Here is a 126,057-nt window from a genome sequence, read left to right on the forward strand (position 1 = left end):
GCATCCCTCCCCCCTCATCCCCTACTTCCCACCCCAGTTCCCTCTGTTCTCGAAGGGCCAGCACCCTCCTACCCTTACAGGGCCAGTGAGGTCCCAGAGGTGGTGAAGGGGGCTCCCTGCCCTCTCCCCTCCAGAGACAGGGTACTCCCACATCCTGGGCTCTGGGCTGTGGCCTCAGAGGTGGAGGGATGCTAGGCCCTCCCAGGGCAGACGAGGCTGGAGAGGAGTGGGGGGCATCGGAACTTCTCTCCTTAGACCCCGCTCCACCTGAGCACGCGTACATCAGTAACGCCCTCCGCGTGGCGGGGATGGGGTGGGGTGGGTGGGGGGCTCCACAGAGACCTCAGCTTCACCAGCCCCCCTTCACTTTAAACACTGACCCCGTCCCTGTCCAGTGCCTGTCCCCACCCCCACTGGGCCCAGGAGGGGGGTCCCGGGGGCCAGGGCCTGACACAGACTTATTGGATTTCACGGTGTTTTGCTGAGAAAATAATTAAATTATCATATTTATGATGAAGCTGCCATGGCTTCTGCCAACCACTCGGAACAGAAGGGTCAGGACTGGGGAGAGGAGAGGAAGGGACCCAGCCCCTGGCCCTGCAGCCCACCCCTCTCCCAGCCCTGACCTCAGGGGGTTGACCCCAGCCCAGAGGAGGCATCTGCAGACCCCTCCGGACCCCATACAGAGGTGACGGAAGGTGTGGGCTGGAGGCAGAGACTGGAGGGACCAGGAACGGGAACCAGAAGGGCTGCGTCCAGGCAGGTTGTAGGTCAGGACCGCTAAAACCCCCGGTTGTTTCACATGCACACGCGCTCTGACACAGCCTGCAGAGCCTCCAGGGGCTGGGTGGTCACACCTAGCCCAATCCCCAGGCCACCGTCAGCCCAGCTCCTGAGAAAGTGCATCTTCCTAACAGCCCAGCCCTGAAGCTCTGAAATCCTGGGCTCTGTCCCAGACCCTGGTGCTGATAACCAGGCCCCAGCACCCTGCTGCCTGCCACCCTGCCTGCTGCCAGGACCCCCTCCTGCCTCCCACCCATGCCCTGCCCCCCCCCATTCTCTTCGGGTAATTAGATTCCTCTCAATTAGCAGATTACCATCATTACCCGCTCATCTGGCAACTAAGCTCTGCACCCACAGCTGGGGAAAGGGGGCACCGGGAGGGGCACACGGGGGTCGTGGGCAAACACGAGAGGTGGCTGGGTATCTCTGGGGCTTCAGGAATATGAAAGGAAGACTGAGACCCCCCCAAAGAGCAGAGCCAGGGTGGTGGGAGGTGGCCAGGGCCCCTCCCCTCCCAGAATGGAGTAGCTCCCACTGTGCTTCTGGAGAGAAAGGCACCAGCTCAGGCCCACCCTGCCTGCCAGGGACTAGGAGGCAGATACGGGGCCTCGGGCGGGAGAGAAACCCCCGACCCCGCCAAAAGCCAGGCTGGGAGCAGATGGAGCTGGCAGAGCAGAAAGCAGGCCGGGCCGGGGCTCGGCAGCACCCGGGGAGGGCGGCTCCGGGGGATCCAACCTCAGGCCCAGCGCTCCCAGCCCGCACCCCACTGCCCAGGCGAAATCCTCCCCGCTTCCCTTCGGAATCCTTCCACTCTGGAGCCTGAGCGAGGCCCAGCGAAGAGGAACAGGGAGGCGGCGTCGGGGTAGGGGTGAAGGCGGGGGCCAGCCGGCTGGAGCCTTGAGGGCCTTCCTCCAGAGCAGCGCGAGAGGCTGAGGCAGTGGGAGGGGGAGATTTACCAGGGCTCCAGATTCATTATTCATGAGCCCGAAGCAACGACTCCAATTTAAATGCTAATGTTGGGGGGGACTGACTCAGCTGCCCCCCTTCCACTCTCACCCCCCAGCCCAGGCACGAGCGGAGTCCTTACCGGCTCCAAGGTTCACCCGGGTTTATTAGGGAGTGGAGAGGGAGGCCACCAGTCCCCCGGCCACCCACGTTGCTCCCCGCGTGCGCGTGCACAGGAAGAGCCTGGCTGGCTTCCTCCGCTCCCTCCTGGACAGAGGCTGGCCATGCAGGCAGGAGCCTCAAGGGGAGCGGATCAGAGCTGGGGGGAACTTCAGGCAGCCCCCCTCAGAGGATGATCTGGTTGGTGAAGCTGCGGCTCAGCTCCTTGTGTGGCAGAACAATCGAGTTCAGTATGAGCACCTCAGCAGGGATCCGGACGCGGCAGCCTGCAGTGTGGACAAGGGCACCAGGGGGAGGCCGTGGGGAGGGGAGGCGAGGGGCAAAGAGCTGGGGGCCACCGCCATCCGGGAGGGATCCCTCCCTGCCCATCTGTGCCCTGGCCTCATGCCCCCTGTGACTCACACAGGACCTGGCATAGAGCAGACACTGGGTAAATGTTTGCTAAAGGAATAAACACACACACACACACAAATGCTCCCACAGGGCATGGCCATCACCTGTGGAGGTTTCTCACAGCCTAGGGCCCTGGGAAGCATACCTAGGATGGTAATAGCAGGGAGCAGCTTCCCATCCTTGAACAGGCTCTCACTGTCCATGTGGGCTCGGGGGTCGTTGGGATTGGGGTCATTGGGGGTACCCTCCACGCGGGCCCAGCGCCCTATGGTGCTCCCCCAGCCCACGATGCTGTGCAGAACACACGTGTGCTCCTGCCAAACAGGACGATGTGAGGTGAGGAGGTGAGAAGGGGCTCACCCCTCCCCTCAGCCTCTCGGGGTGCCACGGCTGCCGTGTGTGCCTGGGTGCCTACCTGCAGTGTGGCTCCATGGAGGACAATGCTCTCTCGGAGCCGCACACCCTCGCCCATGGTCACCCCCTCCCCGATGGAGACGTTGGGGCCCAGCTGTGGAGAAGAGCACAACCATAGCCTTGGAGGGCCCCCAATCCAATCCCCTCATAAAACAGATAAGGCGTGAGGCCATAGGACAGGCTGTGACAAAGTGGAGAGACTGCTACTCCGAGCACTGCCCCACCCATGCTTCCCCTGGGCTGGGCCATCACTTACCACAGCAGACGGGGCCACCTTAGCTGTTGGGTGGATGTAAACGTTTCCTAGAAGCAGAAGAGAGGATCTGGGGGCAAATACCCCAAACCACATCTGGTTCAGGGAGGGCAGGGACTGAGACTTCACCTCTGGATCTAAGGTCAGGAGTCACAGCTCAGAGGGGAGGGGGGCTGGGCTGGGGGCAAAGGTTAGGAATTGGGGCCGGATGGGTACCTCGAATCCGTGGACCCCCTGGGGTGTGCTTGGCCAGGCGTTCTGGGTGAGTGAGCTGGTACTGGCTCAGATAGAGGCGGGAAGCATAGAGGGCTGAGCTGGGGGCCAGAAAGTGGTGCAGGGGCTCAGGGGCCAGCAGGGCCTGTGCCCACCACCCCAAAGTCTCAACCCCCAGGTGACCCAACCACCCCATCAGAGGCCCCTCCCATACCCTGCAGACTTGATCTGACTCCAGATGCCGTCAGTGAGGTGCACATAGATCTGGCCCTGCCCGGCCAGGGCGGAGAACACATCCTGCTCCAGGCGGATGGTACCTGCCCCAGGCCACAAGCCTGACGAGTCCTCCCTGGCACAGAGGAAGTGATGCTGACGTCAGTTCCCCAGCTGAGCCCAAGCAGGGGCCAGCAGTCTCCTGGGGATAGGAATGAGAGTGAATCCCACCACCTCTCCAGGTCTGCTCAGATCTGTTCCACAAGGATGCTCACATCCCAGGAAGCTCTCCCATCACCCGCATACACATCACCTCCTCTCCTCCCTGAGCTGTCTGTGTCCCCATGCACAGACCTGCTGCTCATCCTGCCCCACATCCACATGGAGTTCGACCAGACCTGGCTTCTCCCCCTTTTCCCATTCTCCCCCACCCCATCCACTCCTCTGAACCCCGCCTCTGGTCACCCTCCCTCTCACTCACTGGATGGAATGAAACACAGACAGACTCACCCCAGAGGAAGGCAGCTGGTGGGGGCAGAGACAGTCACAGAAAGAGAGAGAAGAGAGAGATGGTGGAGATGCCAGCTCAGCAGAAACAGACAGAGAGGCCGGGAGAGAATGGAGAGAGAAGCAGAGAGATGGGTGGGAGTGAGAAGATGGTGATGAATGAATGAGGCTTGAGATGGGGAGACGGGTGGGGGAGGAGGGAGCAAAGGCAGGGATCCACAGAAAGGAACAGGTTGCAGGCCTAGGAGGATGACCCTGGACTTTGGCTTGTGGCCAGCAGGGCTCTGGGGCACTCAGCCTGAGAGGGAGGGAGGGGGAGAGAGAGAGAGAGAGAGAGAGAGAGAGAGAGAGAGAGAGAGAGTGTGTGTGTGTGTGTGTCTGTGTGTGTGTCTCTCACTCAAGCCTGTGTGCACCCAACTGTGTGTGTTGCCGTCTGTTCTAAAAGGCATCTCTGGGACACTCAGGGCTTGAGAGAAATGGACCAGAAGGGGAGTGGGCAGGCGGTGACAGAAGAGGAACTGGGATGGATAAGAAGAGGGACAGAATGAGGTTAGGAAGGGAGGGACTTGGAGGCTCAGCTGGAGAGGACAAATAGAGATGAGAAGGGGAAGGAAGGTGAGCGGGGGTTCAGGAGAAGGAGCCTGCAGAGACTGGGGGGGCGGTCTGCGACCGGGGGCACTTGGGGTCTCAGGGCCACGGGGCCTGCCTCACAGTTGCCCATCCTGCTGATTACGCTGGAAGACATCCCGAAGGGGCTTCAGGGCTTCCGGGGAAAAGAGGTAGATGCCACAGTTGATGATGTCACTGACAAAAGTGCTGGGTTTCTCCACATAGTGCAGGACCTGAGGACACAGTGGGCTGGGATCAGTGGAGGAGAGGCCACTGCCATCACCCCCTAAGACCCTCTGACCTCCAGGTCCTCCCTGCTGCCGAAGTGGTCTTCCTAAAATGCAGACTGCATCGCATCTTGCGGCTGGCCTTCACCTTCAAGATAAATCTGAACTACAGGCCTTTCTCCTCCCCACCTCCCAGAGCTTCCAGAACACGGCTCCATGCTATTGCACGCCTGCGCCGAAAATGTCCCTTCCCATCTCTTCATCTGGAAAACTCGGCTTTCAAAACCCAGCTGGCATTGTCACTTCCTCTATGAGTCCACTCTGCCCCAGAGTTGGGTTCTCAGGTCCGGGCACCCCTGGCCTCTGGCCACACCTCACCGGTAGCACTTGTATCATTTGCGATGGTTGGTTTTTGACTGTCTCTCCCACTAGTCCAAGGGTTCCTGAGAAGCAGGGATTGTCGTTCGGCTGTGTTTCCCTCACACCTAGCTAGTGCCTAGCACAAAACTTAAAAAAAAAAAAATTCGTGTGTGTGTGTGTGTTTATATGTATTTTTAATACTAAAGCTTGAACAAATAAAAGGGGTGCATGAAAGTCAGTCAGACTCAGGGACAGGGAGCTTCACAAACAAGGACAGAGACGCTCTGCCTTGCTGATTATGCGCCTCCCTCCATAATTCTGGGGGCCTGCTGTTTCCTGCCTCCTGGCCTTTGCACATGCTGGTCCCTCTACCTGCAATACCTTCCTGTCTCCGTCATCTAAACAAATCGAAAACTCAGCTCAGACCTTGCCTTCTCTAGGGAGCCCTCCCCTCCCCCACCCAGACAAGGCTGGGTTGGGCCTCCTTTTGTGCTCTCATAGCACCCTGATCATTCATCCACTGTTACCCCTTCACTCTCAACGATCTCTCTAGAAGGGATATAGGATGAACTGAGGGTATGCCCCACCTCCCTGAGAAGACTGGGGCCCATCCCAAAGCATTCCAGCATTCTCCAGAGGCGGAGTGGGAATGATGATACACAGAGCAAGCGCCCAGCCAGCCCCCTCCCTGCTCTCACCTCATGCGTCTGTGGATTCTCTACGATGCAGCCATAGTTGAGGGATTGTGTCCTGTTAGCCTGAAAGACAGACACACCGAGACAGTGACCTGCCAGCTCCATGGCAGCAAGGTCTGTTTTCTCTTTCTTTCTTTCCCTCTCCTATAACACCTGGCACGCATCTCTGCTGCTGTGGACAGGGCTTCAGCAAGGGTGAGAACTGACAGCTGCCGCCACTCCTCGCCCGCTCCCTACTGCTGAGCAGCCAAAGGGCTTGGGGTCTCCGCCACCACCTCCACCGCTGCTGGGGTTTCAGGCACATCTGATGCCTGATCCCACCACCTGGGCTGCCCCTGCCTCCCTGACATCCTGCATCCCAGAAACCTTTCTGGATCACCCCCTCTGCACCCTCCAGCCCCCCTGGCCCCCTCACCGTGGTGCCAAGGAGCAAGAAAGGGTGCGGCTGGTGTCTGTGGACGTCCAACATAGTGCTCAAGGGGAAGTCGGAGCAGACGTCAGCGTTGAGCACGAAGAAGGCTTCGGGGCCTCCAGCCAGAATTTGGTCCCGGAAATGGTAGAGACCACCCCCTGTGCCCAGGGGGGCAAATTCTTGCAGGTACCTGTCCCCAGGGACCCCAGGACCAGCTCAGTGAGGTCAGAGGAGACAGATACCAGGAGCCTGGGCACCTGACGACTCCTGTTCCCAGGGTTATACCTGCCCGAGGCCCACAGAGAAGGCAATATACTCAGGGATTCAAAGATGCCCAAATAGGAACCCTCCTAGCGTGTGAGGGTGAAGTCTGGCGAATGCTGACTCACCCCACTCCCCAGAACCAGAGGCTTAAGGCCCTGACTCCCCAGCCCCATACAGCATGTGTGCACAAACACCTGATCGGAAGATTAAACTCCTGCTGGGCAGCTTCTAGGAACCGGGTAAGGGGCTCATCAGGTTGGTAGAAGCCAATGAGCAGAATCTCCTGCATCCCAGCGACCTGGGGACAAGGGAAGAGGTTGGAAGAAAAAAATATCTGATAGGAGGGAGAAATCCCTGGGACTGGCCCATAAGTCTGGAGAGACCAGTTTCATTCTCAGCTATGGGGCCCCTGGGCACTCACTTTCCCACTCTGGCCCGTTTTCTCCTCTGGACAATGAGGAAGTTGGAGGAAGTCTCAGTCCCTGACCTTTTAACCTTTTATTATTCTATTATCCCCTGCCCCCTCACATCTGAATTGGGGCTCACCCTAGGGAAGATTTTGCCTACCAAGCTGCGTTAAAGAATAACCCATAGGGCTTCCCTGGTGGCGCAGTGGTTGAGAGTCCGCCTGCCGATGCAGGGGACACGGGTTCGTGCCCCGGTCCGGGAAGATCCCACATGCCGTGGAGCGGCTGGGCCCGTGAGCCTATGGCCGCTGAGCCTTTGTGTCCGGAGCCTGTGCTCCACAACGGGAGAGGCCACAACAGTGAGAGGCCTGTGTACCGCAAAAAAAAAAAAAAAAAAAAAAAAAGAATAACCCATAATTTTCCCCCCATATTTATTATGTGTCAATCTGAGCTTGAGATGAGGATATCATTTATCAGGCGCCTACATTGTACAAGGCACTTTACAAACATCATTGCAAGCTTCGCCACCCCGCAAAGCAGGTCTAATCACCTCCATTTTACAAATAAGGAAACTAAGGCTCAGAAAGGATGGGAAATGTGCTCTCAAGTCCTTATAGGAGGCAGAGACTGGATTCAAATAAAACCATGCCTGCCTCAATATCAAAAGCAATAAAGAAATTAGCTCCACAATGAGCAAAGGTATGAGTCCTGTGCTTTGCTATCATTAAGGTTCCCCCTGCTGCAGTGTTAAATTGTCTCTAAGAGTCTTGCCTGATCTCACATTCCATGCTTTAAAAATAAATAGGAGTGCAATCTGAGCAGGAGGCCAGAGGAGACACTAGGTTAGAGGAAGACAGCAGAGCAGTTGTACCGCACAACTCCAGGGGGCGACATTCACATTTTCACTTGTAAATGGTGGTCCCTGTGGGAAGGTCATGGTTGGAAAAGGGGGAAATACAGCAAGAAGGAGATGAGCAGGAAGTGAGGTGGGAGAGGGGAGCCTATGGGGTTACCTGGGCACAAGCCTCAATGTGGTGCTGGATCATAGGGACCCCCGCCACAGGAAAGAGTGGTTTGGGCACCTCAAAGGATAAAGGCCTGAAGCGAGTCCCTGGGAGAGGAGAAAGAAGCACATTTCAGCTTCCTGCCTCCCTCTGTCCCCACCCCACCGACCACTCCAGCCCAACCTCCTCCCTCAATTCCCCTGGCTCCTCACCCTTTTGAGGGCCTCCAATCAGGATCACAGCTTTGAGCATGATGGCGACTGCTACCTAAACCTCAAATCCCAACAGAGAAGTCAGGCTTAGATCTCACACCCCAACCCAGGAACCTGACTCATACCCCAACCAAGCCCCCAAAACCCAAATAGCAACACTTAGTCTCCTCGGAGGATGTAAATCCGAAGTTCAATATAGACCTGCCCCGGGCACAACACCTCACAAATCCCACACAACTCAAATCCTAGCCCAGCCTCCAGGCAGTCTTCAAATCCCACAGGGATTTCACCCAAATTCTGAAATTCACACCCCACAATTTGACCCCTAACAGACCTCCCTCTGGCCACAAATTCAGCAAACTCAGAAACTCAGCAAGAGAAGCCCTTCTCAGACCCCAAACCTCAAAAAACCGAAACCCCAAACCCACCGATTCCCAATTGTTGCATCCTCACTCTAGATGTTAAGCCCTGAACCCCAACAGTGAAGCCTGAATACTGAACCCCAGACCCTGAGTGAGCCCCAAATATTTAACTACAATCCTAAGAATGAATCCCAAGTACTGAACTAATACTGATCCGCATCTGATGCATCCCAAATCCTAGCAAAAAAAAACTACATAGGCTGAACCTGAATCCTAAAACCAATCTCTAGGTGATGGACCCTGACTCAAAAGACAGATTCCTTTAGCATCCCAAACACCGAACCTACCAAGCCCTGAGTACCGATACTGACGACAAGTACTGAATCTCTGGATTCGGAGAACTGATTGCTGACCCTCTGAACCCCACAACTACTACGCCTCACGTAGCCAGGGGTTGTGGAACCAACACAAGAGCGGAAGTGCGGAGAGCCAGCCGAGGCCTCCGAGCCTCTCTCGGTCTACCGTCCGTCCTCTGCCCCCTACCCCTTACACCGCCCCTCCACCTGGTCCCTTTACCACTGGCTCCCTTTACCATTAGTTCCCTTTTGCCAGATCTGTCGCCCACTACTGCTTGCTCCTTCCGCGCACGTGTCTTCGCGCAAGTCGCGAGAACTCCTTCGCGGAGTCTGCCGGGAATTGTAGTTCTTACTATCTCCTTGCTTTCTAACCGAGGGAGGAGGTGGATTTATGGGAAAGTACGGGGGCGTGGCCAAGGAATCTAGGGGCGGCTATAAATAAGAGGGATGGCGCCTGAGAAGCAGAGGTTGGAATTTAAGATTAGGACCTAAATTGTCTAGGAAAGGGCCCAGGGGTACCAGCCAAAGCCTAGAGCCGGGTCACAGGGAAGAGCGAGGCTAGAGTCCTGAGGGGTGTGTGGCCAGCCTTGAAATGGGAGGGCCCAGAGTGCAAACCCCCAGGAGAGGGTGGGGCTTGAAGCATACAAAAGAAGAGAAGGCGGAGTCGTAGACTCCTCTGCCAGTCTGTCTGGGAAGTGAAGGAACTTCTGACCGTGAGGGAAGTTCTATCTCAGATTTACTGTCTGCAGAATGAAGCACTGGACTAGGCACTCCCCAAACATTCTGACCTCAACATTCTGTGACCTCGGGGTGTAGGTCTGGGAATAAAGCGTGGGTGCAAATGCAGGGGAAATGGCGTCTCAAAAGAACCGAATAGACGCGGAGGGTCAGCGAGAGCAGCTTTATTAAGCAAGATGAAGGAGGGTTGTCTGTCCCACCCACCCGGGGCTCCAGCCAGGGTGAAGTGTCTGAGGGTCCCTTTCAGGCCACGTCCACGCGAGCGAAGCTCTGGTCCATGCCCAGGCTGTTCTCCACGTACACCTCGTACTTGCCGCTGTCCTCAGGCGTGGCCCGGCGGATAGTCAGCGTCGTGGTGGTACTGCCGATCTCGAAAAACACTCTAGGTGGGAAGAAGGGGAGGACAGGGCCTGCGGTCAGTTTACGCGCGCCCTGGTCGGGTCGAGCTAACTATCCAGCTCTGTTCTTCGCCTCCCAAATTCCCCGCCCCCATCCCACTCCCTCCAGTTTCTGGACCCTGCCCGCCCAAGCTCCTGCTCCAGGCGCTGTCCTTGCTACAAGCCCCGCCCCCCCCACACCTGTCGTCCTCATCGATGTCTTCCCCGTCCTTGGTCCAGCCCACGTCGGGCGCAGGCTCGCCCATGATCTCGGCAGTCAGCGTTACCGTGGTGCCTTTGCGCGCCTTAGTGTTACTCGGTCCCTTCTGAATCTTCGCCGGTACTAGAGGAAGGGAAAGGGCCACCCAGTGAGGAACCTAGAGGTGAGGCGGGCGGGGGCATCACCTCCCCAGCTAATACCCGGCTCTAAATAGGAGATGGATTTAAGCTCTCTGTGTGACGTTGAGCAAGTCTTTAGCCTCTCTGGGGCATCATCTCGTCAACTGTCAAACGGGACTAACCCTGCCCTTCGCAGAGGTGAAGGGAGGATCAAAAGAGATTCTAGGGGTGAAAGTCCGGGAATGTTCACACATCTCCCGGCGCCTTGGAAATTGCCCTGGGCTGAGAGCCAGAAGACCAGGGCTCTAACCCTGGCTCTGCTTCTGGCTCGCTGTGACCTTGAGGCCCTGGAATCGAGTGACTGAAGCCCATAGCGGACTTCTTAGACTGTATGGGACACAATTCTGGGGTAGGAAAGGACTGCGCGCGGCCGGCGCTGCGCCCTTTCCGTGCCTTAGGCTGTGCCGGGGCTGGGTCACATCCGCATCCGGACTCGGCAAGGCTCAGAGGTAAACGCGGCTGGAGCCGGCTGCGGCCGCCCGCTGTGTGGTGCTGCTCTGCACGGTGGCCCTGCACCCAGGGCGCGCGTACCTTCCACGAGGATGCGTGCGGAGTCCGAGCACTGGCCGAAGGGGTTGGTTACGTTGATGCTGTACTGGCCTAGATCTGCCAGCTCGCCGTCGCGCACCACCAGTGCCACTACGTCAGGGTCCTCGAAGACGTAGCGATACTTGGGCCCGTCGCGCAGCTCCTTGCCGTCCTTGCTCCAGCGGATGAATGGGTCCGGGAAAGCCGAAATGCGGCAAGTCAGCTTAGCCGCGCTGCCCTCAATCAGCACCACATCCTTCAGCGGCTCCAGCACTCGCGGTGGCCCCTTCTCGCGCAGCTCCTTCCGGGACCTACCCGCAGCCCAGGTCAGGGCCCAGAGCTCCCATGACACGGCCCTGGCCGGCCTGCAGCCCTGTCCATCCGTACACCGTCCCCTGCCCACCCCCTCAGCCCACTAGACCCTTAAACATGGGGGTGGGTAGGGAAGGTGATGGCTACTGAATTGTTACCCTAATAAAATTGTCTACTCTGTGTCAGCCACCCTTCCACACCTCAGTAACTGCTCTCCCCTAAGTCCAGTGACCCTAGTGGTCCATGACACTGTGCTCAGCCCCCATCCATCCCCCAAATGCAGTCATGAGCATTCTGCAGCTCCAGCTCCCTTCCTCCAGAGGTTCTCCAGGGCTCCCCCTCACCTGTGGCCCCGGTAAGAGGCCTGGATGCGAATGGCCGCTCTCTGGACCTGGGGGTCCTTGATATCCAGGGTACATCCTGGAGGCGGGGCTGCAGCCACTCGTTTTTTGGCAGGAGCTGCTTTGGACATCTGGAGAACAGAAAACAAAGGGGTCTAGGCTGACAGAGACTCCAAACTTCAGCCCTTTCCCAGCAGATTCAGAACATCTCCTGACGTGGGAGTGTCTAGGGCCGACTTGAGGATCTGAACTCACTGTGAGGGGTTGACTTCGGGACTCGGGTCCACTGGCTGTGTAGCAGGAGGCTCGGAGCCCTTCCAGATGGCACAGCAAGGGCGCGGGCAGGTGCTCAGCCCCAGGCCCAGGTTTTATACATCTCTCCTCTCCTTGCCTTGTTTGGCGTGGTTGCCCCAAGCCCCTGGGGACCCCAGCCCCCGCCCCCTGACCCAGACAGGCTCCTTATTTAGCCTGAGAATGCCTGGGATGCTAACTCAGCCACAGGGGCAGCCCCGGGGGGGGAACCTGAGCGGCTCTGGGGTGCCTCACACGTCAGCGCCCTGACAGCTGGGCAGCTGGATGTGGCCCCATGCCCTCCCAGAGCAGGAGGTAGCCATCCCACTCCCAGGAGGAACAGACAAGGCCTCAGGTCGACAAGAGACTCAGCTCCTTGCTGGGGTAGTTTATACTCAGGTCAGTCCCTGGACAGTGGGACAACGTGTCCTTCCTGGACACAGTCAGTGAAGGGGTGCGAGTGTTTGTGGAGGTGCCCTTGACTGAAGCCAGAATAGCGATGGACTTCACTGTCCATCTAGCCAATTATGAGAGGGTCACGTGGCAGTCAGAACCAATGTGGAAGTGCCTTACTCCCCCCACCCCAGGAGTCTAGGGTTGTCATTTCCACACTGTGCCTCCTGGTGGTAAACTGAGATAAACCTAGAGGGGACCTTAAAGACTTTGGGGAACAGCATCCTCTCCTGCCACCCCATTCCCACTCACTCCCCTCCACGTGACATGGTCGGTCAGGCTGGGCTACACTGTCCCTGGAGATTGGCACTAACACTGACTCTAAAACTCTAGGTCTGCCCAAGCCAAGCTCCCTCTCTGGGCATCAGCTGGTGCATAGGGGCATCAGAGCACCTGGGATGAAGGGGTTAATCCCTCTGAGACTTGCCTGGAGTCCAGTCTGCCCAGACCAGGGCACCAGGTAAGCCTTGCTTCTATTCCTTGTAACTGCCTGCCCAGGTCTGGAGCACTGTCACCTTTTGATCAGAGCAATTTTGACATGGCTCTGCTGACATAAATTACCTTTGCTCCTCCGGGTTTGGAACAAGCAGTTCACATGCCATTTCCAATGGAGATGAGAAGGAAGCTCAAGATCAGACGGGGGAGAAGAATTTTACCATTTATCAAGATATGAGTTCAGGCACCTGATTTTTATATGAAAACATTTGCAGTGTGTAGGGGATTAGAGCTTCTCACAGGCAAACTGCATATCTTCATCGCTAAAATGGCAGGTGGGAAAGGTGTCCCTCTGGCCTCTCCAGCTGGCTTTATGATGGTGGGGCTTGCCTCTTCCCTGGGGTCCTGGGAAGCCAGAGAGACTGGGGTGGGCTGGGCAAAGGGTTGCTTGGGCTACATCCAAGAGGCCCTCAACCTCAATCAGCAACACACCAGCACCAGGTCCCTCTGCTCATGGTGAAAGCCTTTATTCCTTTTACATTGCCAAGAGCAGAGATGCAATGGGAGGAGGGGTGTGGGGAAAAGTCCCTCTGGACACAAGAACTGGCTCCCCCTCCCCCCACCTCAGGGCAGGGCAGCTCAGTTATAGGACCCAGTGACCCTTCCGTGGCACCGCAGGGGGCACTTAGAGTCAAGGCCCCTTAGCCCCCAGCAGAACCCTGGCTTGCCATGGGACTAAGAAGGTCCAGACTGAGTGTCCCTGGGCCCTAGGAAAATGCTCGTCTACAGCCCCATCACAGCAGACACGCCAACCAGAGCGCTCACAGCTGCCCTGTGCTGCTGGTACCCCATGTGTCCAGATCGGTGCTCCAACACTGACAGCGTGGGCACGTGGGCCTGTCCTGGCTTCCTCTAGAGCTCTTTACACATCCTGCTCTGACCAATCATCATGATGAAACCCCCTCTGCCCCAGGGGTCAGGACCAGAGCTGCCCTGTCTCCTGGGCAGAGTGCAGAAGGTTGAGCCTGGATTGGGGTGTGGGCTGGTCTATTCCAGAGCCCAGCGTCCTCCCAGTTGTGATGATGGAACATGTGAGAAGAGGTGGGGGCCGCCAGTCTGGTTAGAGGGCGGTGGTGGGGATTCAGTGGTCCTGCCAGGATTCCAGAAACTTTAGATGGAGATACAGACCTACATCTTTCCTCCCTCTAGGAATAAGGGAGACGTGAGGGGCCAGGAGGGTCAAGGGGTGGGGCAGGAAGGTCCCAAGGTGCTATAGCTAGTATACCTTGGCTCTCACTGGCCCGGAGAAGGCTGGAATGCCCCTGTCCCAGTACCCCCAGCATCGTGCACCCCCCGTACCCCTAGCCATCCCTCCCCATAGACCACACACATAGGTCCTGCTGCTTGCCGTTTTTATTTTCCTTGTGACAGACAGACAGACAGACAGCTGCACAGACAGCTGAATGGCTTCGGGGATGGTCAGGACAACATAGGCGGTAGGGATTGGATGGCAGAGAGACTTCATAAAAGTCAATAAATAAATAAATATTAATGGGCAGAGGGGCGAAGGCCACGGAGAGGTGATGAGAACATCCTCGGGCCAGCACAGTGCCCAGAGCTGCATCCACTGGGACAGGAGGAGAGCGCTGGCTCAAGAGACCACTACTTCCAGCCTCCAGCCCTCCATGCTTCTCCTTCTGGGGGTGCTGGCAGCTGGCCACCCCAGCCCCACCCGAGTCGGCTCTCCTCTCCCTCCCCCACCTCACTGCCCTCTCTCACATACTGGCTCTGGCTTCCTGGCACCGTCTACATGTCCTGTTCCTGCTTCACTGACACTCCCAGCCCATGGCCTGTAGACAGCCTGGTCTCCCCGCTTTTCCTCCTCTTCAGCCACTCCTACCCTCCTGGGTTGGTTCTCCCGCAGATGCACTGTCTCCCTCCCCCAGAACCTTCCGAGAGTCTCCCTTTCCCTATTCCTCATCTTCTTTTCCTCGTCACTTGCCCATTCCCTTCTTGCCCCTCTTCCTGTTCCTGACCCCACCAGGCCTGGACAACGGGTCTCCCACTCTGGCTCTGGCCGGGTGGCATTGGCCAAAGCCCGGGGTCTCTGTCCCCACAGGTCCATGAGGTAATAGCCCGGCCGGATGTTGCTGCTGCTGGTGTCCAAAGCCCCGGGCCCACCCGGCTCAGCGTGGGCCCTGGAATGTCCAGGGGGCGTCAGCAGGAACCCCGAGTCGAAGCCCGAGGCCGGGCTGTGGTCCGAGCCACTAGGGGCTGCCTGGGTAGGAGCGGAGCAGCACCTTGTGACGGGTGGCAGCCTCGGCCCGGCGGCGCAGCTGCTCGCCCAGGAACTCCTTGAGCCGGCTGGTGGTGAAGGTGAGCGTCTGGCGGCGCAGCTTCATCAGGTAGGCGTCCTGCAGCCATGGGTGGGCTAGGCAGTCCTGCAGGGAGGGCCGGCTCCTGCCAGGGGAAGCCAGGGACAGTGAGCCTGCAGGCATGGCTCCCAGAGCAGGGAGGGGGCCCCACCCTCCCAGAGGGCTTTGCCCCTAGTGAGTGAGCTTAGACAACTCTGGGACTCAGTTTCCCAGTCTCTGAAATGGGGACAGTGATTCTGCCTACATCATAGGGCTGTTATGGGTTTTCTGTTTTTTTTTTTTTTTGCGGTACGCGGGCCTCTCACTGTTGTGGCCTCTCCCATTGCGGAGCACAGGCTCTGGACGCGCAGGCTCAGTGGCCATGGCTCACGGGCCCAGCCGCTCCATGGCATATGGGATCTTCCCAGACCGGGGCACGAACCCGTGTCCCCTGCATCGGCAGGCGGACTCTCAACCACTGCACCACCAGGGAAGCCCCGTTATGGGCTTTAAATGGTGGTAGTGCAGCCACTTAGGAGGAGTAGGAGTAGGAAAAGTAGTAGTAGCAGCAGCAGCAGTGTATTACTGGGGCGGGGGAGGAGGTGGGGGCTTAGGCATGGGCGGGGCCAGGGCAGTCTGAGGCCAGAGGCACGTAATGCTGGGAGGTTGGCAGGTGTGGGACCCACTCACCAGGGATGTACTGAGAGGACCTTTCGCAAGAAAAGGGTGGCGCTCTGGGACGTGTTGGGGTACAGCTGGAAGGCATCAAAGCGGCCCCCCACAATGCGAGACTCCGTTTCCTGGGGGTCTGGCTCATAGAACGGGGAGCGTCCACTGAGCCTGTGGAGGAGACAGTTCAGTTGACAGATGCAGACTGAGGGTCAACTCACAGGTCCAGGGGGACGTTAGTGTGGAGGTTCTTAGGGGCACAGCGCTCGGACACAAGGCTACCCGCACCTGGGAACTCGTGTGTGTATGTGCGTGTGTGTGTGTGTGCGTGCACGAGTGTGCACATGCATGTGTGGCTGGGGAGGTGGGGGGGGAGGGTACAGGCAGAGGGTGGGTCCTGGGGGCACTCACATGATGTAAGTGAGCACACCCACTCCCCAGATGTCCGTGGCAGAGCCGATGGGGTCTCCCTTTACCATCTCAGGAGCTGACAGAAGACAAGAGGCCAAGTTGAACGAGCTTCCTGGTGGCAAGGGACCAGGGAGAGGCAGAGGAGGCCCCTGGGGGCTTGAGGAGCAGGACAGTGCCCAGGTCACCAGACCATGGGTACATCAGAGCAGCAGGCCCTGGATTTCAGCGGGCAGAGCGGCCCCCAGGGGAGATGTGGGGCACCTGAGGAATCAGCCCAGGCACTGAATGGTGGGCGGTCCCCAGAACTGCAGAGGAGCTAAGAACCAGGGTCACAAGTTCTCCTGGATCAGCTCCGAAGGTGGGCGCCCATTCACAAAAGGTGTGGCCCACACCGAGATTAAGCACCTTTGAAATCAGCCTGGCTGGCTCTAATCCCAGCCTGCCCCTTCTAGCGACAGGACCCTGGGCAATGTACGAAACCTGTCTGGCTCTCCATCTTCTCATCTGTAAAGTGTGGCTTGCAGAATTACTCGAATGGAGATGACAAACAGAAAGTATCTAGCAGGCAGCTAAATGGTAGCTGGTTTCCCTTTTTTACGTAAATTAATCATTGATTCTCCTGTCTTTCTAGCTTTATCGAGTCCTGGCACTACCATTTATAACTGTCTGATATTGAACAAATACCTCACGGCGCCTCTGTTTCCTCATCTGTAAAATAGGGGTAATATTATGCCAATCGCCAGGGCTGTTATAAAGAGAAACTGAAAAATGTCCATGGAAAGGACTTAATTCATTGTTTGCATACAGTAAGCACTCAATAAATGGCACACAGGTGAGTGAAGTGGGGTGAGCCCTGGCTGCTGCCCCTTTGGCAGTACCCCACCTCCCCCCCGGCTGGCATGGTGCCCTCACCCATGAACTCCAGCGTGCCCGTGCGGTGGCCAAGGGGCCGCAGAGCCTGGGGGTTGTAGGGCTGGGCGCTGCCAAAGTCCACGATCTTAAGGGCGTTGTCAGGGGCCAGGAGCAGGTTGTCTGGTTTGATGTCCAGATGCAGCACGTGGCGGCCATGGAGATAGTCCAGGCCTTGTAGCAGCTGCACCACGTAGGTGGCCACGTCGTCCTCTGAATACCGGAACCTAGAGGGGTGGCGGGGGTGGGTCAGGTGATATCCCAGCTCAGCTCCCCCCATCCTCGATTCCTGCTCCCCCAGAATGCCCAGCTACCTGTCGCTCAGCCCACAGAGGAGTTCCCGGTTGCCACAGCTCTCAGCGATGAGCACGAGGTAACGTGGGGTGATGTAGGCCTCGTGCAGGGACATGAGCCGCTCGTGATGCAGCGTCCGCAGCACTTCGTACTCCTGCAGGACCCGCCGCTTGCCCTCGGCCACATAGGGCACGATCTTGGCCACGAACGTTCGCCCCGTGGCATTCTCCCGGCAGGCGCGCACTACACCAAAGCGGCCCCTGTGTGTTGGGGGGCATATCATAGGCTCAGAGGAGAGAGGGGAACACTTGCATTCTGTGGGCTAAGCAGGGAGTAGCAGCGACTGCTGGGGGCAAGAATGCTGTGGTTCCCAGGGTGGGCTCTGGAGTTCAATCCCAGGAACCTGGGTTTCAGCCCCAGCTCTGCCACTAACTGGCTCAGTACCTCAGGCAAATCCCATAACCTCTCCAACCTCAGTGTTCCCATCTGTGGAATGGAATAATGCAGTGTCTCCCTCTCATTGTCAATATTAAATGAGATCATATGGCCAAAGCGCTTAGCGCGGGGCCTGGCACAGAGAAAATTTGAACTTAATCATGCTAAGGACCCAGATCCCGTCCCATGTCCCGGCTCCCTGCCCCCTCCCCAGGCCCCAGCAGGCTGGTCTCCTCTCCGAATCCCTGTGCTGCCAAAGTTCCACACGCTCCCCGCCTCTGTCCTCCTCCCTTTCCCCAGCCCTGGCCCTGCTTGCCTGGCCTTCTCCTCCAGGAAGGTGTAGGGTTTCTGAGGGGGACCCTTTCGAAGAGTGGTGCTCTCTGGCCTGGGAGCACTGGGGGGACCACCCCCAGGGGAGCTGACCACGTCCTTGGCCAGGCTGAGGCTCTGCCCAGTCACCTTGGTGGGCTCAGGAGGGGGCTCGGGGGCTGGGGGCTCGGGGGCTGGTGGTGCAGACACAAAGGAGGTCACCATATACAGGGGAGTTGAGGAAGATGCTGTTTTCACCCCTTGAGAGGTGGAAGCTGTGGTCGGGGTCCCAGTGTCGGGGACGGAAGACTTGGGCTCACTCGGGGAGACCTGGGCACTGGGTGGGGTAGCTTCTACTTGCTGGGCAGCCTGCAGGCCCCTGTGCTTTCGTGGGGGGGTTTGGGGTGGTGGACCCACAGCCTTGAGTGAGGACAAGGCCTGGCTGGGGGGTGCTGGGGAAGATGAGGGGCTGAGAAGGGCTGACTGGGGGCCTGGGGGGGCAGGAGCTGGGAAGGGGCTCAGTGAAGGGGCCAGTGAGGTAGGAGAGTCAGGAGGCGGGGCCCTGGCTGGCCCTGAGGTAACAGGGGCGTCTCTGTGAGCAGCAGATGGCAGAGCTGAGGCGTCTAAGTGGAGACAGAGAAAATCATCACCATGGTGCCCCAAGGGCAAAACCGGGTGTTCCAAGGAGGGGGTGGACCCTGGACTCAGGGTCCCCTGCCCTCTCTGGACATGCCCCACCCTGTCCCACTGACCTCGCATGCCCCTGACGAGGACCTTGTCAGAAGGGCTGCTGAAAGGCCCTTGCCCAGCGCGGTTGGCACAGGCCACACGGAACCTCACAGTCATGCCAACTGGTAGGTGGGTCACATTGTAGTAACAGTCAGGGATGCCCGAGCTCACGGGATGCCAGGAAGACTCGCCTACAGGCAGCATGGGGGAGGGGCTGAGGCCACAGAAGGGGTGGCCCAAGCTCCCAGTGCCATCTGTGAGGAGCCTGGGGACCTGTGCCCGGGGAAGGCACTCGTCTCCCCAGCTTCTCTGCCTTCCACCCGCCCTCCCTCCCCGCCCCCACCAGCCTGCCGGTCCCTCACCATCTACCCGCTGCTCCAGCGTGTACGTGCAAGGTGCCCTGCTGTCTCCTGGCTTCCAGAGCACCAGCGCCGTGTCCTGGTAGGTCTGGGGCACCTCGGGAGGAGCTAGCTTCCCTGGGATGCCTGGCAAGAGAAAGGGAGCCACAGTGAGCCCCTGTGCCTTAGCTTAGGGCCCATCTCCCATCACAGCCCCCTTGGTCCCTGCCCCGGGCTCACGGGCCACAGCCACGGTGCAGGAGCTGGTGGTGCTGCCCAGGACGTTGGTGGCTGAGCACTCGTAGAGGCCGGCGTGCCGCCTGCCTGCCCGGGGGATGCTCAGCAGCTGCCGGCCGTCTTTGCAGGACACGATGATCACCGAGGGCTCGGACCGCAGGGACTGCTTGTCTGGGGGCAAAGGAGGAGCAGGAAGAGGCTGCTGAGCGAAGCCCCCCTCTGGGCACCCCCAGCTGCCACTTCCCACTGAACATCCCCTGGCCTTGGGGGAGAAGTGATCGTCTCACCTTTCATCCAGGAGATGTGGGGTGCAGGGCAGGCCGCCGGCAGGCAGAGCAGGGTGGCTGCCTCTCCCTCCAGCAGCACCTGGTCCTTGAGTTTGATGTGGAAGACCGGGGGGAAGTCTGGAGGGAGAGCAAAGATAGCCCTGGGTCTGCGGGGCCCCTGGCTCACTCGCTGCTGACTGACGGGAGGATGGATGCATGTGAGAGCTGGCGCTGCCTTCGGGGAGCAGACTGAAAGGCCGTCTCTTCCCAGTCAGAGGGGGAAGTGGAAGGCCTTGCCTTTGAGAATCGCCTTTGGGGCAAGCATCAGTTTGCCAGGCACTCACTGTGTGCAGAATTATCTTCTACTGACTATTGAAGATGCTTGGTAGTTGCTACCTCATATGTTTGTAAGTCACTTTGAGCAGGGCCTGGCACTAAGTAAGTGCTCTGTAAGCACTTATTAGATAAAACAAAACCAAATATTGAAAAACTACAGTGGTTAAGCTCCTGCAATACCTATTACTTCTGGGGCACCGTAGGGCAAGAGACAGGAGCTGGTGACCTGAGCTGAGACTCCCAGGAGTGAACAAATGTTCAGTCAAAACGTGCCATCTCAAAAGACCTGAAGCCAAGGCAAACCCGGGGCAGACCCCGAACGTGTGTCCGTCTCCCCCATCCCTCACGCCCCCTGGGGTCTGGGGAGCCCGTCCCAGACCTTCTATGCACCCCCTCAGGTCAGCTAAGTGGTGAGAGCTTTTGAAGGGGAAAGAGACAATATCTGCATGGCCTTGGACCCTGTCTGTAAATTGAGGAAAATAATAACACCCAGCTCAGAGGGTTGTTATGAGAATTCAAAGAGGCACGTAAAGCGCTTAGCAGATGTCTAACATATAATAAATGCTCGAAGGTGTTAGCTCCTATTGTTGTTGTTGATTATTATCTTGTTACTATGCCCAGTAGAGAAGCCAGGCACAGACCCCCGTGGGAAGAGGCTGTTTCAGCAAAGCTGGCTTCACAGCTGGCTGGTGAATGGGCCCACGGCAGGGCTGCGATGGCCAATGTCTTTGCTGGCCTGTGGCTTCTTAGTGCCATGAGGATTTGCACTCCTGCTCCCTGGGAATGTCTTTTTAGAAAAATCCCATTCTGGTCCAGGGATGGCGGGGTGGGGTGGGGGTGGGGGTGGATTTCTTTCACGTGGGCAGAAAGAGCTGCGGTAGTTACCCCTGGGAGCCCCAGCTGCTGCCTGTCTGCGGAATCAGGAGGGAGTAGGGTACGGCTGAACTGGGCCGAAGAGGATCTGCAGAAGTGGGTGATCAGGACAGCAGCGTGCCCCCTCTCCCACTGTACCCCAGTACTCCCCAAGGAGGGGTCCCACACCGAGGCTCCAATAACATGAAGTGAATACAGTTTCGTCAGTGGGCTGCCTTCAGACCAAGTGAGGGTACTGGGTAGGGGGGAGAGAGAGGAAGCCGAGGAGGAGAGGTGAAAGGTGACCCTGGCCCAGCTCTGCCAGTCCCACCCCCATCTCCCCAGGGGCCAGTCCTAGTTGGTAAAGTGGACATGGGGCCTTCTTCCTGCGGGGAGCAGGGAGAGGATGAAGTAATGGGACACGGCCTCGCCTCGGCAAGAAATCAGCAGCACAAGCAAAACGGAGGTGGGAGGGAGGCCCCAGGTGGGAAGGGATCAGCTGTCCCCAGGCCGCAGTGCTGGTTTCCCTCTCTCTCCCCGCTCCTTCTCCACCACTGCCCCCACCAGCTGGCCTCCCTCCCTCCTGTTCCCTCACTAGAGCCCCACCGTCTACTGCCTCGAGTGAGATGTCCTGGCTCCCCTGACCAAGGCGAGACACGGTTACGTGTCCAGTAGCAAGCCTGGCTGAGGCGCGTCTGGGACAGTTCTGAGGAGTTTTATCGGAAACTGGAGGAGGACAGATGGTGACTGATAAAGGTCCTGCTCGCAGCAGGTTTGGTGGGCCTGCTGCTTTCTGCAGGCTGGTCCGGAAACCCTGGCCTCCTGAACCTTTGCTTGTCGTCCTTGAGTAACACCCCCCTTTCAGGTAGAGGACTGTGGTGACCCAGGTGGAGAATACCTCCCTCCCTGCAGCCCCAGGACAAATGGCAAGAGGAACGGACCAGGGCATATCTCAGGTGTCCCTCCCCCCAGCAAAGAGCCCTGGAGGCTGCTTATCTGTGTAGGGGCAGAGGGGACAGGGAGGGGCGATCGGGTGTTTGGGGCTACAGAGAAATGGAAGCTTGGAGGCACAGTCCAGACTGCGGGCCTCTAGGCTGGGAGAGAAAGGGTGTTTTTGGGAGCGTGTTCACGCATACACACATCTGCAGGGGGGCTGAGAGGCAGGGAGCCCTATCCCAAGCTCTGTCAGTACCACACCCCAGTGACAGAGACCTGTAAGGCTGTAAGCACTTACAGGTGCTTACAGCCTGTAAGGCTGGCCCAAGAAAGGCATTGGTACGATGTCGCGAAGCGACTTGTGGGCTCTGACTGCAGAGGGTCATACAGTCCAGCCCTACCAGCTCTGTGACTTGGACAAGCTACTTAGCATGGCTAAGCCTCTGTTCCCTCACCTGTAAGACAGGGAGATGCCAAGAATAGTTCCTAAGCAATGTGGGAGGGTTGAGTGAGGCAATGCTTCTAACGTGCTTAATAGGACGCTTGGCATTGCTAATTAACAGTAGCTGCTGCTATTACTGTTGTTGTTGTCGTTTCCTGACTCCAGGCTCCCTCCACCGCTGCCAGGGCTCCCCCAACGTGGGCCATCTCCCCACCTTCCGGGCGGCTCAAAGGGGACTACTCACCGAGCAGGCCTCTATTACCTGACTCGCTGCGCACATACTGGTGACCCAAATTCTCCTGGACACTGCCAGAGAGGTTTGGCTGTGACAACCCCTTGTCCCTCCGCAGCCGAGAGAGGCCCCAGCGCAGGCGTCTTCGGCTTTCTGCAGGAGCTGCTAAGAACCAGGCCCATGAGCACCTGCCCAGCCGGTACGAGAGGACAGAGAACTTCTGGCCCCGACCCTAGCCTGTTCCCACACCAGCCTCTGCCCCTCGGCCTTGCGTCAGCCCAGCCCTGCCAGTTCCGTCCTCAGGGCCTCAAGAAACACCTGAGTCTCTTTGCGGTGGGTGTCCCCGGCCCTCTCCTTCTCCCAGAGCGTCCCTCCAGCGCACCTGTCATCCCAGCTCCACACCCGCACTCCAAACACACTCGTTCACACATTCGCCCTCCACTCTCCCGCTGGGCCCCTCCTCACCTGAGGAGCCCGACGTGGCGCTGGCCTCGGAGCCCAGGGACTCCGCAGAAGGCGTGGTGGCGCCGGCCTGGGCGGCCAGCTGGTTGTGCGCGAGGCCCAGGCGACGCAGACTCTCGCCCTCAGACGTGGCCCTGCGCAGCCGGCTGAACAGCGGCGTGCTACGGACCGACGAGCCCCCGGAGTCCTCGCTGCTGCCGCTGCGCTGCAAGCGGCTCGACAGCCGCTCCAGCGTGGAGCTGAGCCTCCTGCGCACCGCCGGTACCGGGGAGCCCCGTGCCGAGCTGCCGCCCTCTGAGCTCTCCCCATCCCCACCGCGGGCCTCCCAGGCCGGGTGGCGCTGCGCGGGTGGGGTCCGCCGCAGGCGCTGGGACAGCGACAGCGAGAGGCGGCGGACGAGGCCCGGCTCCCCGACCGCCCTGAGGTCCTGCACGGAGCGGGAGCGCTCAGGCCGTCGCACCAGCTCCAGCGGCGTTCCCGCTGGGCTGGGCCGGTACATGCCGTCCTCCTCCTCCGCGCCGCGGAAGAGGCCGCGCTCCTCGGAGCGCGAGCGGCTCAGCAGCCGCAGCCCCCGCGACAGGGGCGACTCACGGCTGCGCTTGAACTTGGCTTCGAACACGGCCTCCGACTCCAGGTTCTCGATGCTGCTGCTGAGACTGCTCCCTGGCCTGCGGGGCACCGTAGGGACCCGGGCTTTCTCGGCTGGCCCTGGCGGAGACCCGGCTGAAGGCAGGCGCTTCTCGGAGGCTCCCGGAGGTGGGGAGGCCACCCTGGCGAACACAGCCGGGTGGGGCTTGGGCTGCGACGGCGATGCGACAGGGCCCTGCGGGGGGCCTTGCGCGTGGCCTGACAGCTGGAGCGACTGCATGATCTGGGCATAGGGTGTGAGGGGGGGCGCTAGGGTTTGCGGAGCTAGGGGGTGCTGTGTAGGCTTGGGGGCTGGTTCTGGCGTGGACTCTGGGGCCTTCTCTCGGGCAGGCTGGGGTGCCGAGGGCTGTGCAGCATCACTGGGTGTGGCGACAGGAGGTTCTGAAGCCTTAGGGGCACTGGGCCGCACCGGGCTAGGTAGCTGGGCCTCGCTGAGGGCGGACAAGGAGGGAGACTCCTGCAGCCTGCGGGCCCCCAGCCGGGCCACGGGGATCTCGAGGGGCGCCCCAGCTCGGCGGTGCCGGCCCCCGGGCTCCGCCTCAGCCTGCGAGAAGCTGCTGCTCTTCTGCAGGCCCCGGGTCTCGGGCGGGTGCTGGTGGTGGGGTGCTGCCTCGCTGGAGGCCGCCCGAGCCAGCCGGGGGTCCCGGGCACGGCCCCCCAGGCTCTCCAGCAGGGGGCCCCTTAGGCCGCTGACCTTGCCATCCTCAGGGCCGCCCCGCAGCAGCCGCTGGCGCAGGGCCTGCAGCCTCTGGGCATACTCGCCCTCGCCCAGGCCTCCTCGGGTCAGGCGGGTGGCCCCCGGGCTGGGGCTTCGGCGCTGCGGCAGCTCTACAGACGCTGCCTTGTGCAGGCCCCGGCCCGGCTCCCTCGGCCCGGCCCGGGGTAGGGCGCTCTCAGCCGAGCTGCCCCTCCGGAGCTCTCCCCGCCGGGGGCTGGGCTCCTGGCCTGGGGAGGGGAGGACCTGAGGGCTGGGGGCCTCCTGGTCCTGAGAAGGGGCCTTTCCTTGCTCCTGCCAGTCCATGGGGGTGGCGGCCCCAGCCTCTGGGGCGCCCAGGGCCTCATCCTCAGTGGGAATGTCAGTGAGGGACACCCGGGAGCCCGAGAACTCAGGCTGCAGTGGCCGGGGCACTGAGGGCAGCTCCTCCAGCTCTTCCTCTTCAGAATCGGAGGAGGACGACAGCCCTCCACTAGGGGGTGGTCTTCTGGGTACGGCCACCCACACCCGCTCCGGGGGTGCCCGCAGCAGCTCAGGGATGGGGCGCAGCACCAGGTGGCACTTGTAGCTGATCTGGGAGCGCTGGAGACAGGGTACTAGAGTCAGACCTGAGGGACCCATGGGGCCAAACTGACCCACTCAGGCCCACCTCATCCCCGGGGGAGAAGGCCTACGGCAGGCAGAAGTGGGAGCTGAGAGAATTAAAAGGTGGATGAAGACAGATGAGCAGAAGTGAGGGCACCTGATAGAAAAAGCAGGGTTAGAGAGAGGAGGCTGTAGAGTGAGAAGATGAAGCCACAGAGCAGGGCCCAGGCAAACTCACCTGCCATCTCCGCCGGGAGAGGAATAGCTTTAAGTGATCCGTGCTCACCTCTGCGCCCCTTGCGTGTGCCTGTAAACCAAGAAAGGGCCTGAGGGAAAGTCCTCTGTCAACCCTAAGCTTCCAGGTTTGGCAATGGAGAGACAACGTCCACAGGAGGGGACAGCAGACAGAGCAGCGTCGAGTCTGGGCCCCTGGGGCTCCCGGGGCTCCCTTTCCCAGGGGATCTGTCACAATAACTCCCACACTCAAGGTTCCCACGTGTGGACGAATTGCCTGAACCTAAGCGGTGAGGCAGGAAATCGGTGGCTCCCAGGCTTCAGAGCTTACGCCAGGGCTCAAGGCCCTGTCCTGGTACACTGGCTGCCCTGGGAGGCCCGTGCTCAGGCCCCCAGCTTGAACCCTGCTCCCCAGCTCACCATCTGTCTCCATGTAGAGACAGTGCCCCAGACATCTATCTGGAGCCTTGCGGGGCCAGACCTCAGATGCTTCCCTCAGCCACCTTTTCAGAGCTCATTTCTGATCTGAGAGACCAGGCTTGTACTCCAAGTACAGATACCAGAATGACCTCAGCCTTCTGTTGACCCAGCACAATGCTCCCTGGACGGTTTGCTCAGTCGTTCTTTCTGGGTCATTTGCTGAACCCCTCCCTCTGCCTGGCGCTGTGCCCTGCAGTGCTGGAATTTGAAGATGAGTGAGAACTCTGCCATAGGGAGTTCAAAACCAAGAGGACGGGCTTCCCTGGTGGCGCAGTGGTTGAGAGTCCGCCTGCCGATGCGGGGGACACGGCTTCGTGCCCCGGTCTGGGAAGATCCCACATGCCGCGGAGCGGCTGGGCCCGTGAGCCATGGCCGCTGAGCCTGCGCGTCCGGAGCCTGTGCTCCGCAACGGGAGAGGCCACAACAGTGAGAGGCCTGAGTACCACAAAAAAAAAAAAAAAAAAGCCAAGAGGACAAGACAGCCAGGCCACCCACGAAGCACAGTGTGTGGGACCAGGGCAGGATGGAGGCGAGCCACAGGAGTGAGGAGGACTGGGGCTGCTCTCGAGAGCCAGGGAGAACACTGATGTGCATCCTAGGATGAGGGGTGGGGGTCCAGACCTGTGCCTTGGAGTCCATGATACCCCAAGCTGAGCCTCAGTTTCCTTATCAGCAAAAGGGGAGTGATAATACCTTCCTTTGTACAGCTATTGTCAGGCTAACAGATCATATGTAAATAAAATGTATATCATGGTTACTGTACACACTAGGGACTCAATAAAATGGAGCTGTTAATAATGTTCTCACTCCTTCCACCTCTTCTATCACCATTTTGCAAGACAAGACTCACTTTAAACCAAGGATGTTCTAGGGTCTCCTCTGCGGTAGGCCTCCTGCAAAGGAAAGAGAATTAAGAAGGGATTTATCATTCATTCATTCATTCATTCAATAAATGTTTGGGAAAGCGGGGCCCCTAAGGAGTTGGGGGATTGACTGTCTATGGGCGGAGGCTTGGGCAGGAGTAGGGGCGGCGTGAGGGGACTCTGCATGGGGGAGGCTCCCCGGGCCTCGTACTCACAGCCGGTCCTGCACCAGCACTTTGATGAGGAAGCCCCGGGCCTCCCTGCTCAGGCTCAGGAACGTGGTCTCCTCGAAGGCCACGTTGTAGTTTCGGATGTTCATCAATGTTGTCCGATCGTTCTCTCCGACAAACGGAGAGATTCCCGTCAGGCTGCAGGGGTGGAGATGGCTGGAGTGAGAGGTGGGCCCCGGGGCTGAGATGAGACAAAGTGGGGTGCCAGTGGGAGCACAGGGCCGGGGACAGGCGGAGGCTGGGTGAATCTGGGCAGAATCTTGCAGAGTTTGGCCTGTCCTGCCCCTACTCGATCCCCTGAATGGGCAAGGAGGCAGTACTGCCTTGAGACCTGGGCCACCAGGTCCTTATCCCAGGCCCGTGCTCTAGAGGACCTGTTCCAGCCCTCCTCCAGCCACGGCCTGTCCCTGAGGTGAGGAGCCTGTGCCAAGGGGATATGCCCCCGGAGCCTGGGCCTTCCCTTCGTAGCCCATGTTCTGGACTAGTTCCCTGCCTAAATAGCACTGAGCCGGCACTGGCCTCCCAAGCACGCCACGTGTGCCCACCCCTTATGGAGGGGTGTGGTGGCGGACAGAGCTTGGACACTCAGTCTGGGTATCCACATTCACGCATGTGAGGCCCCTCCCAGTGCAGGAAGGAACCAGGGTGCGGAAGAGAAGAGGCAGGCTGCAGGCCCCCAACTTCTCTCTTGCCCCAGGCTCTGCAAACGTTAGGGGTGGGCCTGCTACGAGACTGTTAGGAGACGGGGTCCTGAGTGCAGAGGGGTCCTTACCAGAGGAAGGCGATGACACCCACGGGCCTGAGGGGAAAGGAGAGTGGATGGGTAAGAGGACAGCCCAGCTCCCACCGGAAGTGAGCAGTCCTCTTGCTACCACTGATCTACTGAGGAAAGGTCCTCCCTGTGAACACTACCGTGGACAAATGGGCACAGGGCTGCCTCCTTGGGGGAGGACCCTGAACCCAGAGATCCCGACATGCCTGGAGGACTTAAGGGTCATGGCAGGGCCGGCCTAGGAAGCCCAGAGACCGTGCCTGCCTCACTGGGGGAGACAAGGTGGCTGTAGGTGTGGAGGCCCAGCACCGAGGACTGTGAGGGCTGAGGCCCTGAGTGACTGGGTCAGCCCTGATGGATGAGGGGGAGGTAGTGACGTGGGCAGGAGACCCCCATGAGCAATGCCACCAGCCAACTGTCACAGTAGGCATCCGGGCTTAGTAAAGCTCCTCTGTGCCACTGAGCGAGCCCTCAGCATGGCACTGAGGGAAGCTGCCCTGGCCCGTCCCAGCAGCCCAGTATGCCAACGTTACCAGATGTCAGTGACCCCAGAGACAGGGGTCTGGTTGACAACCTCGGGTGCCACGAACTCGGGTGTACCATACTGGCAGTACTGGGGCTCTCCCGGAGTCAGCTTCTGAGCGTTCCCAAAGTCACAGATCCTCACCTGCTCTTCACCCTCCACACCATCCCATACCAGCAGGTTCTCAGGCTGCAGGACACAAGGCAAGACATGGGAGCTGAGTGCAGCGGGGAGGACACCCCAGTGCCTGGCTCCCACAGGTGCTGCCTGCTCCCCACCCCACACCTGCATCTCACCTTGACATCCAGGTGCAGCACATGGTTCTTGTGCAAGTAGCATATTCCCTCTAGCACCTGCCGCATGTAGGCCCGGATCTGTGGAAACAGGAGGCCCAGAGTCCGAGGGGGGGTGTATTATGTTTGATCACCACCAGGCTTGTAGCAAGAAGCCAGGCCATGCTTGGGAAGTGGCCTTCAGGTGGCTGGTGGAGGGGGCTGAAACATAGGTTGGGGGTTACTGAGATTCAGGGCTTCCATATACAGCTGCAGAAGTTGGGCACAGCACCATTATAGGAGGGCGCCATTTGCATGATAATAAAAAGAATTGTGCAGTGCACAACTTGTACTGCCCTACATGGCAGGACAGCATTGAGACTGAACAGAGTCTACATGGGGCTCCTTCTGGGGTAAGGCTTGAGGAGCCTTTATGTGAGGAATACTGGGAAACAACAGAGTTGGGGGCCAGGGTGGGTGCCGAAGTTTTCAGAAGACAATTTAAGTCCCAGCGTGGGGGTCTGCTCTGATGGGGGAAGGGGGCTTTGCTGCCTACCTAACAGTGCTCTCCACACCACCCCTGTCCTATTCGTGGGCACAGATGGCATGCCCAGGACGCACCCCTCGGGTCTCAGAGCTCAGGTGGGTGAACACTGGTGCCCAACCTGGCCCCTACCACCCACTGCCCTCACCTCAGACTCACACACGGTGGGTTTCCGGGCCATTCGCTCCAGCAGCTCCTCTGTGCAGCTATGTCCTGGATCAAGGAGAACAGTGACCAGTGCCAACTGCTGGGCCTGCCTTAGGCAGTGCCCTCCACCCCCAGAGCTCAAGTTGGGTCCCAGCTCAGCACAGGGTCCTCCTTCCCCGAAAAGCACATCTGCTACCAGTGAGCAACCGTACCTTCCCTCTTCCCCCTGTCATCTGGGTGCTTAGATGGGACAACCCTGCTTGAACTCTCACTTGCTGTGGGATCTCAGGCAAGTCACGTAACCTTTCTGAGCCTAGGTTCCCTCCGGTGTCCAACAGGGATAAGACTCCTCTCACCCACCTTGTGAAGTATCTATAAGGATCAAGTTAGAGCAGCATTTTGTTGACTGTGGATGGAACTCCTTGACTCTATTTGAGATTGACCCAGAAGGCCCACGACACATAATAATTTGTCATTTTACTGAGGTTTGGGTTCGAACAGTACAGACTGGGAGGCCAGCATGTAGGACACGGTCACCCTGCAGGTGGCAGTGACAAGCCAACCATCCAGCATCCTTACCTCAGTGTGACTTTGTTTAACCATAGCTCTTATGAAAGGATAAAATCCATTCTTTATGAGAAGAGCCTCTCAAATAAAGCCAAGTATTAATGGGGTCACTGCAAATGTTCAGATATACTGTACTGCATTTCATGATAAAAATCACTCGCCTTTTGCCACCTGTGTGACCTCGGGTGAGTTACTTAACTTCTCTATACCTTAGTTTCATCATCTATAAAATCAGGATAATAAAATTCCAAGAGATAAGCATACGCGATGATTAAATAGATTAATATCTGTAAAACTCCTAGAACACTGCCAGGCACACATCAAGCGCTATGTAAATTTAAGCTAAAAAACGTTGTTTTTCACACAAGTCTCCAGATTCCACTCTGTGAAGTATTTATAAGATGTCTTCAGAACTCCCAGCTGTCAATGGGACCATTTTGTAAAGTGTGAAACGTGTTGCTAATTGGCTGTTACAAGGACCAGTCATTCAGGCCATGTTTCCCCCACCCACCCAGCCTGTCCCAGGATACAGCTCGGTGACAATGACCAGTCCCCGGCGCCTCTCGAAGGCCTCATGGAAGTAGAGGATGCAGTCATGCTGGAGCCGGGCCAGCAGCCGGGCCTCTCGCCACGCTGATGCCTTTGGCTTGGCCTGACTGGGGATGAACTTGGCTGCAAACTCCAGGCCGGAGCTTCGCTCCACTACACGCCGCAGGTAGGAGAAGGCACCCCTGGGTGAGGACATGGGGAGAGGACAGGGCTCAGGCAGTTGCTGAGCCTCAGGCCCAGCCTCCCTTGGGCCCCGGACACCACACCCCCTCCTAGCCCCACACCTGCCGATCTCCTGGTGGATGTCATAGAAGTCGCTGAGTCTCCTTCCTCGCCGCTCCTCGTCTTCCCTGACCCCCTCCACCTCCATAGCTGTCTGAGCTGAGGAGAGATGCCTGGTGTTAGGTGGAGAGGGCAAGAAGGAACGAGGGCAGAGACTGGGACAGGGAGGGCAGGTGGAAGACACGGAAGAGAAGCGAGAATGCTGGCGCCCGAGGCAGCGCTGCTGGGGCTGGAGCAGGTGGTGGTCTGGTGTGAAGGGCCGGGTGAGTGATTCCTGGTGGGAGGGCGCTCACATGGGATTCCTGGGTGAGCCCTTGGCCTTACTCCTCTTGAACTCCAGCCCACCTGAGTGCACAGCCAACTCTGCTTTGCAGGAGACTTCGCCAGCCAGGTTGCGGGCCGTGCAGGTGTAGACGCCTCCGTCCTGGGACCCCGCGCTGAGCACCACCAGGGAGCACTCATTCTCCTCGTACACGAAGCTCACGTGGTTGCTCTCGGTCAGCAGCGCCTCGTCCTGCAGAGGTGGCCGTCACCTCCAGTCCAGGCCTGGCTTCCCCTCCACCTGGGACCCGGCTTTACCTCCACGCCAGAGACCCAGTCTCATCCCTACCTTAGGGCCCACCATTATCTCCGCCCTAGGGGCCTTGCTCAGACCCAGGATCAGCTCCACCCTTATTTCCCAGCTTCACCAGCACCTCTGGGTCCCACTTCCTCCTCCTTATCACACCTCTGGCAACTGCTCTGTTCTCTGTCCAGGCTCCCCTGACCCCTCCCACGCCCCCAGGAAATCACTCCTCCCTTCCCCCTAGGCTCCTGGCCAGCCCCAGCTCGGACTCCATGGACGCCTTCGTCAGCCTCTGACCTTGTACCACATGATGTCCGGCAGTGGTTTCCCCTCAACCACCACGGCGAAGCGAGCGGTTTCTCCAGCTCCCACTTCAACGTCCTCCATGATGGACTCAAACCGAGGGGCCTCTGAAACACACAGGGGTGAGGGTGGGGGAGGGAGGGGAGAGAATATGGGGGTCACGGGGCCTGCCTCTCTAAGCCCTCCCTCAGAAACTGGCTCAGGCGAAACACCAGACCCCCCCTGCCCCCCCCCAGAGCCCCAGCAGCCCACCCTGGGGCTCTCAAACTCCACCCCCAGCAACATGAGTTCCTGGCCTGGACCAAACGCTGTCCCTGCAAATCCAAACGTGATGTTCTCCAGATCCCAGAAAACCCAAGCCGGGGGCGCAGGCTTGCTTTGTTTGGCTCTCAGTATTCATTTGCCAGCTTTGAAATTAGGAGATTTTCACACACAAAAGAAATCTGGACTTCCTGCCTCTCTTGGAAAATCAGGACTGGCTGTCCTGAGCTGCTTCCCTCACTGCATTAATGGGCTGGCAAGGAGTGGCCGACACTGCCCCCTGTGGGTCGTGGCCCTTCAGCACAGTCCTACCATGGGCTTCTCGAACTCTAACCGTCCTGGGCCCTGCAGGCGGCTGTCTATGACCCTGAATCAAGTTCATGGAGGGCATTGCCTCTATCTTGAAGTTTTCTCTCTGAATCTTATTTAAATATTTAAGGGGCCTTCAACCATCTGGGAGATGGCAAGATGAATCCACGGGTACCGATTCTCAGTTTAGTTCTCCCACATGTGACTGACTTTATTCTCTGCACATAACATGCGGTTGTGTTATTTCCTGGTAAAGCAGCTTCTAATTCTCACGATGGAATTAAATACATATTCCAATGTGCTTGTGCTTTTCGAAGAAGCCTATGACTTCCTGGTGCCCTCCCCCTCCTCTGAGAACGTTTGAGGATCTGGGCTTTAAAGGGAGTGGGAGAGAGAGGCCCTGAGGGAAAAGCAGGGGTGCTGGGCAAGGAGCACTACCCGGCCACAGGCACACAGCTCAGCCTTTATACAGATAAAGGGGGAAGTCATCCTGGGGAAGATGCATCAGTGGAGCAGGTGTCGGGGGAAAGAGGCCATTCCACCCACCTGGGGGGTAGGGGGTGGGGCACAGCAGGAGGGGGTGTGGTTCCAAGCCCCAGGCCTGCTCTAGCCCTGGCCAGCTGGGACTCGGTCTCCCTCAGTCACTGTCCCAGCCAGGCTGGCTGCAGGGCTCTCAGTGTCCAGAGCCTCCCCAAACCCCAAGGCTCCTCCTATATCTGGGAAGAAAGATGAGTCCTGCAGATGGTACTGTCAAGGAGCAAAGCAGTTGGGAATTCCCTCGTGGTCCAGTGGTTAGCCCCGGGCTTCCACTGCATGGCGGGGCGGGGCGGGGCGCCCAGGTTCAATCCCTGGTTGGGGAACTAAGATCCCTCAAGCCACGTAGTGCGGCCGACGAAACCACACACACACACACAACCAAGGAGCAAAGTGGCGGTTGAGTAGGAAGTGCCGGGATGAGGTGGGGGGAAGCTGGGCAAAGGGGGAAGACACATAAAAGGGAAACCAGTACCCCATCTACCGCGGGGCCAGTAGCATCCCCGTATCTCCTCCTCACACACCCTACTGCCACCTCTCTCCTACTTTAAGGCTGCCTGCTCTGCCCTCTAGGAATCTGGTCCCTGGTCTGCTGGGAGTGGGGATGGGGGCAGTGACAGAGGTCAGTCTATGAAGGTCAAAGGATCAGAAGGCTTCAAGTGAACTTCAACAATTTTTTTTAAAGCACTAGGATGTGTACATTTACCCCATGATAAGATGGCCTGTGCTAACTAAAATGTCACTTTCTCTGCAGTTGCTTGGAATCTTATCTACTCAGCAGGTAACACTGTTTAGCTCACGCTGATCTGACGTTCGGAGTGGCAGTTACATATGCCTAGAGTTAATTAACAAACCGGAAAACAAGACAATTACTACTTCATGCATGTTACAGTCTGAGAGACTACATCTCGAAAGGAGAAATTATAAAAAGGGTCCTCACTGCAAAGGTTGGAAGGCCTTGTCAAACAGGCTTGTGTGAAAGGGCAGCAGCCAGGATCCCCAGAGCTGGGAGTCTGGGGATAAGATGCCTCACTTGGGCCTTTCTCTTTTTTAAATTGACTTGGTCCCCCACCTCCTCCCAGTTTGTTTCATTTGAAGTACTATTTCCTGTTGTGTTTAACACAGGATCGAAGAACACTGTCTGGCTTTGGAGTAGGGCATCCAGGCTTGAATCCCAGCTCCTGACTTATTAGGTTGTGTGACCTTGGGCCTCTTAGCACACTCTCTGGGCCTCAGTTTCCCCATCTGTAAAATGGCGATAATAACTGACTCCATCTCACAGGGTTGATGTAAATATTAAATGAGGTGATACACGTAAGGTACTTAGCACTGAGCCTGGCACATACGAGGTGCTCAATGAGTATCTTATTAGTACTGCTGTTGTTACTAGTACTGCTATTATCATGGCCATTAGCTGGACAGGCCTGAGAGGGGAGACCTAGGATTGGCAGGTAGGTGTGTTCACCTGGGGGTGTGAGGAGAGGGCTGTGGGCCTCAGAGGAAGGGGAGGGAAGGAGGCGGCTGTCACCTACCTGCCAGCTCCAGTGTGACCGAGCAGGCCTGTGTGCCATGGCGGTTGTGAGCAGTGCAAGTGAGGGCCCCCACGTCCCGGCGGCCCACCCGGCAGATCCGAAGACAGTACTGGTCATCGTCTGGCTGGGTCAGCTCATACACACCCGCCCGGGCCTCTAGGAGGGCCCCTCGGCAGCTAAGGGACACAGCACAGGGAGGTCACCCAAGATCCAGCCCCAGGGAGGTCGGCCTGGCCGGCTGGAGCGGGACTGCCTCACGTGAGGAGTAGGGCATGCCAGGTGGGCCCCACCTCCTCCAGACGACCTGGGCCTCCACGTGGTTCAAGGTGACGGTGACACTGGCAGGCTGTCCCTCCACCACGCACACGATGTCTGGCTTGTCCAGCACGGCAGGCGCCTCCTCCAGGGGCGGGCCTGGGAGCAGAAGGGCTGGCTCTATGCTGGGCTCGACACCAGATTCTCAGCACCCACTGCTCCTTGAACCCTCCCAATTGCCACGCGAGCTCCATTTTTACAGACGAGGAAGCCGAGGTCCAGAGAGGTTTAGCGACTTGTCTAGGGAGCTCAGCCAGAGGCAAGCGGCAGCGCTGGGACTGGACACAGAGCCTCAGCCTTGCCCACTGCGTGCGCTCCTTTTAGGAGTAAGAAGGAAGTGCTCTGACAGGTAGGGGTCGCGCCCAGCCACGCCAGTCCCGCCCTAGTTATCACGTCCACACCGGCCCTGGAGCCTCCTCCACGGACGCCCAGTTCCCTGGCCCAGCAGCTCTTGCCCCCGCTCCACAGAACCCCAGGCTCACCGCGGTCCAGCAGCTGCACGGGCTCAGAGGGGGGCGAGGGCTTGCTGCTGCTCTTGATGGTGGTGCTGAGGACCCGGAAGACGTGCTGGACCCCCTTACGCAGCCCGGTGGCCGCCCACCCAGGCTGCCGCAGGCCCGTGACCAGCGCCGTCCAGTGGTCTGAGCCCAGCACCTGGTGCTGCACAGTGTAGGTCAGGGCGTCCGGGTCTGGTGGGGAGGCAGCTGCTAGAGGCAGGCCTTGCTGGGGTGCCCCCCGCCCCCGTTCAGCTGGCTCGGGACTCAGGGATTCATCATCAGTCTGCTCTGAGGACCTGCCTCAGTTTCTCCTGTCGCTTCTGCCCGTCCCCTATCTGCTCCTGCCCAGCCACAGGCCTGTCCAGGCTCAGAGCCCACGAGGTGTCGGCCATGGGATCCAGTTACAGGCATGGAGGGACCTTGACTTAGTCCCGATTCCTTGCTACTTCCTGAGGTAGGGAGACTGAGGCACAGAGCAGCAGGAGATCGTGCACAGGGAAGGAGAGGCGTTCCCCAGGACCACGACCCAAGCACCCAGTCCCTCTGAGAAGAGAAGGGCACGTGGCAGCCCCCCTTTCTCTCCTCTCCTGACCCAGAGCCAGGGCTCTGTCCACCGTGGGGAAGAGGCCCGCACCTGTAGGCCCCCCTGGGCCTTGCCCTCCTCTCCTGGTGCCCTCAGTGGCCCCGCCCCCACCCATAGCCCTGTGTGGCTGGGACCCACCGATGGCCATGTCGAGACTCCTGGGGGCGTTCCATGCGAGTGTGATCATCTTTCCGGTCACAGCCACTACCTGTGGGGCGCCATCTGGGGGGCCTGGAACCACATCTGAAAGCCACAGGTCCGCCGTCCGCTGGGTCCTTTTGGGCTCAATGGCCCCGCAGGATCACCAGGCCTCCAGGCAGTGGGCTGGGGGCCGGGGGCACAGCCACGGGGGGCAGAGGCAAGGCCAGCCGGCTTCCCCGGGGGACCGAGGGGGAGGGAGCTGGTGTGGAGGCCCTGCCCTCACCCAGGCCCCTGGGTGGGCCAGAGGCTAGGCTGTGCACACAGCTGACCGGGAGGGTACCTGCCTCACCTGTGACGTAGAGGTGGGCATAGCAGGCCGCTTTGCCCAGTTTGTTGGCAATGACGCTCTTGTAGACGCCAGCATGCTGAGGTCCCACAGTGGGGAACACCAAGCGATGGACATCCCGGTCTGTGGGCGGGGTGGGACAGTGATACCGCGTCTGAGCTAGGAGGATACTTTGGAGGGTGGGCCCATGCCCCCCAGGCCAGGCCAGGCCCTTCACTCCCACCCGCTACAGGTGGAAGGGAAGGGTGGGGCAGACACAAGAAGGGTGTCCATCATGCAGCACACTCTAGGCCCAGGCTACCAAGTGCACACCTGCAGCCCCGCACCTCTTGCCTGTCCCTCCAGCACTACAGGCCCAGCCACTTCTCATCCTCCTCCCACGCCAGTTCACTCTCTGCGGGTTCCTGCCCTGGAGAGCCCCCTCTTCTCCATCCTCACAGCCACTGCCGGTCCCATCTCCAGCTCAGAGCCCATGAAAGCCTCCCCGCGTGCGGTCCACACCCCAGCAGCAGCATCGCACGTGATCTCTCGATCTGGGGACCTTAATGGCATCTACTGCTAACCAGGTGGTCTCCAAAGCCCTCTGCCTAAACTCCCATCCGGCCTCCTCCTGCTGTTCCTACACGTCCTGACCCTGACCCACCATCAGGTCCCTGAACAGCCACATGAGTTCTTTCTCCAGGCCTTTGCTCACAAAATTCCTCCCTTCTGGACAGCTCTCCTCTTACCTAAGTCCTCTTTCTCCTTCAAGATGCAGTTCAAGTGAGTGTCAGCCCTGGGAACTCCTCCCCACACCCCTGGTCCCCTCTGCACCTCCATCTCTGACTCCCTCCCCGGGACCTCCAGCGCCCAGCCCACGGTGCTTTGGGTGGTCCTTCCTCTTTTCTTGCACACATCACGCCTCCTGTAAGCTCCTTAATGACAGAGCTTGTATGTCCTGCCAGGCCCAGAACTGGATGTGTTGCATGCAGTAAGTGCAAATATATTAGATTATAAATTACGGTAAGAGTTGTTTGCATTGTACCCAGCCCACGCCAGATACTTGACATCCATTTTTTCTCCATAATCCTTTCAGCAACCCTGCAAGAGTATCCTCGTTTTACCAGTGAGGTCAGAGACATTAACGAACTTGTCCCAAGGTCACACGGCTAATAAATGATGAAGCCATGGCTTGAACCTGGTTCCCTCTGATTCCAAAGCCCTCTCCCTACACCGTGCTTCCTGAATGATGGTCAGGAGGCCATCCTTGGCGGGAGGTGAAGGGGAAGAGATCTGCACTGTCCTCTTTCCTTGACGTCAGGGCCATCCCCAAACACCCCCTCCCTTCTCTTAGCGGTTATCTCTGCATGGAACACCCACCCATTCATTCATCTCTGCTGACACTATTTATAAAGGAAGAGAAGCCCAGGGCTGCCACTGACCCCAGATACAGACAGAAGCAGAGGCGCCGGCTCAGATCCTGAGAAAGACACCCACCAGGGGCCTCAGAGCAGATTGAGAGATAGGAAGCCTGTGGGCTGAGCAAAGACAGTGGCAGAGGGGGTCAAGGGGAGGGGCAGAGCCGCAGTGGTGACACTGGAGATGGGAGGGGAGAGTGGGGCACGGGTGACAGGGGACATCCTGGTTAGGAAGTCAGACAGTATTCGTCTGCCTTTGGGTAAACCCCTGTCCCTCTGTAAGCCTCACTTTCCCCATCTGTAAACAGGGGTCATAGTACCTGCCTTACAGGCCCGTGGTGAGGAAGGTGAGATCATCACGTCAGGCCTTTAGAGCTCAGGGCCTGGCACTCAGGAAGCGCTTAAGAGAGGGGAGTTTTGTCACGTGGCAGCCGTAAGAGGAGCCCACCACGGGTCATGGGGTGGCACTGTCTGATGAGGCACAGGTAGACTTTCTCACACGAGACTCAGACTCCTTCAAGGATGGAACTGCGATACACCGTGAGAAAGTATTTTTCCCTGCTCTGTCTTCCTTATTTACTACTGAACAACCCTGGACCAAGCATCCTTTTGATGCCAGACACGACCCACATCAGGCTTTTCACTGGAATTTCTCAAGGGGCATCACTTTATCAACACGGATCACGACGGTAGCAGCAGTAACAGCAGTAACACTAAGATTTAACACTCACTGGCCCCGCGCTATTTGCCAGGCCCTGCTCTAAGCGCTTCTGTGTATTAACTGCTTCAGTTCTCCCCACAAGCCTACCACAGATGAGGAAACCGAGGCCTGAAGGGGTTCTGTAACTTGCCCACGGTCAGCAGCAGGCTGGACTGCCAGTCCAGTAAGTGCTAACAGAACACCGAGGCCCAGAGTGGTGACCCAGCAGATGGGCGCCTTGTGGGCTCAAGGAAGGAGGCAGTGACCCCATAGCCTCTCTGGGCTCCCCTCTCCCAGACGCCCCATCCCTGACCAGGTGAGGAAAGGAAGGCCCGAGGGTGGGGAGAGGGGGCGGGCACTGCAAGCAAAGACGGTGCTGGAGGGGACACCCGCAGGGTCCCTTCCCGGACACCTACACTGTGTCATGCGCCGGTCATCGCTGCTCTGGATGCGGTGGCCATTGTGGAACCAGCTGATGGTGGGGTAGGGCAGGCCGGTCACCTGGCACTCCAGCATGGCTTCCTTGGCCAGTCCCACGTCCAGGTCCTGCAGCGGCCGCAGAAAGTCGGGCATGGACAGCCGCTCCAGCTCGCCCTGCTCCGGCTCCTCAGGGATGGACGGCATCTTCTCCAGCTTCGAGCTGTAAGAACCACACAACTGCCCAGAGGCCCGGAGCTGCACCTCCCACCACAGGGCCAGGGCCCCACAGAGGCAGCCCTGGCAGCACCGGGGGCCCCGGGCGGTACCTAGGGCCAGTGGCAGCCGTCCGAGGCTCCTCCACGTAGAGCTGGGCTGAGCAGTGGGCCTGGCCGTGGGCGTTGGTGGCACTGACCTCGTAGAGCCCCTCGTCCTCACTGCCTACGTGGGCGATGTGCAGCGAGTGCAGACCTCCTTCCTGCCGAAGTCGCAAGTTCTCGCTTTCCTCCACGGGGCGGCCTGGGAGGGAGGGGCGGGCATGAGAGCAGCCTCAGCCAGGGGCCCTCCCCTCTGGCCCTGGGGGTCCCCCAATATCGCAGGGCAGAGGGCCATACCAAACTGAGTCCAGGTAACAGAGGGGGGCGGGCTGCCGCTGATCTTGCAGTCGAAGCGGGCTGCGCGTCCCTCCAGCACCTCTATGTCCTCCAGCAGCCACGTGAACAGGGGCGCCAGCGAGGGCCGCACTGTCAGCCGGGCGCTGCAGGTCAGCTCATCTGGTGAGGAGGGGTCAGCACTGGGGCAGGGAAGCCCACAGAGCCCCAGGCACCCCGACCCGTGGGTCCTGACCTCGTGCTGGGCAGGAAAAAGGAGCCGGGCCAGAACCTGGAGCCTGGGAAGAGCCCAGCGAGGTCCCAGGGCACCCGAGTGAGGCGATGGTTAAGATCTAAAGAGCGGACCATCTCAGGAGGCTGGCAGTCAGCAAGGGTGGGCGGCAGGCTGCCACGGTGGCTGGGGATACGGCAGGAGTCCAGGGCCTGGCCTGGCTCTTCCCCCCTCACCTCATCCTGCCCACCCAGGACGAATCTCAGCACAGCTCTAGGAGAAGGGTCTAGAAGCCGAGCCCACTCCCTCCCCCACACCCCCCTCCCCTACCCTTGGAACTCTCCTCTGTCCATGGGTCATGCCCACACACTCCCTCACCCGCACCCCAGACCCAGAGCAAATGCCCCTGTGCCCCACTCGACCACCCCACACAGAATCTTCTGGGGGAAATAAGAGCCCCTTACGCTGACCTGATCCTTTCCTGCTTACAAAGCCCCTCTAGTGTCACCTTAGGTGCTCAACACCACAACCAGATGAGGCGTTATCTCAGCTCTTCAAATGAGAACGAGGACCAGGTCAGAGATGTCGTTAATAATGATAATGGCTGACATTTATTAGGTCCACACCTTGTCAGGTGCCGTGCTTTGTCCTTTACATACGTTATCTCATTAGTCCTATCGATCCCCCTATGAGATAGGTATTATGATCCCTTTTTACAGATGAACAGTCTAAAGCTCAGAGAGATGAAGTGACTTGTCCGAAGTCACGTGGCTGGTACGTGGCAGGGCAAGAACTGGAAGCCAAGCGCAGGTGTGGTCACCACACTTCAGCAGCTGGCTCCCTAACAGGAACCACAGCGAACGCGGACACAACGTGCTGTGTGCCCGGTGCGACAACAAGTGCTGATTTATGGAGGCAGGTGTACAGCACCATCTCCCACCCCACTGCTCTCCTCCCAGGAGATGGAGCTCCCTTTTCTGGGCGTCTTATTCTGCGCCGGTCCTTCACCTCCACTCCCCTCCCTCCAGCTCTCGGGTGCCGGCGGCAGCCCTCTGGCCCAAGCGGGCAGTTACCTTTGGCCGTGCTGAGCTTGCAGGTGTAGACGCCACTGTCGTCCTCGTGCACAGAGGTGAGCAGCAGCTTGCATTTCCGGCCATCGAAATGCATCTTGCATTTGAGCAGTGCGGGCTGCAGCAGGCGGCCTCGGCACAGCCAGTCTACCTCCACGTCGGCAGGACCTGCCACCAGGCACTCAAACAGCGCCATCTCCCCGGCCCCCACGTCCACGTCCTGCAGGGGGGCCAGCACGGCCAGGGACCGGCTTTCAGGGTGTGCTGGGGGAAGCAGCCACAAGGGGCACACGTGGAGCAGAGAGACACGGGGCAAGGGAGACACACACGCACACACAGAGAGACAGACAGACACAGAGAGAGAGATGCATTTTGTTCCTTTGGAGACAGGGCAAGCCCACCCACCCAGCAGGCCAAGACAGCAAGGAGCTCCCAGGCCTGGCTTCAGGATGGCGATCCCACGTGGGACAGAGGGTGAACTCAGGGGAAGTGGGAGGGAATCAAAGGCATGAAAACTGAGAGGGCCACATAGGGGCAGAGACGGCGGCGGAAAAAGAAAACACAGCACACCAGCTGGGTACAAACTGGACTTTATTTGAGCTAAGAAACAGGTACTTCTGAACACGCCCACACCCACTACAGCAGGCCCCTACTCCTGCGCCGAGCCTGGCTAACTCCCTCACTCCTAGACAGAGCAGCCCTGGCCCTCGCCGTGAACAAGGGAGCCCCAAATGGGCCCTAAGCCCGCCCCGGGGCAGAACTCAGCCAGGCCTCTTCATCAGCACAAGGCCCAGGGGCCTCTGGCTTTTGGTCTCTTGTGAAATAAAAAGTATTGTGCCATCTGAAACCCATTTCGGGAATGGTCAGTGCCCATGTCCCCCTCTTCGGGAATGGTCAGTGCCCCCTGATCCACCTGTCCACAGCCCCCTGCCCCTCTGGCCCCCTCCATCCTATGGATGCCATGCCCTGTCCTCTCCCCCTCTGCCTCACCCCACACCAGCTCGGAGGCATCCTTCCCTGACTGTCACAGACACACAGACAGACAAACGGAAAGACAGACAGGGCCTGTAGCAGCGGCAGCACATGCACTCGTTGGGTGCTCCCCTTCGGGGACAGACTGGGGGGTGGTCTTGATACCCCTCAGGGCCGCCCCCTCCTGGCACTCAGTCCGTGGGGGGGCTCCCAGCCTGCCCAGCCATATGTCCACGGGGGAGGAAGGGTCCACAGGGGCTCATGGGCTATCCCAGAATGCTGCGTGGGTGGGGAGGGGAGGGGAGGCTGGGACAGGGTCCGGGCCGGCAGGGTCTGTGGGCAGGAGGCAGTGAAACACAGCGAGGTCCGAGAGGTGCCTGAGACAGGGGCGCGGCTCGGAGGGTAGCGGGGGGAGCGCAGGCGGCCCCTGAGCTCACTCGCCTGTGTACAGACAAAAACCTCAGTCAGCAAGCGGCAGGTTAGTGCAGCACACGCACACCCACGCAGCACAGGCACGCACGCGCACGCAGACCTGGCTAGGGCCCCCCTAAAACGGCCAGGGCGGCACTGCCACTTTCAGCTCCCCCAAGGTCAGCCCTGGGGTGAGGGCTGGCAGTCAGCCAGGTCTCCGGGGTTCCTGGGCAGGCAGAAGCCCTGGGCAACCAAGGGAGAGGCATTCCTAGGCGTCAGGGGCACCCCAAAGCCTGGGGGATAGTGGGAAGAATTCCAAAGAGAGAGAAGCACCGAGATGTGGGTTAACACAGAGAAGCAAGGCAGAGCCAGACCCTGGAGGGGAAGGAGCAGGTCAGAGAGTGGGGCTGGGTTCGGGGGGCTGAGAGCTGAAGAGTTCAGAGACAGAGGAGGTGGCAACCACAGGAGCCGGAGGCACAGGGCAGGGGAACTGAGGCTGGGGGGCCCAGGGAGCTGAACATGACTCTCAGCGTCCAGGCTCCAACAGGGGGCTGGGGGTCTTCTCAGAGCTGGCCTCTGCCAGGAAGAGAGCGGTGGTGGCTGAGCGTGGAGCTACCGAGGAGTTCCTGGCCCTGAACTGCCCACAGGTAAGGGTGAGTAGAATGTGAGGCAGACGGCCTGCCCTCACGAGGAAAACCATTACCCCCGAGGGCAGCCTGGCCAGGGCCTGCCGTCCCTGACGCCCAGAAGGCCGCCCGCCTTTATGCCCCGAGACCGGGGGCCCAGTCCTCTCCACAGTTCCCAGCTCTGTTCACCCTGACACCCCTCGGGGCCCTGCGATGCTCCATGCCCAAGTCACTCCAAGGGCCCCTCCGGACGGGTCCAACTATCAGACACTCCCCACTGCCACCCCCAACCACAGTATCTTCTGCAGAGCCGTGGGATGGACAGAGGAGGCGAGAGATGAGTGGGGAGTGGGTATGAGGAAGGGGCCTGGCAAGGGCAAGGTGACAAAGGCTTGGAAGAGTGTGGGAGGAGGACGGCCGGCAGCAGGAAGCAGGGTCTCTCTGGCTGGCACCAGGGCAGGCGTGATTGAGTGTAGGGAAGGCAGTACTGTGTAGGAAGCTGAGCACTGAACAATTTGCTGTGTGGCCTTGGGCAAATCACCTACCCTCTCTGGGCCTCAGTTTACTCAAGTACAGCATAAGCAGCTGAACTTCCGGACCTCGAAGGCCCTCTCAGTTGTGGCATGCTATAACTAAGCTAGTGTCAAAGTTGACAACTGGGCAGGGACGAGGCGGGGTCCAGGGCAGGGGGTTCGTAGAGAGCGTGAGGTACTCACCTCTGACCTCCAGGCGTGCCTCGCATTGCCGAGCGCCATATTCGTTAACCGCCTTGCAGGTGTAGAAGCCGGCGTCGCCCCGCTCAGCGGCCAGGATCCGAAGCTGGCAAAGCCCACCCTCTGCCTCCTCGGCGAAGCGCCGCTGGTCTGGGCGCACGGGCTGACGGTTTCTCAGCCTGTCAGAGGGGCTAGAACTCAGTCCCTGGGCCCAAGGTCCTGACCTGCAGGCGTGAGGGAGTGGGGCTGCAGCCCTCCCCTCCCTCCACATCATCTGTCCACTCCTCAGACCTATCCCGCTGACTGTGGGCACCCCTCACCCCTGGGTTATGGGGCTAGCTTTTCACCCTGACTCTGCCATCCCACCCCTTCCAGGAACTTCCAGCCCCTCTGCCCACCTGGGTCTCTCCCCTCTTGGAACCTAACTGCACTCAGAGCAGCACCAAAGCTATTCAGATCTTAACAACTCTTCGATTTCATGTTTTGTTTTTATTTATTTTAATGGACAGATAGCTTTCCCACTTCCCAAAAGGACTATGAATGTTAAAAGATCACACTGGGGACTAGATAATCAATTAAAAATGAAAAAACAGAACCCAAACCAACAGAAAGCTAAGTGAACTGAGTAATCAAATGGCACCTGGGATGAAGCGCTGCAGCTGAGGCCCGAGTTTAACTCTGGACTCTGGCAGCTCAGACACAAATTGTCGTGTGTGGGCCTAGCACAGGGCTGGGCGCAGAACAGGCCTCAAAAATCACCCTATTGTCAAAGGATGGGTGTTGAGGTGGGAATGGCAGGGGACAGGCTTCTTCAGGAGTGAGATGACTCCTGGCTAGTCATGCCAAGCAGACAGACAGGAGACCACGTGTTACCCAAACCCCTCCCCAGAGGGGAAGCCCTGAATGAGCATGAACGCCAGGCAAGGGGCGGCAGCAGCATGTTGCGGGCAGCGGCACCACTGCACCTGGGATGAGGCCCCCTAGGGCAGATCACTGGGAAGTCCACAAAGGGTCCACTGCCCTCCACCCAAAGCCAGGCTTCACAGGGCCCAGCCTGGAGCGGGGGAAGCTGGCAGTGACTGCTACTCACCAGGAAACCACGGGCTTGGGCTCGCCCTGCACACAGATGCTCATGGTGACGTCTTGGCCTTCTCTCACTGACTGGTCCATAAGTGAGACCTGAAGGGGAACCCCAAAGCGTCAGGTGAGACAAGGCCCAGCTTTGGCTCCTAGGGGCAGGGGGATCTGGGACAGAGGCCTCTTCCACACCAGTCTAAGGCTGGCTCTGGATAAGAAGGGCTAACGGGACCAGGCTCCAGGCCTTGCTGGAGCCTGGCGTGGCCCCAAGACCAGGGGGCCACACAAAGGAATAGGGGCACCCAGGGATCTGGGGGCTGGCCTCAGGGATCTGACCTTGAAGGTGGGGGGCGCCTTGGAGCCAGTGTCGGAGGAACGGCGGTTCTGGCCAGGACTAAGCTTCATGGTGGGGGCTCGGGGCCAGGTCTCTCCAGGCTCTGGGAACTCCTCTGGGGGGCTCAGGTACTCCTCGTCAGAGGTGATAGGGCTGCTGAAAGGGGACGTGGACCCGCCTGGAGGAGAGACACAGGAGAGGTAGTGGCGTAGAGATGCCAGGGGAGAAAGGGGGGCAGGGAGACAGAGAGAACTGGATGGGACAGCCTGGGGTCAAGGTCCTGATAAGGTCTGCAGTATCCCAGAACCCAGGAGCTCAGGCAGCTCCCACAGGCCAGCCCTGCCCTGACTTCACTTCCCCGGGGTTCCTACTCACTCGCTGAGTAACCTTGCCCAGGAGTTTCCTGTCCCTGAGTCCCTGACTCGTGCTCTACCACAGACTCTCCGAACCCTGACCCTGATCCTCCTGAGTGATGGAACCATAGGGAACAGCCTGGGGCAAAGGATTCAGGCACCAGAGGGGCCGTGGGAGACTTGGAATTCCACTGGAGCAGGGAACCCACATGCCCTGCACAGAACTGCAGGCTCCCAATGCAAGCAGTTCATGTCTCTGGACCCCAGAGTGGCACAACCAGGACACCTGTTTCTCGGGTGAGCCGGGCCTGGTGCAGAGGAACACACACCTCAGACAAGCCCTATCCTGACCTCAGTGCCAGGGCCAATGAGGCGGCACTGCCCAGCCAGCCCTTCCCCCGCTCCCTTCTCAGCTTCCTGCCCCAGATACCCCAGGGACACCTGTTGGCCCCATCCCTACAGCAGAGCCCCCAGAACTCTCAGGCGCTGGGAAAGCAGAGTTTGACTCATCCACAGAGAAGGGCGGCTCAGCCTGGGGAACAGGAGGGGGCACCAGCGTTGCTTTGGGGGAGGGGTGTCCCCAGAGCCCTGATGCCTTCCCCTGCAACTGGCCAGGGGCCCAGCCTCACTGAGCTGGCTCCTATCCGACTGCCAAATACAGACATGAATCTGCCGCAGCCCCCGGCCCTCCTCCTGACCCCCCACCTCAAGCCCCTCTGGCTATGCCAGGGGCAGGGCTGCACCCCAACTCACCCCGAGACTCTGCACGCGGACCCCAGCCTGCGCTTGCCCCGAAGGCTCTGTCCTGGCACCAGGCCCTCCGGCTGCCTGCCCACTGCCCACCCCCCCGCCGGCCGCTCCCCAGGGAGCAGAAGCCCAGCCCGCCTGGCCCCACTCACTCTGCTGAGGCTCTGCACGAGGTCCTGGGGGAGGGGAAGGAGCCTGAGGAGGGGAAGGAGGAGGTGAGGGCTGGCCAGGCCGGGACAGGCTGGGCGGCAGGCAGGCAGCTGGCTGGGGAGGTGGTGCCTGCGAGGCCACAGGCAGCCTGGGCCCCGGAGTGGAGGGGGGGGGAGGGGAGGGGAGGGGCAGCCAGCTGTATTTAGCCACCCTGCTCACTCCCAGGCAGCGGGATCTGCCTTTTCTCTCCTTACAGCTCCTGGACCCTGACAAACAAAGCCCCCTCAGTGGCACCTCCACTCAAAGGACGGGGGCCTCAGTCCCCGGGGAAGATGGCGGTGGTACTTCACTGCAGCGGCCAACGTGCTCGCACTGACCCATTTGTTTTGATGTGTCCACCAGAGGAGGTACTGACGACAAATGGCCCCTGTGGTGCCCCTTTCCCTGACCAAACTGCCAAGATCCCTGATGCTGCAATCCACACCAACAAGCCTCAAATACTCTGGCGCCGGGCCATACCCGGTCTACTCTGGTGCTAAGAATCAGAGAGCTGTTCAGCCTCCTTCCCAGAGATGCTGGCCCCTCAACTTGAGGGGCCCGGAATCCCACCTCTGCCTCCCCGTTCCTGCCATGGCAGCTTTGGCCCATCAACCCTCCCCCCGCCCCTCCCCCCCGTTCCTGGGTCTGCACCCAACCCCCCTCCTACAGGCTCTACCAGGGACCTGTTGGCAACGCTCCCCCACCCCGTCAGCCCCACCAGAGCCAACAGTCAGGAGGATGAGGGCTGCTCCCCTCAGTGACCCCTCACAACTACCACCCATCTGGACTTGGTGGCGATGGGGCTTGGAGAAGAGCAGCAGAGCAGGGGAGCCGCTGAGGAGAGGTCACATGGCCTTCTCCCGCCTCCTATCACCCATGCCCCAGGGCCACATTCCCAAGCTGTGACCCGTGTTTCCCAACACTCCCAGTGAAGAAGGGCGGGGGCGGGGGCACCATTCAGGTCGTCTGTCCTGACATAGGGGTGGAAAGGGAAGTCAGGATGGCGCTTGATGGGCCTCTGCTCCGGGCTGGGCCACTAGCTGATGCTGAGATCACCGGCACGGTCCCTGGAGGAAGACACTCCCTCCCCCTCTGGGGTCACTTCCAGGTTGCGCGGCACTGAAGCAGCTCAAGGGCCCAGGGAGGGACTGCGCAGATTAGAGCTGGATGGGCAGGGTTTGCAGGCAGCCAGAGACCCCTGGTGGTGTCTGGGGGAATAGCACCCCTAGGGGCATCAGGGGACCAAGTGATTCAAGAATTCTCAAGCCCCTTAGAGAGGGGAACTGTCAGAGCAGCCCAGGCAGGACGCTCAGGCTCCACAGGAGTCATAACTAGGCCTCTTCAAAACAAGGCAGTGGCCCCTCACCCCTCTGTACCCCCAGAACTGCAAGAACAAGGAGGCTGATCAAGGATTTGTCTCCAGCTCGCAGAGCCTCTGGGGCTCCAAACCAGGCCTTGGCGCCACCCGACTTTTCACTGGCCCCACTGCCAAAACCATCTCTGTCCCTATATCCCAGCCCCGCTCCACCCACAAGCCTGGCTCTCACTGTGGGAAACACAGTTACACCAGCCAAGGAGACGGCAGCAGGTGCCCCCCAAATCTAAGATGCACATATGCCCGCCATGTGCTGCCCCTACACACTCTGTGCCCTTGTCTCGCCTTTCAACGCTGCTTCCAGGTCAGATTCATTTAATGAAAATAATGGCATTGGGGAGCCCACAAGTTGGGAAGCCCTTCATCTCCAGACCAGTGCATCTCAACATCCCCTAAGGTGTCCCCAGGATGGATATAGTCACAGCCACCTACATGAAAGGCGTCACACAGGGCCCTCTACATCAGGGTTTCTCAGAGTCGTCCCTGAACCACCCACATCAGGACTACCTGGGAGCCTGTTTAAACTATACATTTCTGGGCCTTACTCTGACCTGAAGAAACATGGGAAATTTGTTAAAAGGCACCCCCCAGGGTGATTCTTATGCACACAAAAGTTTAGGGACCCTCATGGGAGGAGGACAACCCAAAAAGGTAGTATCACTAAGTCTCACCTCACTCGGCTAACAAACTTCAAGGCCAGGCTCCGAACCTTGGAGGCCTGGCTCCACAGCCCACATGCTTCGCACTGACCACCTGGCCTCCCACCTGGCGTAAGGTCCCTGCCTCACGGCAGTGCTGCACAAAGTTCACCTGGCACCAGAATCGCGTGGAGTGCTCCTTAAATCACAGCTCGCTGGGCCCCAGCCCCAGAGTTTCTGATCCAGTAGGTCCGGCTGGGGCTGATATCACGTATCTCTAACGCATTCCCAAGGTGCTGACGACGCTCCTGGTCTGGGGACCACACTTCGAGGACCACTACTCTGTGGTCTCCTCTGCCATCCCAACCTCCACTCTCAGGCAGATCCTCGTTACCCTTTGCAGATGCAAGTCCCGCCCAGCCTCTGCATGGGACCCAGGTTTTTCCAGGGCCTTGTGAAAGTCTCTACCCCCATTGCCACCTCACACACAGTCCCTGTGGTCCACTCAGCCCCTGACTGTCCAGGAGGGCCTCAGGTATGGCTGGAAGGGCTGCAGGGGTGAAGACACAGTGATGTCCTCAGGAACCCTCTGGCTGGTTGGGATGACAAACCAGATACACACACGACTATAACAGCAAGCACGAATAAGCTGGCAAGAGAGGGGCAGATAAAGGCCAGACAAGTACAGAGAGCAGGACATTGCTTTTGGCTCAGGGAAGAAGGGAAAACTGATGGAAGGGTGGTATTAGAATTAAGAGTTTGGTTTAAGCAGGAAAAAGCAGGTTTCCTAGCAGAGGAAACCATTTGAGCAAATGCTCAAAGGCAGAAAGTGTGTGCAGAGAACTGTAGCTCAACCTTCTGGCTCAGAACCGGGTAAACAAGAAAGAAGTGGACATGGAGTGTTGGAGCAGGTGCCTCCAGCCACCCTTGGGTCATCCTCAGGTCCAGGTGGTCAAGGCCAGGAGTGTGGCCTTCACTCTGAAGGCGAAGGGGAGCTCCGTGAGGTTTCTGAGGAAGGAGTAACGTGCTGGAGGTTCACAGCACGTACATAAATGGTCTGGCGGCTCACAGCCGGCTCTCCACACGCACCGTCTCAGGATTTCTATATATGTCTGCTGTGCAATCCCACCACGGAAGTGAGGGAAAAGAATGCACAGGGCTGGCCTGCAGCTGGGAATTTCCGCAGGTGCTGCCGTGAGTATCTCCCCTTGGAAAAGGAGAAGGGCTGTGCTGAGAATGCTTCCGTTTCGGCTTAAAATGGACAACGAAGCGGAGAGCATTTCACCTGGGCAGCCTGACCCAGCCATGGAAGTGGTTAACTCCCTACGTGTGTTACTTGGGGTTGCTGCACGTTTAGATAAATTGGCACCCATGCTAGATTAGGTCCCCATTCTTCTTTTTCTTCTTTTTTTTTGGGCTTACCACACAGCTTGCAGGATCTTAGTTCTCCGACCAGGGTGGAACCCAGGCCCTCGGCAGTGAAAGCGCTGAGTTCTAACCACTGGACTGCCAGGGAATTCCCCACCCTCATTCTTCTGACAGCTGTGCGTGAGGACCCCCATTCTGAGGTAACAGCCTTGGGGAAGGGCACCGATTGGGGCCGACCTGCTTCTGGTAGACAGGAGTGGGGAGGGAGTGCTGAGTCGGGTCAAGGGACCACACTGGTTTCTTAGATGCTGTCCAAACCCCCATCAAGGATGGACAAAAGGGCCGTGTGGCATTTCAAGATCCTCTCCATGGGCAGCCACTGCCTTCCCAAGGGAAAACCTGTAATTCTGCAGCAGCCGGCCAAGACCAGGGCCAGGAAAAGAGGGGGGCAGATGTTGGTGCCGTGATTTCTTCTTCCTTTCCTTTTATACTCATGACCTCCAATAAACCACCTCTTTTCTGTTATGGTGGTGGTGGTCCTATAGGTGGGACCAGAATGAGCTTTGTTAAGCCTCATCCTCTGGCCAAAATGTCCTTAGTAAATCATTAGCCCCACAGAGCCTCACAAGGAAGTAGCCCAGGAGTTACAATGACCCTTGCTTTGTAGATGAGGCCAACTGAGGGGAAGTATAGAAGCCAAGGTCTCAGCTGGAAAATTCTAGAACCTTGGGCTCAAATATATGAGACCTGTGCCTGAGGGGAGGACTGAAGGCAGCAGGATGGAGGCCCGGGTGCACGAATCCTCTATATTCCCCCTACTCCTGACCAGAGCCTGCGGTGGGGGTGAGCCGAGGATGGGCACACCAGGCACTCAGGGAAACAAAGCAGGACCAGAGCCACGGGGAAGGTGGGGACTCAGAGAGGAAGGAGAGGAACCCTCCCCTCAGGCTGACCCACCCACAGAGGGCATCGATAGTCTCCGCCTCTCCACCCCCTGCCCCAGGAGCTCAGGCTCACAATTCTACCTTAACCCTGAACCCTTTCAGAGTAGTGGGAAAAGGGATGATACAGCACAGTAGTTAGGAGTACAGGTTTGGGAGACCCAGGGACAGGGCTTCATTTCACGACCTGGCCTCCCAGTGGCCTTCGCTCCTAGAGCTGAGCACACCAACAGGGTAGCCACTAGCTTCCTTAGACTATTTCAGTGCACTTTAACTAAAGTAAAACGGAAAAGTCAGCTCTTCAGTCACACTAGCCGCACTTCATGTACTCAACGGCCGGCCGCATGTAGCCAGTGGCTACCCTTTTAGTGCACGTAAGAACATTCCTATCATCGGTTCTATGATTAGTGATGCTCTGGAGTAACTTGCTAAAGCTTTCCAAGTCTCAGCTTCCTCATCTGTAACATGGGCGTGATAATAGAGGCTACCTCCCAGTGGGGGATTAAACGTGATAACCCAGCCAACACCGGGCCTGATATGCACGAAGCATGCAGTAAACGCTAAGGAGTCGTGTCATCTTCTTCTGCCATCCATACTAAGTTTATCTGCTTCCATCACCCTAAATCACCTGGTGCTTCTAACATTCTTAGGCAGATCATAGATGCTCAGTAAAGGCTGCTGGCCTTGTGCTAACTCTGTCACTTTATGCTTTCATCTTCCCATCTGTAAAATGGTAATATTACTACCTGAGATGTCCCTCTTCAAGGGGTATACATGGTGCGGTGCAGCTCAAGTAAGGGAAGAAATGTGAAAGGGTTTGGAAAAAAGTATCTGGCACTCTCCAAACACAAGAAACTACTTAGAGAGATGTAGCACTCAGCACCCGACTGGTGCTCACTAAAAGCCTGTGTGATGGGTGCGGGCAGCATTGAGAATGCTTAGCTTTGGTTAAGCACACCTCCCACACTCCCCAAGCCCCCGCCCCAATCCACACACCCGCTTTGGGAGCATGACCATGGTCTCCGCAGTTTACCAGCGGGGTAGAGCAGGCTGGGAGGGAGCCAGGGCTGGGGTGGGGCGGTCAGAGGCAGTGAAGACAGGCTCTGCCCCCCAGATCGCAGCACCCAGGGAACTACCTCTTCAGTTCTCCCTGTTCCCGAAGTTCCCAACCAGGAACTGAGATCTGTGGGATCTCAAAAGCTGGTCCTGTTGAGGGGGGAACCCCAAGAGGTCACTGGGAAGCCAGCCCTGGTTAGCAGGGGGGGCTGTGAGGAGCAAGAAAGGGAGGTGGTTCCGTGAGGCCTCTTCCCACAAGACGCTATACACTCCCTCCCCCAACCCGCTCCACTCCCAGCCACGGCGCGCACACCCTTCCCTTGCTCCGCCCCCTCACTCCCTGACAGACAGACTCCAGGCGTGGGACCCCCTCCCTTGCCTAATGTCTGTGCCACCCACCGGTTCCGCCCATTTCTGCTGCTCTCTGGGTCCACTGGCCCCCGTCCAGCTGCTTTGGACCAAACAGTGCCTTGTAGGGTAAGAAAATCTGCTTTTTCCACGACAGCCAAATCTAGACTCACATGCCTGCCCCTCAAGCCCTGGGGCCCTCCAGCCAGCCTGACTTACAGCTGTTCCCTGGCTGCGATGCCTGGTACAGCTGACTCCCGTGATGAAGCTTTCTGGCTCCCCGGGGTGGAGGAGGCACAGAGATGCTGTGATGGGCTGAAGACCCAGGGACTGGGAAATATGGAGGGACTGCAGGCCTGGCAAGGGCAGGGGAGGAGTCCCCAAGGCACAGACAGTCTGAAGAAAGGGCAGAAGAGGAAGAAGCAGTTTCCCAGCAGCCTCGTGGAAACCCATGCTCCTGTGCACACCACCCCTTAATGACGCTAACAACTAACACTTATCTACAGTTTCACAGTTCATAAAGCTCGTTCACACATTTGCTTTCATTCGTAAGGACGGTATAATTATCTCTGGTTTACAAATGAGGACACTGAAGTGCAGGGAGCTTCTGCGTGGCGAACTCAGAACTCCCAGTCAAGTGCTGACAGCTGCCTTGCCCAAGCCTCCTTCCCAACCTTAAAAGGCTCCCAAATGGCCCCAAGCCAGTATTGGGGCAACCCGCTCACAACCCCGTGCCAAATCTCAGCCCAAGCCAGGTATTGACCGGAGTCCTGGAGCCAGGTCCGAGCCACCTAAGGGGAGCTGGGAGCTGAGTCAGAAGGCAGATCCCAGAGGTGATGGAAGGACGGAAGCATGCAGTGGAGGGATGGGTATGATTCAGCGTGGCGGGAGGGGTGAGGAGAAGGAGAAAGCCTAACACACGGGCTCCTGGGAGGTGTACCTAAGCTAAGGAAGAGGGAGACCTGCAGTCCTGCAGAGCCAGACATGTGCGGCCCAAAGGATCTAATGCAGGACTGGAACTCAGGTCAGATGCCACCGAGAACTCCCCAATCGTGAAGGTGCTGAGGCCCCAGGACCACAGCAGATCGGGCTCTGTAATCTTGCCTCCTGCAGCACTGAGTGAAAGCGGACAGAACAGTACGTGCTGTTCCCTCTCCAGGCATGCCCGGCCCCACCCGCTGCCCATCTAATTCCCAGGCCCCTTCAGGGCTCTGATGTCTCTCAGTCCAGCATCCCACAACACTGACCAACCACTTGGCTGTCCTAGGCACTGAGTTCATCTGCCCTGCACTGTCCGCCAACCCAGGTCCTCTGATCTAAGTTCACTACCCAGTGATAATATACTTAAGGGTTGAGTCTGCGACTTTTCCTCCTGGAACACCCCCCACCCAGCCTCACCTATCCGCCCTCCCCACTCCCCGCCCACGGCTAGCACCTTGTCAGGCCCAGCAACCTGAATGACTTGAACTGGCCATGCACACTGACACCACTCCTCAACCTGAAATAAAGTGGGCTTAAATCCAAAGGAAGTAGTCTGACACCCAGAAAGGACTTTCATAAAAATAGAAAACGAGGTAGCCTCAGCCACTGCCACCTCCCGAAAGGCGCTCTCAGCTGCACCTTCTTTAGGGCTCTGGGTTCCACAGAAGGGGCAAGGGAGTGGGGGAGGGCTGTGGCACTTAAAAGCATCTCTTTTTACTGCGGGGGTGGGGGTGGGGAGGGTGACCGTTGTAGACGGGAAATGGCCTCAGAAGACTCCTGATGGCTTTTAAGCCTTTTGAGCTGGGAGACTCTTTTTCTCTGAGATTCAAGAATAATTTGCCTTCTCCACAGGACCCTGATCAGGAAAATGCCATGGGAGGATGGCATTTAGATGACGCTAAAGACAAATTTCAATGACTTCGTGAGTTGGCCCATCTGGTGTGTGCCCGGGAATTTGGCCCCTGCCCTGAGGCCAGGGCCATTTAAAATGCTTCCACCAGAGCAGCCAACACGCGAGAAGAGACTGCACACTGGTTGAGAGCCCAAGCTCCAGGCTAGGAATGGGAAGGGTCACTGCTCGCCCCACCCGGCCCCAGGGCCCGCAGGCTCCCTACCAGGTCTCACGGCCAACACAGCAGCACAGCTGGCCTGGCCCAGCTCGTTGGTGGCAGTAGCTGTATAGCTCCCTGAGTCGGCTGCCCGGGCCTCGCGCAGCAGCAGGGTGTGCCGCTCGCCTTCGGCCCGAATGAGAAGGCGGCCATCACTGCGCAGCGAGGACCCATCCTTCTGCCAGGACACTGTGTGGAAGCAGCGGGATAACTAGGTTGCCGTTGCCCAAAGGGGCCCACTAGGGCTCGCCCCACCCCACACAGAGCCCACGGCACTCCTCTCCCACCCTAGGGAAACCCGAGGAATGCCCCTCAGTCACAGAAGCCCAGGCCTGCCCTCCCCTCTCTCAAGGGATTCTGGAGAAGCTCCCCTAACACACACACAGAGGAGTCCAGGCAGCCCCATGGAGCAGATGATCTCCCCTCTTCACCCACCCTACCCCGCCCTCTGAGGACTGGGGTGGGGGGTAGGGAGGGGGGATCTCCCCTCCCTCTCTCAATCTTAGCCTGGCCCCAGGCCTAGAGCTCACCTTGGGGTGGGGGGTTGGCGGTGACAATACATTTGAGCAGCACATCCGCCCCCGGGGCCACCACCGCGTTCTGCAGGGGGATCTCAAAGGCTGGAGCCTCCAGGGGCTCCTCTCCAGCAGACACATAGGAGTCATCCGAAGACTCTGCCGGAGACATGGGTGACAGGGTAAGGGGACACGGTCCCTGTGGGGATGACTCAGGGGGAGAGAGGGCAAACCCAGAGAGAGGGGCTTCTAGAAGGCAAGGGTTAGGGAGCAAAGGGTCTCTCTCCTGAATGTCCTGAGACAGGAAAGAAAGGAAGACAGAAGGGAGTTCTTAAACGGGACAGGGCGGCCTGTACTCTACAGTGGTTTGGCTGCTCAATTTCAGCCACAGTTAGAGTGCTGGTTTCTGGAGGAAGACAGGGACTGTGCTGTGTACGTCTTTACACAAATCAGTCATCAGGGATGGCAGATCAGGCCCTGTGTAAGGTGCTCTCAGGGGCACAAGACTTCACGAGCTTCCAAACAGACAGAAGACAAACCAACAGCAAACCAAGACTTGAGCAATGATAGTGTCACAGGGCAACACGTGATGAACTATCAAACTAGTGATGCCACTGGATTCAAAAGAGGGAGTGGCAGGTCCTTCCGGTAGCCATCTGAGAGGACTCACGAAGATCAGCTTAGACTGTGTTCATTCATCAAACAGTAACGCTGCACTTACTGCTTACTCTGTACAGGTACCAGGGACACAACAGGAAATAAGACACAGTCCCTGCTTATAGGAAGCTTGTACACACAAAGAGATCATAAAACTCCACTGTTGTGGATTTCTTTGGGTATTTTCTAATTCTGACATTCTATAAGCTAGATTAAAGCACAGCGTATGTAGCCAAAAGAACAGAGAGGATCCCAATTACGCTGTTTTCTGGCTACATAACCTTGGGCAAATTAGATAAGCTCTGTGCCTCAGTTCTATCTATAAGACAGAACTGATAAATAACGCCCAACATCTTGCAGAGCTAACATACAGATTAAAATAAAGTAACACCCCTAAGTGCCCAGTTAACACAATGCCTGGGACATGGCTGTGGATATGCAACAATGTGGCTAGCAGGACCATGAACAGATTCCTAATCATCTCTAAAGATTTTGAGACAGTAATACTAAAATGAAAAATAACGTGATTAAAAAAAAAACCAACCAGGGGTGGTATAGGCACTGAAAGAGACACTGACAGGGCGTCCTAGGAGCAGGGGGTGGAGGTATCTGGCCTGAGAAAGCAGCTGAGGTGGGAGCGAGCGAAGGACGGCTTCCTCTATCTCGCTCCAGGAATGGCCCCAAGTTGATGTTCAGTTAGGCAGAGTTAGGGGCAGCAGGGGCATTCTGGCTATTGGCCACCACCCACGGGAAGACTGAGAGACAACACACAGTCAGCTCAGCCATGCAGGGACTCAAAGATGGGAGAGAGGAGGCGGCTAGAAGGCAGGCTGGGTCAGATCTCAACAGCTATGATGGGTCAGGAGATGGTGCCGGGATGGGAAGGTAAATATTGAGAACTGATTGGCCCAAAGCTCACCTGTAATAGGGACATGACCAATTATTTATTGAGACGGGCTTCTGTCTCTTCCCCCACAGAGGGGTGGGGGGGTGGAGGGGCTCCTTAGGTTCCCACAGTACCTCCCCCCACCATTAGGTCCACCGTTAGGGCCAGCAGGCCACTGGACTCAGGGGGCCTATAGCAATCACTGGGCACCAGGTCTCTACTCACACCTCGGCTCCGCCCAGCCTCCAACAAAACACTCTCACACTGCGTCACCAGCGGGCAGGTTAGACACAAGGGGCCTTCACAATCCCTCATTCAAACTCGAACCTGGGTCCATGCCTACCCTGGGACACCGCACCCTTGCAGCTGCCCAGCAGCCTCGCTCTTCCCAGACACGCTTCCACCCAGGTCTCAGCACCTCTTCTACCCTCCCCGAGGCCTTACCGAGCTCAGGCGAGGTGGGCCGGGCCCGGCGACCTCTGCCCTGGCTGCGGGCCCCTCGGCGGTCCCAGGCCCCCCAAGGGCCGTCCTCCTCCGGCCCTCTGCGCAGCCTCTTCTCGGCCTCAGGCCCCGCCCTGTTCTTCTCCAAGGTCTGGGGCACAGCAGCGCCCTCCTGGCCCGGCGTGGCCCAGGGCAGGAAGCGCACGGCCTGTGGCGGGGGCTCCCGCTTCCGACCCGGGGGCGCTTTCGTCCTGGTCTCGGGGAGATCGGCGGCCGGGGACGGCACGGGGCTCCGGCACTCCTGGATGGCTCTGCCCCGGGTCAGCGGGAACTGGTCCCGGCGCCTAACCTCCTGCTGCGGGCCTTCCCCCGGCTCCGTCCTGCCCGCTGGCCCGCGGCTCCGGGGCCTCCCTGGCTCATCCCCGGGCTTCCCCGCGACACTGGGAGGGGGCGGCTGGGCGGCGTCGGGGCTCAAGGCCCGCGGGGTCTTGGGGATGGAGGGCTGGGAGAAGAGTGGCGGCTCGCCGGGCTCTCGAGGGGACGGAGCGCGCTGCAACGTGGCGCGCAGGGACTTGTGCGAGCGCACCAGCTCCTCCCGCGACGCGGAGCGGCGGATGCGGCCCAGCTCCTGGGCGAGGCGCAGCTCGACGTCAGAGGCCTGGCTGCGCTGCCGCGTGCGCTCGTCCAGGGAGGCTGCCTTCTGCCGGAACAGGCGTCGCTGCTCGGCCACGCTGCCCGCCGGCGCTCGCAGCTCCTCCTGCGAGGCCCCGGGCGTGCCCCACGGCCCGCCGCCCTCGGACTTGGGCTGCTCTAGCGAGCGGGCCTTGCGCAGGGGCACCCAGGGCCGCAGGGGCGCCGGCGGTGAGTCGCTGCGCTCCAGGCTGCGCCGGCGCTCCTCGAAGAACTGCAGCTTGTCCAGGATGCGGGAGCCGGCGCGCACCAGCCTCGGCGAGCGGCCCAGCGCCGACTGGCGGCCTGAGGCCTCGCTCAGGGGCGTCTGGGGCCGGGACTCCGCTGTGCCCGCTAGCGAGGGCCCCGAAGACTTGGACTTTTTCCCTCGCTTCTCTTCGGCGGTGGCGTCCTCGGGCGGCACCGGCTCCCGGCTGCGCCGGTGGGGTGGTTGCGGGGGGCCTGGGGGCTGGGCTCCGGGTCCCGGTGGGGGCCGCTTACCCACCCGAGGGGACGGTGGGCGCAGCAGCGCGGATTTGGAGGGAGGCGGGAGGGCCGGGCGACTGAGGGCTTCGCTGGCCGGCTGAGGCTGAAGGTCAGGCTCCTCCCTGTGCAATCCGCTCTGAGGGAGACTGCTGCAGGACCAAGACGAAGAAGGGCAGAAGATTCAGGGGCCTCCCCTCCTAGACCTTCAGGTCGTGACAGGAATCGGGTGGTGGGCATGCTGGGAAGGCTTGGGGGTGACATGGGCCAGCCCCTCCTCCCCCCCCCCCCAAGAGGAAGGCACAGCCAGAGCAGGTGCTGGGGAGAGGCTGGCAGCTCTGGCACCGGAAGATTGGGCTGGTGGCTGGGTCCAGGTACAGACTCAGTCCCAGGGGCTCTGGCCAGCCCCCTCCCACCAGCCCCAGAAGCTGGGAGACAGCAGAAACAGAACTGAGTGGTGGGAGAGAAAAGAATGAGGCTTAGGACCCGAAGGATGAAGTGGGTGAGGGAAGGCAGGAGGGCTGAATGGGGAGGGGCCCCCTCAGGAATGCAGCCTCCCACTCATTCCTGCCCCCAGCTGGCCCCCACAGCCCTGCCCATCCTCAGCAGGACATACCCCCTTCACCGAGCCCCTGGAAGAACAGGCATAAGCTTTCCAGGAGCAATGCCCTTATCCCTGAGATTGCCTAGCACCTCCTCAGACCTGAGCCCCTCAGCAGTGCTAACAGCAGGTGGCAGGCAGTTGGGGTCCCTGGAGTGGGAAACCCAGGTTCCTGTTCCCTTTGATAAATCTGCCCCCAGTACAGGGCTTTGACTCTGTCCTGTCCCTGGGAAAGTTACCTTGAGCCCTTGGAAACCCCCCTAAGAAACACAGAAAGTCGCCGGAGGGGTATGCTCCGGAATAACTCAGCTCCCGAATAACTATTGCATGGCCCTGAACAGTGGGTGTGGGAGAAGAGGAGGAGGGAAGGAGCTGGTCAGCCCAGAGTGCCCCTCTCACCTGCAGAGCTTTGATGCCCAAGAGCTGGGCTTCAGTTTCCCCCATCTGGACTCTTAGGGGCACATCAAGCATAGAAATTAGCAAGAAAAGGAATCTGAGATATTAGCGTCATACCTAACACATAAGAGACAGCTTAAGGAAAACTTATGGGGACTTCCCTGGTGGCGCAGTGGTTAAGAATCCACCTGCCAATGCAGGGGGCACGGGTTCAAGCCCTGGTCCAGGAAGATCCCACATGCCGCAGAGCAACTAAGCCTGTGCGCCACAACTACTGAGCCTGTGCTGTAGAGCCTGCGAGTCACAACTACTGAAGCCCGCGCACCTAGAGCCCGTGCTCCGCAACAAGAGAAGCCACCACAGTGAGAAGCCCGCGCACCGCAAGGAAGACTAGCCCCCACTCGCCGCCAACTAGAGAAAGCCCATGTGCAGCAACGAAGACCCAACGCAGCCAAAAATAAATAAATAAATTTACAAAACAAACAAACAAAAAAACTTATGAAGTGGCTCCCTGAGTACTTGTCATGTGTCAGGCATGTACTGAATGCTTAAAATGCACTGAGTCATTTAATCCTCACAACAGTCCTTTGCGACAGGACTGTTATTATCTCCATTTACAGATGAAGAAACAGGCTTAAAGAGGTGAGGTGCCTTACTTAGGTGACACAGCTAGTAAATGATTGGTGCTAGGTTGAAACCCAGGTAGTCTGGCTTCTGAGCCCTTGTTCCCTGCAAAATGGGATTTTGGCAGCACAGAAGGGAGGAGAAATAGTACGGTACTGGCCAAGAGCAGAAGTTCTAGGGATGGCCGAGTGTTTTAAACTACCCGGGTCAGCCACCTACACTGCAGACCTCACCTCTGATGGGGGGCGGGGATGCAATCCAGAGTGCCCTAGGGAGCAGAACCTCAGCCAGCCACCTACAGGGAGGCAGAGTCTACTCTGGGGGAGGGACAACAAAGTCCCTGAGGAATGGCCTCTGGGAACTGGGTGAGGCATGGAGAGAAATTGGGGACAGCAGAGGAGGCCTGTTGCCGGCAGTTTCGAGCTCTAGGCCAGCCTCTGTACCACAGATATCACTAAGGAAATGGGTTCCTCCGAAGTTGCCATAGCAACTCCAGGCTCAGGCTGGGGCCTGGCAAAGAAAGGCAGGGAAGAAAAAGGCAAGTCCAGGGCACGGGAGTGCCTGGCTAACGCCAACCAGATAAAGCAAGGGCTCCTCCCCTGCGCCTGCCCGAGACCTCTCCCCTGCCTACCACTAGCAAGCTCAGCCACTCTCACAGACGCCTCCCCCCACCAGGCCCCTTCTTTCTCCTCCGTGATGGTACCTCCCCCCCACACCCATACCCATCACGAATCAGGCCCCCCATCGGCTCCCCAAATGCCCCCTAATACCTCTCTCATCAGCCACTCCCCTCTTCTACCATAGCACTCCCTCCTGTATCTGCCGGCCTCAAATCTCCAAAAATGGCTGCAATGCCTTCAACACCTCTGCTCCTCACCGCCCGCCTACCAGGACAACCTTCACCCCACCCTTGGGCGTCTCCCGCAAGATCCTCACATGCCGCCACCTCCATCACTCCAGCCCTCTGCCTCCACCCTAGGCCCCCGCCATCGCCGCCATTCCTCCCTGCCCCAGCCCCCTGCCTTCCACGCACCTCACATCCCCCTGCTTTCCCAGGCCCCTGGCCCCAACTACCCCCTGACCGCCTCGCTCGCTTCTGTCTCCTGGTTGTGTTCTTTTGCTCCCTCCTGCTCTCCCGGGAGCTGCCGTGCGGAAAGGTTCAGTTCCTCCCAGAAAAAGGCCCACATGGGAACAGGAATGTGCAGAGAGATGAAAAGGCAGCAGCTGCTGAGACAGCAGGCACGGAGGGGGCCCCTGGTGGGGGGGGATCCTGGGGACAACTGGAGCCTGAATGGGCGAGGCAGGAGAGGGCCCCCGGGAGAGTGGAGATTTTGGAGGAGACGAGGAAGGCAGAGAGGGGTCCACGAGACCATGGAGATGGCACAGTGAGCCAGGACAGGTGGCAGCAGGAGGGTGTGGGTGGTGACGGCACAGGAGGAGGATGGAGCCGTGTGGGAAGACAAGAGTGGGTGGCTGGGGCCAGGAGTGGAAGCAGTTGGGGTGGGGGGGGGTGGAGAAGTGCACAGAGGGATGGATGGTGCAGGGGATGGGGGGGTGGAGGCTGACGAGCAGTGAGGGGCAGTGCAGGATGGCATGGTAAGGTGGGACAGTGCGGGCCCAGGTGAGGCCATTACTTACACGTGGATCGAGAGCGCCCGTCCTCTGTACAGGCTGAATGCGCTGCCGTACAGGTCACTGGCCACCGAAAGGCTATCCTCTGACCCCCAGCTTGCGCCCACCAGATTAGCTCGAGACGCCCGTACCAGCGGCTCCACCCCCAGGTGCCGTGGCCCGGCCCCGGTTGCCTGTGCTTGCCTTGGGCTGCCCAGGTGGCGGCGGGTGCCACCCCTGCTGCCCGCTTCCTGTTCCAGGACCGTCTGCCCGCTGCCCCACCAGCTCACTTGCTCCTCTGAGGTGCCTGTCACGGAGGTCGGGGGTGTGTCCAGGGAGGTGCCCACCAGGGTGTCGGAGCCGCCTAGAGAAAGGAGCACAGTGAAGCGAGGCACCTCTTGTGGGAAGGCCGCCTGCCGGCTCTGTGAGCGCCCCAGAGAGCTCACCCGTTGGGGTGCTGAAGGCCCCGTCATCCCGAAGCTCCAGGCGCTGGGTCCCCTGCACGTCGCTGATGTCATCCTCGCCCGTCTCCGAGTCTGGAGCAGAAGGGGTCTGTGTGGGCAGGGCTCCCTCCCTCCGACTCCAACTCTTCCCTCTGTCACCTCCTGCCTCCCCCACAGGAGGCTCCGTATCGCCACCAGCAGGGCTTCCAGCATCTATCTCCTCCCCCCCTTTTCTCCCCACATCCCGCTGCCCATCCTGAGAGGCGCAGGGTGACCCCTCCCATGCCAGTCCCCTGGCTCCATCTCTGGGGCCCTGGCTCCTCACCCTTGCCTCCCTGGTGGTGCCCTCAAAGCTACCTACAGTCCCCCCTCCCGGCCACTTAGGGGACTGCGGGCTGCAGCCCCTCTCCCTCCTCCCCTGCCAGTGATAACTTAAGTTCCTGTGCAGCCCCCCAAATAATAAGGTCCTAGGTTCCAAGGCTCTAAATTCTGGGTCCTGGCACCCCAGGAACAAAGGGGAGTCACCTCAGAGTCGTACTGTCAGGGCACTCGACCAACCGCAGGGCGAGCCTGTCCTCCACCCCAAACCAGCCGGAACACATCAGGGTGCAGCTGAGGTAGGGTGAGGAGAGGCCGGGGTCGCGCAGGGAAGTGGGGAAGTGGAGGGCTAGGGCAGGAGCCAGTTTCCTACCGTAACTTTGCTTTCTGCAGGAGCGGAAAACTTCGCTTCCATAGGAGCAGCAGGAGAGAGACATGGACAGACTGTTATCAGAGGGTTTGTGGGGCAGGGCACGGTGGGCAGGCAGGACAGAGGGGCCATGAGGCTACCCAGTGCCCAGAGCTGCCCTGTTGGGATGGAAGTGGGGGGAGGGAGACACCTGGGATGGGCAAAGCATCTCTCATCCACTGACTGCCTGCAGGCTCCACGGGGCCCCGCACTGGGGAGCCCATGTGCTACGGCGGATTCTTCGACTAACTACCCAAGCGACCTGGCATCCTTGGCACTTTCACTGGTGCTCCCACTGGCCACACACACACACATGGACACACATACACACACCTACTTGTGCTCGGCCCAGCCACAGACCCAGGCCCCCCATTAAGGGTCAGGCCCACCCTCTATTACAATATCTGCATTGTGCATCTGCATGTGACCTCTCCTTTCAAACCAACCTCCCCATCTGTTCTGCATCATGATGTGACAGACACCCTCTTCCCGATCTCTCTCTTCTACTGCTGAATGGTCCTCAGAAATGTAGTCAGGCTAGGAGCAAAGTTTCCTGGGCACATTTTTTAACTTCCCCAAATTCTATCAGGTTCTGTGCCTCAGTTTCTCCCCGGGTGCCACGACAAGCAGGAGCCGTGTACTGGTTATAGGAGCATGGCACTGAACTCATCCCCACAGGGCCCACAGATGGAGAACAGTAAGCCCAGGCCCATGATGGGGTGTGCCAGCTAACCCCTCACCCCCATTGCTAGGCCCTCTCTCAGCTGCAAGGGGCCTTCTTGGGTGAGTGGGTGAGTGTGGGCATGTGGGGGGTCCTGCATCTCATGGGCCATCTTCAAGGCCTGGGTGCCTCATGAAGGGACATGAACCGAGAGGAGGAGTGCTCATGGGTTACAGCAGGCAGCTCATGGTCCACGCACCATGGGTGAGTCGGCCAAAGGCCCGGCGGGAGTGGCCGGTTTTCTGAAAGAGAAAAGCCAGAATGAGTTGTTGAGGGGAAGGCTTGCTCCTGACCTCCCTATACGTCTTGTCCAAACCTCTATATCAAACAGAAAGTCATTCCAGGGGCCAATGTGGGTGGGGGAAGTGGAAGAGACCCCGGGCAGCTAGCTTCCCCCGTATGGAATGTCTCCACTCTTCCTTGCCTGTCAGCCCTCCCGGCTGGAGCTCCAGCATGCCTCTGGGGAGGAGCGGGGAGGAAGGAGAGAGGACTAAGGGCCAAAGGCTGGACAGAGGACTGGGGACCTGAGCGACACCCCCCAGAGACAGAGGTTGACTGATGTGAAGGAAGAGACTGAGGTGGGTGGGGGGAACATGCTTGGATGACTGAGAGATGGAGGGACCAGGACACAGATTCCTGCTGGGGCAAGGACAGATATCTGGGATAGGTGTCAAGAGGGCAAGGGAGGGTGATGAAGGGGCAGAGGGCAAGATCTCCCAAAGGGCCGGAGCCTCACGAAAGCAGAAAGGAGGCCCGGGTCCGCGGAGGACGGGGCAGGGTTTGGGGAATGCATTGAGCTCAGCGCAGATCCCTGCGCGGTGCTTTCAGGAGCACCGGAAGATGGAAGGCTCCGGAGTTGGGGGCTGGGGAGAGCCAGGCGGGGGCCAGGGGTTGGACAGAGACGAGAGGCGGCACAGAAGCCCGTGGGCGCTCCACGCCGAGGGCTGCTGCGGGGGCCTCCCCGGTGGTCGCGGGGGTCGCGGGCGCTGAAGGGGTCTGCGCTTGGGCGATGGGAGGGGCCTGACGCAGGCTGGGGAGCCCCCCGGAGCGCGCCCGGCCCGCGGCCCTGGGGACCGGGGTTGGGCAGGCGCGGCTCCGGCGCCCCCTCCCCGGGCCCAGCCGCGGCGACCCGCCCTCCCTCCGGGGCGCCCAGCCCTTCCTGCCCCCTCCCTGCGCCGCCCGCCCCCAGAGCCCTCACCTGGAAACGCTTCTTCACCCACAGCTTCTTCATGGCGGGGGAGGGGGCCGGGCCGGCGGCCGGGCGAGGAGGGGACGGGCGGGGGCGGGGCGGAGTCGGAGGCGGGGCCGGGGGCGAGGCGGGGAGCAGGCAGGGAGCGGGCGGGGGCCGGCGCCGGTGGCGGAAGGAGCCTCGGGGCCGCGGGAGCCCAGACGGGGGGAAGGCGGCAGCGGCGGCGGCGGCGGCGGCGGCCGGAGCCGGCCCTTCCCCCGCCAGCCCGCACCCCCCCCACCGGACGCCCCTTCCCTCGCCTGCTCCCCTGCGTCCCCTGGGGCGACGATCACCTGACTCGCGGCCCCCCCGCCCCGCATCGGCACTTGGGGAAACTGAGGCACAGAAAGGGGTGCAGTGGCCCCTAGGAGAGTTCGGGCCACTCTCTCATTGGCCGTCCAACGCGGCGTCCACACCACCCCCACCCGCCTCCTGCGGGGCTGCTCCGGAAGGTCAGCCGCATCTCCACTGGCTCACTCCACAAACATGCGCACGCGTCCGCCTTTCTAGGCAGTACCCAACACGCCGCAGGGCAGTGGCGCCGGGCGGGGGCGCTCAGATCATACACAGGGCAAGGATCCTCGTAGTGACATGTACCCAGAATGCGAACCCCCCCAGGCTGCTTAGGAAAGCCAGAGAGGGCCCTCGAGTTCCGTGATGATAGGTACTTTGTGCATCTTGGCGCGCGCAAGCGCGCGCGCACACACACACACACACACACACACACACACACGAGCTAAGGTGCCCAGAGATGCTCCTATTATTCACACATATAACCCACCTTCTCATTCACAGGTGAGCACACTCACCAAATTTTCTTTGTCCTCCTCTTATTTGGTACCATGCATATGTTGCCTACACAAAACTACCCGCCCCAACAATCATTATAACTAAGTTTCTTAAGCATTTATTAAATGCCAGGCACTTTATAAACGTTACCTTATTGACAACAAGATGGTGAGCTTGAAACTCTTATGAACATGTAACTGACTCCATTTAACTGGTAAGTGACTAAGGCTCAGAGAAGTCCTATCACTTAGCCAAAGCCACACAGGTTCTGTGCCTCCATGGGTCCCCAGATCCAAATTCCCACCCCAGCCTGCACAAGTAATGCCAATCTGGTTTCTGAGATGTGACTACTAAGTCATCATCATTAATGCTGACAGCATGCTTAGTATGTACTGAGCAATGTCCTAGGCACTTGATATAAATAAACTCATTTAATCTGTGCACGGAGGCACAGAGAAGTTACTTGCCCAAGGTCACAGAGCCGGTAACTGGGAGACCAGGATTCTAACCCAGGCACTGTGACTGAGTTACTGACCACTGTCCCATAAAGCCTCATGTGCTGATTGGTCAGTGGGACGCCTAACTTTTTTTCTTTAAAGCATGGGTCCAAAATAAATACAGAGCCAACTGATGAGTTTTGTTCAGCCTGCCCAATATTTTGCACGGCAAACACGCTCAAATTCAGCTGCTGATAACTGCAGCTCGCTCCTTTTCAGTTTCTACTTGGCTCCTGAAGTTATTTGAGTTTGTGGCCCTTTAAAGTTTTAGGTCATGTCTTGTACAATCTCAGTGCCTACAGGTGGTTCTGTTTCCCAGACCCCCAGAAGCAGAGGTTGCGCCTACAGACACACACACAGGACGTGCAATGAGAGGGTACATGTGCATGTCCACATCAGTTGCAACCAGAGGACCCTGGACTCACACAGGCGCTTTCCCTGCCCACCCCCAAACACACCCACTCACAGATGGGAGAGCTGAGTGAGGAGAGGGAGTAACTTGAGCCCCTGTTGCCCAGGAGAATCCGAGGGGCTGGCACATTCCATAGCAAAAATAACCAATGGGCAGCAGGCGTGAGTGACGGGACAGCTGGGCCGAGGAGAGGCCCATGAGATTCTGGGTTCTTGCTCTGGGCCTGCACTGCTCACCGACATAGGCCAGCCTGGGGCGTGCTCTCGGGGCCCCAGCTGGCCCCAGAATGTCCCATTTCCCTCCAAGGCTGGGCAGCTGGGCTCCCCCGCCATTTCCCCAAACCAGACTTCCAACTTCTGCCCCGCCAGCATTTCTCCTTAACCAGAGAAAACCCGTCGTCATGCCGTGCCTCATCTCTCACACAGACCCTCCTCTGAGCCAGACCCCCACTCCCCTCTCTCTCCTGCCTTGCTTCGGTCTTCTCCCTTCCTTCCTCCTGCTTACCCAGCTCTGTATTTCTGACATACTATATCATTTTCACATATTTATTGTTTATTGCATATAAGCTGTGTCCCCTCCCTAGAATGTCATCTCTAGGAGGACAAGAATTTTGGTCTTCCCCCTCCCGCCCCCCCACTTATAAATCTCAAGCACCTAGCACAGTGACTGGCACACGGTGGGCACTCAATACACATGGGAAGGGACGACAGAGCTGCCGGTGGACAGGATGGGGATGGGGGGATGGGGACTGTAAATCTTCCCGGAGCAGCTCATTCTCCAGCCTTCCTCCTCTGTTCTGACGCAGACCCTTTTCCAGAAACTGGAGAAGTGACGATCTTGCTTTCCACTCGGCATCTTCCTGGGAGGGCCTGCCTTAGCTTCAGGAAAGTTCTCCTGCACGGGCTTTGGCTAACTTCATGCGCTCTCTGTTCTTCCCTTTCTTCCCTCCCAGGACTCCTCACGGCTCTCTGTCTGGCCCCTCCTCTCTCCCTAATTAGGGCTTGGCATGAATGAAGGGGGCCACTGTAAATACCCGTTCCCAACTCCATACTAGTTTCCTCCTGGCTTTTCATCCGGACATTCCACACTGTAGGTGAAAAAGATGACACTGCACAATCTACCCGCACGCAGTTCCTGGTGTATTCACCACCTTTCCTTTGCTAATTGGCCTTCTCTCCTTCTCTCTAATCTCTCCTCTCCATGCCTTCAAGTCCCCTGCGTGGTTCACTACCATCTGTTGACCTCTGGCCCTTCTGATTGGCACCAGGGTCTCCCAGGCCCTGGCTATGAGACTTCCAACTGCCAAACACGGTGAGCATCGTCAGCTTGGGCCCTCCCTTGGCTGTGCTCTCTCCTCCTCACCCCCCATCCTTCAGTGCAGGCCTCCTGCTCCGGTCACACATGCCCCAAGCTTTAATGGCGGCTCTTGCTCTGGTTACTTGATTGGCACATGGCTCCTTAGCTCATGCAAGTGGGAGCCTGATGTTTTGAGAGAGAAGCATGCCTGCCTATCTTGGAGACTGAGGCAGAAGATGGCTTTGGGGATATTGACAGAAGGATGGTCAGGATGACAGATCCCTGCCTCAGTCTTCCCACACTTCTCTTTCTGAGGACAGGCACTGTGGACCTAGACCCAGAGACCCAGCTTTCAGATCTGGTCCTGCCAGCTCACTAGCCATGTGACCTGGGGTAAATTCCCTCTTTGAACCCCAGTTTTCTTCTACATATAATGGTCATAACAGTAACCTGAAGCTTAGAAGTTTAAATACCAAAATGAGATAGGGTGCTTTACACATGTGACATATTCTGCAAGTATCCTGCATCTCTGCCGTCTTCACTATTTCTGGTCTTTCCTCATTTCTGCACCCCAAATCCCACCCTCCTGTTTCCCATCCTCCAGACTCTCCTGCCTGCAGCCCTCTTGTCTCCTCAAGGCCCCAGCCTCCCCCAGCCGTGCCAACATCCCTCTATCCCTGAGCTAACATCTCAGGCTTCAGGAGCGCCAGGAACCTTAGCTTCACCCTGTCTTGCCGAGCCAGACAGCAATCCCAGCCAGGATACAGCCTTCTTCCCTCTGTAGCCAGGTCTTGGCTGGACTTCCTCAAGAACCCTGAAGTCCTCCTGCTGTTGATCCCAACCAAGAAAGTTTTCCATGAGTAAGTCTGAGCAATGCTGAGCTGCCTGCCCAACTGACCTTGACCAGGACCTGTCACTAGGCAGGGACTGGTGGAAGGCGGGCAATAGGAAGAAGAGGAAGACAGACTCACCCAGTCAGTCCCCCAACATCACCAAAGCAAAGCCCCTCCCTTGCCAATCATGTTGGAGGGGCATAGTAGTTAAGCATGTGGTTCTTTGCAGTGGGACAGACCCAGGCTTCCATCCCTGCCTTGCCACTTCCTATCAGTACAACCAAGATGCTTCATTTAATCCCTCTGGGCCTCAGTTTCCCTAGGGTTGCTGTGGGACTTAAATGATATATCAAAGGATACAATAGCATATTGCCTACCACACAGCGGCATAGTAGCTATTCGTATTATTACGAATTATCAATACTACTAAGAATTATTACCAATTAATCATAATTATAAACCTGCTCTTGGGGCAAAGATTTTACCAGCATGAAAAAGTTCTCAAATGTGACTTGCTGCAGCCCAACTCTCTTCTTGTTTTAACATGACTGGCAAAAGGCCCCCAATCCAGTCCCCCAGCACCCAGGGTCTTTTCCTCACCCCAGCCTTTCAAACATGCTGTTCTGCCACAGCAGCCTGGAGACCGTCGTCCCGGCCTCTGGCTAGGTATGCCCAGCCAGGGCTCAGCTCTGCCGACCACGCCACCCGGATTACAGAGGGTTTGGGGAGATCTAGCATGATGTCACTCTCCCCACTTTGGGGGACAAGAACAGGCTAGGAGCCTCTCACCTTCAGAAAGGCCAGGGCTGGGCTACCCTCCATACAATGGACAGCTCCCCTTCCCTTTTCTCTCTCCTCCCTCCAGAACTTAAGAGGTAACATGCCTCCAGAGCCCAAGCCAAAAGGACTGGGTTCTGAGTTCTGGGATGGACATAACTAGCTGTTTGTCTTTCAGCTAGTTAGCTAGTGATGGCCTCTCCCTCTGCTCTGGACCACAGTGTCCTCACCTGTAAAAGGCAGCCTTTGCACCTGCGGTTCTCTGTGGTCCTTTCTGACTCTAAACAAACATTATGACACCAAGCTCCTTCTCAGTGCTTCCTCTCTCTGCCCAATATCTCTTTCCTCCAAGTTGTATTCTCATCAATCTATCTATTGTGCCTTTATTTATGTTCTATTTTCAGTCCTCTTTGCCGCCGAGGGCATCAGAGCAAAGACCCCCAAGGAGTCCAATCCTTCCCCAGCTCAGAGCTCTGCCAGGATGGGCCCCAGCCCCTGACCCCAGAAGGGTGCAAGGAAAGCCTTTACCTGGCCAGGTGCAAAGGCAGCCAAGAGGAACCAGCCTTGGCCCTCTGTGTCATTGAAGAGGAAGGTGGGCAGGGCGGGGCCAGAGAGACAGTGGAGATGCTGACAGAGGGAGGCTGAACCCCTGCTCCAGCTCCTGACACAGCTGCACCCTGCGGCCTTCTTTTCCCTCCAGCTTCTGAGTTCCTTCAGGATGCTAGAGCCCCCAAGTCCCACTGTAACCCGGGTGGCATGGTATGCCTCCCCCTAAGCCCCCAAGGATGTACCCTATATGACACTACCCAGCTGGAATGAGAATTCCCTCTTGAAAATATCCAGGACAGACTCAGTGACCCCAAGCTCTTTGCCATCTCCTCCAGCTGCAGCCTACTTCCTCAGAATTCTGTTTCTTTCTTTCTTTTTTTTTTTTTTTTTTTGCGGCACATGGGCCTCTCACTGTTGTGGCCTCTCCCGTTGCGGAGCACAGGCTCTGGACGCGCAGGCTCAGTGGCCATGGCTCACGGGCCCAGCCGCTTTGCGGTACGTGGGATCTTCCTGGACCGGGGCACGAACCCGTGTCCCCTGCATCGGCAGGCGGACTCTCAACAACTGCGCCACCAGGGAAGCCCAGCATTCTATTTCTTAAGACTCAGTCTGCTGAGGCTATGTCTTCAGCCTAGAGAAGAACTGGCTTGGGGCTGAGGAAGTCAAAAAGGAAGCCCAAACACTGACCCAAGGAGATTCCGCCCTGGCCTGCACCCACATCTGTCCCAGCAGGACCCTGAGCACCAGGCCAAGTCTTGTACCCCTCCCCTTCTGGCCCGGAATGCGGGCATAATCCACCCCTTCACACACACAGGCTGGGCCCCCAACACTGGCCTAAGCATCCCCCTTCCATGCCCTCTGAACTTCAGACACACATGGCCCATGCACTTTCTATACCAACTCCACAAACCTCTCAACTGCTGGTACCACCAGACCCCCGCACAGCCCGTACGTGCACACGCACATGCACACGGGCGTGCTTGCATGTGGATTTTCAAGCACTCACCTCCATACATGCCTAGGAGCCCCCAGCCCTAGCTCTACTCCCTGATGCTCTGCACCCTGTTCGTACTTGTCCACCCACTGGCCTCCTCCAACCGGCCTGGTGCTGACCACCCCAGCCTGCCCTAGCAGTGGACTGTGAGGGGTTCTAACCCATCCCCTCAACATCGCAGCACACCAGGGGAGCTGGCCTCATCCTTCAGACATGCGCGCACCTGTAAGAGGCTGATCAGGAGTCTCCAGTCTAAATTATCAGAGCCGATGAAAACCATTTTCCCAGGAAGCCTCCCTCTACAGGGAAACTAGGAGGGTTCCCACTATGGAATTCCCAGAAACGCCTGGGTAGGGCTCAGGCTTTGCTTACCAAATGCTGACCCTTAACCTCTGACCTTCTGTGGGGAGCCTCTCTACCTTGACACCCCTTTCCCTGCACGTTTCTCTTGATGGGCACTCCTGGGTCAGCACAGCTGAGAAGCCAGAAATGCGAGAAGAAGGCTGGATGAACAGGTACCTCCCCGGTGTGTCCCAGGTACCCCTTCTCTACCTGTGGGCGGCCCTCCCTGCCAGGCTTGGCCCCCACCTCCCCATTACCTCCGACCTGCAGCACTGTGAGAACAGCCTCGCAGGAGGCCTGGCCCCGCTGGTTCTGCGCCCTGCAGCTGTACACTCCGGCATCCCGCGCCCCGCAGCTCCGCAGCCACAGGCAGCTGGGCTCAGGGGCCGGCGCGGGCAGGAGCTGCCCATCCCGGAACCAGCTGAGGCTGGGCTGGGGCGTCCCGCTCACCACCACCCGGAGCTGCACGTCGCTGCCCGCAGACACCGCCGCGTCCTTCAGGGGCCGCAGGAAGACTGGCGCCCCGGCCCCCGCCCCTCCGCCGGCCCCCACTTTGGCCCTCTTCGGGGGCACCCCAGGGCTGGGGGGTGCCCTCGTGCCCGCGTCCTCGCCTCGCGTGCCCCGGGTTTTCTGCATGGTCTCTGCGAGTTGGGCTGGGGGGACGCTGGAACCAGACGGCCACTGGGCCACCCGGGGGATGTTGCCCTGGGAGATGAGTACTGGGGAACCGGCGCCCTGCCTTCCTGCTGCCCGCCCGCCTTCGGCCTGTGCTACCCAGAAGGTCACCAGGGCGGCCGCGGTTGCGCCTCGGGGGCTATTTTTAGGCCCCCCGGCTCGGGTTGCCGAGGGAGCTGTGGAAGGAGGGGGCAGCAGAGGAGGGGATTTGGACTCCACTCTGCTCCTTCTCCCCCTCTAGGAGCCCCCATCGCCCGCCTTGGCTTAACGGGGTGCCCGAGGACGTGTTCCAAGCCCCCTCCCGTGGTGTGCCCCACCCCCTCCAGCCACCCACTCATGGAGTCGGGTTACCCTTGGCTCATTCCCATTTCCCTTCCTCCCTCCTCTCAGGCCCCTGATTCCCAGCCCCACGCGGCTGGGGGAGAGGGAGAGGAGGTCCTGGGTGAGACTTCTGAGAGGCAGATGGGCAGGCAGGCCCAAGTGGAGGTGAGCAGACCCTGGGGAAGAGGAACCAGTGGCCTCCCCCAGCCTCCAGGACAGCCGTGGTGAACAGTAAGACCTGGAGCAGGGAGTCAGGTGGACTGGCTCCCTGCCCTTACTTACTGGGTGACATCAAACCTCTCTCAAGCTCCAAGTCCTCATTTGTAAAAAATGGGTAGTTGTATAGAGTTGCAACAGGCAGAGAAGAGTGGGGAGGATGTTCCAGGCAGAGGGAACCGCGTGACCAAAATCAGAGCATGACGAAAGTAGATGACGTGTGCCAAGGATCAGAGGACTTTGGGAACTTCCCTGGCGGTCCAGTGGTTAGGACTCGGCGGTTTCATTTCCGAGGGCGCGGAGTTCGAACCCTAGTTGGGGGACTAAGATCCCGCAAGCCCCACGGCGAAGCCAAAAAAAGAATCAGAGGAGTTTGGAGGGATTGAACCGCAGTGGGGTGAGGTGAGTGGAGGTGAGAGGTGGGGCCTGATAAGAGGACCTTTGCTTGCTAAGGTCTCTATCCTGATGGCTGATGGGGGCCACGGCAGGGCGTTAAACAGTAGGCTAATGTGGTCAGAGCTGTGTTTTACAAGGATCCCTCTAGCAGCCACAGTTGTGGAGGGTGGATTTGAGATGGGAGATGTGGAAGGCAGTTAGACCCATGGTTCTCAAAATATGGCCTCTGTTAAAAATACAGATTTCCAGGCTCCACTCCCAGAGGTGCAGGTTCAACATGGGGTGCTGGGAGGGCTCAGGAATGGGTACATCAGTAGCCCAGTGACTCTGATGCATCTAAGAGTTGTACCTTGAGAAACATCAAGATAGGACATTACAAAAAAAAAAAAAGGGCTTCCCTGGTGGCGCAGTGGTTGAGAGTCTGCCTGCCAATGCAGGGGACACGGGTTCCTGCCCCGGTCTGGGAAGATCCCACATGCCGCGGAGCGGCTGGGCCCATGAGCCATGGCCACTGAGCCTGCGCGTCCGGAGCCTGTGCTCCACAATGGGAGAGGCCACAACAGTGAGAGGCCCGCGTACCACGAAAAAAAAAAAAAGATAGGACATTACTGCTTTTAAAAGTCTAAGTGAGACTTTTGTGATGAGACAGTCTGTATCTTGACTGGTGGTAGTCATATGAATCTACACATGCAGTAAAATTGCACAGGACTAAATGCACGTGTTCACACACACACACACACACACACACTGAGTGCGCAAACTGGTAAAACCTGAAGAAGGTGGGCTATATCAATGGCAATTTCCTGGTTGTGATATTGTACTATAGATGTTACCATTGGGGGAAAACAGGTGAAAGATATACAGGATCTCTCTGTATTGGGGTTTTAAAAAAATATTTATTTATTTTTTTATTTGGCTGCGCCAGGCCTTAGTTGCAGCATGTGGGATCTTTTAGTTGCAGCATACGATCTCTTTGTTGCGTCATGTGGGATCTAGTTCCCTGACCAGGGATCGAACCTGGGCCCCCTGCATTGGGAGCACGGAGGCTTAATCACGGGCCACCAGGGAAGTCCCTTTGTATTGTTTCTAGTTCACATAACTGCATGTGAATATACAATTATCACAAAATAAAAAGTTTAAAAATGTTTAGGTGAGAGACCCAGGCCTGACCTTGAGCCCTGAGGGATGAAGCCTGGGAAAGGTAGGGGGGAGTCAAAGGAGGAGCCGGGAGTCATTAGATGGAAAAAGGTACTTATTCACCCCCCACGCCCCCCACCCCGTCATTCTGGGAGGCCCAAGTCAAAGTGTGCTTGTGTCTGTGTGTGCACGGAGAGGGCAGAGAAGAAACAATTTAAATACTGAATTATGCCTACAGGGACCAAGAGCCTGGAGGAATAAAATCTTTGGTTTTAGTTTACATACATTAAAGCTTTTACTCTTTGTGATGTGCAGGTCTCCTGGTTCTGACATATGCAGACAACTGTGCATCTGCTACCCCAGGACCGTACAGGACAGTCTCATCACCCTAAAGATTGGCTGGAGCATCCCCTTTGTAATCAACCTCGCCCCCTCCGCCAACCCAGGCAACCACTGATGCTGAATTGAATTCTTAAATGTAAATTGAATTCTAAAAAGTAAAAATGTGGGGGAAGACATTGTAAGCAGATGGAACACCAAGACCAAAGGATTCAAGACTGTTTTTAAAAACCAATAATCCAAAACTTCCTGCCACAGTGCCTCAGAAATTTGCATGGAAAACAGTAGGTGGTCTGCAAATAAATGTTGGCTGGTTGGCTGGTTGGTTGAATAAATGAACTGTATGGTCTTGATCAAGTCACCTAACATCTCTAAGCCTCAGCTTCCTCATCTATAAATTGGGGGTAGCCCAACTCAGGGTTTACTCATTCATTCAACAAACATTTTTGAGTTCCTACTGTGTGCCTGGCACTGTGCTAGCCACTAGGGAAATAGCAGCAAACAAAACAGACGAGGGTTCCTGCCCCCATGTTGCTTATATTCGAGGAAGGAGACAACTATAAAGAAATAAAGAAATGATAGAGATCATTAGAAGAATATGAGTATTGTGGGAAAATGGAGCAGGATAAGGGAGATGGGAGTGTAGTGGGGGACTTGCACTTTCAAACAGGGTGATGATGGGAATTGGCCTGGCTAGGAGCAGTTGAGCCAATCTTGAAGGGGTAGGGAGGCAAACGGGGTAGAAGTCTGGGCAAGACTGCTTCAGACAGAGGTGGGATAGGCCCTGTGGGCTCTGGAAGAGCCAGGAGGCCAGCGGGGCTGGAGGGAGTGAGCGGGGAGACTGGAGGGACAAGAGGTCGGACAAGCAGCAGAGGTCAGATAACCTAGAATCTTGTAGGCCATGGCTTTTTCTTTTTTTAAAAAAATAAATTTATTTATTTATTTATGTCTGCATTGGGTCTTCATTGCTGCACGCGGGCTTTCTTTTTAGTTGCAACGAGCAGGGGCTACTCTTCCTTACGGTGCGCAGGCCTCTCATTAAGGTGGCTTCTCTTGGCATGCGGGCTTCAGTAGTTGTGGCTTGCAGGCTCAGTAGTTGTGGCTTGCGGGCTCTAGAGCACAGGCTCAGTAGTTGTGGCTCATGGGCTCGAACCCGTGTCCCCTGCATTGGCAGGTGGAGTCTTAACCACTGTGCCACCAGGGAAGCCTGGCCATGGCTTTTTTATTCCTAGTGAAAACAGAAGTCATCTCAGAGGATTTTGTGAGCCAAGGAATTACATGATCTGACGTAGGTTGTTGTGATGGCTTTAAATTAGTATATTAAATATTAAAATGAATATTAACTATTTAAAAGGGCCTGGCACAGAGCCTGGAACATGGCTTGTGCATCTTCTGTTTGAATGTCCATAATGGCGGCATTCACTGAGGTGTGGGCAGGAGTGTGTGGGTAGGGAGGGTACAGGCCCTTGCAAGTCGCGGACGCCCTCTCCTGGAGGAGCCTGCACTAGCTGTGGCACTGGAAGCCCTCAGGCCCTAACCAGGGCTCTCACCCAGAGCAGCTGGCTGCAAGGCGCTCATATGTCCCTCAGAATGGCCCCACAGTGCCCTGTGGCCTGGCACCGAGCTGGTATGTACTGCCAGTCTGCCCTGCCTTGCAATCACAAGCCTGTGGTGTCATGGAAAGAAATCCGCGCTCTGGAGGCCAAGGAGCAGGGGCCCCAGTACTCCTCTGCCAATGATACGCTGTGTGACCTTGACAGCTCACCCCACCTCTCTGGGCTATGGGGAGTTTCCTCCAAGTCACAATGATGCACCATGTGCTTGGCACATGGTAAAAGCACACTGTTTGTTGAATCAGTGAATGAAGTGGGGACCATCAGCCTTTCTGATAAATACTTAATTTAGAGAAAAGTAAATAAAAGGGCCCAGTGGGTAGTCACTCAACAAGTATTTAAATATTTGATGGGCACCTTCTATGGACCAAGCCCTTTTCCAGGCACCAGGAATGTAGAAGTGAATAAAATGAATGAAAATCTTGCCCTTGGGTAGCTGACATTTTAGGTGTCGAATTAAAGGTCTATGATATATTTGCATGTGTGCCCTGGTCAGGCTTGTGGTCAGAGGAGGAATGAGGGAGGCGGTGAATGGGTGGAATGATTTGTCTCCAGGGAGAGGGGTGGCAGGGTAGCCAGAGTGGACAGACAGGGTAGGAAAGTACCCACTGACACCTCAGTTCTTGGCTTAGGGACCTATTTGCCTCCACAATCCTTCCCACTCCACCTCCTCAAGTGGGGCCTGAGCTGGTCTGGAACTGGTCCCACCGGTCCAGTGCGAAGCTGGTTAGCGCTCCCTGAGCCCTCTCATTTCTCAGTATTCGGTCTTTTTTTTTTTTTTTTAATCTCTGAGTAGAGTGATTTTGGTTTTCTTTTAATAAATTTTGTATTTCCTAGATTTTCTAAGAAGAGTTTGCAATATTCTGATTACAGATTTAAAAATAATCATGCTGGTATTGCATTTTTATTTGCTTTTCTCATGGAGTTTCACATTTTTTTAACAACACGTGTAACAACTGGGTTCTGTTCCATAAGAACTGTATTACCTATTTCACTCTGAGCTGCTAGAGGGCAGGGTGTATTTTATTTAGCTTAACTTTCCTCCACAGTACTTTAGAAAACAGTCTATATGCTCAAAAAATACTGAATCAAACACATATTAAGACCTCATCTGTTACTCTCTATTTATACGGTTGTACTCTACAATTAAACAAACATCATGCCGCATTAAACCTTTTGTTGCTTGTATTCAAAAGTAAAAATAGGACTTCCCTGGTGGCGCAGTGGTTGAGAGTCCACCTGCCGATGCAGGGGACACAGGTTCGTGCCCCGGTCCGGGAAGATCCCGCATGCCGCGGAGCAGCTAGGCCCATGAGCCATGGCCGCTGAGCCTGTGCGTCCGGAGCCTGTGCTCCGCGACGGGAGAGGCCACAACAGTGAGAACCCTGCATACCTCAAAAAAAAAAAAAAAAGTGAAAATAAAATACTTCCAACTGCATGATTTCTGGTTAATCACACACCCCACTGTCTTCTGGTTAGGCTCAGGAGGGCAGAAGGTCCAGAGGTGCTGTGGGTAGGGTACAGAGGAGCAGAAGACAGGACCGAGGGCTCAACCCCACCTCATATGCTCCCACTGGAGCACCACTACTTTGATCTTCTAACTCCCTTCCCCTTCCCCCACGACTCATGGCTGAAGGAGGTAAAACCCAGCAATGCCAAGGGTGAATGAACACCTGGTGGTTGCAGAGTCTTGAAGGAGGAGATGCCAGTGTCCCAAGGAGCAGGGAGAGGTTTTGTCACGGCCATGATGGGGTGCATGTGTGGGCACGGGGTGAGGGCACACTGAAGGTCTGGGTGTATGTGTATGACCACATGAGACCCAGATCCTTTTTGGTTTATTTTTGTCCATTCTCTGGGAGCCCCACATCAGTCTCCTCTGCCCTAGATTCCTGGGTCACTGCTCAGCTCCTAAGGAGAAAGACAAAGCAGAGGGCTTAGAATCTCCAGACTCTCCAGTCCCAGGAAGGCTCTGCTCAGAGAATGCTTTCGCCTGAGCCTCCCCTCTTCTCTGAGGACAGGTGGATAGCCGTCACAGGGGCAGATGTGTGCCGAGAAGGAAGGACTTTCTGACCTTCAGAGCTGTCCCAGCTAGAAGGGGCTACCGAGGAGGCACTGTGTTCTCGGACCCAGAGACATTCAAGCAGAGCCTGAGGACTGCTCATCAAGGTGTGGGACAAGGCTGGGGAGGGGATTTCCACATTGTAGAGGTCATTGCTTGGGGGACTCTGAGGTCTGGATCTGAGAGTCTAAAAGTCCTACACTCTCTCCTTCTTAGTGACCAGTCTGCACATAAGCTTTTTTTTTTTTTTTTTTTTAAGATTTAATTTTATTTATGTTTGGCTGCGTTGGGTCTTTGTTGCTGCACGCGGGCTTTCTCTAGATGTGGCGAGCCGGGGCTACTCTTCTTTGTGGTGCGCAGGCTTCTCCTTGCGGTGGCTTCTCTTGTTGCAGAGCACAGGCTCTAGGCACACGGGCTTCAGTAGTTGTGGCTCACGGGTTTAGTTGTCCCCTGCATCGGCAGGCGGATTCTTATCCACTGCGCCACCAGCGAAGTCCCTGCACCTAAGCCTTTTATGGGAAGGCAGGGATGACTCTAAGACCTTCTCTGACCTCTGTGTCCCTTTATCCTTTGTGGGGTAGGTAAGCGCATGGAACTCATTCAGGGGAAAGAAGAAAGAAGTGAGAGGCTCCGGAGATTACTCACAGATACACACACACCACCACTTATCCACTCGGGCCCACCTCACCCAGGTGTTTCTCTCACAGAGAGACTAGCTCTGATTCCAGCACCCCCAACAAGCTCGAGGTTAAGAAGCCCCTCACCCGTCCCTCCTCCTTGATCCCACTGTGCAGACACAGAAAATGCTACTTCTAATTTCATTTGGGGTTCCACCACCAGTTGATTGGGGGCATTCTGGGGCCTGCAGGGCTCACTCCATTGGAGAATTGGGGGGGAAAGAAAGGGACCTTAATCACCAGTGACAGAGGGTGTGGACATGGGGTATAGCCCCAGATGCTCCCAGGGCAAGGTGAAGGATAGCATACGTCAAAGAAGGGGTCCTTCCTGGAGGGAGGGACCACACAAGCTAGAGGGGGAGCCTGGCAACTTGTGAGCCAAGGCCACATCCAAGGAGGGGGAGAAAGTCCCACCAGAAAGGCTTTGGAAGCTTCTGGAAAAAGCCAGTTAGGAATGGCACACCAGGGACTTTAAGAGGAAAACCCCATTAGAGTTATTTCACCTACAGACTGTCCGAATTTATCACGTTTGTGATCTCTACCCTCTTCCCACCTCTAAAGTGTAACCCCTTAAATCTGAGGAGTGGCTGGAAAGCTGAGACCTACATGGATCCATCAAGCTTCCTAAATCTCTGTCCACCTGGAAGTTATTTTTTGGAAGCAGTGAAAAGACAGACAGCTTTCACTCCTGCTCTCGCCCAGGGCTACCCAAATGCCCCCACGCCCTATATTGAATAATTAAGGTTTCCCCACAGAAACCTTTAACGTACCTGTGTTAACGTTTCACTCCATGATTTCCTTTTTTTTTAATATGTCCTACCTTCCCCTCCCATCTTCCCAAATTCTCCCCATATTTCCCTTTGGTATTTTAATTGAGATTGTATTGCATTGAAATTATAAATTAACATAGGATGACTTGACATCACATCTTTAGAGTATCGAGTCTTCTTCTCCAAGAACAAGATAGAGCTTTCTATTTTTCTTAACATTGTTATTTTTCCTGAATCTGGCTTTGAGCTTAAAAGATGCAGGTTTAGGGGGAAGAAAGTGTAAGTTTCTTTAGGAAAGGGACCGGGGGAGCCCTACTTCAGAGCCAGTCTGTGGGGTCAGTCCTGGAACTGGGGCCTAAGGAGAGGTATCTGTGATTCCCCAACCAAAGCCCCCTGCCCAGCCCCCTCCCCCATATGCTACACACATACAGCAAGGCTGGAAGGCTCTGGGGACAGAAGGGGTGAGAGGCCCCGGGGGACAGTCTAGCTGGGCAGGAAGGCAGCACACAGTCCATCTCATGAGGTGGTGCGACGGGGCCCTGGGGTTCCCCAGAGGAGACCTGGCAGCCAAGACAGTAGAGGCCATGCTAGGCTTGTGCTTTTCATTTTATTGTTTCTGTCCAGAGCCTCTGCAGCAGGGGAGGGGGAGGCACAGGGAAGTGGGCACCCCGGCCACCTGCCTGAGACCGCTCTCTGCCTCTCTCCTCTCTTCTCTCTAGCATCTCGCCCACCCTCTCTCCTTCTGAATCTCCTGCTCCCACATCTGGCACCTTCGGGGGTTCCCTCTTGCAGCCCCTGCTTTCTAAGTCCACCCTGGGAAAGTAATGGACCACGGGGTCAGTCTCAAGCCCCACAGCCTCCGCAGAGGGCTGTGTCCCTAGTCACCTGCCCGGCTTGCTGAGGATGCGGCCCTTTCTGACTCAGGCTGGGGAGGGGGCGTGGGGGAGGTCCATGGGGCTTGAGCCTGACCCTGCGGGGTCCCTACACCCTGCGCTGGAGTCCTCTCCAAAGCCAGGGGCTAGAGCCTGAGGTCACAGGTGTGGGAGGGGCAGGGTCACTGCTGTGCCTTGTCTCCATCCCGGCTCTGCCCAGCACACTACGAGGGCAGCTGAGGGCCAGGCTCACTCACTTCCAACATCCACACCTCATACAGCGGGGGGCTCCCTGTGCCTGGGAGGGTTCGGCCACGTCCCCTGTGAGGGAGGGCTGGTCGGTGAGCAGGGGTCAGAGGCTGTGAGGGGAGCACTGTGTCTGGGTGTGGTGCCCTGGGATAGAAGGAAGTTGGCTTTAGGAGGCAGTGAGGACAGGGGTGAGGACGGTCTCTGATGGCAGAGGGGTCTCTGGCTTTAGAGCACCTCGTGTTGTTGCTGTGTGGCCTCACTGACGACCTGGAGAGGAAGAGAAACCCAGTCTAACCCAGTGCTGGCCAGAGAACGGAGCCATGGCCCTGGGCCACCTCCACCCCAGCACAGCAGGATCCCCTCTGACCCCAGGCAGGAGCCTGAACCAGCACAGCTGGTGGAAAGCACCTGGCTGACAGCCCCCCGGACACACCCCAGAGGCCCCCCTCCAAGGGTAAGGGGACCAGGCAGACCACTTACCTCCCCGTCCCGGGTCTCAATGGTCTTGATCATCACTGTCTTCTTGGTATGGACCTCAGAACCCCTTTGCTCGGGGCTTGTTTCTATAACAGATCCATCCACATACTCAGCCTGACCAAGGCCACACCTGGGCTCTTCCTGTGGCTGGGAGTCCTTCCCTGGTCCCACCGGGCAGAGCCCGGAAGACACCCAACCCCTCAAGATGGGTCTGTTACTTTTTCAGCAAAATGTCCTCACCTGTCCTTAAGCCCAGCACCCAACAGGTGGCTCTGCAGACCCAGGGACCTGTCCCAGGGCTGGGATAAGGTCAGGAGCCAACAGATATGCTCCGGGTGCAGTGGGTTCAGGGCGGCAGGGGATCCCCGAGGCCCAGGCCGCCCAGCATTCCCACCCCCCCCACCCCCCAACACACACACCTCCTCGCTCCCTCTACACCCCTGGCTGCAGGAGAGCCCTGCATGAATTTGTACCCTGACGGGACCCCAAAGCCCAGAACCAAGATACTCTTTTGGAGGACCTCATGGTACCCAGCCCCCTTAAGACTCCAGATGAGCAGTTTGATGTCTTAATGAAAGAGAGATGGAGAGGAGTCAGTCACTGATTCACGGTGCCCTTGGCCAGTCACTTGTCCCTCTGTGCCTCAGTTTCCCCACTGTTAAATGGTAACGATGGTACTTTCCCTATAATGGCCCAGAATTATTGGCTTGTAAAAGCATTAAGCGATTTGAAATGCAAGGCTCACACTTGGTGTCTGGATAAACTACTAACTGAAAAGAGATGTTCTGAGTTTTATGGGAAGGGTCAAATCTAGGTCCTTGGTATTATGAGTTTGGTGTTGGTGACTCTCCTTAGCAGGCAACCAGCATGTGATGAACATTGTGACTCGGTGAAGCACAGCGTGTATTTTTTCCTGATGAAAATGAACATCGAATACATAAAAGGTTTGATCTAGGAAAGGCGAAGCTGCCAAGGACTCCAGCTTGCTTCCTAACGTATTATTATAGCATGTTTTTCTGCTCTCTGGGGTTTGGAAACCACTCGATCTGCATATTACTAACATCAGAATGGCAGAATGCCCTAGGAGTTCGTTCTTTTAATTGTTTGGCTTTGCTAAGGTTTGGCTTCATTTTTTAAAGCATGCACCCAACGTCTTGCTCCAGCAAACTGGAGGTGTTCAACAAGCAGCTGGGGGCAGGGGCGGGGGTGGGGGGAGTGCTTGGCAACTTGCCAAACAGACAGTGAGTGGTGGGTGCCTTGTAGCCCAGGATATGTGGTTCTAGATGCTCCTGATGCTTGGTCCCCAAGGACACCCCTGGTACCTTGGAGTTTGGGCATATTCGGAAACAGAAACTAGTGGCCATTCAATACTCCCAGAAGGTGCAGGGGACATGGTCATGCAATACAATACCATGAAATAAAATAAAATTAAAAGCTCCCTCTGTTAGAAGGCGCCTCTACCTAAACTCCCCCGTCCTCCTGTAGCAGCCCCCTTTCTCTTCCCCAGACCCCAGCCCTGTCCCTACGGTTCTATCCTCCCCTCCTGGCTGGCCTTGGGCAGTGCCCACGCTGGACTCCTATCCCCTGCCACCCCAGCCTCCACTTGCCAACATGCACTCACCTCGGAAGTTGAGGGCAGAGAAGGTCTGGATAGGGAGGTTGATCCTGAAAGGGGAGAGACCAAGCCCCCAAAGGGTTAGGACCCTCCATCTCTCTCTGTGACCACCCCTCAAAGCTTGCCCTGGTCCTCTGTAAACACCATCCTCAGCTGTCCCAGTCCCACTGACTTCAACACTGCTTGGGGCATGGGGCCAAAGGCCAACTCCAGCTGTCCCAGGAACTGTCCCTTCTGGAAGGATCACCCATTCCATCTCTGACCTGCTGGTGTGACACCAGAACCCCCGACCCCACTGCACCCTCCACTGCACCAGGATTTGCTTCTTGCCCTCGGCACTGCAGGGTGTATCAACGGCAGCTGTGGGTGACATCCACCGTGTGTGCCCACCCTCCAGGCAGGCTGGGAACCTCTGGCCCATTCATCTGAGGGCAAGTTCCAGGAGCTGCCACCCCCATTTATGCCTAGTGCTGGGAAAATGCAATGCCACTTAAGGGGTCATTATATGCAGATGTTATTCTACAATATCTGAAATCTTTCTTTGTATAAATCTGTATCTAAATATGTCTGCCAATCTTTTTAAACTTCAGATTTTATCATTTTTGTGAGTATCAATGGGCATCATTTTGTTGAGTAATTGACCTGTTATTAATTGATGATAAGTTTACATAGTGAAGGGGCTTCCTTGGTGGTGCAGTGGTTAAGAATCCGCCTGCCAATGCAAGGGACGTGGGTTCGAGCCCTGGTCTGGGAAGATCCCACATACCATGGAGCAACTAAGCCCGTGCACCACAACTACTGAGCCTGCGTGCCACAACTACTGAGCCCACATGCCACAACTACTGAAGCCCCTGCGCCTACAGCCTGTGTTCCACAACAAGAGAAGCCACTGCAATGAGAAGCCCACGCACCACAATGAAGAGTAACCCCCGCTCGCCACAACTACAGAAAGCCCACACGCAGCAATGAAGAACCAACGCAGCCAAAAATAAATAAAATAAATAAATAAAATAAATTTATATTAAAAAAGTCTACATAGTGAAATGCATAGATCTTTAGTGTGCAATCCAGTGAGTTTTGAGCAGTGTCTACAAACATGTAACCACCAGTCGAAATCAAGATATAGAACGTTTCCATCAATCAAGAAGGTTCCCTCGTGTCCCTTTCTGGTTGTATGTTGTTTTCTGTGTCTAGAGGTGATTTGCTCTGAGCGTATCATTGTTTCTTTTCCTATGAGCATATGTGTGCGTATACACGTGCATGTGCGTGTGTGTGCACCCTCTGAGCACGAGTCTCCGCACCTTCTCTCTTAGCCTATCGTGTCCAAGCCCCTCTGTCTCTATTTGTCTCTATCTGCCCCCTCCCTTTCCTTCCTCATCATTCCCCGCTGTGCTTCCATCTCTCTCTTGATTGGCAGTGATGGTTTATTACTGGTTGCTGAATATGGTTTTATGCTGCTGGTTCTTAATTCTGAAGATGGATGTGGGAATACTTATACTTCTCTTTTTATAAAAGCTATTAATTAAATCACTTTTTACCCAGGTGGCCTTGGTTAATTCTCTGCAATTAGCAGAGTGGTGGACTTGTATAATATTGTTTCCAGATCTTGTGAAGGTGATCCCGAGCCCCGCTTCAGGGCAGGAATGGGCCCCCAGCACCCCCCAGTAGCCCACGGCCAGCCCCTCACCGGCTCTCCTCGCCCTCCAGCAGCTTCCGGTAGGTGGCAATCTCCACGTCCAAGGCCATCTTGACATTGAGCAGGTCCTGGTACTCGCGCAGGTGGCGGGCCATCTCATCCTTGAGGTGTCGGATCTCCTCCTCCAGGCGTGCGATGTTGTCCTGGTAGCCGCCGGCCTCACTAGCAAAGCGTTCCTCCAGCTCTCGCATCTGCCTCATCAGCGAGTCGTTCTGCAGGGGAGGGGCGCCCGGGTCAAGGACAGGCTGCAGTGGGGCGGGGTAGCGGGGGGACACTCGGGGCCCAGGATGGAGAGAGGCACAGCCTCAGGGCTGGGAGGCAACACCAGATGGCCAAGTCTAGGGCTTGTCAAACTCTTCTGAGCCAGGGAACTATGAACTCAAATGAAGTCTCATGTGGAAACTCAGAGAACAGAACTGATACAAGGGAGCATGACTGTTTGGCCTCCTCGCCTCCATGCAGGAGTCCCATGATTCCTGACAGCCCCAATGGGAATCCACCTATCTTTTTTATCCCTGTGGTAGATTTGAGCAGACAGAGACTCTATGATGGGCCCGAGGTCACAGAGTGTGAGCTGCAGACAGGAAGGGCTAGACCAGGCAAGGTGGGCAGGGACTCACAGTGCCCTTGAGGGCGTCGATCTCGCAAGTGTAGGACTGGATCTGGTGGCGATACTCCATCATCTCCTGTTTGGCCTGGCGCAGCGCATCATTGTTCTTGTTGGCTGCCTGGGTCAGGTCAGACACCTAAGGGCAAAGAGAGGGTCCCTGAGATGACCAGGACACAGGTAGGGGTGGGCAAGGGAGCATGGAGACCCCAGGATCACCCTCCTCCCCAAAGATGGAGCCATAGGAAGTACCTCCAAACTGGGATTGAGGGGGCCAGAGGGGCCAGAGTCCCACCTTTGACTTGTACCACTCCTCGGCTTCCGAGATGTTCTTAGCCGCGATGGTCTCATACTGAGCCCGGATGTCCCTGAGGGCAGCCGTGAGGTCTGGCTTGGACATGTCCACCTCCACCTGGACCTGCTGTTCCTGAAGCTGGGCTTGCAGCTCACGGATCTCCTGCAGGGTACAGCTGGGCTTCAGTCCCCGACCAGGCCCCGCACGTATCCTCACACCCCCATTCCCAGAGCCCAGCACCACCACCCCCCTTCCAGCTGCTTTCACAAGGGCATACCTCTTCGTGCACTTTCTTAAGGAACGCAATTTCCTCGTTGAGAGATTCAATCCTGCGCTCCAGGTCAATTCGAGCTAGAGTGGCTGCATCCACATCCTGGTGAAGGTCAAGTGAGAGGGAGAGGGTCACTGATCACCCGGTCAGGGCAGAGGGAGACCAAGGGCGACACAGAGGGGACAGAAGGGGTACGGCTGCTGGGGGACCAAAGAGGGCTCACCGCTCGGAAAGCAGCCAAATTGTTCTCCGCTTCTTCTTTCAGCTGAATTTCCTCTTGCATCCTGGCAGAGACAGGCAGGACAGACAGTTGGTGGGCATAAAACTGGCAGTGGAGAAGACTGACTGGGGGCTGTCCAGGGAGTGGGCTCAGGACAGAGAAAGGAGGCCTGGCTGCTGGATAGAGACAGGAGGCCCCGCCCACACAGGGAGGGAACAGGAAGTGGCCCAATCTCTGCCCTGGAGCCACACCCTGGAAGTCTGTCCCCACCAGATTGTGACCTCCCTGGGGTTAAGAACCATGTCTATTTTTTGTTTGTTTGTTTTTAATATTTATTTATTTTTGGCTGCATTGGGTCTTTGTTGCTGTGCACGGGCTTTCTCTAGTTGCAGGGGCTACTCTTGGTTGTGCACGGGCCTCTCATTGCGGTGGCTGCTTCTCTTGTTGCGGGTTTTAGTAGTTGTGGCTCGCGGGCTCTAGAGCGCAGGCTCAGTAGTTGTGGTGCACAGGCTTAGTTGCATGTGGGATCTTCCCGGACCAGGGCTCGAACCGCAGCATGTGGGATCTTCCCGGACCAGGGCTCGAACCCCTGTCCCCTGCACTGGCAGGCAGACTCCCAACCTCTGCGCCACCAGGGAGGTCCAAGAACCATGTCTATTTTATCCACCTCTGCGTTCCCAGGCCCCAGCCCCAGCCTGGCCCACGCAGGTGTTCATTTAACATTTGTGACCTGGGTAGTGGGCCAGTGACTCGGCTCACTACATTTGCTGCCTGTACATACTGGGAGCCTGGTGGAGCCCACCATCTGGTCCTCCAAGCTTTCTAAGGGCTGCGGCCCCCACCCACTCTCCGCTTTCCTCTAGCTTATCGCTCCCCCCTGGAAAGCTTCAGCCGGGCCCAGGGGCCAAGATGCCCTCTCTACCCCCATCCGCAGGGCCTCATCACAGATGAGCTGACAGCTACTGCTGGCCCCAGATTTCCTTGTCTCCTACCAACCTCCCCTCTCCCTCTGACTGCACATGGGCCTCCTTTCTCCATTCATGTGCCTGCCCAACCCCCAGCAACTTAAGATGCTTTTTTAAGAAGCACCTGGTCTCCCAAGGTCTCCCGTTTCCAACACATGATGTCCCCAAGAAAATTCCTCGTTTGCAGACTGCGGGCACAGGGGAGAGACCTGGCGTCCCTCTCCCCTCCTGGGGAGACACAGGTAGACGACCCTCTCCCTGGGTACATACGACAGGGTGCTGACAGCTGGACCCAGCCCCAGGCCTAGCGTCCCGCGCCCAGCCCATGGAGAGGGGGGTTCTGGGAGCGCTGGGTCCTCACTTGGCCTTGAGCCGCTGCAGGTCGTCCAGCAGGTTGTCCCGCTCGACGTCGACGCGGGCGCGCTGGTTGGTGAGCACCTCCACCTGGCGCCGCAGCTCGCGCAGCTCCTCCTCGTAGATCTCGGCCACCCGCGTCGGCTCCCGGCCCTTGAGCCGGTTCACCTCGGCAGCGAGCGCCGCGTTCTGCTGCTCCAGGAAGCGCACCTTCTCTATGTAGTTGGCGAAGCGATCGTTGAGCTCCTGAAGCTCCACCTTCTCGTTGGTGCGCGTGGTCAGGAACTCCTGGTTCACGGCGTCGGCCAGCGAGAAGTCCAGCAGCTCGCCCGCGCCGTAGGAGGAGGGCGCGCGGGTTGCCCCCAGCCGGCTGGCCCGCAGCGACCCCAGGCCCCCGGCCCCGCCCGACGTGCGCGACACCTGGTACACGCGGGATGTCACCGAGCTCGAGGAGCCCTTGGTGCCGAAGCCCGCACGCGGGAACACCGGCGAGCTCAGCGGGGAGCCGAGCGGGAAGCCCGGGGCCCCGCCGAAGGTGCGGCGGTAGGAGGACACGCGCTGGCTGGACGAGTAGGCCTGGCTCATGGTGGCGGCGAGGGCGAGGCTGGGCGGCGCTGCGCGGAGGAGGAAGCGGTGGGCGGCCGGCCGGAGAGTGGCTGCGGCGAGGGGAGACAGGGCCCCAGGCCGTCGGCACTATTTGTATGCGTCCTGACATCAGCCCCCGCCGCCCCTCCCCTGACAGCTGCAGGATCCCGCTGTCCTGCCAGGAAAGGGCGGCCTCTGGCGTGGGGGCAGGGAGGCCAGCTCCCCCGCAAGAAGGCTTCGCCCCTCAGCCGGCGGGTGGGGGCCCCCTGAGGGGCGTGGGAGAGGCTGGTGGACCTAGGGGGGCAGAAGATGGGCAGGCCTGCCAATCGCCTCACCCAGGGCTCAAGCATGTCTGGAGCCCCCAGGTAGGCCCGCCTGCCTGCGGGCAGGGGAGAGAGCAGGGGAGACGCTTCCATGTAGTTTGAGGGGCTCCTTTTTGCTGCAAGCAGATACTTTGGGTCATTTCCTGAAGGGACAAGGCCTATTTCCAAGAAAGGCTCCAAATCACCTTTTTTTCTAAAGAGTCTCTGAAAGTGGCGAACATTCAGGAGGGCTCAGGCAAAGACCCCGAGCCCACTAGCCAGGCCTAGAGGATGAGTGTCTCTAGACAGGCAGGGAGGATGGGGGGGACCAGCCCGGGGCACTCAGCCATCCCCGCCAGAGCCCTCCTGCTCAGGTGTGTCCACTAGCCCCTGGGTTCCAGCTCCCAGCCTCAGTTTCCCTCTGAACTAGTGAAGGCCCTTTTCCTCCCCACTCCGGGTGAGGGCAGGGCCTCAAGTTTATAAACAACAGGGTGACTTCCAGAAAGGGCCTGGTAGGCTCTCAGTTTCCAATTATAACAATTATAACATAACTGTACACTCTCAACCCCGCACCACCAGCTTCGCCTGCCTTCTGCCCGCCTTGAGCCCTCCCCCACCCCCTCCCTGATTCATCCCCCTCCTCACACCACCCACGCCCACGCCCACACACACCAGGGGTTTGTGTTTTGTCAGGAGCCTCATGTCGACCCAGCCATCTCCCTGGCAGCAACAGCTGCCTGCCAGTCCCAAATACCAGAGCTGGTATTTATAGAGGAGAATATATCAGTCCGGGAAACAAGTGCGCAGGAGACGAGCTCTGCGGGGTGAGGGCCAAGTACTTGAGGAGACAAGGGTGTCAGATGGCAGAGCAAGGCTTGGGGTGATGAGCCCCAATCACTTCCCGCCCCCATAACGCTCCAAGCCCCCAGCAGGAAGGGAGCCCTGCAGAGGGCTTGTCCATCGCTTCACAGGCCTCCTCCTTAGTACAAGGCACTGGCTGACCCCTAAGGACATCCCTATTTCTCCATGAATGCTGGCTGTCTCTCTGTACCTCCACCTGGCACTCTACAGGCCTCTTTCAGGCCTGACCCTTTTGGAAGGCAAAGCTTGAAAATAGAGGACTGGTCTTACCCTAGCTCTGCCATTACCAGCAGATGTAATTACAAGCAGGCAGGTCCTTCACTTCTCTGTGTCCTCAACTATAAAGTGGGAATGGTCAGCCTGGCTGTGTCTACTGTCTAGGGCTTTGAAGAGGCTCAGGTGACCATATGCAGATAATAACACCTTATGTATTCTGAGCACCCATTGTGTGCCACTCTGCTAAGCACTCCCCACCCATGATCCCCAATTCTCTGACAACCCTATGAGGTAGGAAGTAGTACCAGTCCCGTTTTATAGCTCAGGAGGCTGAGGCAGTCTGACCCCAGAGTGGGTGTGAATGTGCCAGGTGAACTGCAAAGGGCTTTGTTGCTGCTGTATTTGCAAAGCCCTTTCACATTCAGTTTCTAATTTTTATCCTAGAGACGAGCTTATGAGGTGGGTGGGGAGTTCCAGGTATTCTTATCCAGCCTTCGAGTCGGTGCAAGCTGCTGTATTCTGGTTATTTTTGTGTCTCGTCTCCCAAACTAGACTGTAGGCTCCTGGAGAATTTTGGAGATCATATGAATCCTTAGCACATCCCAGGCAGCACTGTCCTTGTTTTAGTTCAAAGTAGACTGCAAGCTTTCTTTCCCATCCCCTTATTTTGCTACACAGACACACAGACACACACACACACACACACACACACACACACACCCCCGCCATGAGTGGACAGGTGACTCAGCTCCCAGTCAGTCTTATAACTGCATCCCTCTGACTGCAGTGATTGGCTCAAGGGGCAGGCCTGGACCTGAGCGGGGCCAATCAGAGACCTACCCTGGAATTTATAGATGGAACTGGAATTACTAAACTGGAACCTGTGGTAACCATGTTTCCTGCCCACCGGGGAGTTCTTTCTGACATAGGAAGAAAGAGAGGTCAGCATGCCAGGAGAAACAGAGACACCTAGAGAGGAGGAGAATGCAGGGCTAGAAGTCCTAAATTCCATCCCCTGGGGCCCTGGTTCTGCAGTTCTGCCCTCAATATTGTGAGCTTCCCCAGTGTCCTTCCTGGCTTTGGGGCCAATAAACTTTTCCTTTATTTTTCCTTGAGACACTTGGTATTGGCTACTGTCACTTGTAACCAAAACAATCCTGGCTAATAGACTATAGGAGACCGTGCAACCATTTCCACAACACTAGGGAGGACAGAACATATTTGGGACTCCTCTCTGTGAATAGTCTCCAGACCACAAAAAGAAATTGCCCTTCGGACCAGCCCAAGGCCTTGCTTCCTTAGTGAAATGAGGCAGAAAACAAATAAATAAATTACGCCATCTATTCTCTAGTCAAAATCAACATTTACCAGACTTGGCTCTGAACCACTTGGAGCTGCTTCCAAAATTCGGTTCCACCCCTGAGGATCTGCTAGCATGGAGGGCAGCGAAACAACACTCTGAGGCTTGGAAGGCAGGTGAAAGAGGAGCATATTCCAAACCATGTTCTGAACCAGGCAGGGAGCACCACTGGAGTAAGAGTTTAGACTCCCCTGAGGACTGCTTAGAACTGGACTTCCTAAAAATAATGATAATTTATCTGGATGGGTAATGTACTTGGCACATAATTCAAGAGGTCCTATTCTGTGGGTTGCCTTTTCACTCTCTTGATAGTATCCTTTGATGCACAAAAGTTTTAAATTTTGATGAACTCCAGTTCTTTATTGCCTGTGCTTTTGGTGCCATATCCAAGAAATCACTGCCAAATCCAATGTGAAGAATGTCATCCCCTGTGTTTTCTCCTAAGAGCTTTATAGTTTTATGTCTTTGATCCATTATGAATTAATTTTCATATATAGTATAAGGTAAGGGTCCAACTTCATTCTTTTGCATGTGAATATCTAGTTTTCCCAACACCATTTGTGGAAAAGGCTGTCCTTTTCCCCTTGTTGAAAACAATTTAGCCATATATGTGAAGATTTTTTTCTGGGCTCTCTATTCTATTCCATTGACCTACATATCTGTCCTCACACCAGTACCACACTGTTTTGATTACTCTAGCTTTGTAGTAAGTTTTGGAATCAGGAAGTGTGAATCCTCCAACTTTGTTCTTTTTCAAGATGTTTTGGCTATGTAGGGTCCCTTGAGATTCCATATGAGTTTTAGATAGAAGGAATTTTTCTATTTCTTCAAAAAACATTGGTGGGGTTTTGATAGGGATTGCATTGAATCTGCAGATCACTTTGCGTATTATTAACAGCTTAACAATATTAAGTCTTCCAATCAGTGAATACTGGATGCCTTTCAATTTTTTTGTGTCTTCTTTATTTCAGTAATATTTTGTAGCTTTCAATGTACAAATCTTATGTCTCCTTGGTTATGTTTATTTATAAGTATTTTATTCTTTTTGTTGCTATTGTAAATGAAGTTCATCATGAGGGGTTTTCCCTTTATTCCATTAATGTGGTATATTATACTGATTGGTTGTCATATGTTGAACCATCCCTGCATTCCAGGAAAAAAATCCCATGTCATCATGTGTATAATCCTTTTAATATGCTGTTGAATTTGGTTTGCTAATATTTTGTTGAGAATTTTAACATCAATATTTATAAGGAATATAGATTTGTAGTTTATTTTCTTGTATGTCTTTGTCTGGCTTTGGTATCAGGCTAATGCTGACCTCATAGAATGAGTTAAGAAATATTCCTTCCTTTTCAAATGTTTAGAAGAGTTTGAGAAGGGTTGGTGTTAATTCTGAAATGTTTGGTAGAATTCACCAAGAGAGCTGTCTTGTCCTACTTTTATCCTTATTGGGAGGTATTGAGTCATTCTTAATATCCTCATTTGTATTTATTTTCCTTTTTTTTTTTTTTTTGGCCATGCCGCATAGCATGCAGGATCTTAATTCCCTGACCGGGGATGGAACCCATGGCCCCTGCAGTGGAAGTGCGAAGTCTTAACCACTGGACCGCCAGGGAAGTCCCTCCTCATTTGTATTTCACTGAATGGATTTACCATAATTTATTTGGCCAATTGGCCAATTTTTTATTCAGAGACATTTATATTTTTTCCAGTCTTTTGTTATTATAAACAATGCTGATATGAACATCCTTGGGACAAACTTTTGAACATATAAATTTTGGTAAGGTGTCTAAAAAAAAAAAAGTAGCACTCACATTATTTTATGGTCACACCTCTCACCTGAGCTAAATAATATTGGGAATGGGAAGGTCCACCAAGACAAACCATTTCATTCAGGGTTTGCCGGGAAAAGGGGACAATTTATAAATGTGTGTACATGGTATGGTCCCTTGTACAATGGGTGTTACCAATATATTTTGTTAAATCAATTACAGAAGGAAGGCAGTCTTGTTGTTTGCTTGAAATCTTCCCAGATTACTCTGACCTTGGAGAATCTTGGAAACTTAAGGTTGGAGGTAACTTCATAGGTCATGAGGTTGACCAATCCCACACCCCCACTTCTCAGTTAAGGCTTAACTAGTTTCTACTGTGACTCCAGCAAGCACTGCTCTAGTTTGAACCCCTCTACTGCCTGGGAACTCCAGGCAGCCCATTCCATTCCACAAAGAGTATTGGGTACCTAACAAGCCTCTGTTATGGGATAGCGGACAGCTTGGCTGTTAGAAAACATTTCCTTATATTTGAACCCAGGAGACGTCTCTGCTATGCCTATTATTCCGCCCTGGGAGCCAAACAGAGCAAGAAGAAACCGCTTTCAGAGATCCAGTCTTCAAATATTTGGGGGCAGTGCTCACGCCTTTTGGAGACTTTGCCTGTTTCACCATTCCCAATTTCTCTCCCTTCCCTGAACTAATGAACCAGCAAAACCCAAACTCATCATAGCCTCCAAGGCCCCACAGAACTAGCCCTGCCCATCTTGCCAACCTCAGCTCACTCACCTCTCCTTTGGGTTCACCCCACTTCAGCCACACAGCCTCTTTTCTGCTGGGTGACACTGCCAAGCTCTCCCTTGCCTTCCCCTAAGCTCAGTGACTAGAGGGCTGTGGAGGCCTGGGCAGATCACTGAACCTCACAGAGGGCTCCCTAGAAGACAAGGGCTCTGGCTACCCAAAGGACCTCCCAGACCCCATAGATGGCATGGATAGGGGGCAGGTGGCTGTTATGGATAGATCGCTGGGATGGGGACACTGACTTGGCCAGCACAGGGCATTTGGATCGAGGAAAAAACTGAAAGAGGTCAAAAAGGAGAGAACCAGAAGTAACTTTTCCACCTGGCCCTGTCAGGGAGTATCTCATCCACCCCGGTCTACTCCAGGATCCCAGATGTGAGACGGGTGCTGATGCCCCCCCACGGTGCACCCTCCTTCCACTGACCGACCCCCACCTCCAGGGTTGCCTTTGTCCCTTTGTCCAGGGCCCATCCTCCTCCTCTTTCTGTTTCCCAGCATCCTCATGCTTCCATCCCAAGATGGGCTGGGCCAGGAGACAGCCATTACGTGAGAGCCTTGGGGACAGTGTAGCAAGTATGAACTCTGAGACCTGGCTCTTGCCTCAACTTTAGCACTTTGTGGGGAGGTAGGAGGCCCAGGCAAGGGGGTGTGGAGGTGGGGTGGTCAGCCAGAGGCTAAGATGTGGGTGCTTATCCTGGAAGTTCACCAACTAACCATCTGAACTACCTGGGCAATTCCTGTTTCCTCTCTGGCCCTGTCATGCTTAGATGTGAAAAGGGATCAGGCTGGGTCATCTCCGGAGCCCTCACAGCTTCTGACATCCTGAGTCTTTGGGCTCAGGGGGTGGGACATGGAGGGGTCCCTGGCTGAACCCTCCCTGCCTCAGTGTTCCCAGAGCTCCTCCCCCTGACGGTCCCCTTCCATGCTGCCCGCCCCACCCCCATCTTCCTCTCAGCTCCACAGGCGGCTGAGGAGCCTGGAGTGACTGTAAAAGGGAAGGAATGTCCAGAGGCAATTGTTCCTTCCTGATATCACCAGGGGGAGGTTGAGTTGGGGGGCCCAGCTGGAAGGGTGGCGTCAGGATTCTCCCTGAATCTCATCTCCCCCGCGCTGCACTGACCCCCCTGCCGCACGCTCAGCCCGCAATCCACCCCCTCTCATCTGCCACCATCCACATCTCATTGGCTTAAGGCCTCCTAGCCTCCCTCTCCCAATTTTCTCCACCTCCCGACCCCAGACCCTCTCCTGGGCCCCTTCCTTCACGGCACCCCACCCCCCTGACCTAGCTCCTTCTCTGGGGAGGCTCCGCAGCCCGGTTCCAACACTCTCCAGCCCCACACTCCTTTTACAGACATGGAGCGCTGCAGGTTTTCTGCCAAAGTAGGAGAAGTCTGAGGCTAATCTCACCTCCTCCCAGCTCCCAAATTCTACCAAATAGGATGCCTTGCAGACTGGGGAGAAGGAGGTGGGGGGAAGCTGAGCCTCAAGGGGAGGAGCTAACGAGACGGTGGAGATGAAAGTGCTCTTTGGACTCTGAGCATCCTCTAAATTTCAGGTGTTATTTGAATCAGTAAGAGGTTTGAGGCGGGGAGGATGGAGACGGCAGAGGAGGGGGCTTTGCTAGCACTAAGGGAAGGTCCCCAGGAAGGCATCCTGGTGCATTGGGAGCAGCAGATGGCCGGGAGTCAGGAGGCCGGAGTCCTGGGCAGCCCTGGATAAGCTGAGTGACCTTGGACTGGCTGCATCCCCTCTCTGGGTTTCAGTTTCTCCTTGCTTAAAATGAAATATCCTGGACATCCCCCCCCCCACCATTCTGACCCCCAAAAGAGGAATGAGAGAGACCCTTTCTTCTGAAAAGTTGCCTCCCTGGGCTGCCTTCTCTGAAGCCTTTTTGCTCAGATAGACTCATCATCAAGCCAAACCCAGACACTGGCGCATCCCCAGAACAGACCCAGTCCCACCATGTGTTGATGAGACGTGGCTACACCTGCCAGCAGAAATGGACACACGTTCTCCCTCCCCCCAGGTTGCCCCTGACTGCCCGGCCTCTCCTCCTCCCTCTCCCCTGGCTCCCATCCTGACTGTGTGAGCGTTTGGTCCTGCCCAACAAAATGGATGCAGCCCCCCACCCCCTCCTGGGCTCTTGGAGTCTCAGTTGTCCCCGCACATCTCTCCCCCCACCACATCCAGCCACCTCCCCACGATCCCCAGCTATCTGTGGAGGATACCCTTGAACTTCTCCAAATCCCCCCAGTCCTGAGCCATTTCCTGAAGAGGCAGGGGAGCCCTCTCTCCCCAGCACAAACACGCACACTCCCCTCAGCTGAAACCCCCAAGAAGAACAAGAGAAAACTCTCTTTGACCAGACTAGGGTATATCTGGGTGGAAGAGGGGCAGAGGTGTGAGAATTGGAGTGGGAAGGTGTCAGGGTGAGCTGAGAGCAGCTGAGAAGGTGTAGGGTGGCACTAAGCCCTGCTCCATCCTCCGTGGAAGGGGATTTCATGGGCTTCTCTACCTACCCACAGACTCACACCCTAGAGAGTCACTCAAGGCTTAACTCTAATCCCTCTGCTGAAATGTAAGCCCCTTCTTTCTTTCTTAGACCTTAGCCCAGATAGAGAAAAGCAGCTTCCTTTCTTCCCTGGAATTCTCTGCCAGGTTCTTAGTGCCATCACTCAGCCCTCTCTTCTCCCTGCTTTATCCCCATTCCTTTCATCTTTCTTCATAGGCTTTTTTTGGTTTCAGCCCCTCCAGTTTGGTCATATCCCTGCTGTCTTGGGTGCTTTCCAGGTTTTCTACATCCTCTGAGGCTGTAGAGTGCTTTAAACAGGGGCTGAGCAGGCTGGCAATGACCTCACAGGGCCGCTATGCACAGTTGCTATCTATAGCCTTATAGGCTCAACCGCCTCTTCCTCCAGCCAACTGAGTCACAGTCAGCTTGGAGTCCACTCAGACCCCGGGGTCTTCTCTGCCACTCCAGACCACAGCCCATTACAGCACCCTGAGCTGTTCTTACTGCTGGCTCAAATGCTCATTCTCTGAATCATCCGAATACACAATGAAAGTTGAGTCTTGGGTTCCAGAAGACACCCATTCTTGGTCTCTCAGTGTTTTTATAGCCCCACTCATCTACCCTCTCACACCTGTCCAGATAGACAGTCAATGGCCTAAGTTCCATTTGACTCTGTGGACGTAGGGACAAGGGGAGGAATTTGGGGAGCAGCTGCTGGGCTGCTGCCCGCGTTCAAGGATCTACCACTCTTCGGTGAGTTGCTTCACCCCTCTGAGCCTCGGTTTCCTCATCTGTAAAATGATAAAGCAGCATAGGATTTGAGGAAGATTAAATGAGAAATTGTCCGTAAAGCACTTAGCACAGTGCCTGGCACACAGTGAGCGTTCAGTAGGTGCCAGCCATTACTAAAATATTTTACCCCCTTTGGACCGATAAGGAAACTGTTTCATAGAGGTCATAGAGGTCCAGGAACTAGCTTGAGTCCTTGCTTTAGGACAGCACGTAGGGGGCCAAGATTCACAGCCAAGACCGCCTGACTCCAAATCTCTCTATCACAGGCTGTGCTGCCTCTGATAATAACGTAGCTACCACTTACCGTATACTAGGCATGGTCTTCTGGACACCTGCCATATAAAATCACTGCATCTCTGATCTTCACAACACTGGGAAGTAACTATTCACCTCATTTTACAGTTATGGATACTAGGCTCAGAGAGGTTAGGTAAGTTCCCTAAGGTGGCACAGCAAGTAAAAACAAAGTCTGGTTTTGAGCCTTAGTCCATGGCTCCTAGAAACCCAGCTCATTTCTCTGCGTGGTCGCTAAGTCCTTGCCATAGACTGACTTGGCAGGCTCAGCTCTAGGTCCTTCCCCTTTTAACTTGGCCTTACCTGGGAATCTCCACTGAAAAGTCCTTTGTCCAGTAGTGGACAAATCCCTCCTGACATTCTGCCCAGCTCCTCTCCCCAACTCCACTGCCCTCCAGAGAGGGGGCTGGGCTTGGAAAGGGCAGGTTTTAGGGAGTTAGGGACCAGCAGCAGAGGACTCTGGCCTTCATCCCACAGGAGCTGGGGGGCACTGAAGATTTCCTGTCTGGGGAATATAGGGGCCACTCTGCCCTGTGCCACCCTCAGGCCAGTCAGGCACTGGGGCTCCCCCTCAGGCTGGAGAGGCTCCCTTCAGGGCACCCTGGCCCCAGACTGCCCCCAACAGGCCTGGGAGGAGGCCTTAGGCAACAGTACCCACAATTCTGTCCTGGAGAGGCTGCCTGGAAGACTGGGACTGGGGGCTGGGCTTGGTCCTGTGGCCTCAAGGTTCTAAAGAAACTCTGGGGTCTACTGTCAGCTGCTGGGGATTCCCACTGCCCAGCTCCCAGGCCCCAGAGCCTAAAGACATCCCAGATACACTCCTCTTCCCAATTTTAAAGGTCCTGAGAGATACAATTTGTTGAAAACGGAGAGCACTGGAGTTTTTGTTTCCCCACCCACAGTGCTCAGAACTCTACCCCCCAACTGTCCCAGAGAGCCCCCCCCCATTGCCCTCTCCCCATCCAGCCTCAAAAAGATGGGCCAGGCTCTCCCTCTGCCTTTCCCCAGGCTCCCCAGCCATCCTGGGTACCAGAATAGACCACTGACCACCTGCCCTGGGGGCTGGGAGGGGCCACAGCCGGCGCTGCCACTCAGGCTGGGGGAGGGGATTGGGAAGGGGGAGCTGGGACAGCAGGAGGGTGCTCCAGGGCCCCAGGCCACTTCCAGCGGCTTCTCAGTGTAGTGCAACGGGCTCCCCATCAACACCCGACTGGCAGCCTGTGTCCCCACTCCCCAGCCTGGACGGGTCTGGAGTGCCAGACACCCTCTCCGGACGGGGCTCCGGCTGAGTCTCTGCCCACAGCTTCCCCTCCTCTCCAGGTCACTCCTCTTCCCCTCCCCCTCCCCCTCCAGTTCTGTCTCCACCTCCCCCAGGGTCCCTGCCCCCCAACCCCCAGCCGGGTTTGCTGGGTCTCTGCCCCCATCCGTCCCCCAGCTCCCTCTAAGTGAGGATGCCCTTGCTTGGTGACCCCACATTCCAGCCTTACTGGGGTCAGGAGGGCTTCCTGCCCGATGTGGGATCCCCGCCCCCACCCCTAGCTCCCGGCAGCCTCTCCTGGTCGTCCGGCTACTGGCCCTTTGCTGCTCCCTTCTCGCACACCTCCCCCAGCCCCAGGCCCAATTTAGCTCCTTTAATCTTCCCTGTAATGCAATCTGACTGTTTCCTGAGCACACACTGCACTTCCCAAACTGCTGGTCCCTGGAGAGGGGCGGGGTGGAGGCAGGGTGGCCTCAGCTCTTCCCTGCACTGGAGCACCGCCCCACCTAGCCCCATCCCGGGCACTCCTGCTGTTCCCCTCTTCTTTTCCCCACCCCTAGGAGGCCCCAGGGAGCTCTGGCTGCGCAAGTCTCTGCCATGTGGATTCCATAGCCCAGGCCTGACACGACCCTGATTCCTCACCTCGTCTTTTCCCACCTCCTCAGAGCCTTTGCCCATGCTAATTCCCTCTGCCTGGAATACCCTCATCTCCACAGTGCACTTCTTCCTATGAAACTCTTACCCTCTTCCCTCTCAAGGGCCAGCTTAAGCCCGGTTTCCCAAATTCCACAGATTGCCTGGGCCCCTAATCCCAGGTCTGCCTCACACCAGCCATGTGACCTTGAGCAGTTTGCTTCCCTCTCCAAGTCTCCATTTGCTCATCTGTAAATGGGGATCATAATAGTGCATCCCTCAGAGGGTGGCTACGAGGATTGAGTTACTTTACATAAAGTGCTGAGAACAGTTCTGGGTACATGGTAAGTGCTATTTAAGTGTTAAACGAAAATATCTTTTCCTGCCTTGTATTACAATGACTTTATTTCCTCCAAGTTAAGACACCATGAATTGTGAAACACTTCATTTATTTAATTACATCATTTCAGGGGGGAAAAGAAGCCTTACTGTATGAAACGTACAAATTATCTGTAAGCGGTCTTCCAATTTCATATATGTGTAAATTGTTCAGTAACGATATTTGTGTAGCAGACTCTCTGCTTCTATCCAGTCTCCTTTTCAGCTTCTTGTGTTTTCATTGTTTATGGTCGGTGCCCAAGGCCTTGGGTACAGGTTCTTACTCCCAAATTGTATTTAGCTAGGGGGTTTTTAGTAACTTCTTCGGCTCCTTTAAGCCTCAGTTTTTCCTAAATAGCTAAAATAATTCACAATTGTAGTGGATATTAAATGAGATGATATATGTTTAAGGCGTTTAGCCCCTTATTGGATATTCAACCAGGACAGCTATCATTACTGTGATGATTTTTAAACTTTTGTTGAAATCTGGGCTCTCCAAGGACGAGAGAGGTGGAGGAGAACTGGTATTACATGGTTGAAGTGCCCTCCAGTGGCCATATCGGAAAACTGCAGGCTTCTGGTGTGCTTCGGGAGTCCTTCCTTTGCTGGTCCAGGAACTAACTCAGCCACCCCCAGCCCGGTACAGGCTCATCCAACCCTCCTGGAATTCTTCACATCATCTTTCCTTTTACAGAGGCCGTAAGAGACTTTTAAAAAGTACTTAATAGGATACGAGACTAGGAGCAGAGCTTTAACCCAGGAAGGCTACAGCCTGGACATACACTGTCTCTCAAAGCTTGTGGGCCCAGGGCCCTGCGGCTGGGAGGTTGGGTGGTGGAAAGCTGTGTGCTGGGCATCGGTTCTCCTCTGACCTGGACACTATGGGATCTGGCCTGTGAGAGACCCCTCTTGCTGCCCACATCCAAAACTCTAGCATAGAACAAGTGTAGCCCCTTCCAAGTATCTACTTCTGGGCTGTGACAGATTTGTATTTTGTTCACCCTCCCTCCCTCTCTTCCTTCCTTCCTTCCTTCCTCCATCCATCGATATTTATTGAACACTGGCTGTGTACCAGGCCCCACATCCTAGGTGCTGGGGGTTAGAAAGATCAATTTTAACACAGACAAAAACACAGCTGCCGAGAGTTGTTCACAGTGTCCCAGACGCCACATGCAGAGTTAATCCTTGTATCTGAGTGTTTACGGCGTCTCCGTGTGGCTGAGTGGGAGGGCAGAGGCAGGAACGTCAGATCCAGGCTGCCTGATGTCTCCTGATGAGACGTGTCCACAGTGGATGATTTGTCTGGCCGGCTTTCAGGGCTGACTTCTCCCTCCCACTCTGCTCCTCTGAGAAGTCCTCCCCATTTCAAACACTGACCGAACTCCTAGCTCCACCAGCACGGGGGTCCCTGAGCTCCCTTCCCTTCCCCCACCACTTCCCTTTCCCCGGGATCGAATCAGCCAATACTTAGCATCTAACCCCAGCTCATAGGCCAACTCCCCATTGTCCAGGACTGAGAGGAAGGAGCCTTCCTCCAGAGTCATTGCATGGGAGGGTGACTGGAGGTACCACCATGTTTTTGGAAGATGTCAGGAACGGGAGGAAGGGCTGGGTCGGTGATGTGTACATGGTTCCTGGGACTCTGTTGCCTCCTTGAGCTGCCATCTCCCCTCCCCTTCATGATCAAACTTCTCAAATGTCTTTCCACACCCTTCCTCAGTATTCTGTTGCTTTCTCCTAATTGTTCCATTTCCTCAGAATTCTTCCCAACTGTAGTAGCACAGGCTATTGGGCCCTCGCTGGGTCCCCTCAACTCCTAGACCAGTGCTGTCCAACAGAAATGTAACCGGGAGCCACATATGTCATTTCAAATGTTCTAGTAGCCACCTTTTAAAACGGTAAAAGAAACAGGTGAGATCAATAATATAGTTAACCCAATGTATCCAAAATATTATTATTTCAACATGTAAGCAATGGTCAAAAATTGAGATATATGAATATTTTGTCATAATCTGATGTATACATTATTTTATACGTACAGCACCTCTCAATTCGGACTAACCACATTTCAAGCTGCTCAGGTGGCTGGTGGCTGGCGTATTGGGCAGTGCAGTTCCAGAACCTGCATTCACTACTTGGCACACCCTCTTTCGCTCTCTGTGACTGATCGTCTCATTTCCATGTGTCCTGTCTCCCCAGGGAGATTCAAAGTCCCCTGGGTCAGAGTCCTCACTTTTTCATCCCTGTATCTCCCGTGGCACCTTAAAGCTGTGCGCCACACTCACGAGGCTCTGCAAGCACGTTTGTTGATGGGAGTGAGTGCTGGGGATTGATTTTTGTGTTTTCGTTATGGCTGTAAATGGTGTGCTATAGATTGCTTCTATAGATGCACCCTGCTGCAGTAGTAGCAGAAACAAGCAGCCTGGTTGTCCACACAGGCAGAGCCCTGGGGCCAATGGGGCTCACCTACCCAGGCCGGGGAAATCCTGCCAGACCACGTACCATTTCTCTGGCTTAAGAGCCTGTCGTTGCCACCGTGCGCTCCTCCCTGCAACCCCATCTCCGTTAGACCTCGGATAGAGCCCTTGTCAGGGAGCATTACACAAAGGATGTGTCTCTGGCATCCCACCACCAGGCTGGGAGCTCCTCGGGACAGAAAAGGAGTTTTATTCAGATCGACAAGAGCCTGACCTGCAACAGGTGCACAAAACATATTTGTCAAATGAATAAATGAATGGATGGCTGGAGCCAGCCAAGCCTCTCATTCATGTACTCGTGCACCCAAAAGAATCTTTGAGCACTTACTACATGTCAGGCACTGTGCTAGACACTAAGGACTCAGCATGAACAAAGCCAGCGAGGGCTGTGCCTACTGGAGCTCACAGTCTGAGCAGGGGAAATAGACCGCTGTAGCCTCCTGGAATACAGGACAGCCTTCCCCAGGTCAAGGGTCATCATTTAGACCCTTGGCCACAGTAGGCTAGACTGACCCTTGGGTGCTGTGAGGACCTTACTGTTTCAAATTGCATTGATGATATCATAATGGGCCCTGTGGGATAGACCAGGACCCTGCAGTTCAGAGCAAAGGGGCCAAGGCAGGGGGAGGAGATGGTGGTGTCCATTCAGCCTCTGACAGACCCGGCCTCAGCTCGGGAGGAGGCGGCCAGCGGGTGACCATGGCGCTCAACCTCTCCGCCACGTCCGTTCCCAACAACTGGCTCCCAGGCTACCCTGAGATAACCAGGGCTGCATTCTAGGCCCGTATTCTCCTGTGGGAATGTCCCAGACAGTGTAGAGCGCCAAGCTGTGAGCCATGCACTGTCTCGGGGACTCGGGGGATAAAAAGGTGAACAAGACTTCGTCCCTGTCCTCAAGTTGCTGAGAAATTAGACCCTGAGCAAGGGGCTCACCAGAACATACTCATCATCCTCTTGGTTAACTTTGGCAGAACAGTGTGCTAAGCGGTGATGGAAATACTCCAGACAGGGAATTCCCTGGCTATCCAGTGGTTAGGACTCCGCACTCTCACTGCTGAGAGGTTGGGGAACTAAGGTCCTGAAAGTTACACAGCGAGGCCAAAAAAAAAAAAAAAAAAAAAAGGAAATGCTCCAAACAGCCCAATCTAGTTCCCTAGCTTCTCTCCGTGTCACCCCACAGCAGGGAACTGAGCTCCAGGGCAGCCCACCCATTGGTACTCGTGGTTTGGGGAATCTAGACTAGTGTTTCTCAGAATGGTCTAAAGATAGGATTATTTACAGCCGGTTAAAAATGCGCATCCCCTGGGCCTTCGTGCAAATCTTCCGAAGAAGAATTTTCAAGTGTGGGCCTTGTGAAATCTGCACTTTAAAAAGCACTCTAGGTCTTCTTATCCTAAACACTGCCCTGGAGTGGAAATACCTACCAGAGTCCCCAGGTCCCGTATCTGGCTGCCCAGGGTTGGTCGGTTTCTCTGTCCAGAGATGGGTGTCGGCTTTTGATACTTTATTACTAATGAAAAGCCGTGATTCAGAGGCTGCTGGTGGCCAGCCGTCAGCTTGGAAGGAGTCAGTAGCCACTGAGAACAGAATTCTCTAACTTTTCGATTCATCTATAAAACGCTTACCTGAGCAGACACTGTTTAAAGGCCATTAAAATACCAGACAAAGAATAAGCCAGTCCCTGGATCTTTATAGACATATTTACTCAAACCCAAGTGCTTGCAAAGAGTACATAATAGGGAAGAAAAATGAGCAGGCACCCCTAGAAATACGAACTGAAAGTAAACAGCCCTGTTCACCAAAATAAACAGGCCAAATCCAGCGAGGATTAAATGACCTCTAGTCAGGGAGGTTCAGAGACAGAAATGCCCCATCTTGGCTCCTAGAAGTTGAGGTGAGGGTCTTTCCCTGCCACCTGGGGGCATGATCCGGCTTTGCAGGGGCACATTAGGGGGTCAGGGCCACGCCTGCAAGGGCAGCCACTAGCCTTGTGGGTGTGAGTGCTCCCCAGAACTCCCCAGCTGCCTGCTACAGGGCCTGAAACCTCCAAGATTAAAGATCAAGGAGTGTGCCCTAAAACGCCTCTGATGAAATGTGCCTTTTCTGGAGGTGTAGCCCCTCAAGTCACTACTATTTGTGGTTTATTCATTAATTTCCTAAACATATGTTTAGCACTCAATGTGTTTCGGGCCCTGTGCCAATCACTAAAGGTATCAAAGTAAGGCATAAACCTGCCCTCAAGTTGCTCACAGTTTAGTATGAGAGATAAGATTGAGAGATGATAACAGCTTTTTCTTAACCTTTTTTTTTTAATTGAAGTATAGTTAATTTACTATGTTGTGTTAAGTTTCAGGTGTACAGCAAAGGGATTCAGATATATATATATATTCTTTCTCAGATTCTTTTCCATTATAGGTTATTACAAAATATTGAATATAGTTCCCTGTGCTATACACTAGGTCCTTGTTGTTTACCTATTTTCTATATAGTAGTGTGTAATCATAGCTAACATTTACTGATCATTTATTATTTGACAAACAATGATAAGCATTTCACATGCATTATGTCATTTAATTCTCCTAGCATTATAAGGTTATTACTGTTATCTTCCCCCATTTTACAGATGAGGAAACTGAGGCTCAATATCTGTGTTATGACGGTAAATGTTTAACAGTCAGCTCTCTGGAGGAAAAGAACAAAGCCCTGATTTGTAGGATGTGCCAATTGCAGTGGTGTAAATACTCCCAGGCCGGTCTCAAGCCACCAGCCTGAAGTCACTGAATGTGGAGTTGGAAGGGGTGAGAGTGTGAGCTGGCTCCATCACAGCACTGCAAATGGCCAGTCAATGAAGGAGCTAGAACTTAAACCCAGGGGTGTCTGCTCCTGAGCCCGCGTGCTTAACCACTTTGTTATACTGTCAATAACTACACAAGGTCATTGACATTTGAGAGGGAAACCTCTTAAGACCTATGTGACATGCTGGTTTTACAATGCTGCATAAAACTCCCAAGGTTAATAACCAGCACTTCCCTATATCTCTTTGTTTTTATCACAGGAACAGTTGGTTTTCTTTTGAGGGCCTTTAAAAAAAAAAAAACCTTTTATCTTGAAATAATTATACATTCACAGGAGGTTGCAAAAATAGTACAGAGAGGTCCTGTGTACCCTTCACCTGGTTTCCCCCAATGGTTACATCTTACACAACTACAGTACAGTATCACAACCAGGCCAGTGACATTGGTGAAATGTGTGTGAACAGTTCTATGCCATGTTATCCAGGATTGTCAGACTTAGCAAATAAAAATAAAGGACAGGGCTTCCCTGGTGGCGCAGTGGTTGAGAGTCTGCCTGCTGATGCAGGGGACGCGGGTTTGTGTCCCGGTCTGGGAAGATCCCACATGCCATGGAGCGGCTAGGCCCATGAGCCATGGCCACTGAGCCTGCGTGTCTGGAGCCTGTGCTCCGCAACGGGAGAGGCCACAACAGTGAGAGGCCCGTGTACCGCAAAAATAAATAAATAAAAATAAAATAAAGAACACTCAGTTAAATTTTATTTTTAGTGTAAATATATCCCATGCAATATTTGGGACACACTTATATTAAGAAATTATCCTTTGTTTATCTGAAATTCAAACTTACTTGGGTGTCCTGTATTTTAACAGGCATCCCTAACTTTATCACATGTGTAGTCACGCAACCACTATTATAATCAAGATACAGGGACTTCCCCGGTGGCGCAGTGGTTAAGATTCCGCACTCCCAATGCACAGGGCCTGGGTTCGATCCCTGCTCAGGGAACTAGATCCCGTGTGCATGCCGCAACTAAGAGTTCACATGCCGCAACTAAGGAGCCCGCCTGCCTCAACTGAGACCCAGTGCAACCAAATAAATAAATAAATATTTGTAAAAAATAGTCTGATCTAAAAAGAGTTTTTTAAAAAAATCAAGATACAGAACCATTCCACCACTATAAAGATGTTCCCTGCGCCGCTCTTTTAGAGTCACACCCATCCCTTCCCCCACCTTCCCTGGCCTTTGGCAACCACTCCTCTGATCTCCATGTCTATAATTTTGTCATTTTCTTCACTTAGCATAATGCCTATGAGATCCATCCAAGTTGCTACGGTTATCAATAGTTTGTTCCTTTTTATTGCTGGGGAGTATTCTACGAGGGCCATTTCTCACAAATAACAATCACTTTAAGAAATTTCATCCATTCAATAAATATTCATTGTATATCTACTATGGGCCAGGTGCAGACATGAGGCATGGGGAACTGGTTGCTGTCAGCGTTTGGGTTTTCGCCAGACAAGTAAGCAGACCTAGAGCAAGCAAGGAACACGGACGTGTGTGCAAACGAGTGATTACAGATGGAACACATGAGTTATGATGGGTCGGAGGGGAGTGGAGAGGAGAAGAGTGAGGAACGGGGAAGAGGTAGGATCACTACTTTGCAGTTCTTGTGTAGGTGAGGAAGTAATAGAGTTGGGTACCCTTTTCTGAGGGTTTCCCTACCTCGTTTGCAGTTTACTTTTTGTTTAAAATATCAATATCAAAAGAAACATTCCATCCAACACAAACGACACAATTTCTATATCAGAGGATAATATGGATTTTTTTAAATAAACAATGTAACCTTTAAAAAAAATTTCTTTATTTGTCTGCGCTGGATCTCAGTTGTGGCATGTGGGATCTAGTTCCCTGACCAGGGATCAAACCCAGGCCCCCTGCATCGGGAGCACGGAGTCTTAACCACTGGACTACCAGGGAAGTCCCGATAATGATAATACAGCTTTAAGTGGGGTTTTTTATTTTTTATTTTTGGCCATGCCGCACGCTTGTGGGATCTCAGTTCCTGGGAACCCCCTGAGTAGGTATTTCTAAACTGAAGGCTTTAGGGTTAAATGCTAACCAACAAATGCTTACCAACTCAGGGTACAGAAGAAAACAAAAATTATGGTCACAGAAAGTATTTAAAGATCATCTTTCCACCTGTTACTTTTTAGTTTAGTTTTTTAAAGTTTTTCTATGTACACACATAGGAAAAAAATTCAAAAAGTGCAAAAGGATTCCTAGGAACCCTTTTTATAGGATAAAGAAAGTGTTTCTTCTACCCACCTCCCCAGCCCTCAGCTACCCCGGTTCTCCTTTCCAGAGTCAGTTACCATTTTTTTGTGGCTCCTGACGTACATTAAACACATAAGAATATGTGTGTATCTGTGTATTTATACTCACGAATGACAGCATGCCATAACAGCTATTCTGCACCACCTTGTCTTCTCACTTAGTAATATATCTTGGAAATGGTACCTGTAGAGGCACTTCATTCTTTGTAACTATATAAAATGCTTTTCAAACCTCCCTCCTAGAAAATGATTGGTTGAAAATTATAATATTGCCTGAGCTACTTATCTCAAGGCATCCTGGGATTTGCAGTTCTCACTCAGCTGAGTCTTACTTGGAAAATAGGACTTGAGCAGAAGACACGTGTTGGAAACTAAAGTGCCCTTCCAACAACAACGTAAGAGAACAAATTGTACCGTGTTATGCAAGAGCCTATCATTCTACCCAGAAGCAAATTATTTACTTATTGAAACAACCAAGATATCTACCAGCAATGAGATACCCAGGGCTATCTTGACATCAGGAAATCAAGATCATCTGATTCAGCTCCTCACTGCATCCATTTTAGCAGACAGGGCAGGACACACACACACACACACACCACACACTCCACATGCCTTCTCTTCCTTACAGCTTTGCTTTGGTCTTCTGTATCCCAAATGCATTATGTGACAAATTACTACTTAGGAACCTTCTCTCATAAACTGATGGATCAGAAAGGACCCACATATCAAATCAACTCACACTGAAATGTGTAACCTACTGCTATGTTAACTCACAGGCATTTGCACTTTAATAGTTGTTAAACCAAGAAGATAAATGAATAATGGTAGCATTGTAAACACCAACTAAGGGCTGGTAGGGAAGGTTTTCTCTGGAGGCTGAGGGCAAGAATGATTCTCAGAGACTTTTTTTTGGATAGCCGAGGTCCCCCCTTGACTCTTCACTTCATACCCAATACCATTTCCTTATCCAGAGATGACCACTTTCCTTCCAAACCCGTTTCCATGAATTTACATACATATTTATATAAAATCTAGGAATTTAGCTCACTGTGAGAGTTTTACCAAAATACTCTTGTCCTATAAATATTATTCTGGAAATTACTTTTTCACTCAATAAATTTGGCCCTTTTTCCTATGATAATACATAAAGATTGACCTCACATTGTTTTTTACTGCCATACGGTACTCTGAAACACTGTGTCTCAAACTTTAATGTGAATTCAGATCATCTAGGGATCTTGTTAACATGCAGATTCTGATTCGGTAGGTCTGGGGTAAACCTTGAGATTCTGAATCTCTGAAAAATTCCCAGGTCAACGAATCACAACTTGAGGAACAAAGGTGTGGAGTGTGGGTGAAGTTGTGTGGTAGAACCGACTTGGACCGGCTCACAAGAACTGATTGTCAAATTTCCAGGAATTCTGTGGTCCTAGTGTGAAACACAGCAATCATTAAAAATGAAATTATTTAAACTTACAATTAAATAAATTATATTACAAACAGAGATAATAAATACTCAAAAATCATCACTTTCCTAATTATTTTACTATAAATCTATGTTCCTAAGGTTATTTGTGTCTATTACATCTGTTTGGTGGAAATCTGCACAATGGTGTACTTTTCCACATTCCTTCCCAACTCCACATTCAGTTCACGTTGGTAGCTTAGAATCAGCCACGGGTAACGTTCACACCACAGAAATTGGGTAGAAAAGCGTACTCCATTACTCCAAGCCTTCTCTGACATTTGATATTACCAATCTTTTTCATTTTTGCTAATCTGACAAATCAAAAATGGTATCTCATTTTTCACTTGCATTTCCCTGGTTACAGTGAGATTGGGTCATGCATGTGCTCATTCCTAGGAATTTAATAGTATTTCTTGTTCTTGTAAATAAGACCTTTTTACTATTATATTTTCTGGTTGATTACTGTACAGGAAAGCCGATGATTTTTCCAATCAGGCCACCCCTTCTTCCAGTTCTAACAGCTTGTCTGTTTATTTTCTTGCTAATCAAATAATCTACAAATAGTGACAGACTGTGCTTTTCTATATATAATTGTTTCTTTTGTGACACTGGCTCTGACTGCAGGTCCACACTGACTACCAGTGATAATATTTCATCAGTACCTTGCTTCTGATTTGAACAGGGACACTTCTATATTTCCCTACTAATGTCTGCTGTAGATTTCTGGTCTCTTAAGAGGATTTGGGGGTTTTTTGTTTGTTTTGTTTTTGTTTTGGCACGCTTGAACCTGCCCCCTTGGCAGTGAAAGCGTGGAGTCCTAACCACTAGACCGTCAGGGAATTCCTGGTTTTGTTTTTCTTAAGACTGGCTGTTCCATTTTTCAAACATTTAGTTTCACTTTCTAAGTTTTGCATTTTGTTGATATTTGAATTGCTCACATTAACATATACTCTTTTTTTAACTATCAGACAATGCACTTTTATTTGAATTAAGTTTTATTTTCACTTTTTTAAAATTGAAATATAGTTGATTTGCAATGCTGTGAACATGTACTCTTTTTTGTGATCAGAATGTTAAAGATTTTTTTTTTTTTGCGGTACACGGGCCTCTCACTGTTGTGGCCTCTCCCGTTGCGGAGCACAGGCTCCGGACGCGCAGGCTCAGCGCCCATGGCTCACGGGCCCAGCCTCTCCGCGGCATGTGGGATCTTCCCGGACCGGGGCACGAAGCCGTGTCCCCTGCATCGGCAGGCGGACTCTCAACCACTGCACCACCAGGGAAGACCCCTGTTAAAGATTTTTAAGTCCCTCTCCCTTACCCCTGTCCTTGAGTGTGTCCCTTCCCCAGCAGCCAGCCTCTGGCTCCTCAGAGAACAAGAATGTTCTCTCCATGTTCCGCTCAGCAGTGAAACTTTATACATAATGGCATTGCAGTGAATGGTTAGGGAATGCCATGAATTTAACCCATCACCTATTGTGTATATTCCTGAATACTCTATTGCAATATCTACTCCTTTGAATTGAGGGCAGCAGGATCTTTCCAACTACTCCCCACTCCCCTGACATTCCTACTCCAGTACATAAACGGCAGATTGCTCCATCGACCTGTAATCCCTGGAATGTTGATAACAACCCTGGTAGTTGGCCCCTGTTTTGAACCTAGGGGCCACCAAAGTCCTGATCAGAATCGATGGCTAGGCAGGGGCCTGGGGTTTTATTTATTTACTTTTTAAACTAATTTTTAGTAGAGGATAGTTGATTTACAATGTTGTTTTACTTTCTTCTGTACAGCAAAGTGAATCAGTTATACATGTACATATATCCACTCTTTTTTAGATTCTTTTCCCATATAGGTCATTACAGAGTATTGAGTAGAGTTCCCTGTGTTATACAGTAGGTCCTGCTTAGGTACCTATTTTATATACAGTAGTGTGTATAAGTCAATCCCAATCTCCCAATTTGTCCCTCCCCCCCTTCCCCCTTGGTAACCATAAGTTTGTTTTCTCCATCTGTGACTCTATTTATGCTTTGTAAATAAGTTCATTTTTACCATTTTTTTGGATTCCACATAAAAGTGGTATCATATATTTGTCTTTCTCTGTCTGACTTACTTCACTCAGTATGACAATTTCTAGGTCCATCCATGTCGCTGCAAGTGGCATTATTTCGTTCTTTTTGTGGCTGCGTAATATTCCATTGTATATATACCGCATCTTCTTCTTTTTTTTTTTTTTTTGTGGTACGCAGGCCTCTCACTGTTGTGGCCTCTCCCGTTGTGGAGCACAGGCTCCAGACGTGCAGCCTCAGCGGCCATGGCTCATGGGCCCAGCCGCTCCGCGGCATGTGGGATCTTCCCAGACCAGGGCACGAACCCATGTCCCCTGCATCGGCAGACGGACTCTCAACCACTGCACCACCAGGGAAGCCCATACCACATCTTCTTTATCCATTCCTCCATCGATGGACATTTAGGTTGCTTCCATGTCCTGGCTATTGTAAATAGTGCTGCGATGAACAATGGGGTGCATGTATCTTTTTGCATTATGGTTTTCTCCGGATATATGCCCACGAGTGGGATTGCTGGATCATATGGTAGCTCCATTTTTAGTTATTTTTAAGGAACCTCCATGCTGTTTTCCATAGTGGCTGTACCAGTTTACATTCCCACCAACAGTGCAAGAGGGTTCCCTTTTCTCCACACCCTCTCCAGCATTTATTGTTTGTAGATCTTTTGATGATGGCCTTTCTGACTGGTGTGTGTCTGGGGTTTTATTTATTTATTTTAAATTTATTTATTCATTAATTTATTTTTGGCTGTGTGGGGCCTTCATTGCTGCGTGTGGGCTTCAGTAGTTGTAGCACGTGGGCTCAGTAGTTGGGCACAGGGGCTTAGTTGCTCTGCAGCATGTGGGATCTTCCCAGACCAGGGCTCAACCCCATGTCCCCTGTATTGGCAGGTGGATTCTTTTTTTTTTTTGGCAGGTGGATTCTTAACCACTGCGCCACCAGGGAAGTCCCTGCCTGGGTTTTTTAAATTGCTACTTACCACTCTTGCCACAGGAATATGGGAATTGCCTCCAAGAACATATGGAGTTTGTCTTTTTCTGTCGTTTTAAGAAGGGCAAAGAGTACAGATGTCAGAGTCAAATTCCAGATGTATCCAAACAGCTATGTGATCTTGGACAAGCCATTAATTTCTCTGTTGCTTAGGGACCTCCCATGTAACGTAACGTTTACCAAGAAAAAAGCCCAGTGAAGGTCTGAAAATGGGTTATTCCAGGCCCCGGGAATCAAATTAATTGAGTCCAAACCCCACCTCTGCCACTTACCACCTTGGACAGGTTAGTCGTCTCTATATTTCGGTTTGGTCACGTATAAAATGGGGACAGTAAAGATATAAAGTTGATAGGGCAGTGGTGAAGATTAAGCTAGCACATTAAGCTTTATCATAAAGCTTATTGTGAACCCTCCATGAACATTAGCCACGTTGCTTTTATTATCACCAGGGTGCCTGTGGAGAGAGAGAGCACTTTGTACAGCACCCTTCGGCCCAGGTGAGCTAGCAGGGACTTTTTTACCTGGACTCCCTGACCCGGGGGAGGGGCGGGGGCTGGCGGTTCCCGGCTGTCCTAGCACCTCCCGGTCGGCAGAGGGCGCCCGCTACCACCGTGGAGAGGGCGGGGCGGGCGGGGCGAGCGGCGGGGGCGGGGCGGGACGGGGAGGGCAGCGGGAGTGGGGGCGGGCCGTGCGAGCGCACTCAGGCCCACGCGTAAGGCCATGCAGGTAGGTGGCCACCGCTCGCCCCGCACGAACTTCGATCGCAGACCCGGCCAGGCGCACGCTCGGGCCCAAGCTCAGAAGCGCGCTTGCTGACGTGGGGGTTCCGCCCGACCCTAAACGAAACCGAAAGTCCGGCCCCGGGTGACCTTACCTTCCTGGGGTTGTTAAAGGGTGGCCTGCGAGACACCGAGGTGGGGTGTTCCCTAGAGAACAGGGCTTTGGTTCCTGGATGGGATCGCGCGCTCGGTACAGGCCGGCCCAGAGTTAGGGGCCCGATTGCGAGCTCGGAGTTTGGGAACTGACCGGGGTTTCCAGCCGGTCGGGGACTTGGGGGGGCTGGGCTGAAGCTCGGATTCGGGGGCGCGCCGTCCGGGACGAGCTGGGCGGGGAGCGCAGCGCGGGTTGTGGTACTTTGGGGGTTGGTTGGTTGGCTGGAGGCCCGGCATCTGCGTCCCTCGGTGAGGAAAGGGGCGGAAGCAGAGGTCTGAGCCTTGGAGCGGTCACTTCGTGGGGGTTGGCTGGGAGAGTTCCCGAAGCTTAGATAGATCAGGGGTCCTAGACCTCGTAGGAATCTGAGCGCCCCCTCCGCTAGGTGGCCATGAGCGGCAGGGCCCGCAAGGAGGCGGTGCAAGCAGCGGCCCGGGAACTTATCAAGTTCGTGAACCGGAGCCCCTCTCCTTTCCACGGTGAGTGACCAGGGCAGCCGAGGCAGGTGGGGGCCGGTGTGCCTCCTACCGGCTTCCATCGCTGTGAGAGGGTTCTTTCCCTACAGCTGTGGCCGAGTGCCGCAACCGCCTCCTCCAGGCTGGCTTCCATGAACTCAAGGAGACGGAGAGCTGGGATATCAAGCCCGAGAGCAAGGTACCAGGGTGGGGTGGGAGAAGCAGGAACCTAGGCTGGGGCTCGAAGTCCTGCGCCAGCTGGCTGGCTAATCCAACTCAAAACCGCCACCCCAGTACTTCCTGACCAGGAACTCCTCTACCATCATCGCATTTGCTGTGGGTGGCCAGTATGTTCCTGGCAACGGTTTCAGCCTCATTGGGGCCCACACGGACAGCCCCTGCCTCCGGGTAAGGAACTGGGGCTGTGCTGGGGAGGGGAGGCATCAGGGGGTGAGCAGGGAGGAAGACTTGTCACCCCCTTCCTCCACACTTGGGGCCCTTCTCTGTCACTTAGCTTGTCAGTTGTCTGTCTCATCTCCAAATCGTGTCGGGTGGCCTTCGCTGAATTCTTATTCCCCATCATCCCACCCAGGTGAAACGGCGGTCTCGCCGCAGCCAGGTGGGCTTCCAGCAGGTTGGTGTGGAGACCTATGGTGGTGGAATCTGGAGCACCTGGTTTGACCGTGACCTGACCTTGGCTGGACGTGTCATTGTCAAGGTGGGAACTGGGGTTGGATCTGGGAGGCTCTCAGCTTCAGCTGCCTGAAGATTAACTGTCACTTTCCTTCAGGGAACCTGTGGAGAGCACCCCGGGAAAGGGGGGTAGGGGCAGTCCAGGTCAGAGGACCACCTTGGTTAGTCTGGGTGAAGTGGGGGATTTAACCAGCCGCAGTTGGGGGAGGGCACCCTGGGCTGACCCGCCTGTTTGGCCACAGTGCCCTACCTCAGGCCGGCTGGAGCAGCGGCTGGTGCACGTGGACCAGCCCATTCTTCGCATCCCGCACCTGGCCATCCATCTGCAGCGAAATGTCAATGAGAACTTTGGCCCCAACATGGAGATGCACTTGTGAGACTGGAGTGGAGGCTGTGGTGACTGGGAGGGGTAGGGTGTGGCACCAGGTGATGGAAGGGGCCCCTCTGGGACCTGGGAGACCACTACCTAACGGTGGCCACTGTCAGGCTCTACTCTTGGGACCCAGCTGATGTCCAAGGGCCCTCACAGCCCTGCCATATGGGGAGCGAGCTGGGAATTGAAGGACCAGGGCAGTTCCCCATCAGGGGATGCCTGAGCCCAGGAGTGTCCTGCCCTGCTGTGTCCTCCGGTCCTCCCCACACACACCCCCTCCGTGTCTCCCCACAGGGTTCCCATTCTTGCTACAGCCGTCCAGGAAGAGCTGGAGAAGGGGACTCCTGAGCCAGGCCCTCTCAGTGCTGTAGTAAGAGCCTCCTGCCCATGGGAAGGGGTGAGCAGGGGGGAAGAGACTGGCCTCTGAGAAGGGGAGAGAGGGGGGAGCGGACCCTCCTCCCAGCATCCTTCTGCCCTGCAGGATGACCGGCACCACTCAGTGCTCATGTCCCTCCTCTGTGCCCATCTGGGGCTGAGCCCCGAGGACATCTTGGAGATGGAGCTGTGTCTTGCGGACACTCAGCCTGCGGTGAGGAGCAGCTGCAGGAACTCGTGGGTGGGGACCTCTGGGATCCCAGCATGTCCCCTCAAGCGCTCGTCACCTCTGCCAGTCCCCCAATTACTCTCACCCCTGTTTTCCCAGTAGACACCACCCCGCTCTGCTTCCAGGGCAGCGGGTCTCAAAAAGGGCAGGTTTCCCACTTCAGACTTACCTACTTGACTGTAGAGTGAGGTTTGGGCATCAGCTTTCCACAGATTCCCCAGGAGTTTCTGCTACAGGGGTCCCTGTCCACTTTGACCTGTGCTGGTTCCAGACCTCTGAGGACAAGAGGCCTGGATGTGGCCCTCCTCTTCCTGGAGCCGGTCCTTGTGTCTCTCCCAGTTGCCGACAGTAGGAGATTGCTGTGTCTTTGGACGTTCGGCCTTGTTTGAACATACGCTGCTTCTGTTTCTCATCTGGTCTCCTCTGTTTATTTCCTTGGTTTTCCGTCTTCTTTTCTTGTTCAGTCCCTCCCTTTTCCTGTCCCACAGGAACTGGTCACGAACTACGGGCCTCCACCCTCCCATCCCTCAGCTCCAGCCCGGCACTTCTCCATTCTCTGCTCAGCTCTGCACAGCGGGCTCCTAATGCTTGGTCTAGGCCAGGGGCTGGGAGAGGTTGCACAAGGAACCAAGGAGACTCACTCGAGTACAGGCCCTTTGGGGCTGGGAGAAGAGGGTGAGTCCGGCGGAGGGGATGAAGGTCAGGATGGCTGTCCTGTCTTTCTAGGTCCTGGGTGGTGCCTATGAGGAGTTCATCTTTGCCCCTCGGCTGGATAATCTGCACAGCTGCTTCTGTGCCCTGCAGGTGAGGAGCCGGGGCACCCCCAGGAGCACTGGGGCGGGGGACCGCCTCAAACCCTATGGGTCATAGGAAGGCCCCTGGTGCAGGGTGGGCCATGGGGAGGGGCCTAAACGCTGCAGCGTCAGCATCGCTCCTCTTGGCCCCATCCTTGCACTGGCCTGGGGCCAGGGGCTGAGGTAGAGGGAAGGCTGAGAGGTTGTTTAGGGCATCACAGTGTCTTGTCCTAAGCCTACTCCTGTTGCTTCTCCTTTAAGCTAATCTTTGCTTCATAGGAAAGGCTCTTGAATCCCACATGGCAATATCATCCTTCTGTCTCTGCTCCCTGCTCGCCTTCCCCGCCAAGCCCTGGCTTAAGCCCATCCAGCCGTCTTTGAATCTTGCGATCTCAGTGGTGTGGTCTCTCTTCCTCCTGGTCACCTTGACATTCCCTACCATCTTTCTACCCTGGTTACTGCCCTCTCTTTCTCACGTCTCATCCCTGTTCCTCCCTCTGTCCTTTTCATACTCTCCTTTGTGCCCCATCCTGTTCCTGGAGACACACTGTGGGCTGTAATTGAGACCAGAGCGAGACGTGGGACCCATGTCCACTTGTGCAGCCAGCCAGCCATTCGTGTCACCTTCACGGAGTCACAGTCTCCTCTTTGGACCTCAGTCTCTTCACTGAGGCCGATTAGTTGACACGATCTGTGTGGTCCTTCTGACTTGCCAGGATTCTCAGCCCTTCCCCTCCGTCTTACACATCCTCCTGCCTTTGCGTGGGGGAGAACACTCAGAGAGGGGTTTCTCCATCCCATTGTAAAGGGCCCTGCATGTCTTCTCACCACGCAGCGCCCTGCGAGATGCAGGCCAGTGACAGGCTGAGCCCGCTTCACTCCAGCCATGACGGTGGGAAGCCGGCAGGCGAGTGTGAACCCCCGAGGTGCTGGTGGGCTGAGTTATGGAAGGAGGAGTGGGGAGGATGATGCTCTGGTTCTCTCCCCAAACTAGGCCTTGATCGATTCCTGTGCAGCCCCTGCCTCCCTGGCCGCGGATCCTCACGTGCGCATGATTGCCCTGTACGACAACGAAGAGGTACGTGAGGGGATCTGGGGAGGGTCTCCTCCGGAGAGTCTTCTATAGCCAGCCGTGTCCAGCAGCCGCGGCGAGCCAGGGCTGTACTGGAGGCTGCAAAGACAGGTGGGATGCTGCCTGTGCTTCCTCAGCGCTCGGTGTCCCCTTGGATCAGCACGTATCTGCTCTTAGCGTGACCACACCTCTCACGTCTCTCTGTGTGCCGTGTGGTGAGCTACTCGAGGACAGGGACTCTGCCCTTTTACCCTGGTGGCCCCAGGACTTAGCCCAGGCTGGGTCCTCTCCTTGTGTGCTTGGGTTAGGGTGCAGGCTTAGATGCCATGGAAGAGCCCACACAGCCGCACAGTTCTCTCCAGGTAACCACACAGGTCAGAGTTAGCAGTTCAGGACAGGTCTCTGCCACCCCAAACACATGGTGTCCATCTCAGGGCCCAGGGTGGCTGTCCAGCTTCTGCTACCATGTCTGTACTGAGTTAGGAAGGAAGAAAAGGGCAAAGGGACAGTGTCCACCCATCCTTTTAAGGGCATGACCCACGGGTGGCATTCATCACTGCCTGCTTTCCCTGGAACTTGGCATAGCCATGTTTAGCTGCAAGGGAAGCTGGGAATGTCATCTCTAGCTGGGCGGTCCGATGCTCAGCTACAGCTCGGGTGTTCTGTTATAGAAGGGATCATGGACAATTAGCAGCCTCTGTCACATGCATGAAAGAAGATTGACCAGTTAGGTGGGGCACCGTGCTAAGCCCCAGATGTGAGGGTCAGGGCAGAAGGAAGGGAACCAAGAAGGGAAGTAGACTGGAAAGTGCTGGTTCTGCCCCGGAGGTGGCCAAGGATCAATTTGGCCCCAGCTCACCATCAGCTTTTTGGTGGCACAGGGTTGGGAAGGTGCTGATAACAGCCCACATTCCCCACCCACTGACTCAGTGGGGTCCTGGGCCAGTCTGGGTAGTGGGCCCCTCTGCCTGGCCTCCAGCTCCAGCCCCCGAGCCCGGACCCCTAGAGCCAGGCCTCTGCTATCACCAGGTAGGGTCGGAGAGTGCCCAGGGTGCACAGTCACTGCTGACGGAGCTGGTGCTGCGGCGGATCTCGGCCTCGCCCCAGCGCCTGACGGCCTTTGAGGAAGCCATCCCCAAGTCCTACATGATCAGCGCAGACATGGCCCACGCTGTGCACCCCAACTACCTGTGAGTCTCCCGTGCCAGGCACGCAGTCCTCACACAGCCGGAGACCCGAGCGTGACCTGCCTTCAGGCTCAGCCCTGGGCCTGGGCCTCTCCCCTTCCCCTTCCTCCTCGTTCTGCCAGGACGTCCCCCAGAGGGGGAAGTCCCCAGAGGGGACTTCATTTTGACTGCTCCAAGGCTCAGCTGGGTCAAAGTCATGGCTGCCTAACCAATCCAAATAGGTTCTATCTGCAAATCTATCTCCATCTGTAGCTGGAGGCTGCCTGGAGCACTGTGTTCAGCGTGATTCTCAGGTCCTGCCAGGCTGGGTGGGAAAGAATGCTGTGATCCATTAGTGATGTCTGCTATGGGAGAGTGGTGGGTGTTGACAGGCCCAGCTCCTGTTTGCCATCCCCGTCCCTTCTCTGTCTCTTACAGGGACAAGCATGAGGAGAACCACCGGCCCTTATTCCACAAGGTGAGGGGCTCCTGCTTCTCCTTGGGGACTTGGAGGCCTGGCTGGTTCCAGGCCCTAATCTTGTTCCCTCTGGGCCTCTCACCCATCTCTGCCTCACTCTTGACTCCTGGTTTTGCTCTCCCCAGGGCCCTGTGATCAAGGTGAACAGCAAGCAACGCTACGCCTCAAATGCGGTTTCAGAGGCCCTGATCCGAGAGGTGGCCAGCATTGTCGGGGTGCCCCTGCAGGTGAGGGTGGGCCCTACCTGGGAAGGGGTGATGGAGGGAGTGGGGGGGCACAAGCAGATGGCTCCCCAATGAGGGAAGCCTTGTAGATAGTCTTTAGTGGGGGGTGGGTGTCCCAGTAGAGTGAGGAGCATTGGAGTTTGGATGTAGGCAGAGCTGGGATCAGTGCTGGTTCTGCCATGGTGCTGGTCTGTGACCTTGGGCTCATCTCCTAATACGCCTTGATTTCCAGTTTTCACACCTGTAAAATGGAATTCAAGGTACAGTGTGCTCATGGCACATAGTGGGTTAGTCCTGCCTCTTCCCTACCCAGCACCCCCAGCTCCTCTGTGTCTCTCTTACACACCTTGGCGGCTTCCATTAGAGAAGTTCAGGGCCGAGAAACCTGGAACTCATCGTCAATGGCACATCTAGTCGAAGAGAACAAGATAGGGAGATAAGCAATATATAATACACGTGTTAGGATAATACATATATCAGGGACTGGGGCTCAGGTGCTCCAGTGACAAACATAGCAGGCGGGTCCTGGTGCGTCAGGACTAGGACCCTGCAATGATCCCCAGCCTAGGGCTCTCTCTGCTGCACAGGGCCACGCCCCCCTTGTAGAGCTGAGTCGTTCCATTCTCAGGAAGGCCTCTCTGAGGAGGTGACACTTGAGCTGAGACCTAAGTATTGAGAACAAGGCAGCTAGAAGTGAATAGCATCCCTGCCAGAGGGAACAAGGGCAGAAGCTCCCAGGGGCGCAGGAGTGAGCTTGGTCTACGAGGGGGAGCCAGAGCCAGAGTGGTGGAGCCAGGGTGAGAGCAGCAGGGAGACGGGGGAGAAGCCTGCCCAGGCCAGTCATGCAGGGCCTTCTAGGCTGTGGAAGGGTGTTTGGATTTTCTTCTAAGGCAGTAGGAAGATGTTAGGGGATTTTTCTTTAATGGCTTACAGCAGAAGCAGGACATGTATACTTTAGAAAATATAAGTGGAAATGAGAAAATAAAACAATCCCCAGAGATTTGTGTATATTCTTCCAGATTTTTTTCTATGTATATACTTAACACACGTTTTTTAAAAAAATGAAATCATTTTAGATATATCTTTTGCTTTATTTTTTCACTGAGTATTCTCCACGTTTCCATTTCAGTGAATTTTTGTTTCAGTAAATATATATCTCATTTAATGTACAGATCATTTTCAATTCTCCCCAGTTTTCCCCAAAACTTTCTTTACAGTTGTTTGTCCCACTTTAGTTTCCAGTTCAGGACCACAAGTTATATCTGGTTGCTAATCTAGCACAGCTGCACCGCCTCCTTTTTCTTTTTCTCTTTTTCTTTAAGTAACATTGACTTGTTGAAGAAACCAGGCTGGTATTCCCTTATAATTTCCTTCCTGGATTTGCTTCCTCTTGGCATCATTGAGCTTGTGCCTCTAGCCCCTGTATCTCCTATAATCTAAAATTCATATCTAAAGGGTCAGTGGATTCAAGTTAAACATTTTTGTCCAGAAGACATCATGACTGGTGTGTTCTTCCTGTTGTGTCATCCACATATTATCTGGTGATTCACTCTTAGCGATAATAAGATTGATCACTGGATTTGGGGGCGTGCCCCCCAAATCCCTCCACCATCTGGAGGTTTTCCTCTTTTGATTGGATAGTAAACCTGTGCAAGTGATGAGTTCCCCATCAACCAGAAAGGTGTCTGGTTTTAACACCAATTGATAATCTTTGCCTAAATCCATAATTTCATTAGAGTTTACTGAAAAATTCCCCCCCCCATTCTTTTACTCCTTTTACGTTTATTAGCTGTCATTCTTCTGTGAAGTAGAACTTTCCCCCATCAAAAGGGCCATTTGGTTATTGTAAAGTATGGTTCCTCCTGGAAAGACAGGACAAATGTTATTCTTTCCCTTAAATAACCACTTTTCAAGGTGAGGTGTTTTAATGCCTGCCTCAAATGCTGGCAAACACGAGGAGTTTTTCTTTTCTTTTCCTTTTTTGATGATCATTATGTAGAATCATAGATTTTCAGTGGTTCAGTTTCGTTGGTTCAGTGTGAACCTGGTCCACTGTAATCATGTTATTTCATGCTCAAATTATCATGACTTTGACCAGTGGGAGCCCTTTCAACATAACTCCTGTGGCCTTTGTCATGACTCTGGAAAGTTGTCTTGCTTTCTGGCACAATAAGAAATCGCAGGCTCATCTTGTTCATTTCTCTCCCCAGACTTGGTAGCTTTTGATGGACACTGATGTTAGAGACCAAAGTCTGGCACCATAAGTGTTCATTGTTATTGGGGGCGGGGAAGTGCTTTGGAGCCATTTCTATGGACATGGCTAGGAAAAAATATATGTATTTTAAAAAAGGTGAGTTAATACTGTGATTCTCATTTTTTAAGAAAGAATAGTTATTACTCTATTTGGTTTTGTAATTCTCTTTTCCCTTATGTGGAAAATCTTGATGTCTAACATCATATTATGATTTTCTTATTTACTTTTTTACCAGAATACAAATAAAATAGTTTAAAAATGCCAATAGCCATATTTTTAAAACCACTAAGATTGTTGAGTGATTTTTCTTTGTGTGTGGGTAGGGAGGGGTGCATGTTAAGGAACAAGGTGGCATACAGGATACACATATTTTTCAAATCCCTCTGCCCACCATGTGGGGAATGGATTACATGGGAGGCAATGTGATGGTAGCTGGCCTAGGGTGGTGGTAATGCAGATGCAGAGAATGGGACCAGTTCAGAATCTACTGTCCTTTGGGCCTGCCGTTTAGTGTTGGCTTTGTGATTTTGTGCTGGTCACATTCACCCTCCGAGCTGGTCGAAGTGGACGATGTACCAGACCCCTTGCAGCCCTGCAGTTCTAAGGTGACTTCCTCCTGGGCCTTAATAAACACACACCTCATGTTGCTCATGAACCTCTCCTCCCCTCCCCAGGATCTCATGGTCCGGAATGACTCTCCCTGCGGAACCACCATTGGACCTATCTTGGCTTCTCGACTGGGGCTGCGGGTGCTGGATTTAGGCAGCCCCCAACTGGCCATGCACTCCATCCGGGAGACAGCCTGTACCACGGGAGTACTCCAGACCCTCACTCTCTTCAAGGTGACTCCCACCCCACCCGTCACCGTAGCAACTGGGCTCCTTCCCCATCTAGTGCCTGGATTGGTTGCTGGGGCAACGTCACCGTCACTGAGTGGCTGGCCTACGTCATGGGGCTGGTTGTCTTGGTGCTACCATGTAGGAAAAGAAGGGTCCCCATTCTTCTCAAGGCACAGGGGCCCTGATCAGCCCCCAGAGGATAATGAAATGCCAGAGAGGGGATCAGGGATGGGAAGCCTGGGGCAGTTGTCAAGTGTGCGTGAGGCAGCTATGCCTTCCTCTCTAGCTGGGGCCATGTTGGTGGACGGTGAGCAGTGGGGCACCCCCATCTGGTCTCCACTAATCTCAAATTCCATGTTACCTTCTATTTTAGGGCTTCTTTGAGCTTTTCCCTTCTCTGAGCCGTAACCTCCTAGTGGATTGAGGCCTCTTGGAAAGACTTCTCTTGCACTTGAGACGGGAAGTTCTCAGCTGAGCTGAAGCTGGATTATTAAAGTGGATTTTTCACTCAAACTCATTCTGTTGTGCTTCTTTGGAGATTGGAGGCATGGGCGTTCAGCCGGCTTAAACCTCTGGAACCAGAACAGACCGGGCAGCTGGGGTACAGGTAGAGGAGCCTGCAAATCCTGGGAGCTGATGGAGGCCTGACTTCAAATCTCTTTTCTCTTTTTTAAGCTCATGCCTGAGTGGGTGGAGATGGTAGGTTCACTATGGGAAGGTCACTTCTGCCATCCCCAGTCCTTCCCATCCCAGAGTAGTTCAGGAGCCCAGCTCAGCCCTCTGAGGTCTGGGTGCTCAACATTAGATGCCCCCAGAGCCTCCCTGTGCAGCCCAGGCTGTTTCCCTCCCCCAGTCCCTCCCCATCTTTCCCAGGCGCTGCCAAAAGAAGGACACAGTCCGGCCTTCAGCATCGCCCTGCATCATCCACTTCACTTAGCAGCCACTGGTGTTACTTATGTTAACCATTACCAAGAAACAATTATCACTGAAAAAAATCAAAATAGGAAAAGTCAATGGATAGTATTGATTGATTCCTTCACTCTCTTCCTGGACATTATAAGAAACTTAGCACACTTTAACCAGGTTATCTCTCCTGAGTTTTGTGCTATTGTGGTCATACAGTTTAATCATATATATTTTAAATCCCACAAGCAATATTATTGTTTTATGCATCATATTGTTTTTAAAAACTTAAATGGTCATATTTATATAAAAATTAATTTTCATATTGATATCCAAAAATTTGGAAAGACACCAGTTAGCACAATTTTTTTTTTTTACGGTACGTGGGCCCCTCACTGCTGTGGCCTCTCCCGTTGCGGAGCACAGGCTCTGGACGCGCAGGCTCAGCGGTCATGGCCCACGGGCCCAGCCGCTCCGCGGCATGTGGGATCCTCCCAGACCGGGTCACGAACCCCTGTCCCCTGCATCAGCAGGCGGACTCTCAACCACTGTGCCACCAGGGAAGCCCTGTTTGAACATTCTTATAGTAAAAATGTGGGAATAAATTTTAAAAATTCAATCCAAAAGAAGGAGAAATGAGAAAAAAAAGAGGTGAAGCAATTGAAATCACTTAAGGTGGTAGACTGAAACCCAAATATCTCTAGTTATAACATTAATAAGTGGACTAATTATATCTCAAAGTTGTTACTTAAAAAATAAGTGGACTATTTTAGTTAAAATACAAAGATTGTCAGACTCGATAAAAAACTATAGCTGTTTACAAGAGACACACCTAAAACAAAAGGATACAGAAGGTTGACAAAACATTGCTATAGATTTGTCTGTTTTTGCATTCCACAAATTTCACATATGGAACCATATATACTCTTTTTTGGTCCAGATTCTCGGATTCCTTTTTTTTTTTTTTCAACTTGTCTGGCTTCTTTTGATCAACATAGTGTTTTTGAGATTTATCTATGTGCTTGCATGTGGAAATAGTTTTTTTTTTTCATTTCATTGCTTAATATTATTCCTTTATATACCATGGTTTCCTTATCCATTCTCTTACTGATGGTATTTGGGTTGCTCCCACTGTTTGGCTATGATGAGGAAAGCTCTTATGCACATTCTTATATATTTGTGGACAAATACTCATTACTCTTGGATATATACCTAGGAGTAGAATTGGTGGGTTATAGGGTAGATGCATGCTTGTTTTTATGAGAAACTGCCAAACAATTTTACAAAGTGGCTATGCCATTTTACACACCCACCAGAAATGTATGAGAGTTCCAGTTGCTCTACACCCTCACCCACACTTGGTATTGTCGGTCTCTTTAATTTTAGCCATTCTGTTGGGTGTGTAGTGGTAACTCATTGGGTTTTTTTTAACATCTTTATTGGAGTATAATTGCTTTACAATTTTGTGTTAGTTTCTGCTGTATAACAAAGTGAATTAGTTATATGTAAACATATATCCCCATGTCCCCTCCCTCTTGCACCTCCCTCCCACCCTCCCTATCCCACCCCTCTAGGTAGTCACAAAGCACCGAGCTGATCTCCCTGTGCTATGCAGCTGCTTTCCACTAACTATCTGTTTTACATTTGGTAGTGTATATATGTCAGTGCTACTCTTTCACTCCTTCCCAGCTTACCCTTCCCCCTCCCCGTGTCCTCAAGTCCATTCTCTACGTCTGCATCTTTATTCCTGTCCTGCCCCTAGGTTCTTCAGAACCATTTTTTTTTTTAGTATTCCATATATATGTGTTAGCATACAGTATTTGTTTTTCTCTGTCTGACTTAACTTCACTCTGTATGACAGACTCTAGGTCCATCCATCTCACTACAAATAACTCAATTTCATTTCTTTTTATGGCTGAGTAATATTCCATTGTATATATGTGCCGCATCTTCTTTATCCATTCATCTGTTGATGGACACTTAGGTTGCTTCCATGTCCTGGCTATTGTAAATAGTGCTGCAATGAACATTGTGGTACATGTGTCTTTTTGAGTTATGGTTTTCTCAGGATATATACCCAGTAGTGGGATTGCTGGGTCATATGGTAGTTCTATTTTTAGTTTTTTAAGGAAACTCCATACTGTTCTCCATAGTGGCTGTATCAATTTACATTCCCACCAACAGTGCAAGAGGGTTCCCTTTTCTCCACACCCTCTCAGCATTTACTGTTTGTAGATTTTTTGATGATGGCCATTCTGACCAGTGTGAGGTGAGAAGACTATTCATTGGATTTTAATTTGCATTTTTGTGATAAGTAATATTGAGCACTTTTTCATGAGCTTATTGGCCATTTGGATGTCCTCCTGTGAAGTTGCTATTCAAATATTTTGCCAATTTACATTGAATTGTTTATCCTATTCTTACTGATTCATATATTGAATATACACACTCAGAACTTATATTCTGAATGTTTGTACATATATATTCAGAATCCAAGTCCTTTGTTAGGTATGTGCGTCACAGATGTTGTCCCCCAGTGTGTAGCTAGTAAAGGCTATTGATTTTTAAAATATTTTTCAACTTTATTGAGGCATAATTTACATACAAGAAACTGCGCCCATTTAAAGTATACAATTCTATGAATTTTCACAGATATGTACACCTGAGAAACCATGTCTACAATCAAGGTATAGAACATTTCCATCACCCCCCAAAAGTTTCCTTGTACTCCCTGTGCAATCAATCAATCTCTCCACCCCTGGGCTCCAGGCAACCAGTGATCTGCTTTCTGTCACCATAGATTAGTTTGCATTTTTTGGAATTTTATATAAATGGAATCATGCAGCATGTGCTTTTTGTGTCTGGTACATAATCATCTGATTGTTTCTTCTTAGAACTATTAACATAGAGAATTATGCTGATGATTTTTTGTAATATCAAGCCATACTTCTATTCCCAGAACGAGTCCCATTTGGTCACTTCATATTATTTTTTAATGGGTCATTAATTGTGTTTGACAACATTTTATTTCACTTTATTTGGGATTTTTGCGTGTATATTCATAAATAAGATTGATTTGCAGGGTTTGTTGGTGTGTTATCAGGTTTAGGTATTAATGTGACTCTTGCTTCATAAAAATAATTTGTAAGTTTTCCTGGTTCTATTAATTTATTTATGTATGCTTTGAACAATTTAAATAGCATTAGGATTATCTGACTTTTGAAAATTTGTAGATTTCCTCTGCAAAACCATATGGACTTGATGCTGCTTTGTGGAAAAGTTCTTTCATAACTTTCTCTTTTTGTTGTGTGGGAATTGGTGTACTTAAGCTTTCTACCTCTAATGGCATCAATTTTTGTAAATTTTATGTTTTTAGAAATTAGTCATGTTATCTCAGTGTTCACATTTATTTGCACAGTTCTCTAAAGCACTCTGTTATTATTCATTGTCCCCCGCTGGTTAATAATTTCTCCCTATAATTTCTCTCTTCTCTCTCTCTCCCCACTCTCTATTTTTTCTCCCTTTTTTCTTTCTCTTTTTCTTCCTCCTCCTCCTCTTCCTTCTCTTTTTTTTTTTTTTTTTTTTACGGTATGCGGGCCTCTCACTGCTGTGGCCTCCTCTCCCGTTGTGGAGCACAGGCTCCGGACGCGCAGGCTCAGCGGCCATGGCTCACGGGCCCAGCCGCTCCGCGGCATGTGGGATCTTCCTGGACCGGGGCACGAACCCGTGTCCCCTGCATCGGCAGGTGGACTCTCAACCACTGCACCACCAGGGAAGCCCTTCCTTCTCTTTCTTGTGTTTGTTCTTTCTCCTTTTTTCTCTTAAGTTAGCTAGTAGTTTGCCGATATGGTGGATTTTTTTCGAAGTACCTGCAGTTGTATATATTTGTTAGTGCTAAGTGTGTTGGTGATAAAGAGCACATGCTGTTGTATCATAATTACCAAGCCTCTCCCTGGCTGAGGAAGGCAGTGGTGAGCTGTCCTTTGCAGGCAGGGTTGACGGGAGGGGAGGGAAGGCTGCTTCGGCACGGAGCTCCCTAGTGTTGATGTGGATATAATGGGATTTCAGAACATCAGAGACCAGGTGGTAGCACTTTACCACCAAAGTCTGTAGTATTTTCTGTCTCCTAATTACGCTGTAAGCATGAATAATGAGATTTTTTTAAAAATATTTGTTTATTTAGGTTGTGCCAGGTCTTGGTTGAGGCATGTGGGATCTTCTTGTGGCACACGGGATCCTTTTTTTTTTTTTTTTTTAGTTGCAGCATGCATACTATTAGTTGTGGCATGCATGTGCGATCTAGTTCCCCAACCAGGGATCGAACTCAGGTCCCCTGCATTGGGAGCACAGAGTCTTACCCACTGGACCACCAGGGAAATCCCAGTAATGAGTATTTTTATTTCCTTCTTTCTTCTGTTGAACTGCATGAGAGATTTGGAACTAGGCAGCTGGTGATATCCTATGGGGATTGCAACTATTACTTGTAATAATAAACTGTTGAATTAAACAGAGGACATTTGGAACCCTAGGACAGGACATTAAAAAATAAAATAAAATACAACAGAGTAAAATAAAATATTGAAGGTTTTTATAGAAGACACTGCGGGTAACCCACCTGTGTCTCTCACTTTTCCCTCTTCGGTGTACTTGGTCCCACTTCCAACTGCCAATATCAGCACTTCTTTGCCCACAGGCTTTCTCTTGCTGCCTGACTAGTTTTCCACTCACACAGCAGTTGGAAATGCTGGGAACTGATGCTCTCTACCCCAGAGCAGCTCTAACCGGTGACTGGCAAGATTTTGTGTGTGAACACCCCAGCTCTCACATGTCTCGGGTGAGATAACTCTGATGTGTGTAGTTTACACTGGCTTGCAGAGTCTCTCCAACAAGATTAAGCTCCAGTGTCAAGCCTGGTAACACACCCCATTTATCGGCCACCCTCTCTTCCTCGTTTCACCCCTACCAGTGTTCTCCTTCACCTCCCAAATAAACTCCTTGCCCTCAGATTCTCGTCTAGGGTCTGCTTCTGGGGAAAGCTAAATTAAGTTAGAATTCTTTTGAGATAAGGCAAGGATGGCTGCTATTCTATTTCTATTCAACACTGTACTGTAGGTCCTTAACAAGGTAATAAAGTGAGAAAAGGAATAAAAGATAGAAGGGCTGGAAAGGGAGGCGTAAACTTCCTTTCGATATGATGTGTTATATAGAAAAATCCAAAAGATCTATTATTTGAATTAATAAGAGAGTTTATCAAGATAGCTGGCTGAAAACTCAATGTACAAAATCAATTCTATTTCTATATACCAGCCGTAAATGGCTATAAAATGAGATTTTCAAAGGATTACTTCTACAGAGCATACAAATCAAGTATCTACACATAAATATAAAAAATATGCAGGATCTCTAAAGAGAAAATTAAATAAGGTGCAAACCATTTGTGGATGTGGAACTCAATATTGTAAAAATATAAGTTATCCTCCAAATTGATATACAGATTCACTGCAACCCTAATAAAAATGTCATGGGTTCTCCTCCTCCTCCTTGCTTTTCTTCTTCTGTGTGAGTTGACAAGCTGATTCTACAATATATATAATATACTATATGGAAATAGCTAAGACATCTTTGAAGAAGATGGCTGCCTTACCAGTTATCAAAGCTTCTTGCAAAGCTGTAGTCATTAAGACAGCATATTGTTGGTTCAAGAGTAGACTGACCAATAAAACCAGTA

At 54.8% G+C, this 126,057-nt stretch overlaps 5 protein-coding genes and 2 long non-coding RNA genes across 27 annotated transcripts; 2 read left to right on the plus strand and 5 right to left on the minus strand.

Moving 5' to 3' along the window:
• Positions 1-1,874: 1,874 nt before the first annotated feature.
• On the minus strand, positions 1,875-9,202 carry GMPPA (GDP-mannose pyrophosphorylase A). Of its 7 annotated transcripts, none has more exons than XM_067740461.1 (13): positions 9,046-9,201; positions 8,092-8,152; positions 7,889-7,986; positions 6,663-6,766; positions 6,208-6,394; positions 5,796-5,855; positions 4,613-4,743; positions 3,396-3,530; positions 3,185-3,282; positions 2,972-3,105; positions 2,717-2,809; positions 2,447-2,615; positions 1,875-2,174 (listed from the first exon to the last, which is right to left on the minus strand). In XM_067740461.1, the coding sequence occupies exons 2-13, from the start codon at positions 8,129-8,131 to the stop codon at positions 2,074-2,076; spliced, it is 1,350 nt and encodes a 449-aa protein (XP_067596562.1). In that variant the 5' UTR covers positions 8,132-8,152; positions 9,046-9,201; the 3' UTR covers positions 1,875-2,073. The 7 variants fall into 7 exon arrangements, 6 of the variants coding, with proteins under 6 accessions (XP_067596562.1, XP_067596564.1, XP_067596563.1 ...); XM_067740463.1 differs by having other exon boundaries at positions 2,972-3,018; positions 9,046-9,200; XM_067740462.1 differs by lacking the exon at positions 9,046-9,201 and adding an exon at positions 8,801-9,039.
• Positions 9,203-9,696: 494 nt separating this feature from the next.
• Positions 9,697-11,913, minus strand: SPEGNB (SPEG neighbor). Its single transcript, XM_067740468.1, has 5 exons — positions 11,760-11,913; positions 11,508-11,635; positions 10,855-11,162; positions 10,126-10,267; positions 9,697-9,929 (listed from the first exon to the last, which is right to left on the minus strand). Exons 2-5 carry the CDS (start codon positions 11,633-11,635, stop codon positions 9,791-9,793), a joined length of 717 nt encoding a protein of 238 aa, XP_067596569.1. The 5' UTR covers positions 11,760-11,913; the 3' UTR covers positions 9,697-9,790.
• Positions 11,914-14,078: 2,165 nt separating this feature from the next.
• SPEG (striated muscle enriched protein kinase) lies at positions 14,079-70,720 on the minus strand. 13 transcript variants are annotated; one of them, XM_067740474.1, is made up of 42 exons: positions 63,308-63,394; positions 62,309-62,351; positions 61,353-61,382; positions 60,665-60,754; positions 60,246-60,582; positions 55,838-57,138; positions 53,866-54,009; positions 53,342-53,524; positions 44,233-44,408; positions 43,910-43,998; positions 42,823-42,998; positions 40,101-40,361; positions 38,820-38,978; positions 38,535-38,724; positions 38,205-38,428; positions 35,695-35,814; positions 35,343-35,447; positions 34,607-34,813; positions 34,100-34,223; positions 33,810-33,985; positions 31,168-31,280; positions 30,651-30,819; positions 30,308-30,404; positions 30,005-30,205; positions 28,909-28,966; positions 28,241-28,318; positions 27,958-28,133; positions 26,635-26,817; positions 26,407-26,449; positions 25,081-25,149; positions 22,898-24,839; positions 22,463-22,597; positions 19,656-19,772; positions 19,372-19,539; positions 19,156-19,278; positions 18,817-18,984; positions 18,072-18,687; positions 17,341-17,580; positions 17,030-17,253; positions 16,118-16,193; positions 15,728-15,877; positions 14,079-15,143 (listed from the first exon to the last, which is right to left on the minus strand). In XM_067740474.1, the coding sequence occupies exons 1-42, from the start codon at positions 63,338-63,340 to the stop codon at positions 14,951-14,953; spliced, it is 9,507 nt and encodes a 3,168-aa protein (XP_067596575.1). In that variant the 5' UTR covers positions 63,341-63,394; the 3' UTR covers positions 14,079-14,950. The 13 variants fall into 13 exon arrangements, with proteins under 13 accessions (XP_067596575.1, XP_067596579.1, XP_067596570.1 ...); XM_067740478.1 differs by having other exon boundaries at positions 61,353-61,387; positions 63,308-63,384; XM_067740469.1 differs by lacking the exons at positions 61,353-61,382; positions 62,309-62,351; positions 63,308-63,394 and adding exons at positions 27,422-27,448; positions 70,084-70,698 and having other exon boundaries at positions 26,635-26,787; positions 27,955-28,133.
• Positions 70,721-70,993: 273 nt separating this feature from the next.
• On the plus strand, positions 70,994-73,263 carry LOC137226179 (uncharacterized). The gene is made up of 2 exons (XR_010944245.1): positions 70,994-71,440; positions 72,887-73,263. It is a non-coding gene; the product is annotated as an uncharacterized lncRNA (long non-coding RNA).
• Positions 73,264-78,617: 5,354 nt separating this feature from the next.
• On the minus strand, positions 78,618-86,325 carry DES (desmin). The gene is made up of 9 exons (XM_067740483.1): positions 85,658-86,325; positions 84,335-84,395; positions 84,118-84,213; positions 83,841-84,002; positions 83,559-83,684; positions 82,930-83,150; positions 81,249-81,292; positions 79,631-79,713; positions 78,618-79,417 (listed from the first exon to the last, which is right to left on the minus strand). Exons 1-9 carry the CDS (start codon positions 86,233-86,235, stop codon positions 79,376-79,378), a joined length of 1,413 nt encoding a protein of 470 aa, XP_067596584.1. The 5' UTR covers positions 86,236-86,325; the 3' UTR covers positions 78,618-79,375.
• An 8,287-nt stretch (positions 86,326-94,612) lies between these two features.
• On the minus strand, positions 94,613-95,744 carry LOC137225760 (uncharacterized). Its single transcript, XR_010944016.1, has 2 exons — positions 95,449-95,744; positions 94,613-94,850 (listed from the first exon to the last, which is right to left on the minus strand). It is a non-coding gene; the product is annotated as an uncharacterized lncRNA (long non-coding RNA).
• A 14,456-nt stretch (positions 95,745-110,200) lies between these two features.
• Positions 110,201-119,939, plus strand: DNPEP (aspartyl aminopeptidase). 3 transcript variants are annotated; one of them, XM_067740485.1, is made up of 15 exons: positions 110,201-110,270; positions 110,860-110,953; positions 111,040-111,128; positions 111,224-111,337; positions 111,522-111,647; positions 111,865-111,995; positions 112,290-112,365; positions 112,477-112,584; positions 113,326-113,403; positions 114,388-114,471; positions 115,495-115,655; positions 116,070-116,109; positions 116,235-116,336; positions 119,262-119,429; positions 119,800-119,939. In XM_067740485.1, the coding sequence occupies exons 1-15, from the start codon at positions 110,265-110,267 to the stop codon at positions 119,848-119,850; spliced, it is 1,428 nt and encodes a 475-aa protein (XP_067596586.1). In that variant the 5' UTR covers positions 110,201-110,264; the 3' UTR covers positions 119,851-119,939. The 3 variants fall into 3 exon arrangements, with proteins under 3 accessions (XP_067596586.1, XP_067596588.1, XP_067596587.1); XM_067740487.1 differs by lacking the exon at positions 110,201-110,270 and adding an exon at positions 110,372-110,408; XM_067740486.1 differs by lacking the exon at positions 110,201-110,270 and adding an exon at positions 110,397-110,458.
• The last annotated feature ends 6,118 nt before the right edge of the window (positions 119,940-126,057 follow it).

This window comes from Pseudorca crassidens, chromosome 6 (assembly GCF_039906515.1).
Source record: "Pseudorca crassidens isolate mPseCra1 chromosome 6, mPseCra1.hap1, whole genome shotgun sequence".
NCBI lineage: Eukaryota > Metazoa > Chordata > Mammalia > Artiodactyla > Delphinidae > Pseudorca > Pseudorca crassidens.

Coding starts and splice junctions, on each gene's coding strand:
- GMPPA (XM_067740461.1), bottom strand. CDS start 8,131: ATGCTCAAAGCTGTGATCCTGATTGGAGGCCCTCAAAAGG. Junction 3,531..4,612: donor AATCAGCAGGATGGGCAACT/GTGAGGCAGGCC, acceptor CCTCTGTGCCAG/GGAGGACTCGTCAGGCTTGT. Junction 3,106..3,184: donor AGGGGGTCCACGGATTCGAG/GTACCCATCCGG, acceptor TCCTGACCTTAG/ATCCAGAGGTGAAGTCTCAG.
- SPEG (XM_067740469.1), bottom strand. CDS start 70,462: ATGCAGAAAACCCGGGGCACGCGAGGCGAGGACGCGGGCACGAGGGCA. Junction 53,525..53,865: donor CGCCAACCCCCCACCCCAAG/GTGAGCTCTAGG, acceptor GCTTCCACACAG/TGTCCTGGCAGAAGGATGGG. Junction 24,840..25,080: donor TCTCCCGGCGGAGATGGCAG/GTGAGTTTGCCT, acceptor CCCTGTCTCCAG/CGCTCCCAGATCAGCTACAA.
- DES (XM_067740483.1), bottom strand. CDS start 86,235: ATGAGCCAGGCCTACTCGTCCAGCCAGCGCGTGTCCTCCTACCGCCGC. Junction 84,396..85,657: donor CTGCAGCGGCTCAAGGCCAA/GTGAGGACCCAG, acceptor TGTCTCTGCCAG/GATGCAAGAGGAAATTCAGC. Junction 81,293..82,929: donor CTGGAGGGCGAGGAGAGCCG/GTGAGGGGCTGG, acceptor CTCCCCTTTCAG/GATCAACCTCCCTATCCAGA.
- SPEGNB (XM_067740468.1), bottom strand. CDS start 11,635: ATGTCCAAAGCAGCTCCTGCCAAAAAACGAGTGGCTGCAGCCCCGCCT. Junction 11,163..11,507: donor GCCTCTTACCGGGGCCACAG/GTGAGGGGGAGC, acceptor GGCTGCGGGTAG/GTCCCGGAAGGAGCTGCGCG. Junction 9,930..10,125: donor GACATCGATGAGGACGACAG/GTGTGGGGGGGG, acceptor CTTCCCACCTAG/AGTGTTTTTCGAGATCGGCA.
- DNPEP (XM_067740485.1), top strand. Junction 111,996..112,289: donor CCCAACATGGAGATGCACTT/GTGAGACTGGAG, acceptor GTCTCCCCACAG/GGTTCCCATTCTTGCTACAG. Junction 112,585..113,325: donor TTGCGGACACTCAGCCTGCG/GTGAGGAGCAGC, acceptor CTGTCTTTCTAG/GTCCTGGGTGGTGCCTATGA.